Source organism: Hemiscyllium ocellatum, chromosome 36 (genome assembly GCF_020745735.1).
Source record: "Hemiscyllium ocellatum isolate sHemOce1 chromosome 36, sHemOce1.pat.X.cur, whole genome shotgun sequence".
NCBI lineage: Eukaryota > Metazoa > Chordata > Chondrichthyes > Orectolobiformes > Hemiscylliidae > Hemiscyllium > Hemiscyllium ocellatum.
Window position 1 is genome coordinate 15,858,553 of NC_083436.1, and position 121,742 is coordinate 15,980,294.

Sequence of the window (121,742 nt, forward strand, 5' to 3'; positions counted from 1 at the left end):
CCAGTTCAAAAAGGCAGCTCACCACCACACTCTTGAAGACAACTGGAATGGGTAATACATGCTGTCCAGCACACACAGCCAATGTTCACAGAATAAATTTTTTTAAAACTGAAACTCTGGTTGTACTTTGACAATCGCTTTGCACAACAATAGTTCGATGAAAGTCATGTACAACAGTATTAATTTACATTTACACAGCATTCTAAGTGTAACAAAATGGTCTGTGGTGCTTGTCCGATACGTAATGCTGTTCCTGATGATAGTGCACTGACAGTCCATACTGAAGTTCACTTGCAGCAGCCTACATAATAGTTCTTTTTGCCTGACAAGGAATTTGAACTGACAATAATCATCAAATTTGTAGGCCATGACTGAGATATTTCATCTTCCATTAATATCATAATCTTATTCTGGAAGCCATCCACAACTTCACATCTCTTTGATCACCAATTATCAGAAATCTGTTCCTTGATTTCAAAATCAGAAGTAGGATTGCTAAAGCTGCAATTTTCATGTCAAACTTGAAAATGAGAATGTGGGGCAAACTAACCAAAACTACAGAGATTTGCATATATGTGGCTTGTGTTCTTAACATCCCTCTTTACAGTAGCAAAGCATGGACACTTACACAGATTCTATCACTGTAACCTAATCTGAGAATTAAGCATCACCAAATACAGAGTACCAAATGTAAAGTACATTAATGTGAAGCATGTTTTTCCTCAGGAGTCAACAGCAACTCTTGGCTTGTTCCTAGATACTGCATGGGTGACAGCCACATTTCCAAAGACATGGTCTGTGGTGAGTATATTGTTGGCATGAGAACAACAGGTCACAAATGTCTACAATACAATGATGCCTGCAAGTGAGATCTCAAGGAATCAGCATGAAGCGTTGGAAGTTTTGCTGCTAACCAGGGTGCCAGGAAGAAAAGCAGTTAAGTAGTGCATGGAAAAAGCAGAGGGTAAAGAAAATGATATTTTCAAACCAACCTTTTCAGAGATGTTACACAACTCAGGTGGAACTTTAACCTAAACCTCCTGTTTCAATAGTAGAGGTATTACCTCTCCACCCAAGAATCCTGAAAATTGAATTTGTCTACCTCAGGTCAATGCTATACATCTGTCAGTGCTCTAAAAAGACTACCAATCACATTTAGCCTGGAGAGCAACAGCTCAGTTCAGAGCTGACATACACCCTGTCCCTGGCACATTGAAATGGATGTATACCTATTACTGTATTCAGATAAAACAATTTCCTTTGACTTTTTGTCATTTATATAAATGATTTGGATGTGAGTATAAGAGGTACAGTTAGTACGTTTAGAGATGACACCAAAATTGGAGGCGTAGTAGATTGCGAAGAAGGTTACCTCAGATTACAGCAGGATATTGATCAGATGGGCTAATGGTCTGAGAAGTGGCAGATGGAGTTTAATTTAGATAAATGTGAGGTGCTGCATTTTGGGAAAGCAAATCTTAGCAGGACTTATACGCTTAATGGTAACATACCGGGGAGTATTGCTGAACAAAGAGACCTTGGAGTACAGGTTCATAGCTCCTTGAAAGTGGAGTTGCGGGTAGGTAGGATAATGAAGAAAGCGTTTGGTATGCTTTCCTTTATTGGTCAGAGTATTGAGTTCAGGATTTGGGAGGTCATGTCGTGGCTGTACAGGACATTGGTTAGACTACTTTTGGAATATTGTGTGCAAATTGGATCTCCTTCCTATTGGAAGGATATTGTAAAACTTGAAAGGGTTCAAAAATAATTTACAAGGACGCTGCCAGGGTTGGAGGATTTGAGCTGTAGGGAGAGATTGAACAGGCTAGGGCTGTTTTCCCTAGAGCGACGGAGGCTGAGGTGTGACCTTATAGAGGTTTATAAAATCATGAGGGGCATGGATAGGATAAAAAGACAAAGTCTTTTCCCTGGTGTGCTGTCTCCAGAACCAGACGGCATAGGTTTAGGGTGAGGGGGGAAAGATATACAGGGGAACCTCGATTATCTGAAAGTGATGGGTGGGCACTATTTGATTCGGACAATTGATTATTCGGTTAATTGATTAAATATCTTTCTGCTGGGGCTCAGAACTTTTAAAGTCTGCTCCCCGTTCAGGAGACTGCAGCAGCGCACTGCACACGAGGCCCCGCCCCAATACTGTGCAACACCCCTACTCTGCAACCCCCCCACCCCCAGCCCAAGGATCACCACCTCTCCACCCCCAAAAATGCCCCCCGCCCCCAACCCCGCCCCTCCACTCCCAAAAACGCCCATTCGCCCCCAACACCACCCCTCCCATCCCCAATCCCGTGCAACACCGCGCCTCCACCTCAAATTCTGTCCAACACTGCCCCCCCCCCCACCGTCGGGGCAGCTGGAGTGAACACCAACAAGACTGTTTCAGTTGTCTTTGTGGGGTAAGTCTCCAAATAGCACGTGCACACACAGCCGCAGCCACAGCCACTTTTTACTGCAACTTTTTGACAGGTTCTACCTTTGCTCTGTATAGGACAATGTTGGAGAGATTATCTGCGGAATTGGGGGGGTTTAGGGTACACCCCTTTGTAGAACTCCAGGGAAAGTATGGGGAGATAGAGAGGGTGGGCAGTCAGTCATTTGGACACGGTGCCTGTTTATTCACTGTAAACAAAAGACATGATCACTGTTGGAAACACGTCTTTGATGTAATGTCTCCATCAGGACCTCGAGATCTCCTTTGGATAATCTGATTTTTGGATAATTGGTATTCGGATAATCGAGATTCCTCCGTAAAAGAGACCTGAGGGGCAATTTTTTCATGCAGATGGTGGTACATGTACGGAATGAGCTGCCAGAGGAAGTAGTAGAGGCTAGTACGATTGCAACATTTAAAAGTCATCTGGATGAGTATATGAATGGGAAGGGTTTGGAGAAATATGGGCCAGGTGCTCGCAGATGGGACTAGATTGATTTGGGATATCTGATTGGCATTATGAGATGGACAAAGGGTCTGTTTCCGTGCTGTACATCTCTATGACTCGATTAGTCTAATTGACAGTGAATGGAGGAATCAGATGTTAGGACTGGTGACTCCAAGATTGGTCAAAAGCATGTCATAAAATTGAGGCAATGGTTACAGAAGCCATTTTACCTGATGAGTCAGCATTTGCTCTCTCAGCATTTTGACTTAATGCTGAACGCCCTTTTTCCCCATAATCCTGCTTGATGTTTCTACTTAAACAATCATCTGGTGCTCTTTTGAATGTTTCAGTTGAACCTGATTTGAATGGATTTCCAGGCAAAGCATTCCAAACCCAGACCACTGGCTATGTGAAAATGTTTTCTTATCTCACATTTGGTTCTTTGATAAAACACTAAAACTGTGCCCTCTGGTTCTTCAGTTTAAAAAAAAGGTTTACAACTTGGGTTCAGGACCTTTTTTCCAGGCTAAGATATGTTTGGGAAAAAATTGAATACATTTCAGCATACATCATGCAATTCAAAGCTGCATTCTTTTAAGTCACATATTCTGTTTGCCCTCTGCACATTCATAGGACATTCCACATCTAGGTGTGTCCTGTGAATTTCAGATATATCAATGTTTCAGAATTTATTGTGAGATGTGCAATTTTTAAATCAAAGTAAGCATTTCTCAATGTTGTGATAATCTATGAAATCAAAAGATTTTTCATAGGCTTTCCAGCTGACCAATGGTAAAGCGGTGGTTGTGAATTAAGCATGGGTGGGTTGTCCAAGCACTGAATAGGAGAGAGGTTTTTATTTGCTGATGGAATGTAGGTTATAGAGAGCCATAGTCATAATTATAGAGGTATTACAGCAAGTAAAGAGGTCTGTCATCCTGTCATGTCTGCCAGTCATCAAATATCCATGTGTTCTAATCCCGTTAAAAAGATTCAAGTGCTCATCTTAATAGTTCTGAAATGCTTTGAGGTGTCCCCCATCACTTTTCAGTTGCAGATACCCACAAGCGAATCAGTGATTTTTTTCCCCCTTGAAATCCCCTTTAAACCTCTTGTTTCTTACCTTAACACTGTGCTCATTGGTGACTGACCATTCTACTAAGGTGAACTATTTCTCCCTATTGACCAGGTTCTCCTCAGAACTTTGTAACCCCAATCAGATACCCGCTCAGTCTTCTTTGTTCTGAAGGAAAGCAACCACAGCCTATCTGATCTTTCTTCATAATGAAATTTCTACAGCTCAGATAATATCCTGGTGAATCTCTGTTGCATCCTCTCTAGTGCAATTACATTCTTTGTATAGTGTGGTAAGCAGAACTGCATATAGCAGCCCAGCTGTGTCCTGACTGATAAAATCAGATCCATCATAACCTCATCATAAGGTGTCACTGGTTATGCTATTTATTGACATTCCTAATTACTGTTGAACTGAGTGACATGTTATTTCAGAGGATTGTTAAGAGTTATGTCAAAGGGAAGCAACATTTTATACTGTATGAGAAGTGAGTTCCAATTGACTGGTAACTGGACTTCCTGATTTGATCAATGGGGATATTGCTATGGAGAATGTATCCTTTAGATGATAACTAAAGTACCCCTATTCTTTGCAGACAGAAAGACCATGTCATGCACTGTGCTTATTTCCTGCTGAATCTCTGGTTTAATACCTCTCCCACTCACTGGTTTATTATCTCTAACAATCAGACTCCACTTTCCTCATTGAGTCATTGAGTCAGAGTCAGAGTCATAGAGATATGCAGCACGGAAACAGACCCAGTGATCCAACTTATCTATATACCCCAATGCCAGCATTTGGCCCATATCCTTCTAAACCCTTCCTATTCATATACCATTCAGTTGCCTTTTAAATGCTGTAATTGTACCAGCCATCACTTCCTCTGGCAGCTTATTCCAAACATGCACCACCCTGTACATGAAAGCATTGCCCCTTAAGTCCCTTCTAAATCTTTTCCTTGTTACCTTAAAATTTTGGACTCCCCCCATCACAGGGAAAAGACCTTGTCTATATACCCTATCCATGGACCCCACGATTTTTTAAACCTCTATGACGTCACACCCCAGCCTCCTCCACTCCAGGGAAAACAGTCCCAGCCTGTTCAGCCTCTCTCTCTCCACAGCTCAAATCTTCCAACATTGGTAACATCTTTGTAAATCTTTTCTGAACCCTTTCAAGTTTCACAACGTGCTTTTTATAGCAGGGAGTTTAAATTGAGTATAGAAATTGTTTTCTGTTACATGATTCTAATGGACGTACCAATGACTGTACAACGCAAAGTTTTGATAAAATGTGTATTTTTTCAATAAAGTTGTGTTTTTTTTAAAAAACAAAATCTATTATATTTGAAATACATTTTCGTAGTTTGAGTGTTTTGGCATGCTTAAAATGTTCTAGATCAAACTGTTCAGAGACGTAATTACACTCGAAACACGTGAGATTTGAACCCGTGACTAATAGTCTAGAGCACTGTTCCAAGATCTCTATGTTTAAAATCCTAGGTAATTTAATCAACTTGCTCATAGTTGTTATATTCTTATTGAAGGGAGTACGATTTGAACTCGAGCGCCCTGGCTTAGGGAAACTGCAACTTCACCAGTAGGTCTCCACGTTTAGGATTTTGTTCAACAAAGTTAAGAATCACACACCAGCTTGTTGTCCAACAGGTCTGTTTGGAAGCAGTAGCTTTCGGAACGTCGCTCCTTCATTAGGTAGCTGTGGATCATGGTCACAGCATTTACAGCCAAAGGAGTCCAGTGTCCAACAAAGACTAATTACCAAGCACATAAAAGAAAACCCATGGTGTAGCTGTTGGAACAAACTGTATTCCAGGTTTTAATTTCCTTTCATTAGCGGGCCCGGCTTCGCAAGAAGTAGCGAGCACAGCCAGACACGCAAAAAAAACTTGAGCTAGCATTTTTTTAAATGAGACGGGCCATCGTCACTTTTGCATTGATTTTGTTATGCCCCAACAAAAAATACACTTGCTGCTTGTTCAATAGACTACGATTTGAAATGAAGGAGATGCGCCGGCCACCGCCTATTGCATTCGCGGAGGGGGGGATGAGTGTGGAAAAGCGCATGCGCTAACCTATTCACGCCAGCCCCGCCCCCTTCTCCGGGACGGCGGAGAAAAAAAACACGAAGCGGGCAGTGCGCAGGCGCAGCACCAGGCGATCGGTTAACATGGTGGGAGCGAAGCATGTGTCAACTTGAGCAAATGGCAGCGGTCTAGCGAGACGGAGAAGAACCGGAGCCTTCCTGGAGGCGAAAGCGAGAAAGAACGAGGGGAGGAGTGCTCCGCCTCGGAAGGGGAAGGGAAGAGCGGAGAGAGGGGCTGGTTGAAGGTTGTGGAGCAGCAGAAGAGGCGGCGGCGGCGGCGTGGAACCACGTTTGTTGCAACGCTCGAGTTCCGAAGGGGAGCCGCTCGTCCATTTTTCCTGAAGTCCACCATATTGTGGCTGGTGTCGGCGCTGGCTCGTCCTCTTTCCCCGGTTCCTGCTTTCACTTCGCTCCTTGCTGCCTCTCGCAAGCCCGGAATTCCCCGCAGGACTTCATTTTCTAATTCCCTTCTCTCCGTGCCCCCGATTAAGAAATTCCGCTGGGACCCGCAACCTAAAAGAGAAAACACGTTTTCCCCCTGGAGTTTTTTTTTAAAAATAACACACAGGGTTTGCGTGTGAGAGAGAGAGTGTATTTTTAGGTCCTGACCGAAGGTAAGGGGGAGGAGGTGGACATGACTCTTCATTTTGATGTTTGGCATTGAATTGACCCGTGGCGGCCGCGTTCCCCAAAAACGACCGTTATGGAATCCCCAGGTTCAAATTTCTCCCACTTATTTTTCGGTGATGGTTTGAAAAATAAATTTCCACGGGATTTGGGGGAAATAAACAATAAATAGGGCCTGTTTCCACAGTAACAGCTGGGTGTCGTAACAATGGTGTTAAAGCGAGACAGTCCCAGGCCCCGGGGAGATGGTGGGAGGCCCGGGGCCGGTGGACTCTTGTCCAGGCCCCGGAGGGTGGCTGAGGCTGGCGGAGTATTCCTCAGGCCCCCTGGGGGAAATGATTGGGGGGGGGGGGGAAAGTGGGGGGCGGTGGAGTGTTCTTTATCTCCCCTCCCCCCCCCCCCCGGATGATGGGTGTGTTGGCCGGGCCGGTGAAGTGCTCCCCCCGAGACCTCGGGGAGAGGATTTGGGTGGGGGGCCCCTAGCCCGGCGTCATGTTCCTGAGACCCGGCCTACGTTGGTGTGAGGAGCAGCACTTGCTCACACGTGGTGGCCCAGCGCTGGTGAAAGCTTTAACCAGCTGATCAGACACTTCATTTCCTTCTCTCTCAACACCCCCACCCCAAGCTGCTTAAGGGGAGGTGACCAGCAGAACACATGGTCTAGCCTAAATAACGTGCCTGGAATAATGTCTAGATCTAAATAACGTGTATATTTATTTCCTTAGCATATATATTCTGCAATCTCCCTCCCATCTGCTTTCAAGGAACATTTAGAAGAGCCATTAGCTTTCCACGCTGGAGTGGCTGCGTTTTATTCAATATTTGTGCTATTTCTTTCGTTTGCACCCCTTCCATTTTTAAATCTCCTTAACTTGTTCGGGTGTTGGGCTGAGTCACTCATTGTCTCTATGCTCTTCTTTAAAAGTCTTATTATTAAGTGAGGGAGCATCTTTTTAATTGCCCATCCTATATTTTAATTCAACAGTAAATCGTGACTATTTTAAAGCAAATTATTAGAGAAAGGCCAAAGGAAGAGCAGTGATTTTTGGACACCGGCCTAGCCGTGCAGTGCATGATGACAACCGAGGTTGAATCGCCCATGCTTCAGATCACAGATCACGGCACTTCTGTTCAGCCATCAGGTAGCGGCGGCGGCTCTGAAGAGGAGATGATGACCCGTGCTTGTTCCACGTTGTCCTCGGCTTCAGGAGGAGACGAGGACGCGGGCAACGATCTATTGGCGAGGTTGGAGCCACACTCCGGAGGCCGGGACCAGTCCGAACAGCAGAGCGGCCCTCTGGAGCTGGCGACCGACCCCGAGAATAAGGAAAATGATCAAAGCCAGAGGGAGTCGGCGGAGAAATTGCAGAAAAAATTCACTGAGGCGCCTCCTCCTAAAATCAATCCATGGACCAAGAGGAAAAATATGGTCACGACTAACGGCGTGAATGTCAACAGCCAGGAAACAGGTTTGTGCTCGGGATCTTTTACTTTTAAAATCTGATTGAATTCTCTTGACGGAAATCTGAACGTGATAGTCAAGTGGTGAATTTTAAATCTGTGATCACTTGCAATTTGCTACTTATCGCAAAGTTGTGATTATTTTTTATTGGGGAAAATATATGTATCCATTTTAAAATTGTGGATTTAACAACATTTAACAATCGCTTGATCTGCTGTGCTATCTTAAAATTGCATGGCTTGTCGGTATCTTTTTAAGTCTGGTGCAACAAGTGACCCATCACTTCATTCAGTTTAGCAGGTATGCTTCTTAAAAAGTGTTTTTAAAAAATCTGTATACAGACCATGTTTTCGTGCTGTTGCCATCTTCGTAAGCGTCGTACATCCATTTTATTTACTTAAAAGGGCATCAGATTAAGCAAATGTGAAAGAGGTGTGGTCTGTTTACACTCGCACTCTGGAATAAAATATATGCAAAATTCTTTAAATGAAATAACCTCTTGTAATGTCGAAGCTTTGTATAGTTAGAGGAAGGACGTCATTGGGTAAATTGCATATTTATGCTTGACTTAATCAAATTTGAGTTTGACGTAACTATATGCATGATCGTTATTAGGAGCTATGTTTTGTTATCTTAAGTTTAAGTTTAGAAAGTCAACAGCTTTGATCTTTCTACTGTTAGTGATATCACCAAGTTGACGATAAAGGTCAAAGCTGCTGTACCCATAATCCTACTAGGATAAAAGCTTGTTTTTTTGTGAATGATGTCTGTTTACAACAGATTATTCATTTTTTTTAAATGAACAAAAATATGGATTTGTTAGATTTCTCTCCGATCCCCACCCAAAATCACTTGCAGCTATTCCCTATCAACCCTGTGAAACTCAAGTTGCCGAATCTGCTGATGAAAGCACATTCAGGACTACAGCGCAATTTGAATGATGCCCATCCCCCGATTCCGATCAAATTTCAGTCTAGCACGTGTTGTAGGACTACGAGCAGGCAATATTTCATGGGAGGAAGTTGGCTTTTTATAATATTTAGAAAGGTGGATATTCCCTTGGAATGGAATAATAAACCAGCTATGTAGAGTCAGAGATTGAATTTTACATGATTCTAATCACGTGCCAGACTTTGAAAATGGACTTGCCGCTGCCCCAACTGTTGATGACAAACAAGTAATACTACTACTCTTTAAAAGTAACATTCAACACGGTTGTTCAGCAAATTATTGTAACCTTATTAAGTAAATTATTGAAGTTAATTGACATGTTCAATGACATTTAGAGGAATTGAATTTTTTGTTTAAATGCTGGGTGAGATTTGCACTTTTAAAAAAAATCCTTGCAATGTACCAGCAGTGCAATACCATATGTTTGCATTTTATTTACAAAGCAAACTGTTTTTACTATTGGAGGCAGTCTAGCCAACTAAATGTATGCCTTTTTCCTAACTTACTGTTCTGTTCCTTGTGCTTTCCAGTGGTATTAACCCTTTGTTGACATGGTATGGTTGTTTATCTCAGAATCTTCAAGTAATATTTGGTAGAAGGAGGCAGTGCGCCAAGACTTAATCCTTTAAAATTGAATTTTTTTGTAAATGTTGATTTAGGCAAGTTCATCTGATTCTGAATCCTTGACTTTGAAGTCTGTGGGCTGCAAAGATGTGTGTCCTACTTTAGGGTTGTAGCTAATCACTAGGGATGGCAAGTGGCAGTATTGTCCCTTTTTGTTTCTATTTTGATATGAATTAACCATTTTCTGGTTTGAAACTTTAGTGTTAACTACATATCTGACCTATCAGCTTTGAAAATGCAACTTTACACCTTTGATACTAATTATTTATTGACAATATTAGATTTGACTCTAATAGGTCAGTGGGAAAGTTCAAATGCCTATTTATCTTGTATTCAGTAGTCATTTTTTAAATATAATTGCACAGGGTGTCTTTTGTTTAAAAATTTGTTCAGCTGCCCAATGCTGTAGTAATTCAAAATATTAAAGAGTCACAACAGGGATGTTCTATATTATTTTTCACTTCCAACATTGGAAATAATGTCAACCAGGGTGTCTATGGCTGTGAACAGATTTCCCAATTCAGGTCATAGTCATCCAGCACAGAAACCGTCCCTTCAGTCCAACCAGTGTCCATGTTGAACATAAACCCAAACTAAACTAGTCACATTTGTCTGCTCCTGGCCCATATTGCTTCAGACCTTTCCTATTCCTGTCCTATTCCAAACAGCCTCATCCACCACTTCCTCCAGAAGTTCATTGCACATGCAAACCACCCTCTGTGTAAAGAATTTGTCTCTCCTGTTTTTTTTTAAACTTATTCCTCTCACCTTAATGTGCCCCAAGTCTTGAAATCTCTATCCTAGGGAAATGATAACTACCATTATTATTTTATAAACTTATTAGATTGCCTCTGAACCTCCTATGCTCTGGTGGGGAAAGTCCCAGCCTGTCCAACCTTTCATTATACCACAAACCTTCCACACCTGATAACATTCTGGTAAATTTCTTCTGAGCCCTGTCCAGCTTAATGTAAATGGGCAATCAAAACTGAATGCAATATTCCAGAAGTAAATATTTAAGGGAAGAAATTGAACCCTGGCAAGAGTTCTCTAATTCACTTATGACTGCATTTTCAAACTCACAGGTATCTAACCTTTGGCGCTTTTCTTACCAGAATGTTTCTACTGATTTACTGATTTTATTCATCTGTCTCCTCTGTGAGAATGAAAACAATCCCAATCTGGGAAATTTATAATGATAGATCAAACTCTCCAGTCCATACTTTAGAAGGCATTGCAAATAAAGCTTTTTATTGAGCAAAGTGTTACTGATTTACTCTACCATATGGATCTTTGTCTTAGTCCCTTATGCTCTCCTTGCTCTGGCTGTTTCTTTGGCATGGCCCTCATCCATTCTCAATTAAGTAGCTAAGTTTCTGGTATTGAGACTGGCTCTAAAGTAATGAGGGGTATGTCGGCTTCCAAGAGATCAATTGTGTTAGGGTATTCTGTAGTCCGAGGTACAGACAGATGTTTCTTTGGCCAGCAGAGAAAAAGCTGAATGGTGTGTTTGTTTTCCTGGTGCCAGTATCAAGGATGTCTGAGAGGGTGCAGAATGTTCTTACAGGGGAGAGGGGCCAGCAAGAGGTCATTGTCCACATTGGAACCAATGACATAGGAAGGGAAAAGGTTGAGATTCTGAAGGGAGATTAGAGAGTTAGGCAGAAATTTAAAAAGGAGGCCCTCCAGGGTAGTAATATCTGGATTACTCCCAGTGCTACGAGCTAGTGAGGGCAGGAATAGGATAGAGCAGATGAATGCATGGCTGAGGAGCTGGTGTACAGGAGAAGGATTCACATTTTTAGATCATTGGAATCTCTTTTGGGTAGAAGTGACCTGTACAAGAAAGACAGATTGCACCGAAATTGGAAGGGGACTAATATACTGGCAGGGAAATTTGCTTGAACTGCTTGGGAGGATATAAACTAGTAAGGGGGTGGGATCCAGGGATTAGTGAGGAAAGAGATCAATCTGAGACTGGTACAGTTGAGAACTGAAGTAAGTCAAACAGTTAGGGCAGGCAGGTACAAGGTAGGACTAATAAATTAAACTACATTTATTTCAATGCAAGGAGCCTAACAGGGAAGGCAGATGAACCTTGGGGCATGGTTAGGAACGTGGGACTGGGATATCATAGCAAGTACAGAAACATGGCTCAGGGATGGGCAGGACTGGCAGCTGAATGGATGGAGAGGAATTTAAGCGCGTACAAAACAGTTTTCTGATTCAGTATGTGGATGTACCTACTAGAGAAGGTGCAAAACTTGACCTACTCTTGGGAAATAAGCCAGGACAGGTGACTGAGGTGTCAGTGGGGGAGCACTTTGGGGCCAGAGACCATAATTCTGTGAGATTTAAAACAGTGATGGAAAAGGATAGACCAGATCTAAAAGTTGAAGTTCTAAATTGGAGGAAGGCAATTTTGACGGTATTAGGCAAGAACTTTCGAAAGCTGATTGGGGCAGATGTTCGAGATGGCTGCAAAATGGGAAGCCTTCAGAAATGAGATAAGAATCTAGAGAAAGTATATTCCTGTCAGGGTGAAAGGGAAGGCTGGTAGGTATAGGGAAGCTGGATGACTAAAGAAATTGAGGGTTTGGTTAAGAAAAAGAAGGAAGCATATATCAGGTATAGACCGGATAGATCGAGTGAATCCTTAGAGTACAAAGGAAGTAGGAATATACTTAGGGAAATCAGGAGGGCAAAAAGGGGACATGAGATAGCTTTGGCAAATAGAATTAAGGAGAATCCAAAGGGTTTTTACAAATATAAGGACAATAGGATCTCTCGGGAGAGAATAGGGCCCCTCACAGATCAGCAAGGCGGTCTTTGTGTGGAGCTACAGAAAATGGGAGAGGTTTTAAATGAATATTTTGCATCAGTATTTCCTGAGGAGAAGGATATGGAAGATAGACTGTAAGGAAATAGATGGTGACATCTTGCAAAATGTCCAGATTACGGAGGCGGAAGTGCTGGATGTCTTGAAATGGTTAAGGGTAGATAAATATCCAGGACCTAATCAGGTGTACCCGAGAACTGTGGGAAGCTAGAGAAGTGATTGCTGGGCCTCTTGCTGTGATATTTGTATCATCGATAGTCACAGGTGAGATGCTGAAAGACTGGAGGTTGGCAAACATGCCACTGTATAAGAAGGGCGGTAAAGACAAGCCCGGGACCTATAGACCAGTGAGCCTGACCTCAGTGGTGGGCAAGTTTAGATTAGATTACTTACAGTGTGGAAACAGGCCCTTCGGCCCAACAAGTCCACACCGACCCGCCGAAGCGCAACCCACCTATACCCCTAAATATACCCCTTACCTAACACTATGGGCAATTTAGCATGGCCAATTCACCTGAATCACGCATCTTTGGAATGTGGGAGGAAACCGGAGCACCCGGAGGAAACCCACACAGACAAGGGGAGAACATGCAAACTCCACACAGTCAGTCACCTGAGTCGGGAATTGAACCCAGGTCGCTGGCGCTGTGAGGCAGCAGTGCTAACCACTGTGCCACCGTGCCGCCCACAGTTGTTGGAGGGAATCTTGAGGGACAGGATGTACATGTATTTGGAAAGGCAAGGACTGATTCGGGATAGTCAACATGGCTTTGTGCATGGGAAATCATGTCTCACAAACTTGATTGGAGTTTTTTGAAGAAGTAACAAAGAAGATTGAGGGCAGAGCAGTAGATGTGATCTATAGGACTTCAATAAGGCGTTTGACAAGGTTCCCCATGGGAGACTGATTCGCAAGGTTAGATCTCATGGAATACAGGAGAACTAGCCATTTGGATACAGTACTGACTCAAAAGTAGAAGACAGATGGTGGTAGAGTATTGTTTTTCAGACTGGAGGCCTGTGACCAGTGGAGTGCCACAAGGATCGGTGCTGGATCCTCTACTTTTTATTTACATAAATGATTTAGATGTGAGCAGAAGAGGTACAGTTAGTAAATTTGCAGATGACACCAAAATTGGAGGTGGAGTGGACAGCAAAGAAGGTTACCTCCGATTACAACAGGATCTTGATCAGATGGGCCAATGGGCCGAAAAGTGGCAGATGCAGTTTAACTCGGATAATTGCGAAGTGCTGCATTTTGGGAAAGCAAATCTTAGCAGGACTCATACACTTAATGGTAAGGTCCTAGGGAGTGTTGCTGAACAAAAAGACCTTAAAGTGCAGATTCATAGCTTCTTGAAAGTGTAGTCGCAGGTAAGTAGGATAGTGAAGATGATGTCTGGTATGCTTTCTATTATTTTTCAGAGTATTGAGTACAAGAGTTGAGAGGTGATGTTGCAGCTGGTTAGTCCACTGTTAGAATATTGCGTGCAATTCTGGTCTCTTTCCTATTTGGAAAGATGTTGTGAAACTTGAAAGGGTTCAGAAAAGATCTACAAGGATATTGCCAGGGTTGGAGGATTTGAGCTACAGGGAGAGGCTGAATAGGCTGGGGGGTTTTCCCTGAAGCGTCTGAGGCTGAGGGGTGACCTTATAGAGGTTTACAAAATTGAGGGGCATGGATAGGATAAATAGGCAAAGTGTTTTCCCTTGGTGAGAGGGGAAAGATATAAAAGAGACCTAAGGGGCAACGTTTTCACACAGAGGGTGGTATGTGTATGGAATGAGCTGCCAGAGGATATTGTGGAGGCTGGTACAATTGCAACATTTAAAAGGCATTTTGGATGGGTATATGAATAGGAAGGGTTTGGAGGGATATGGACCGGGTGCTGGCAGGTGGGACTAGATTGGTTTGGGATATCTGGTCGACATGGACAGGTTGGACCAAAGGGTTTGTTTCCATGCTGTACATCTCTATGACTCTACAAGCATATTTTCACTAGACATCATCTAAAATCCCTCTCCTGTCCCATCCATTCATACTTGCAACAAACAGACCACAAAGCCATGTCATGTATGCCTGGGCAATCTGATCAGCTGCCTCTGCCATGCACAAGCCTGCCTATCCAAACTTTTAATGGTCCTTTTCCCCCAAGCCATGTCCTTGCATGCTTTTCTCCGTCTCTTCTCATACCTCTTTGAACTCCCCTGGTCTGTTCAGCTATCAGTTCCACTGATCTTCGTCCCACTAAAGTACGTTTCACTGAGCTTCCCTTCTGGTTCTCATGTTTGCGATATCAGCTACCAATTGTTTTCCTTTGCCACCTTTAGTGCTGCTATTACCATCCTCATAAAAAGTAACATTTTGATGTCAAATAAACATTTGACCTAACTTCCATTGGTGCCCCATCTCCAAAAAAAAAACCCTTTCCTGTCTAAACACCTTGATCATGCTGTTGCCTCTTAAATTGTTTCATATTTATTCTGGAATTGAGTCAGAGGGACTTGGTGTGCATGTATGCTATTCTTAAGGTAGCAGGGCATGTGGATAAAGTGGTTAAGAAGGCTTATGGTCTAATTGCTTTTATTAGCTGGAGAATAGAGTTTAGTAGTAGGGAGGTTATGATGCAACTGCGATAACTTTGATTAGGACAGAAGATTGTGTGCCATCCTGGAATCCACCCATGGAAGTACGTGACTGTAGTGGAGATCGTGGTGAGGAAACTTACTAGGATGTAGCTTAGGATAGAAAGTCTGAGCTATCATTCGAGATTTCCCAGACTGGGGTGGTTTTCCTTCGAGCAGAGCAGAGGAGACGGAGATATATAAAATTGAGGGTCTATGTATAAAATAGATAGGGTCAACAGGAGAAATCTTCCCCTTTGGTTGGATCAGTGACTGAGGGTTTAAGCTAAGAGTCAGGTTAGAAAGTGAGGAAAAACGTTTCACCCAAAGATAGTGGGAATCTGGAACTAACTGCTTGTAAGGGTGCTAGAGTTAGGAAACCCTTAATATTAACTAGTATTTAGATGTGCAGTTGGGATGCTGAGACATACAAGGCTAAGGGCCAAGTTCTGGAAAATACAATTGGAATAGTGAAATGGTTGTTTGTGATAAATGTGGATGTGAAGGACATTTTTCTGTACTGTAGATCTGACTCTACACTCCATGTGTGAATCTCTCCAATTGGCGTCTGTCAGTCTCACAATATGTAAATAGCTCTTTGCTTAAAAAAAAGTCACAAATTACACCTTTGTAACTGTGGATAAAGTCAATCTCCCTCCCTGTCCTTCTCTACCTATATTTAGCCTCCAGCAGAGTTGACCATGCTATTATGTTCACCACCTCCTGATTTGAGTGGAATTGTTCGAATTTAATTATTTTCTATTTTAATCATTGGTAGCAAATTATGTGCAATTTCAAGGGATAAAGTTTCATTTGGAACACTGTCGCTCTTCATACTCCCAGAACACTACCTGTAGTATCCACCAAGAAGCAATTCATAGACCTTACCTATTTCTCACCTACATGTTGCATATGGATGAGAATGGGGACAAGGCCATGAATTGCTCCTTTTGACATCTGACAGCGTTGACACATGACAGCTCAAACTGTGCATCGACAGGTCTCTCAACTACTCCATTGTTGCTAACTTATCAAATTCCTTATCTAATGCACAGTAGTAGATGAGCTGAAACTGCTTACAGTTAAATCTTCAGAAGACTGAAGCCATTGTTTTATTTCACCTTTTCAAACTCCGTTCTTGAACTCGGCATTGCATTTGATTGTGGGATCAGCTTGTGACCTCGTATCCGTGCCATCTTTTAAGACTGTCAGTTTATGCCTTTGCAACATTGGTTGATAATACTCACCTCTGCTTGTTTGCTGCAGAAAATTTCACTAATGCTTTCATTACTTTCAAATTTAACTTTCTGTGGATGCTTAGTTAGTCTTATTCTGCCTTTGTAAACATGGTCATCAAAATTCTGCCCATGTCTTAAGTCTAGCTGATGTTGGCTTCAAGGCAAGTGATATCTTGATTTTAAAGTTGTCGTCATTGCTTTAGAACTCTCCATGGTCTTGCCCCTTTACACTTTGGGAATCTCCTCTCATCCTCAACCTTAATGGTCCATTGATGCCCCTCTAATCCTGCCCTTCTCTGTATTCCTACTTCAGTTTGTTCCACCATTGTTGGGGAGGGCGAGACTTCAATTGCCTTGGTTTTAAGCTCTAGCATTCTTGCCCTAAACCTTTTTGACAAAATCTTTAAAACAATTTAGTAAAACCTTTTTGACCAAGCTTTTGTTCATCTGACCCAATATTTCCTTATGTGACTTGTTGTCATAACTTATTGTATATTTCTGCTGTGAAACACCTTGAGACATTTCAGTATGTTTCATGTTTGAGCGTCCTGTCACTCCCTTAACCCCTGTGTGTAGAATAGTTCCCTGACTAGCTACCAGACCATGTTTGACACTGGTAGAGCTATGCACAGAAGCTAATTACTGCTGATATGAGAGTGCAAAAAGGTGGTGCTTGGAGTGACAGTATTCCAAATAAAACTTTTAACCCTTGAAGTTTAAAGATTCATGGAGGCTAAAGAGGGCTTGATTTGTTTTGCCATGGGATGAAATTTGATTGGACTGGAGATTTTAAATTTCTTCTCCACCTTTATTTTAAAAGTTTATTTTTCTTCCCCCCTCTTTAGGTCTCCCTCTACCACCACCCCCTGCCAAGAGGGCGGGCAGGTGACCTGCTCCCAGGCCTCTGCCAAAGCTGCTCTAACCAGTTGCTAGGAGGTGTGCAAGAGCATCTCAGGGTGAGTTGCCCTAAGATTTTATTTTCTTCCCTTGCTGGGAATTGGTTAACTTTTGATATTCCTTCACACTGTCTGTCTTTCTGTCTCCCTTCCCTTTCTCAGATATATCCACTCCCAAATTTGAGATTAGCAGTTTATATCTCCTTTAATGAAATGTCCAAAAACATTACTAAACAAAATACCATATTGGCGATACAGGGTTAAATAAGGTTTTAAAGAGTGCTGGAAAGCAGAAAATTGATGTAGGGAAGCAGCTTTGGAGTGTATGATCTAGGTAGTTTGTTTAAGGCACTGGCACCAGTGGTATAGCAATTAAAATCTCAGATGTTTTGAAATTGGAACAATACAACGATCTTGGTGGTGTTAGGAATGTGCTTTTGAGGCCATCGTAAGAGTTTGAGGATGAAATTTTTAAATCGAGCCATTTTTAAATTGGAAACCAAAGAGGGTCAATTGTATAGGCATGATGGATGAATGGGATTTGGCATGTGCCAGCAGTGCTTTGGTTGACTTAAAGTTTTTGATGGTGGAGAACTAAATTATGGGAGATAGCCGCAGTGCAATTAAATCTTTAAGTCGAGAGATCATAAAGACGTGCATGAGGGTTTCTGCAGCATAAAGCTGATAAATGAACGGCTGTTGAAATAGGCTATTTTAGTGCTGATTTATGATCATGGTTCACTTGGGGGATTGAAAATGACACTAACCTTGCAACCTTTTAGAAACTCAACTTGCCGCTGTCTGGAGGCATGAACATACGGTATGCCAATTGTGCATTTCGACATTAAAATTGCATTTGAATTAAAAAGCACATGAGCAGAGTTGTTCCCAATATCATCTTAATGGTACCTGCACTACAACATTTTGTATTTGGAATGAATGTACTAGAAGAAAATTCACAATTGAAACATGATTCATTAGTTCATTCTGTTACTTTCATTTTTTTAAAAAGATGTTAAGTATGCGTCCAGGTGCCTCACCCAAAAGTTTGTTTATCTGTCTCGTGTTCAGCATCGCAGTCTTCGACTTTGATCTCTAGCATCTGTAGTCTTTGCTTTCTCCTAGTCCTTGGCAAGAGATAATAAAAGTTGTTGAATCTTTCTCTTGCCCAGCAATTGCATGTACATGTTCCAGCAATGTGGAAGTATCCCACTTGTTTTTTGTCCCATCCAATCTCACCAATGCTGATTATGCTTTATTAGTTCTAATTGGGGTCAATGAAAAGAAATCAAACCTAGGATCTTTCTAGTCTGCACAATTCAATGCTATTATCAGACTGTCCTGCTTGTGGCTTCCCTCCCTTTGATCCTTGCCATGAAGGATTCAGTAGACAGGTGACACATGGAGAGGGGGTATATGTAGGAGACTTTAGGGGGGGTGTGAAATAACAGGTGGTATAGTCTACAAGCTAGTGATAGGTTATTGAGTGAATTTTAGGCCAGATTAAGTTCAAGATGGTCAAAGGTTTTTATTGGAAAAGTTACAGGCTAAAAGCATAACTTGCCTATCTTTTATGTTTTCTTACAGGAGAGTGATTTTAATTTAGTGTGCTTTTTTTTTTTAAGAAGAACTTCCAGTTCCAAACAGGGGATTGCTGTTTAAAGTGACGGGATTAGGTTTAATGTGTGTCAAAGCTTGGTTAGATCACACTTGACGTACTGTGTAGTTATAAAGGTTTTCCTTACTATTGTTTTTGTGTACCAAGATGACTATTTGAAGAAACAAATTGCAATGATATACATGTGTTTTAAAAAAAATTCAGTTTGTGGCCCAGTTAAAAATTTTCTATATTCCAATTGGTCCCCTTTTTTTATAGTTAATACCACACTATAGAGCTAATGATTCATCAGAACAAGTAAATAAAGTGGAGTGCCAAAGCACCATAGTGCAAATTTGACAGTTAAATTATCCATGCACCAAAACTGGCTGGAATGATAGTGACTATAGTGTAGAACATGGTGTAAGTTGATCAGTAATGGGACTGGGGGGGGGGGGGGGGCGAGAGTATTGTGATAATTGTGGGGGATTTTAATCCTCTTGTAGATCAGCTGAAACAAATTTGGCTGAGTTAGCCTGAAGGATAAGTTTTTGGTGTATTTGAGACAGTTTCTCAATGACATGTTCTGCAATCAACCAAAGATTTTGGATCTTAGTGATGAGACCAGATTAATAAATTACTGTTTTTGTAAAGCATCCTAGTTATGAATGATCATAAAATAATTGAATTTTGATACTTTTGAGAGTTGGAAATTTGACCTCAAATTAGTTTCAGAAACTTATGAAAGGGTATTATGAAAGTTGGCTAAAGTAGAATGAATACTTTTTGTTAAACCTAGGTAAGACAGGGTAGTGGTGGCATTTAGTGAAATATTTTTGCAGTGAAACCTATCTTTGAAAGAAATAAGACTGTGAAAAAGATGCACCATTTGTGAATAGCTAAGAATACTGTTGAATTGAAAGAAACCATGTACGATGCTGCAGAAATGAATTGGGGAGGGGGCCAGAAAATAGGGAATGTTGTACAGTGAAATTTGGCTATCCTTTTGCTTGAATCACAGAAAATTATCCTGACGGTACTAATGCATGGCTGCGCAATAACAAATTGGTACCTAAATATTGGATGAGTGGTACCTGACATTTAGGTGGGACATAGCTAGGGAAGAGGAGAGTGCAGTTCTGTTGATTAACAATGGTATTAGCACAATAAAGCAGAATGGCCTAGGTTCAGACAGCAAGGACATAGAAACATTGTGGCTAGAGAGGAGAAATGATAAAGGAAAACCGTCACTTGTGGAAGTAATGTGCAAGCCTTCTAACTGTCACCACATAGGCAGGAATACAAAGGAAGAAATAATGGGAGTTAGCCAGAAAGATGCAATGGTGATTATTGAGAATTTTTAATCTATGTATAGGCTAAAAAAACCCGATGGGCAAAAACGTAGCTGAGCTGAGTTCAGTGTTTTTGCAGATCAACTGGAGAGCAGTCCATACTGGACTTGGTATAGTGCAACGAGATAGGATTGTTAACTAATTTCCTCCAAAGAGAAGATCCCCCTGAGTTAGCAGTGACCAGCATATGATTGAATTTCATATTCTGATGGAGAGACAAACGAGTTTTTGTAAGCGATGGGCCACCTAAAAGAAAACTGTATAGTATCGTTCAGTCATTCTCTGAATTACAAGATGTACAAGTATCATGCCACCGATCCATGCTGGGGTCTCAACTTTTTATAATTTGAGTAAGTGACGTGGTTGCAGGACCAGAAGGTATGGTTGCTGAATGTGATGATAGATGGGCATGAAAGTCAATTTTGAAGATGCTGTGAGACGACAAAACATAGATGGACTGAGTGAGTGGGCAATGATCTGCCACATGGAGTATAATGTAGGAAAATGTGAAATTTTCCATTTTGGCAAAAAGAATAAAACATTATCTAAATAATTTGTGGAGAGATTGGGGACTTCTGTAGATAAATCATAAAAGGTAACAATGCAGGTCTAGAAGATTTAGGAAGGTTAACAGAATTTTCGTTTATACAGGGCACGAGAAAGATCTGGAGTACCGTGCAGCGTTTTAGTCATCTTAAGGAAGGATGTAAATGCGTTAGAAGCTCAAGATTCACGAGACTAATACCTAGAATGGGTTGGTGGTCTTATGAGGAATGGTCATATAGATGAGGCTCGTGCACACCGATGTTTAGAAGAGTAAGAGCTGATGTGATCAAAACACGTTAGATCCGGAGCGGATGACTGAGTGGATGTGGAAATGATGTTTCCTCTTGTGGGACAATCTGGAGCTATGGGTGATTTCAAAATAAGGGTTGGCCACTGAAAGCAGATGAGAATGTTTGAGAGGATTGTCTCTCTTTGGAACTCTTCCTTAACACGCAGTAGAAGCAGAACTTCTTGAATTTTTTTTATGTGAAAGGATGTAAAAGATTATTGAGGGTTGGTGGGAATTTGTAATTATCAGGTCAGCCATGATCCTATTGAATGGTGGAACAAGCTCATAATGCAAATGGCACTGATAGCAAATTATTTGTCATGAAACTTTGTCACAATCTTTCTCTGTGGTGCAAGTTGAATTCTTGAATATTTTAAAGGCAGAGGTGGGTGGATCCTTGATATGCGGAAGGGTGAAAAATTATTGGGGATATATGAATACGACATAAAAAGACCAGCTGTAATGATGCTGTAAGCTTGAGACGCAGTGTGGCCTATTCCTGTTTTTTTTAACTTTTACATACGTTAAAAAAATTTAAGCAAATAGAAGGTCGTCCTGAAATATCTTGGTACGCTACAACGCTTTGATAGCACTATGTCTGTCTTGAAGCATTAACTTTTATTTCTCCACATATGCTGTCATACCTGCAGAATTTCTTCAGCATTTTCTGTTTTTATTTCAAATTTCTAGCATCCACAGTGTTTTGCTTTTAATCAACAAGACCGCTTATGGAATACTATGAACAATTTTGGTCTGCTTGTGTAAGGAGCGTTCTTCTTTTATTAGAAGTTGAGAAGGTTCATCAGGCTGATTTTTCTTGGAGCAATCTAGGACTAAGGGAGCACAGTTTACAACTGGAGATATACTTCATTTAAAACTGAGATAAGCACAAGTTTCATCAGAGGGATGTCGGCTTTTTAAATTCTCTACCACAGAGAACATTGAAGGCTGTGTCACTGAATAATATGCAAGGCTGAATCAGAATGATTATTACTAGGCAAGAAAGCAGAGTTAAGGCCACAATCTGAACTATGATATTGAATGGTTGACAGGCTCAGTGGCCTTAACGGGTCTTTTTTGTTTTTGTGTTAGTGTGTTTTTGGTTTTTGTTGTTCTGTCTGGATTGTTTTTAGGGTCTTCCTGCAGCTTCTCACTACTGTTTGCTGCTTATGAAATTCTAATGGTATTCCTGCCCATTCCTTGGGAAAAATTCAGAACATGTTCCATCTTTGTGATCTCCAGTTAACGCGGGCAAAGGATTCTTGTGCAGTGGTAGTGTCCCTACCAGATTCAAGTCCTATTTCCTCTGGAATTACACTTCTGAGCAGGTTAAGCCTGATATCTGTGAATATGTCAGCATTTCTTTAACCCTTTTCCCCAATGAAACCTGACTTCCTCAATGGATTTCATCGCTCAGAAGGGCTAACCCATAAACAATCACTTTGCAGCGCAGACACAAACCTTACAACAACCCATTGATAGTTATTTGAATGTCGAGCTTACTTTAAGTTAATTTGAAATGATACAGTGGTCTTCCACATATTGTAAAATGGGGTTAGGTTTCATCAGTCAGTTTAACAGATATGTGTGGTGTAAAATTATGAACGTTTATACTATTTTATGAGAAAAATAAAATGGGAAACTAAGAAAATGTAAAAATCAAACCTATGTGAAAATTATCTAGGGCTAGTGTTTGCAAAGGTAAGAACAAAGTGTACCTCCTTGTGGTCTAGTTGCTTGGAACTGTGCCAAGTCCTGAGGGCTGCAGCTGAACCTTTTCCTGAAAGTATTGTGTGATGTAGACAGACTTAAGTTTTTGTTCAGTCATCCTAGATAATAAGAGACCTGAAACCCTCATATTTTCAGGAAGATTATACTTTAAAAAACTTTTCTGAAAATGGAATTTGAATGTATAGGCTACATCAGATTGAAAACAGGGTGAAATTAATACTATGATTTACTTGTCCTTTTAATTTAGATTTCAATTCATCTGTTTTAAATCCAAACCAGGTCAAATTAACCATTCTTGAAGGTTTGATATCCTACAGAGCTCATTATGAACTACTCCCATTTGACAGTGTGCTTTTGTTTGCTGATTTTCATGTTCTATGTTCAATCTGTAATTGCAACTTGGAGAAATTTTAGTGCTATTTAGTTGATTTCGAAGTCACAGCTCTGGTGCAAAAGGACAGTTGCAGTATGTCGTTGTTGTTGGTGAAGTTGAGACATACATTTTATGCCGAGCTTCAATGCATAAAATTCAAATTGATTCTGTGATGTAAGCAGCAATTATTTTTCTAGACGCACATTGAGGTCCCTTTTGCTTTTTTCCTTAAAGGTTCTAGCCATCGAGGGAGATCCTGTTCTTGCTCTTTCTCTTGCCTGTGTTTTTTTTCTGTCATGCCCTGTCTGGCTTCCTGGTTCCTTTATTTTGAAGGAACTGAGGTGGAAAATAGAAAATGAAGTTTACCTCTAGAAATGTTAATGCACCTGTAATAAGATCTGTCGTCTTAATGTTATCTTTTGCTTTAACCTGCTTTGTTACAAAGTGTTCTTCTAATTTCAATTTCAACAAGATGCTGTGCAAGGTTGAATATTGTAAAAGATAAGTAATATTTGACATAATTGCAAGTACACTTTCTGAATTAAGTAATTTAATTTAGCAACTTGGATGAAGCTTTCAAAAATATTCAAGTCCTAAATGCATATTGACAAATAGCATGAACAGATGTCAAAAGTTTGTACTGTTTTAACCTCAAAATACCTCCCATTAGTTTTGACAAACAAATTGTACAATTAACAAAAATGCTGACATTCACACCTTCATATGTGGTAATGTTTTGCTGAAAATTGTCATCTCTTGGAAGACTGCAATTTATTTTAGCTGAGAATAATACTTTGTAAGCCTTCAGACCAGTAAAATATAAATGGAGCAGATCAATTTATGAACTTTAGTGCAAGATAAAACTGACCGCTTTTGTGGGCCAGATTACTGGGCATTTCGAGCAGTATATTAGAACATAAGAACAAGGAGCAGGTATAGGCTGTCTGGCCTTTCGAGGCTGATTTTTTTATGGACTCTGCTTCACTTACCTGTGTTTTCACCATATCCCTTACTTTTTTGAAAAATAAAAGGGATTATCTATCTTAGCGTTAAAAGCGATACTGAAATAGCATCAACCACTTCCCTGGGCACGGAATTCTGTAGATTAACAACCCTCTGTGTGAAGAAGTTTCTTCAGTCCAGTGCTAAACTGGCTTCTTCTAATCGTGAGGCCATGCCCTCTTGTTCTCGTTTCACCTACCAGTGGAAATATCCTATCAGTTTCTATTTTATCAATTTCCTTCATAAATTTATATCTTTCTATAAGAATCCCCCCCCCCACATTCTTTTGAATTGCAATGACATAATCCCAATCTACTCAGTCTTTCCTCATAAGCCAAACCCCCTTAACTCTGGAGTCAACCTAGTGAACCTTCTCTGCACCCACTCCAGTGCCAGTATATCCTTTTTAAGTAAGGAGACCGAATCTGTGCACAGTATTTCAGACATGGTCTCACCACCTTGTACCGCTGTAACATTACTTCTCTGCTTTTAAACGCAACGCCTTTAGCAATGAAGGTCAAAATTCCGTTTGCCTTTCTAATTACTTCGTTGTACCTGCAGACCACACTTCTGCAATTCATGCAAAAGGACAGCCAGGTCCCTCTGCACAGCAGCATGCTGCAACTTTTTACCATTCAAGTAATAATCTATTTTGCTGTTACTCCTACCAAAATGTATGACTTCACATTTACCAACATTGTATTCCATCTGCCAGACCTTTGCCCACTTATTCAATGTATCTATGTTTCTCTGCAAAGTTTCACAGTCCTCTGCACAGTTTGCTCTGCCACTCGACTGAATGTCATCAACAAACTTTGACACTGTACACGTGGCCCCCAACTCCAAATTATCTCTATAAATTGTAAATAATTGTGGTCCCAACACCCATCCCTGAGGGACGCCACTTGTAACAGATTGCCAGCCAGAGTAGCACTCATTTATCCCCATTCTTTGCTTCCTGTCAGTCAATCAGTCCTATTCACACTAATCCTGTATCCTAACATCATGCATCCTTATCTTGCGCAGCAGCCTCATGCGGCACCTTGTCAAAGGCCTTTTGGAAATCTAGGTACACCACATCCACTGGGTCCCAGCTTGTCCATCTTGCTTAAAATATCTTCGTAGAATTCCAAAAAAATTTGTGAAGTAGGATCCATGCTGTGCCTGTACAATGGGACAGTTTCTTTCGAGATACCCTACTATTTCTTCCTTGGTAATGGACTCGAGCATCTTCCTCACTACAGAGGTTAAGCTCATTGGTCTATAATTCCCCATCTTTAGTCTATTTCCCTTTTTAAACAGTGGTGTCACATTTGCTATTTTCCAATCTGCTGGGACTGCCCTGGGTCCACCAGATTGGAAAATAGCAAATATGAAACAAAAACTCTTTTGTAATCACATGCCCAATTTCCAGCTTCATGTCTATGCATTCTCTGACTTGGACCCTGGGTAATGGCAATAAGATTTACTGATTAGACATGGTATTTGTGGATATATTACAATTGTCTTTTTTTTCTCCTGTTTTGATGATACTACAAATGCTGTATTTCGTGCTATCCTGTGCTACTTCTGAAAGTTGAGGAAATGTGTACGTTTTCTCTTTCTTTGACCAGACAGGTTGTCACTGTTTTTACCAGGAAACATGGGATCCTGGGCTTTACAAGCATACAGTATAACAGCAAGGAAGCAATGCTAAATCTTTAGAAATCACTGCATAGGAGTCAGCTGAAGCATTGTGTACATATCGAAGTACAGTACATAAGGATTGAGAATGGAGAAAATGCAATGTGGACAGAACAGACAAGACTAACTGGGCTGCTCTTTGAAAGAGCTGATAAGTGCGAACTTTTTTTTTTGTTAATCTGACGCCGGTATTTGCTAATGACAGATAATTGGATTTGGGTCACAGACCAGTCATTGCCATTGACCGAAAACCAGGCTTGGGCTAAATGACTTCGTCCTATTCTATGAAGCTTTAGCAGACAGTACATGTATTGCTTTGAAGGTGGTTCAGGTCTCTGTGCAATATGATTTAAAGAGCAAGCCTCATGTAAGTCCAATTACCCAACTCTTTTGATAGGAAGATGGTCATTGCAGCAGTATAGACTGGGAGTTGCACATCTCTGCCATGCAGAAATCCAAATACAGCTGTCTCTATGGGAATTGTTCGTTGCAACACTGGGCAATTACTTGGGAGTCCAGAATCCTTCCAAAAAATATCCCAAACTGTGTTAGTGTTGGAGGCTGCTGACTGAGTTAAGATTTTAGTTAGCCAGGAAATGTTAGAGGCTAAAAATTTGCTAAGTCTTGAGCAGATATTAACTGAAATATTGATACAAACTGATCTCCCAAGCCACAATGACTTTTTATCATGTGGGTCCTCTCACCCTGTGTAGCCCCCTTTTTCATCATGCAAAGTTTAATATGTATCTTCTCTTAGCTGTCAAAATGGCTGTCTTTTAAACCATAACATACGTTACTTAGTACTGCAAAGGAGGCATAGTTTTCTACCAATCCTATGTTCCTGTCATCCTGGACTCAACTGTTCTACTTTTAGCTGAAAGTTTCCTGGACCAGCAGTTTGTTCAAAAAACTGCTGCAAAGGTAAATGGGTAATTTTTAATCTGATCTGGATCAGAAATAGAGCTTATCTTGCTTGGAAGAATAGGGCCAATATATTTTTTAGATCTAGTATATATTAGACAATAATTCCGGTACTATGTTGATTCCAATGGTGAGATCTTAAAGCATGTTAGTTTTCAGTAGAACAATCTGTGAACATTGTACCCTAGTTCAGGATATCTTCAATTGCAGCATTTTGAGGCATTTTTTCTTATTATTCCCTTTGCAATAAAGTATCATATTGCAGTTAAATTCTGCTTTACTGGCAGCCAAATCAGTCATGGATTATGCAATTTTTAATTGTTTGAAAGATAGGATTTGTGATCTTTGATCCTGGCTGCAGAGCTTCCTAGATGACTGGTGCTGTCTGTAAAGGCCAGCAAAGAAGGTACCTTAATTTCACTGAGCTTTTTGCTGCTCAGACACAGGTAAATCTAGATATGCCTATTTCAAAAATAAACCAAGAACACAGTTTTTGAAGAGGCTTATCACTTCCCAGGGTTATTGTGCAGTTCCTGTTTCTATGTAACTGTCTTGATGGCATTGTCACTTTAACACAGTATGATTTTTTATTTTTATAATGTTTTGATGAGCTGTATTGTTTGGAATTAATGTTGCATTAATGTCTTTGCTGGCCAAAGATCTGTTAAGACTCATGACTACTCTTTGAGGTGATCTTGTTAATCACTTGATTAATCAAGCCATTACAAAGAATGTATAAGATTTTGACTCAAGGAAGTTGCTCAGGCTAACTAGAAGTGAGTGGTAAACAAAATATTTTTCAATGGTGCATACTTATTAATTTAAAGAAAATTCTGTTCCTGCTCAAGAAATTGAGATTGAACTTCATCTGTCATACAGATCAATGTGGAAAGATGTGAAGTTGTCCACGTTGCTAGGAAGAATAAAATATCAATTATTTTATTGGAGAGAGAATGCTGGGTACACAGGAGGATTTAGATGTCTTGTAAATGAACCACAAAAAAGTTAGCATGTAGTACAGCAAACTGTTGGCAAAACAAGTAGAATGTTGACCTTGACTGCAAGGGGGTGAAGCCTACTGGTGAGGGAAATCTTGGTATGATTGTTGTTGGATTGCTATAGTCTTACCAGACCATCATGCTGTGTTCTCATTAAAGAGAGATGAATGGTGATTTTAACCTGAGGGCCACCATAGCTCAGGCAATGGGAGAGGTTGGGGAGGAGAATCCTTTGTGATAACCTCAGCCAGCGATGGGAAATTGAACCCACATTGCTTTGCAAACCAATTGTCCAGCCACCTGAGTTAGTGAGATTACTTCCAAATTACTGCTTTGCTGTATTGTCATCTTGAGGATATATGTACATTTAAAAGCAGATCAGGGAAGGTTCAATGGACTGTTCCTTGGATGAGGCTCTTAAGTGGAAAGGCATTTAGGCCTATACACACTCTATTCAGAAGAATGGAAGTGAAGTTGTGCATCAGCTTTTGAGAGCATGGTGGATGCTGAGGTGTTTCTTTTTTTTTCCCCGTTTTAAAATGAGGGGGTGCACATTTTTCTGATCTTTGATGCTGTCTGGTAATTTATGGCCTGGTAATAAACAGCTGTCCTACTTGCTATATTTAATTTGCACAGTTCCGAAATCTACACACTGCTGCCCTCTGTGGACAAAAGGTATGTAGATTTGCCAAACAGTGACACTGTCGCTTAGGAATAATTACCTAAGATCTTAGTGGTCTAGTTTTCCTGTTTTGCCCACCACCATCCCCAAAAGGGGTGTGATGGTAAATTGATGATTTTCTATGGAGGCTATCGTTAAAGAATATGTTTGTAAATAAAATAAATAGTCAGGTATTAATTCTCAAAGATATTGTCTTTCACTGGCACAACTAAGTGAAGGTAACATTTTAGCAAATTAAGTTATGCAACTAAGAATGGCTCCTCTGTAGTGTGTTTCTGTCTCAATATCAAGTATTACCAGGCTGCTGTTATGCAAGCTCACCTCTATTTGTCTGCTTGTAGCTCATCCTAATATGATGTCACAACCCTATTGTAATATCAAACTATCTGAGGTGAACTTTCACTGTACAGGCTGCATTAATTTGAATGTGGCACTGAGTAATAGTTTATCTTTTGAACTGTGATAAAATTACTTGGAGTTTTTATTGGAACTAGGATGATTTTTGGTGTAGGAGGTTAATTTCTGTGTTTTCAATTGAGCAGAGTTGTTTCACAATGTCAAACTGCAATTTTGAAACCAACATTAAAAATGCCAATCATAATGTTCAATGTATTTTATCCAATTATGTTTGATATGTAATTGTATGAAGATAGTTCAATTGTTTTGCCAGATATAATAAAGGTCTTGTAATTTCTTCCTGGATGCTTTTTAATTAAAACCAAACTGAAGGTTGTCATAAAGATTGAAGGGGAAAGAGGTGACAATTTTTTTTTGCAAAGGTGAAGGATAGTAATAAAGCTGATAATTGGAGTTAATTGATTTTTCTCGGTAGATTATGCAGAGTGGCTGCAAGTGGGACTGTGTAGAAGGAGCTGCAAATAGTTGTTAAACATATTCACGAAGACATCTTGGTTTGTGTCTCAGTGGTTACCTCTGATCTAAACTGGATTTGGTAGAGGATTGTGGAATTAAGGTAAAGATCGAAAACTGTTATTTTCAAGCAGAACACTGTAGTTGGAGTCATTTATGAGACGAATGGCTGAAACTGATCAGTAGCAAAGTATCTGGATAGTTTGGAGTGACAGGGGAAAGGTTTAAAAGGGGATCTAAGGGGTAGAGGATGGTGCACATATGAAATGCTAAAGGAAGTAATGGAGGCTGGTACAATAGCAACATTTAAAAGGCATCTGGATAGGTGCATGAATAGGAATGGTTTAGAGGGATATGGGCCAAGTGCTGGCAAATTGGACTAGTTGGCATAGACTGGTTAGACCAAAGGGTCTGTTTACATGCTGTACATCTATGACTTGCTTGATCAGTGGCTGAAACATACAAAGCACAAGTCTTAACAATTCTATAGCCCCAATGCATCAGATCTAAAATTGCAGTCCTTGCACATTTGAGTCATCAATAGTGGTGGACAAATAAATAACTTGCTGGAAGTGGCTCCACAAATATCTCCATCCTGAATAATGGAGAAGCTCACTGCATTACTGTACAAAGCTGAAGCACTTGCAACCATCTTCAGTCAGAAGTGCCAAGTGGGCGATCTTTCTTTACCACTTTCAGGTTCCCAATGTCTTGGCTTTTGCCCAATTAGCTTCACTCTGATCTCAGGAAATGATTGAAGAAACTGGATACTGCAAGGGCTATTGGCTCTGTCAAGAATTTCAGCATAGTTCTGAAGACTTGCTCCAGATATAAAATGGAGTCTGGTAAAATATGATAAAAGAAGCATCCAACTGAAATGTATACAAAGCCAGTGTGAGGGACAGAATGCAAAGAAATTTGACCTGGGTTCTATATGTTGAGACTGAGGTTTCTATGCAAAGAGATCCAAATCAATGGATGTGGAGGATTCTGTCAAAAGATACAATACTGTATAAAGAATATTTTAAAAACAAAAGGTAATCTGACAAGTTATTCTGTTCAATATGATCCGCCACAATAGATTGCCAAATTCTATAGTAATACAAATCTGATGTAATTTTATTTAAAGAAGATCTGGCAAGTTGCAGTGTAGGCATGTGAAAGATTTTGAAAAATAGACACTTTTCCACACGTAACTCACCGTGTGTAAAAATAAATTTCCTGAGGAAGCGGTTGGTGTGGGTACATTTTTATAATCTTTAAAAAGACATTTGGATAGATAGATGAATAGGAAAGTAGAAAGTGAGGTCTGCAGATGCTGGAGATCAGAGCTGAAAATGTGTTGCTGGTTAAAGCGCAGCAGGTCAGGCAGCATCAAGGAACAGGACATTCGACGTTTCGGGCACAAGCCCTTCATCAGGAATTCCTGATGAAGGGCTTGTGCCCAAAACGTCGAATGTCCTGTTCCTTGGATGCTGCCTGACCTGCTGCGCTTTAACCAGCAACACATTTTCAGCAGATGAATAGGAAAGGTTTGGGGAGATATGGGCCAGGAGCAACCAGGTGGGACTAGTTTAGTTTGGAATTATGTTAGGCATGGACTAGTTAGAGTGAAGGGTCAGTTTCTGTGCTGACTCTATAAGCTGCATCCTGAACCAAGCTGTTTCAGTATAGCTTTGACATTGGCATCCACCAACAACGTGGTAAGTGCCCTGGTATGTGCTGTGTATTTACCTTTAATTGTTTGGATTGTGCTAAGTTGATAAATGTAGATGGACTGTCTTTTGACCGAAGGGAAGTTTTCAAAAAGGAACATTCATTTGGAACCTGTATCTGAATCTTCAAAATTTAAATTGGAAAGCATTAATTTCCAGCAGCCTTTATGGCATAAATTCGGCAGTAATTAATAAAGGAGGATTTAATAGTAGTGGATATATATATAGGCCAAAGTCATACTAGGAGGAGTGAGAATAGAGATGGAGATTTGGCAGTTCTAACAGACACTAATTCAAGAATTCGAACAATGAACCACAGCAATGTCTGGGTCATAACTAACAGGTACTTTGGATGTGATTTCAAACAATCATTCATTGTTTTAATGGGAATAACAAGGAATGGAATGACATTACACATCACAAAGTTTGGAAGGTGATGTTGATGATTCAGATCAGGTGAAGGGAATTGTACTAGTTGTAAGAAGCTTTAACCCAGTGATGATTTTTTTTTTGTCACGGATTCATTCTGTTTTGATGTGCTGAATAGTGGGTGTTCATCCACAGTGTGGGAGTGGATTGGTTAACACACTATGTAGGTTTTTAAAAAATTGTAAAATGATTTTGATATTCAGTTGTTTATCTGTTTGCAAATGCAGACTAATCCAATGTGTCCTATGATGAAACATGTTTCTGTTGAGAAAATTTTGAGAGCAAATAAAAGTCTAAATTAAATTCAGCAAAATTCAAAGTTGTCTTTTTGAGTGTTTATACCCATCTTCCAAGTGGCTACTTGAGTACAACTGGGTTTATCACATTCTTGATTGGAAATTATAGGAAATGTCTTTGGTTTGAGAAGCCAAGAAAATAAAACCGGAATTAACTGTAATTAGCTGCTGAAACATAATTTATCTGATACTCTAAAGGAAATCTTAGACAAGGGATAGTCTGAGAAAGGTTTTCCCATACGTGCATAACCATTTTCTTTTGGAGTTTTCTCAGCAGCACCTTTTGTTAAATCTGCAAAGTTTGATAAGTGACCTTGGTAGAATAAGGCAAATCTTTGGAAGACGAGTTAATGGAGGTTGACACAAGTCACCAGTTCTCCAAAATAAAAATAAATAACTGCAGATACTGGAAATCTGAAACACCGATGAAAAATGCTGGTGAAACTAGGTCTATACAGAGGCTGACAAATCTGAGTTTCTTCAGCACTCCAGCTGTTATGCGTGTCTTAAAGCGAATCACTTTTTTGTTTTGTTCGGAAACCTTGGTGATTAGACATAAAATCTTTCATATTCCTTCTTTTATTACAAGGGATATAAGGTAAAATAATTTTGATGATGGTACTATAAGGCAAGGTGAAATATGCAAAATAAAAATTGTTGGTATGATTTGCATTCACTTTAATGTAAAGAGGGAATTTATATTCAGCAAGTAATTAAGCAGCCTTTAGGGTTATTTTATTTAACTGGGTTCATATAAAGGAGGGAATAGGTGAAAGGTGCTGTAAGACTGAGTAGTTGCCCTGTCTCAGCTTTGCTCTACATTGCTCTTGATGGACTTTGTTTTCCAATTAATTCATTTACATATGCAGGTGATTTATTGTTTTTCTTAAAAAAACGAATAGTTGTGTCCATAAAGAAAGGTGCCTTTTGGGACTGTTTGAAGCCTTGTGATGTCTCTTCCTGTGTAGTAGGAAGTCCAGGTTCATGTGCCTTCTGCTGTGGAGGTGTACCACAACATGTTTAAACAGATGGACTGATCATTTTGTAAAAGGAAATTGTCTTGGTTTCTGTCCCCTGACAGAATTAGATCTGAATTGCATATATGAATTCGGTAGGCTTATGTTTTTAAAAGGCCAATGGATTCCGTTATATACTTTCGGGCATTCTAGTTAACGAGGTGTTGAGATCAGAATGATAGATCATAATATCAACATCCTGGACGTTTTGGGAAGGGAGGGGTTATGTTGATATATGGACCACACCAGACCCCCTCAAAACATTTCAAGAAAGTAACCTGCACCCTAACTTTGCTAGTTGTTTTAAACAGGTGCAAAGTGGATATTCCAGGATGCAGCTTGCCCAACCACTTAGTTTTAAACAAAACAGAATTTATTTGCAAGGTTACTGAGTGGAACACAAAACAGAACAGAGCATAAAATAACTTAACCAATCTGAAAACCCTATAGACTATTGCAACTTAATGATGCTGTTCCAAATTGCTGCAACAATCTCCATTAACATCCCTTGGCAAAAAGTGAAATGAAACCTATAGGGTCTCGCAGGAGCGCTGTCAGAGAGAGGGAGGATCATCATGGACCTGTTTCTTTGGGTCTAGCAGCTTCACAACTGATTCTTTGCTAAAACCAAACCAAGCCAGTGAAAAACTGAGCTGGGAGAACTGGCTGCAAGTGTTTTTAAAATGTAGCCTTTTGACTGAGGCAGTATCTGTAGCTATAATCAAATTGGCACTAAAGCCTATCCAAGCCAGACCTTTTGGCAACTGTGTTTATGACCCTTCTGGGGGAAAAAAAAACCCAAGGACACCATAACTACCTCAGAGGAGTAGCCTCATTGCATTATACATTTAGATTCACAATTTTATAAGAAAAAGGCTACGAAGCTCATGGTATTACTCACTACTGTGTATCTCAGTTGAAAGGTTACAACTGAAGTTCGTCGGATACTAAAATTGAAATAGGGAATAACCTGATAAGCTGTTATCTTTAGATAAGCATGCCATCTAGGAGTAAAAAAAAATTCGATTTTGTCCTCACTTAGCACTGAACCACAAATCCCAAGTACAGTACAACCTATCTCAACCAAGTGAGTGGCATTGGTACAGTATTGGGATTGGCCTTGTGTTCCTGGGGCATATAGGGAAAGCTGGACAGTTGTTCTGGGAATTGTCCTGTGGTGAAAGGTTTCCACTTGTTTTAGTGCATTGCCTATCAGGAATACATCAAAATGATTTAAACAGTGAAACTTAAATCGACTGTAGGTAAATATGCCATCCATTTTCTACACAATTTCAAAACTTACAAGTGATGAATGAGATGTGGTGATTTGAGGAGAGATTTTAGGCTTATTTTAAAAAGTGATACAGAAACTTGTACAATGCATCTGGAATCTAAAGTAGAAATCAAAATATTAATGCTTCCATGTGCATGATTAGCAAACGCCCCTGTAAGACATAGGAAACGAAGCTCCTATGTCTTGCAGGTTGCTTGTTTGAATTTCAAATATCTGGGAAAACCATTTTTTAATGATTATGCTTGACTAGTAGATTAGTCCTTAATCAAACAACTAGATTCAATGTTGCTTGATATTAGAAACTTAATGGAAATAATGAAGCATATAAATTGCTCTAATATGCATCTAAGCAGGAGGTAATCCAAATACATAGCTAAGCTATGTATCTTTTTTGATTTTTATGTGCAGGTCATTAATTTGATCAGTTGAAAATAGTGTTTTAAATGTTGCAATTTTGCAAAATGCATTTGTTGTCTTTGGAGCCATACATTATGGAAACAGACACTTTGGTCCAACTTATCCATTTGGCCAGACATTCCAAACTGACCTAGTCCCATTTGCCAGTATTTGGCCCATATCCATTTAAACCCTTCCTATTCATATATCCATCCAAATCTTTCTCCTCTTGCCTTAGCCTATGCCCTCTAGTTTGAGACTTATCCACTCTAGGAAACAGACTTTGGCTATTCATCCTATCCATGTCCCGCAGCTTTTATAAACCACCATGGCAACTGAAAATTTAATGTGGAGAAGTGTGAAATGATACCATTTTGGAGGAAAGATAAACAAAACAATCCAAATTCAGTGCCTGTGTCTGTGGAAGAGATATTCTAAATTATTGCTGACAGAGGAATTGATATTACCTGAATGAAAATATCTGGAGGGCTACAGGGAAAAGAGTACAGGAGTGGGACTGGCTGCATTCCTTTTGCAGAGAGTAGATAAAGGTAGAACAGGTCAGTAGGAAAGCACTGGTGATTTACAGTTGGTGGTTAATAGACAAAAGAAAATGCCATGGATGATTTGGGTTTGGTGAGGTCGAGGAAAATAAAGGTACAACAGATCTAATGGACTTTCTGTAGGCTGTAACAATTCGATAATTCTACAAAGTATCAAACAATTTTCAACTCCTGAATTAAATGGACAAATTCAATCCATAGATCAGAATCATTGATTTTTTGTTTTGGTGTTTAGTTAACAATATTAGAATGGTGAAACTGTAATCACAACAGCTTTATAACAAAGGAAGCACATTAATCTCAATGTCATTGCGCTGAAGCCTTATTAGTAACTTTTCTTATCAGAGAGGATTTCTTAATAGCATAGCTACCCCATCTGAAGTCGTGTGTATACCAGCAAGGCAAGGATGGTTATTGTTTTTTGCTTTTGCGACATTAGTGAACCAGATGTGCTTTTCCAAAAATCAACAACAGTTGCATGGCCAAAACTGCACTCTTAATTTTGAGTGATAGTTGTATCATGTTACTTTTAAAAGAAAGCCATTGAAGGAGCATATTACAAGGTCTGTTATTTGTTTTCAGTCATGCGTACCTGTGCATTCTACTAAAATGGTGGAATGTTTTATTATCTAAATAATAAACACAGATGTGGAGTGGGAGGGAGGAGGTTTCGTTGACTGGTATTGGAACATTGCCTAACCAGTTACATGTTGTATTTAATTTTAGAATTGTTTTCTTGAATTTAAATTCCAAACAACTGTGGCAGTTCTCAAACTCAGGTCCCTAGAACATTATTAGTTCCGAGATCCAGGTAATCAATAAATAATACCACTAGGCCATTACTTTCCTTTTTATAAATCTTTTTCCTACTTGTTCTGAATTTTGACAGTAAATTCTGACTAGAGGGGCTGACAAAACTTATCATATAATTGCAAACCAGGAGGCAAAAGTGATCGTGGTCACCCACATAATTCAGTGTAATATTTAAACAGCTGTTTACAACATCGCAAAACAAATAGAGAGAGAGAGTCCTTTTTTTTAATAGATATTTTTATTGGGAATTTAACATTTTGACAAATTTACAAAAATAAGCAGAATTTTCAAGCACAAACATTAATATAAAAATAAATCTTAAATATATAATCATCAAAATTCAACTAATCCACAATCATCCAGAGTGTATAGTTGAGTCGCTTACATCCTTCAAATAAGAGAAAATGTTCTCTAATACACTCATAACAGTATGATAAAAAGGAAGTTATTTCCAAACAATAAGAACAAAAAAAAAATTAAACATGTTTGAATGGAGATCTTCCCCCTTGTTCTCAGGGGGCCTTACTACCTTTCCAACGTTCCACCATATCCTCTCCCAAACAGTGTCCCACCCTCAACCCGGGCGCTCCTTAATAGGATTTAGATATAATACCGAGCTAGAGTTAACAGTGAGCGCCGCACCCCCACCCCTCCCCACCCATACCTGAGTATATCTGCTAGCATCAATGCCACGTACAAACACACACAACTATAAAATTACAACTCCAACAGATTACAGTTAAGTATAATAACATAGCAAGGAAGACAACCCCGCTCCCAGAGGCAAAAATAAAGTAGAATAAAGTATCCATTTCTCCCCACGGAGGGTGGGAGAGGCAAGCCAACATAAATTGTCTCTTACGATTTATTTAACCGAGTCTAAAAGTTTCTTGGCCTCTTCCGATGATCTAAAATTATACTCTGATCCTTCGTGGGTAAAGCATAACATCGCTGGGTAGCGTAAGGTGTATTGAATATCTAAGTCCCTTAGACATTTCTTCACCTCATCAAACGCCTTCCTTCTTCGTGCCAAAGCCGGGGAGAAGTCCTGAAATAACATAATCTTGGATCCTTCATGAATCATAGCTTTAGGATCCTTTCCAAGCTTTCTGGAGGCATCCAGGAGTATCTGCCTCTCCCTATAACTCTGCAGCCGGAACAGGACCGGGCGTGGGCGCTGGTTTGGGCCAGATCCGCGTACTGCGACCCGGTAGGCCCACTCCACCCTTACCCGGTCAGTTTCAGCCCCCAGGTTTAAAAGCTGGGGCAGCCATCGCTCCAGAAATGCTGCTAACTGTCCTTTCCCTTCTTGTTCTTGAAGGCCCAGCAACCGAATATTCTTTCTCCGATTTCTGTTGTCAATATCATCCATGTAGATTTCAAAGGCCCTGATTCTCTGCTCCAGGGTTCGCACCTGTTCTGCAGCTGTTTGAGCTGCAGCCTCGGAGGTCGTGGTCTTTAGTTCCGCCCCCCTCCACTCGGCCCTGTAATTCTCCGATAGAGTGATTCTGTTTCTGCAGCTTTTCTTCGAATGCATTCCATCTCTGTCGGGATTCTGCGATGAAATTGACGAGTGTCGATTCCAGCCTGGCAATCATCTCTATAAGGCCTGTTTTTACATCAGCTGCAGCCGGAGGAGAGGAGGGTGGGGGAGGGGTCTTTGTTTTCTGAGAGCTGCGGGGTCCCTTTGATTTACTCATCATCCACTCAGTATTAGACTGTTTAAATATAATATTCAGCAGCTAATTAAGATTAAAGAAATTTTTTGGGTGGTTTGGCAAGTGTGGTGGGGGCAGGAAACCCACTTTTCCCAGGTTTTGGGAAGGGCTCTGTAGACTCAGACTTGCTGAGTCGCCGCCATCTTGGATCTCCGAGAGTCCTTTTTAACAACCTTCTGTTTTGGCACACAGCATGTTTTTAATAAAGTTTCCATACTTTTTCCAAATTTTTTTTTCTAGGTTTAACGGTGCTTTAAGGAACATTCAAAATGTTTCAGCAAACTGCTGCAGGAAGTTCTGTTGACCAGTCAAATCTCTGGTTTCTGGTTAAACAATTCTTTCATTCTTTGAATGGCTTCTTCATTCTGTTAATCTTTGAAGCTTCTTAGTAGTTGACCAATGTTTATAACTAAATTATACTACAAAAAGTTACTTAAAAAAGCAAAGACGACAGAACAACAGGCTTTGTAGATTTCCATGCCAGGGCACTAACCTTCAATCCAAATAAAAAAGAAAATGTTTTGTTTGTGGATGAATATAGCTGGAACAAAGGATATCAAGGCAAAATTTCATTTTTACCCAGGCTACCAGGAAACTTATTGTGGGAATATTGATTAATCTGTATCAAAGTCTAGCATATGTCTATATATTTTAGGTTCTTTTCCTGAGGTTCACAATGAGATGCAATTGTCACACATCAACTTCTGCAAACAGTTAAAGTTCATTAAAGCTTGTACAATCTAGGTGACCTCTTAGCCAATCTTTGCAGGCGTGCAAAGTCGAGTCAAAAGAGGCCACAAACAAAGAAAACACATCCCCTTTTTACAGGTCAGTTGGTCATGCTTACAGGTATTCTGGCCACCCTACCATTGCTTTCCCAACTTGTTAATCCATTATCCTTGCCTGCAGCACCCCATTGTCAACTGTAAGTTCTTCACGCTCAGCTGAACCTTTTGTTTCACAAAACACAGAACTGAACTCTTTCCCTGCCTGCTTATACACTATACGCATTCTCACAGGCAGGTTGTTTCCACTGGTGGGTGAACCTAGAGCCAGAGGGCATAGCCTCCAAATAAGGGGAGCAGGTTTAGGACTGAATTGAAATTGCACTACACCCAAAGGTTGTGAATCTGTAATTGAATATTTGAACATCTTTGCCTTCTACTAATGTCACTTTTCTCCAGCAATTCGTCAGAAAAACATTGTTTTTACTTTGTGTGATAGTTGTTTCATCTTACTTTTAAAAGAAAGCCATTGAAGGTGCGTATTACATTATATTACAAGGTCTGTTATTTGTTTTCAGTCATTCATAACTGTGCATTCTACTAAAATGGTGGAATGTTTTATTATCTAAATAATAAACACAGATGTGGGGTGGGAGGGACGGGGTTTCTTTGACTGGCATTAGAACATTGCCTAACCAGTAACATGCTGTTGTTTTTTTAATAACTGATTATTTCCTTGTTTCCACATCCCTTTGCTTGGTACTGTTTAAAGGCACCATCTTTGTTGAAAAAGATCTGAAAATTTATAACCATGTGCTAACAGATTTTGAATGATCAGATTGATAGTGAAGATCTTTTAAACCTCTTCTGAATTTCACAGAACTGCTGTCATAGAGATGAACAGCATTGAAACAGACCCTTCAGTCCAACTCGTCCATGCTGACCAGATAGCCTAACCCAATCTAGTTCCACGTGCCAGCACCTGGGGCATAACCCTCCAAATCCTTCCTATTCATATACCCATCCAGATGCCTTTTAAATGTTGCAATTGTACCAGGCTCCACATTTCCTCTGACAGCCCATTCCATACACTTACCACCCTCTGCATGAAAAAGTTGTCCCTTAGGTCCCTTTTATAGCTTTCCAGAAGGGAAAGATATCTCCAACGCTAAAAAACATTTGGAATGTGCTTTGGATCTCTTGAAAACCATCATTTTCCATATATTTTAAAGCTTGCTTTTCCAAGTGCACAACTCTCAAATTATTTTAAATGGTTTTACCATACTGGGACAATTTCTCTAATGTGTAATGCAGTCTTTTTGATTAATTTGGAAGACAACCCTTCTGACAACCCTTATCTGTGTGTTTAAGTATGGAATGAGCTGCCAAAGGGAGTCGTGGAGGCTGGTACAATTGCAACATTTAAGAGGCATTTGGATGGGTATATGAATAGGAAGGGTTTGGAGGGATAAGGGCCGGGTGCTGGCATGTGCGACTAGATTGGGTTGGGCTATCTGGTCGGCATGGACGGGTTGGACCAAAGGGTCTGTTTCCATGCTGTACATCTGTAGGACTCTTAACTCCTTGAAGGCAGACACTAATATCACTACCCCCAAATCAGGTATATCACACTGACTGTTTGGGTATCTTTCAATAACGCCACTGAGATTACCATACCTTACACCATGGGTTCTTTTTATTGTATTGTTGAGGTGTGGGCAGTGCCGACTCTGTTAGCATTTATTTCCCATTGCTAATTAACCTTCAAGGTTACAGTGAGCTGTCTCTTAGAATTGCTGCTGTCCATCTGCAGGTGCACCCACAGTGCTGTCACAAAATTACTTAAGGATTTTTGCTGATTAGCCATCAATGAAGTACGATCTAGTCCTGAGTCAGTGTTTTATGTAGCTTTAATTGCCCTTTTCTTCCTCTGGATTAATTTGTCACTTCATACATCCAGGCGATCATTACTTTTGTGGAAGTTTCCATCTCCATCCCAGTTTGATACCAAGTGGCTACACAGTGATGCAAAATCGATTTGAACATATTGGATTTCATGGTCACTATTACTGAGACTAGCTTTTAATTCCAGATCCATTAATTGAGTTCAAATTCCATGAGCTGCTGTGTCTGTTACTAGGCCGCCACCTTTCCCTCATGGTATGGTTCAAGCTGACTGCTCACCATTACCCCTCATTGCAGTTAGAGGTGAGCAACAAATGCAAGTTTGCCACTATCTATATCCTGTGGAAGTATTTTTGTATTGCTGAAGAAAGACACTTTGACAAATACTCTTGTTTTGCTCTTGTAATACAATTTGCAAGAATACCAACGTAAGGGGGAAGAATCCAACATTTGTACTGTCTGATTAACAGTCCTGATCAGTTGGCAGATGACTTTGGTCATGGAAAATGAACCAGTTCAATGATTGGCAATTAAACCAGGTGGCTTTATCCTGAGAAATGAATCAGTGGTTGCAAACCAATTTAATGAGTTGAAATGTACAGTGTGTGTACATGTTAATTCTATCTGCAAAGGATAGAGCCCTTTATTACATTAGATTAGACTTAGTGTGGAAACAGGCCCTTCGGCCCAACAAGTCCACACCGACCCGCCGAAGCGCAACCCACCCATACCCCCACATTTACCCCTTACCTAACACTACGGGCAATTTAGCTTAGCCAATTCACCTGACCCGCACATCTTTGGACTGTGGGAGGAAACCGGAGCACCCGGAGGAAACCCACGCAGACACGGGGAGAACGTGCAAACTCCACACAGTCAGTCGCCTGAGTCGGGAATTGAACCCGGGTCTACAGGCGCTGTGAGGCAGCAGTGCTAACCACTGTGCCACCGTGCCGCCCACAAATGTTAATATGTAGCTTTTAGTACACCCACTCTAAGCCTGACTGAATTCTAAATTGATTCCAGATTGGTTGTTTGCACATTCAGGATTATCCCGGACATTCTCGAGTGAAATCACATCTAATGTTGGACACTTGTGTTTTGGAGGCATAGGTGTTTTGCTTATGGCCAGTACCTTGTTGCAAACAACGAAGAGATATGCTGTTTGATATCTTTTCCCAGAGAAAAGAACAACTGGTCATTTCAATGTTTCTTGATGAGTAAAGCCATTCCAATTTCATAATATTCTCAAATCCATTTTGCAGCTTCTTTGACCTCTAACTGTTAAAGTTTTAGTCTAAGTGACCTACTTATCGATTGTATCCTCTGCACATTGTAGTTTTTTTCACCCTAATTGCATTAGTTATTTTAGTGACCTATGTATTTGTACCCACGAATCAGTTTGTTCATTTGATCCCAGCACTTAAGTGACCTCCTTTTCTCCCTACTGCAATGCACCATATCAAGTTTATTTTGGTAACTGCATGCCGGTAGTAGAAATTAATTTATTATTTAAGTTTTTTTTTGACCATTGTTGGTGTTATACTCACATTTTGACATACTTCTGATGTTTAAATTGTTTCTGTAAATGGTGGATAATTGTCCTGGTATTCATCTTCCTGAAGCACCATTTTGTATATAATTTCATGAAAAAAAATCAATAGAATTTCTTTGCATTTATGGTTTATATATTTTTCTAAAAAAAGCCAAGGTATCTATGGATCACCTAGTATTTCTGCAGCTCTGAATGTGTAAAAAGTTAGAATTGAAAGATAAGAACATAAATCAGAGTTGACCACTCAGCCCCAAGCACTTGCCCTGTCATTCAGTACAATTAGAGTTAATGTTTCAACTCAATCTCACTTTGTATTATTCCTTTATCCCTTAACTACTACAATATGAAAAAGTCTTTTGACTTAGATGTGTTTAATGACTGAGCATCTGGAGTATAGAATTCCAGAATCTCTGTGCTTTGAAGAACTTTCTCCATGCTTCCATCCTAAATGGCTGACCCTTTATTCTGAGACTGTGACACCTAATCTCTGATTTCAGAGTCAAAGTCCTTCACAATGTCCTTTTACCTTTTCAAGGATACATTCTGCTTATTCAAGGAAATATTTTCCTGCTTGACTTCTGATCCTAGAATATTCCCCTTCTCCTTGGAATCAGGTTAATAGAATAAAACAAAGATTCGTAAAGCCAAAGTACAAAGGGATCTGGGAGTGCTAGTCGAGGATTCTCTAAAGGTAAACATGCAGGTTGAGTCCATGATTAAGAAAGCGAATGCAATGTTGTCATTTATCTCAAGAGGGTTGGAATATAAAAGCACCATTGTGCTACTAAGACTTTATAAACTCTGGTTAGGCCCCATTTGGAGTACTGTGTCCAGTTTTGGTCCCCACACCTCAGGAAGGACATACTGGCACTGGAGCGTGTCCAGCGGAGATTCACACGGATGATCCTTTGAATGGTTGGTCTAACATACGAGGAACGGCTGAGGATCCTGGGATTCATTGGAATTTAGAAGATTAAGGGGAGACTTAATAGAGACGTACAAGATAATACATGGCTTTGAACGGGTGAACGCTAGGAAATTGTTTCCGTTAGGCGAGGAGACTAGGACCCATGGACACAGCCTTAGAATTAGAGGGGGTCAATTCAGAACAGAAATGCGGAGACATTTCTTCAGCCAGTGAGTGGTGGGCCTGTGGAATTCATTGCCACAGAGCGCAGTGGAGGTTGGGTCGCTAAATGTCTTCAAGGCAGAGATTGATAGATTCTTGATGTCACGAGGAATTAAGGGCTACGGGGAGAATGCTGGTAAGTGGAGTTGAAATGCCCATCAGCCATGATTGAGTCCACTCCGCCATTCAATGGGCCAAATGGCCTGCCTTCCACTCCTATGTCTTATGGTCTAACTATGGATGTTGGAGAAGCAAAAAAGAAATTGCTGGATAAACTGTAGTCTGGCAGCCCATGTGGAAAGGAATCAGTCAATGTTTTGCGACCTGTTTTGATGAAGTCAGTAGACTCTTTTGGCTTTGCTTTCTTCCTACAATGTTGCTGAGTTTCTTCAGCAATTTGATTTTACATCAGTTTATAATGGACATTTGCCTTTCCTCCTAGGCTAGCCATCGTATTTAGGTTAAGAAAACTAAAAGTGTGCGCACAATTCCTAATGTGATCGTACCAAGGCAGTAAATTTTCTACTCTGTAATAATTACAATCAGACTAGAGTAAGGCTGATTTCTAGGCTGCTTTCACAATTGCTAGCTGTACAAAGACACCTCTCTGCATACCACTGTTTTCCAGTCTCCATTTTATTTTTTCAAAATTCCATTTTACATGCTGAATTGATTACTTCACATTTATTTGCAGGACCATGCATCTGCTTGTTTTTGTCCACTTAACTGGTCTTTGCAGCTACATTTGCATCATTCACCTTCCCGCCTAACTTTGTATCATCAGCAAATTTGGATATGTTTCACTTTGTTTACTCGTTCCAAGTCATTGATATAAATTGTAAACCACTGAATCCCAAGTGCTGATCTTTATGGTACCCCAACTTACAGGTTTCCCAATCTGAAAATGATAGGTTTCTTTCTGTTTTCATCTTTCAACCAATCTTCATTCAGTGTTCATGTAATGCCTCCAACTCACGAGTCTTAATGTCATGTAATAGCCCCTTGTCGAGTACCTTTATCACAGCTTTTTGAACATACAAATATCTTTCATTCTCTGTTCCGATTTCTAATTTTATCCTCAAAACAACTTAACGGATTTCTCAACATGATTTGTCATCATTCATTAACAATAAGAATATGATTCTCTAAATGCTGTGTTCCCATGCCCCTAATAAAGCATTCTTGCATTCTTCCAATTTTGTCTGACTCCCTTCTTCCTTGAATAATCGGATTCCATAAGCTGCCTTTAATCTTTGCAATAAGTTCTGGTAATCAGGGAATTGTAGAAGATCAGTGACTATACATCAAATGCTTCTGTACTATTCCTTTTTAAAATGCAAGGATGCAGGTTTCCTTTTTTTGGAGATTTCACAGCAGCTTTATCCTGTTAATTTCTTGACCATTCCTTTTCTTTGTTAATATTTATACCTAGGTTCAATTCAATTTCTCTCTGTTCGGAATTTATCATATCAGCCTTGATCTCATTGAATGGCAGAGCAGACTTGATGGGCTGAATGGCCTAGTTCTGCTCCTATGTCTTAGATCTTTTGCAATCCACAATATTCAGAATATTTAGTGTTAATCATTGAGACGAAATATTTGCCTTTTGAAATTGCTAAGAATAGAACCTAAGTGAAATTCAATGGGAATGTTAATGTATTCTCAATTAAATAGTAATCTCCTGTATTGTGAAGCAATAAGAATTTCTTCCAATAACTTGTAAAATATCCTGTTTCTAGTTTGCTTCTGAGGATAAGTAAATCAAAGGGGCATGTCAGTGGAAATGTGGTTCTGACCATTCTTGTGCAGAGATGGGGCAAAAACCAAAATCTCACTTGATTCATGCATAATGTCTGGAAATTACTGCAACACAAAGAAGACTTTTTTTGTTTCCAAGAGTCTAACAATTAAAGGATGCATTTTGAGAGGCTATACTCTTGGCTGTACTTTATCTTTGTTGAATGATTCCAAGGTATTTTAGTTTGATATTCTTGAATTAATCAATTGCATTAACAACTCCTAACTGAGCATTTTGAATTTTCAGAGCAACAGAGTTCAACCAAAGTGATCAAGGCAAGCAAGCCCAAAGCAAAGAAAACTGGAAAGGTATGCAAAATAAGTTATCAAATCCTTTTAAAGGTTTGTCCCTCTTTAAGTTTGTGAAACTTTAAATATTGAAGTTGTAACATTCCTTGAAACTATAATAAACTAGAAGACTATATTGAAAGTTTTGTTGTTTTATCATCTAATAGTCCAGTGACTATTATCGTTAATATTACCATAAATTACCTTGATATGCAGCCAAAACTGTCCCACATCTTTTGGGTACTCCTGTCTTCCCCCTTAAAAGAAGTATATATTAGGAGTTTATCTTTTCTATCTCCCTCCTTGCTGTACAAGGCTGTGATGCAACACTGTTCAGAAAAAGTATTGAATTATATTTGTTTTTACAATACATATAAAAATGTTTTTCTTGTCAATAGTTTCAAATGTTTTATTCCCTTAGTCTCCTTTTCCAAATTATTATTTTTAATTTTTTACTTTGCTAAATTGCTTTATTTCTAAAAGTAGTTGTGCCTTCTGTTCCAATAGTTACTTGACTTCATCTCCCCCCATGGCAAGTCTGTGATTGAGTCAGTCTGTTTGCAACCTTGGTGTGATATTTTTCTCCAGGATGAGTTCCAATCTCTTATGTTCATTAATAAGACTAGCTTTTCCCATCTTTTGCAGCACTGCTTCACCTGTGCTTGGTCTTGTCTGATCTGTTCAAATCCTTTTAATATGCTTTTCTTAGCTCTGGACTCAGTTATTCACATGCACTCCTGGTTGGTCTCCCTCAGTGCTACCCTCTAAACATAAGGTCATCTAATCTGTTTGTTTGTCTCAACCTATACCAAGTTCTGTTTGTTTAGTTTTCGGAGACAAATGTTTGCTCCCAATTTTTGAATGCTCTCCCCTTACCTATTCCAATCTCTTGAGAGACACCCCCAACCGACATCAGTCAAGCAGACTTCTGTAATTTGGGGTCCTCTAATTCTCGGCTCTTGAATATCCATGACCTTCCTCAGCTTTTGATTGTGATGCCTGCAGTTACCTAGTTTCTGAAGTTCCCTTCCTATACCTGTTTAAGATACTTGCAAGGCTTGGTTAAACCAACTATTCCTTACTTTGACAGTTCTGTGGCATACTACCCAACATTGGATTTGGGGCTTGTTCCTTCCATATCATTTCTGACTGTGTTTAAAATATTTGTTCTTGAGTTCTTTGTCTAGCTTATTGCTAGCATGCTGGATTTTGCTTGCAATTTATCTCCCTTTTAGCTCTTAATTCCAATGTTTGTCATATTTGTTGCATCTTGACTGACTTTTTCATACTTTGCATTACTGTATGTTTTCAACTGTTGCAGGATCTACAGTGGTGAATTAGTGTTAAATACATTTCTTCACAACAGCCTTTGTCTGCAATTTTTGTTTTTTTTATTGTTTCTTACATTGTTTCTTTGAAGCAGGTTCAAATGGCCAGGAAATAGTGATATCTCTGATCAGACAATGCATTAAAAGTGTTAGAGTTAGTATGTATCCCAACCTTGAGTCAGGCTGGTTCCATTTCCGAAGTAGGAATTTATAAAATGTCACATGATTGCTTACAGATTACATGCTTTTTGAACAAGATAGGAAGTGTCTGTAAATGCAAATTCACCCCATAGACTTGTGTTTGTGCATGTGTACTTGTGTGTGTAAATGCCTGTGAGGGGGTATCTGAGAGTGTATAGTGTGGTGGGGTTACCCTGGTGTGACATGAACCCAAGATCCCAATTGAGGCTGTCTTCTGGTACATCCCATATTTGGACTTGGCTATCAACCTCTGGTGACTCTGCGTTGTTACCTGAAGTCCGCCTTGGAGGACAGTCACGCAAAGGTCTGAGGCCGAATGTCCTTGACCGCTGAAGTGCTCCCCCACTGGGAGGGGACATGTCTGTCTGACGATTGTTGCGGAGTATCCGTTCATTCATGGTCATTGCATCTGCTTGGCTTTGCCAGTATACTATGCCTCGGGCAGCCATATCTGCAGCGTCTGAGAGCGACAGTGTTGGCCCAGTCACCCGAGTGCCTGTCATGCACGTGATGGGTGGTGTGTCCCCACATGTAACGGTGGTATCCATGTCGACACGGCATATCTTGCTGTCGTTGCCATGACTGGTTGTATGATGTGTTTGCTGTCCTGAAGGCTGGGCAGTTTGCTGTGAACAGTGGTCTGTTTAAGGTTGGTGGTTGTTTAAAGGCAAGGAGTGGGGGCATAGGGATGATCTTGGTGAGGTGCTCATCCTCATCGATAAAGGCTTGCAGGCTGCAAAGAACATGGTATAGTTTTTTGAACTCCCAGAAAGTACTGATGATGGAAGGGTACCTGAGGAGGTCATGACGTTTTCTCACTGTGGCACGTCTGAACTGGCAATTGAGTTAAGCATCGTATCCCATTCTTGAGGACATCCTTCATTGTCCATTGCGTTCTTCCTCATCTGAACAGATCCTGTGTATGTGTTGAGCTTTTTTCTTTGCGTAGGGGATGGCTGTTTTAATGTTTATGGTGGAAGCTAGTGTAGTGCAGCATGGCTTGCAGTAGAGCCGGGTACGGACGTGTCCATCTGTGACAGAGGTGCATGTGTCGAAGAATGAGACTGATTCTCAAGAGTAATTGTGATGGTAGATGAAACTTGTTAATATCACTAATTGTTTCAGTAACCCTTCACCATAGGTCCAGAGGAGGAAAATGTCTTCAATGTATCTGGTGTATAGTGTTGTTTGGAGGTGCTATACAGCAAAGAAATTGCTCAAACTTGTGCATGAAAATGCATGGAAATGTTGGGGTGCAAATTTGGTCCCATTTTGGTGACACTACACTTTAATGTTTTTTCTGAAGAGTTATGAACACTAGTCAGCAAAGAGGAAAATCAAAACTGCTTATTTGATTTGAAAATAGAATAAAATTGGGATGATTGATTTCCGTTCAGGTGGAAAGACTAGAGATGGGATTTTTTTTTCTCTCTGGATCTGAATGCTTACAGGAAAACTTAAAAGGTCTTCAAACAACATATGAAGAGTTCTGACAAATAAGAATGAGCTCTTTCCAGAAGAGTCAGTAATGACAAAGGACATAAGACGTTTTTTAAGCACCTGGTTGTGATCTGCAGTATGCTGCCAGAAAGTGGTGAAAAATGTATGTTCAGCAATCACTTGTAAGAGAGTATTTGATTTATATTTGGAATGGGAATGTTTGCGTGGCTGTAGGGAAAGTGCAGGGAAGTGGGATTTATCAGATTGCTTGAGCCAGCACAAGTAGGGTAGCATTTTTCTGTGCTGTAACATTCTTTTGACGTTTATTGAAATATTGAATGTTTGTTTTTCTCCTATTTTTAGGCAAGCGATTTCAGTGACATCACAAACTGGCCTACTCCTGGAGAAATTGCTAATAAGGAGGTATGTTAATGTGCAATGCACTTGTCCATATATTAAGCTGAAATAAAATTAAATAATTTATTAGCAAACAATGTTTTAATTCAGTCTGTATCTGCACGAGTGCAAATTAGTTTTTATCTTCAATTCATTTAAGTAAATAGCACATTTGTATCAAGGAGCAATTACATTGGGGATGCAACAAATATTTAGGGCTGCTTACTTAAAATATCCTGATTAAATACGTGATACTGAATCAGTCATGTGAGTTAAGTCTAATCATTTAAAAGCTTAATTGAAAAGAGAGGTTTTAATAAGTGACGTAAAGGAATGCAGATGAGTTGGGAAATCAAAAGTGCAGACTGGAAATTCCAGAATTTAAGATGTAGTGTGTTGAAATCTCAGCCACCAGTGATGGAATCATTATGCAAAATTCAGAACTAGAGGAGCAAAAATATCTATAGGTTTAAATTGGAGTGAAATTAGGAATGGAGAGGCAAGGACATTAAGGAATTTGAAAACAAAGATGAGAAGTTTAAGATAGAGAAGTTGCTGGCTGGGAGCCAATCTAGTCCAACTCTAATTTCTTATTTTAGGTGGAACTTTATTTCAAACTTTTTTTTGTAAAACTTCAATTCAATCTTTGTATCTGTGCCCTTTATCAAAGAGTCATAGAGATGTACAGCATGGAAACAGACCCTTCGATCCAACCCGTCCATGCTGACCAGATATCCCAACCCAATCTAGTCCCACCTGCCAGCACCCGGCCCACATTCCTCCAAACCCTTCCTATTCGTATACCCATCCAAATGCCTCTTAAATGTTGCAATTGTACCAGCCTCCACCACTTCCTCTGGCAGCTCCATTCCATACATGTACCACCCTCTGCGTGAAAAAGTTGCCCCATAGGTCTCTTTTTAAATCTTTCCCCTCTCACCTTAAACCTATGCCCTCTAGTTCTGGACTAGCTCTAGGAGGTCACCCCTCAGCCTCTGACACTCCAGGGAAAATAGCCCCAGCCTGTTCAGCCTTCCCTAAGAATTTGTCAGAATCGACTGAATCTTGAAATTTTCAATTGACTGTTAGTATCAACAGCTCTTTATGCATTTCATGTTTGCATTATCTCTTGTGTGAAGTCATCTCATTGAGTAGCTGCAATTTTAATGCTCTGCCTTCATTTTTGATATTGACAAGATGAGAGTTGTCAATTAGTTTCTGTCAACCTGATCAGATGCTTTTATCATATACCTTTATAAGAAGGATCACCCGAAACACACCTTTATTTAGAGGTCAAGTCTTTGTATTATGGACTAGGCCGGACCACTCAAAACTTTCTTAAGCCGGCAATCCAGACCGTAACCTTGCTATTTGTTTCGATCAGTGGACAGTGAAAATTACCTGGAGTAAGTTAGCTAGGTTGACTACCAGGTTTTAAAACAAAGAACAGCATATAGAATACCCATGGAACTCAGTCTATCCAAACTAGGCTTAATTATGCTGTTCTGAAAAATACACGCAACAGTCCCAAAAAAACAAACCCCGTAAACCCAGAACAAAAAATGAAACCAAGGCTTACTGGTCAAAATTAGAAGGGCAGAAGGAGAGAGTCTAGCAGCCTGTTTCCACACAGCTCATTGCTGAACTGACTCAAACAAGACTTCAGCTTTTTGGACTGACCACTCCCCTCTCGTTATACAGGTTACTTCTAAAACATGAAAGCTGTGGCCTAAAGTCTCATCTGTTTACGTATAAACAAAAGGCCTCTCAGTAAACACTTTCATCTCTGTACCAAACCAGTTATTTTGGAGCCTGGACTGTTTTACGACCCCTCTGAGAAAAACTAAGGACACAGTATCCTGGAGAAAACGAACCGCTTTTAGAAGAAAGGACCAGCTTTGTGACATATGTAACTGTTACTCATAGATCTATACAGCTCTGAAACAGACCCTTCAGTCCAACCAGTGCATTCCGAACATAATCCCAAGCTAAACTCGTCCCACCTGTCTGCGCTTGGTCCATATCCCACTAAACAGTTCTTATTTATCAACTTATCTAGATGTCTTTTAAACATTAACTGCACCCACATCCTCCACTTCCTCAGGAAGTTCATTCCACACACAAACCACATACTGTATATTCAAGAAAATATACCTCTTGTGTTTTTTAAAAAATCTTTCTCATCTCACCATAAAAGTGCCTCTAGTTTTAAAATCTCCCACGGTAGGGAAAATACACCTGCCATTCGCCTTATTCAGACCCCTTGTATATGGTTACCTCTCAACTTTCTATGTTCCGATGAAAAAACTCCCAGCCTCTCCACATAACTCAAACTCTGCATTACCAACAACATTCTGATAAATCAGAACTGACGCACTACTCCAGAAGAGGCCTCACCAACGTCCTGTACGATCTCGATATAATATCCCAACTCCTACACTCAAAGATCTAAGCAAAGAACGCAGCATGTTAAATGGTTTCTTAACCACCCCATCTGAAATGCAGACTTCAAAGAATTATGTACCTGAACACCTCTGTTCTACTATACTACCTAAGGCTCCAATTTTAATCGTATTAGTCTTGCCTTTGTTCATTTTATCAAAACGCAATACACCACATTTATCCCAATTAAACTCCACCTACCATTCTTCAGTCCACTGACTGAATTGAAGAAGATCTCCTTGTAACCTTAGATAACCACCTTCACTGTCCACTGCAGTATCAGTCTTGGTGTCATCTGTAAAATTACAAACCATAATTTAGTCTTGTTTTAGCTCATTACATTCTGGTTATCTTGTGCTTGGATTTTTGTCATATGATTCACAGTTCTACTTGTTTTGAATGTTCTTATTAGCTTAACATTTGCTGTTTTTAATAATCGCAAGGCTGCTGGTGCTTCATTACAATTTGGTAAAACTAACAGCTCTGTCATCTGTATGTGATTAAGTGAGAAAATCCTGAAATTGCAGGCAGTGATGCCCTGATGTTCCACAGACCTATAGATATTTTCTAAACAATTTGTTCAGAGATGCACAGCACACCTGGAGAATGTGGGGTTTGAGTTTTGATCTTCTGGCACCACAAGAACCCTGCAAAGAGCCTATGCTGTTGCTACTCTGAAATCAGTTAAGGTATCAACTTATAACTTTTAGCTATTATCATTGCATAAAGACCAGATGAAATAGTTAAATTTTGACACCAGGTTGTAGTCCAACAGGTTTATTTGGAAGTACAAGCCTTTAGAGCATTGCTCCTTCATGAGCTAGCAGCAGAGCAGTTTCATAAGACACAGAATTTTTATCAAAAAAATTAGTGTCGTGCAACTGAAACAATATATTGAATAAACTGGATTGCTGTTAAGTCTTTCATCTTTTGGAATGGATTGTAGGTTTAAGTTCATTAATATGTAAATCACAGAACTTAATTCAAGTCACATTTCAATTACTTAAGGTTTTATTTTTAAAAAATGACATCTCAACTGAGACAGTGCTTTAAAGGTGTGAGGTTAGAGTCTGTCTCTCTATCCCAATCTTGAGCTAGACTGGTTCTATTTCCAGAGTAGGAATTTATAAAATATCACATGGATTGACTGCTTGCAGATTGTATGCTTTTTGAACAAAACAGAATGTATTTGCGCATATAATTCTGCAAATGCAAATACACCCATAGACGTGTGTGTCAAAAGTGTGGAGCTGGAAGAGCACAGCACTCGGGCAACATTCAAGGAACAGGAGAGTCAATGTTTCAAGTGTAAGCTCTTCCACAGAAATGTGGGGTGGGCCCGACCACTTCAGTACCCCCTCCGACTCTACTAAGGACATGCAAGTCCTGGGCCGCCTCCACTGCCAAATCCTAGCCACCCAACAACTGGAGGAAGAACATCTTCCGCCTTGGGACCCTCCAACCATACTGAATCAATGTCCATTTCACCAGTTGCCTCATGTTCCCTCCCTTCATCTTATCCCAGATCCAGTCCTCTAACTCAGCACCGCCTTCTCGAACTGTCCTACTGTCCATCTTTCTTCCCACCAATCCACTCCAACCTATCACCATCTCTCTTTCTCCTCCCCCTTCCCCCAATTCATCTATCACCTTCCTAGCTACCTTCCCCCTCCCCCTGGGGATTTGTTGGAGGGGGTGGGGAAGGGGGTGCGGTGGAAGTGTGCGTGCGTGTGCTTGGTAGTGTGTGTGTGAGAGAGAGAGAGACGATATACACCCTCTCACAGGCCTATACTTTGTCACACTGACGCAGGCACTCCTGCACACGTATTCATTTTCTCCCCCACACACATGCACTCTCTCCTTCATGTTCCTAGGGTTCCTGTTCCCTCTGCCTCTTCTCTTCTCTCCCCCCTGACCATCTCGTACATGCACATGCACACAAGTCTATGGAGTGAATTTGCATTTGTAAAATTGTCATTGCAGATACATTCTATTTTGTTCAAAAAGCACACAACACTCAGTCAATTCGTGTATAATTTTAGAAATTCCTACTTTGGAAATAGAACCAGCCTGGTTCAAGATTGTGATACAGACAGACTCTAACCTCACACCCTTTTTGTTATAAAACCTGAATTTATCTCCAGAATGTGACTTGAAAGAAGCTCTGGGATTTACATATTAATGAACTGATGCCTGCTGTTAAGTCTTTCACCTTTGAGAACGGGTGTAACCTATACTTCAATATATCATTTCAGTTGCGTGATATTGATCTCTCGCTATGGACTCTGTCTTATGATCCTGCTCCACAGGTACCTCATGATGGAGCAGCACTCCAAAAGCTAATACTTTCAAACCAACCTGTTGGTGGTGTGTTTTTTAACTTTGTTCACCCCAGTCCAACATAGGCGCCACTACATCATAGTTAAAACTTGAATGTTCAGGAGTAATTCAATTTCTAATAATGTAATGAATTATGATTACTGCTGAATAACTTCTCTGATCTGATTTCTTTCACCAATGTTGGTTCTTATTTAGTCAAAAGTAAATTTATTGTTACAGATTTTTAAAATAGAATTAAACATTTTTGAAAGGTTTGAGTTTTATATTTACATCACTCATGCTTCCAAATTTTTATTTAACATTCTTGATTCATAAAATGATTTTGCCTGTTGATTATTTTTTCTCATCACTTTCCCTGTTGCTGCCTGATGATTTTTTAAATCTGATTGGACCCCCTGATTCTTGAGCTGTTTGTACATAACCTGTTGAAGATGTAAAGGCGAATTGTGGACTATGGCCTCGGATCTTTTCTAAAGTGAATAGCAAGTGTTGTTCCCTTTACAGAGTTCAAGCCATTGCTATTTTATTATTCAATTTCCATGGATAAATTACTTCTTGATTTGCAATGTCTTAGATATTATAAGTTATATTACACTTCAAAACTTTCACCTTTTTGAGGTTTAATATTGCTGTTCATTACAATTCCCATTTTATATCTTAGTTATGTTCTAAGTGGTTTTACAGGCATTGTACATAGCATGCATACTGTATACATTCAAATGACTGTAAATGAATTTGGTCCAAAATTGAATTTATCTGCATAACCAACCATACCACACAACTGTTTTAGATGATTTTAACTTACAATTCATGGGGAAAACTTTATTTTTTGATGGTTGATTGAAAAAAGTTGTACTGTATTGAAATGTGAAATTGAGTATTGATCTTACAAGTTAATACTAACTCCACATTTTCATAGCACCATAACATCATGAACCAGCCAAACAAAAAGCCACTGAATAAAAATAAGAAGAAAGATAAATCTGAAAAGAAAGACAGTGAAAGTAAAGAAAACAGAGAAATGCAGAAAAAGGATGAAGAAGAAAAGTCAACAATTGAAGATGAATCCCATGGATCTTCACAAAAGGGGAAGAAAGGTATGTTTTGCACAGAAACTTCATGGCCTATATTTTCAGTATTTTATTTTAGCTATTCATATTTCATCTGCAATTTTTAAAAGCTTTAATGCTCAAACTTCGAGTCAACTAATTCCAACAGGCAGTGTTATAATCAGCATTTATATAATGCATATATAGCTGTTCTTGCTAAGAATGCAAAAAGCATAATTTCAAATTAAAGGCTAGTTATATTTTTGACACATTGGTATGATTTAGCCTGGCTTAATTAGATTTTCTCTCTCATTCCTACAACATGCCCACACTGTAACACCTGTACAAGGTTTACCATTGAATGTGGATTGATTTAAAGCCAGTTTCTGCATCATTGATGATTTGCATTCGGATACCACTGTCAGCATTGTTTGATTTGTTTCCATAATGGGTTTGGAAAATGCTGTCCACAGATCGTGGAATTCCTGAAGTGGATCTTGTAGATAGCACGTGGTACTGACTGTCAGTGGTCAAGAAAGTAGATGCTTGCAGTTGTAGAGTTGTCCTGGGGTATGATGCTCCTTGAGTTTTGCTGGAGCTGCACCCACCCAGATGAGTGAAAAACATTATCCCATCACACGTCTGACTTGTGCTTTGCAGATAGTGGACAGGCTTCGGGGAGTCAGGTGAGTTACTTGCAGTATCCCTAGCCTCTGAACTTTTCTTGTAGCCACTCTGTTTATGATGAAAAAATTTGAGTTTCTGGTCAATGATAACCCCAAGAATGTTAATAGTAGAGGATTTTGTGATGGCCGTATCACTGAATGACAAGTGATGGTAGTGAGATCGTCTCTTATTGGAGATGGTCATTGCCTGGCTTTTGTGCAGCATGAATGTACTTGTCACTTGTTAGCCTAAGCCTGGATATTATCCAGAGGAGAGTGAGATCTACAGATGCTAGAGATCAGAGTTGAGTGTGTGTTGCTGGAAAAGCACAGCAGGTCAGGCAGCATCCAAGGTGCAGGAATATTGACGTTTTTTGCGGAGCCCGTCATCAGGAATGAGGCTGGGAGCCTTGGGATGGAGAGATAAATGGGAGCGGGGTGGGGCCGGGGCAAAAGTAGCTGAGAGCGCAATAGGTGGATGGAGGTGGGAGTAAAGGTGATAGGTCGGGGAGATCTGCTATAGGTCCTATAGCAGAGAACAGAATTGCCTGCAATACATGGTGGCTCAGTGGTTCGCACTGCTGCCTCACAGCACCAGGGTCCCAGGTTCGATTCTAGACTCAGGGGACTGTGTGGAGTTTGCACATTCTCCCAGTATCTGTGTAGGTTCTCTCCAGGTGCTCTGGTTTCCTCCCACAGTCCAAAAGTTGTGCCGGTCAGGTGAATTGGCCATGCTAAATTCCCCATTGTGTTGGGTGCATTAGTGAGAGGGAAGTGTGTCTGGGTAGGTTACTCTTCGGAGGTTCGGTGTCGACTGGTTGGGCCGAAGGGCTTGGTTCCACACTCTAGGGAGTCTAATTAATCTATTCCAAAAATGGCTTAACCAGTGTCTTTGGCTGCAACAAGACACCCCAACTCCTATATTCAGTGCAGTGATCAATTAAGATGAGCATTGCAAACGCTGCCTTTACTTTCCTGTCTACTTGCAACTCAACTGTTGAGGAGCAATGAACTTGCACCCCAAGGTCTCTTTGTTCAGTAACACTCCCCAGGACTTTTCCATTAAGTGTATAAGTCCTGCTCTAATTTGCCCTGCCAAAATGTAGCACCTCACATTTATGTAAATTGAACTCTATTGGCCACTCCTCAGTCCATTGGTTTATCTGATCAAGGCCCTGTTGTATTCGAAGGTAACATTCTCTGTTCGTTGCACCAATTTTGGTGTCATCTGCAAACTTATTAACCATACCTCCTATTTTCACATCAAAATAATTTTATATAAATGACAAAAAGCAGCAGACCCAGCACCGATCCTTGTGGCACACTGCTGGTCATTAGCCTCCAGTCCAGCCCCCCTCCAAGGTCCTCTGTTTCCACGTTTGAAGCAATCTTGTATCCAAATGGCCATTTTGAAGGCATGATTCCTTTACTAAGGGGTATATTGTTCTCTCTGCTTGCTATTCTCTATGATTGAGTTCACAACTTCAAGTCAAGAAAGAAGGCAATTATTTTTGCATTCTCTTAGTATTTTGAAAATGTAATCCAGTGTTACTTTACTTTCCTGTGCTTAGTCCTATTTATCACAATCTTGAGGAAACTCTTTACACTGCAGATAGTCAACTATCAGCTTTAGAGGTTGCTTGGCTGTTAGCATTCTCAAAACACTGGTCACCAAATGATAGCTTCATGGTGTTAGCCTTTAAAGTTTTGAATATACAGTAAATACCAGGGTCATGCATCACTAACTGTAGAGCACAACTTATGTCAGTTTGACACTTAAGTATTAAATTTTGTTTAACCACTCCTTTACTGAAGAATAAACAGCATGGGTATGATAGGGTGAGGAGAGTTGGATCTTAGACCCCCCGAGGGATTACTTCTGATTTTGTTTTCTCTTCTGAGTTGATATCAGAATCATCTAGAATTTTGCAGTACTGAAGACGTTTGTTTGTTTGTTTGTTTGGCCAGTTGTACCATTGAAAAGTTCATCAGACTTGACGTAGAATCTTAGAATAAGTAGGAAATGCCTGTGCCAACTTTTGGAAAATAATTTTTCAAGTAGTCCCATTTGCTTGTTCTTTCCCTGAACCCTTTTCAAAAGTTTTAAAAATATATATGAGCACATACATATTTGAAATCGAAGTAGATCAGTTAAATACATAAATATTCCTAATTGTTTTCATATTTTCTTGAAATATTCAATATTATCTGGAATGTGCCTTGTAAACAATTTAAGGATTCAAAACTCCTTGTGCTGTGGTCAGAACCTAGAAAAGATAGAACCTCTAAATCCAACAGTTGAGGTTTTCTAGTTACTACTGAAACTGCTTCTACCTTTTACAGGTACTGAAGGATTGTTGAGCTCTATTTTAAAAATGTATATTTTAAAAGAACATTTGGAAGACATTTGCACTTTCCAGAAAGTAGGGTCTTTTTTTCTCTCAGTTTAGCCCTGTGGTTAGTCTGTCTTATGTCTTGCACTGAGTTACTCCTGAAACAGAATTTTCGTGTTTGAGTGAATGCCATAAACTGCATTGAAATAATGCAACTTATTGTAATGAGACCGGAGTGATTTATTCAACTTCACTGAATAACATAAATACTACTTTACAATATGTTTACTTTCTAGGATACCATTAATATGGGCCAAGTGCATGTAAGTGGAGTTAGTGTAGTTTAGTATCAAAAACAGAAGTAGCTGGAAATGCTAAGCAGGTCTGGCAGCATCTGTGGAGAGTAAGCAGAGTTAACATTTTGGGTTGAGTGACCTTTGAGAATTTCTGATCACTCGACCTGAAACATTAACTCTGTTTTCTCTCCACAGTTGTTGCCTGACCTACTGAGCTCTTTCAGTAGTTTTTTAAGAATTATATTTTTATTGAGGAAAAAGTAGTTTTTTTAAATATTACAGCAAGTACAAAACAATGCAATTCAAAACAAACTACGCTAACCCCATTTACCTGCACTTGGTCCATATTAATTGTATGGTATCCCAAAAAGTAAACACAAAGTGGTATTTGTCATTCCGCTACTTCTGTTATTGTTTTTGATTACAGCATCCACAGTTCTATCGGTTTTTATTTAGTGAAGTTTGATTTAGTCGGCGCAGATAAGGGGATGGTCAACAGTTGATGCAAGATGCATTTTTTTTGTACAATCAGCAAATTATTATAAATCTGCAACATCAGGTATTTTCGGACAGCCTGGTTATCCAATTTTGAAGCCATTATTGGTATTATACAACATGTAAAATTTAAAGGAAGCGTAAGAAGCCTGCTTGAATAAAGCTAAAATTGTCAGTAGATTAACAGAAACTACTTTACTTTGTATGCCTATTCCTTTTTACTGGGTTGGGGAGGTTACAAAACGATGATTTTATTATTGCTCAGAGCAGTATAGAGCGATCTGTTAATTTGCGATTTTGTTTTAGTCATTTTTAAAAGTCTTTACGTTTTACTGGTATTTTGTTAGCATAAAAATTTTTTAAACTCCTTTTACAAGTTGAATTCTTTACCTGTTTAGTTTTATTATCACCATTCATTGTTTCATATTTTTGAGCCTAAATATTTTTGAGTGTGGTATTGCATTATGGGCAAATATTTTCAGTTTGAGTTCGAAAGGCAGATTCCTGAATTTTCTTCACGACTGTTGTTTGGTTCCGATAAAATTATTTTGAAGGATATTATGTAAGTGCACACAATCACCTGTTTTGTTTTTAAATATTTTAGCGAACAAGCATAAATGGGTTCCCCTTCACCTAGATGAAGTGAAACAAGATGGGCAAGAAAGGCCTAGCTCACGTAATAGTTCACGCTCTCAGGTAGATACAACACGTTCGATGCAAAACAACAAAAGAAATGATTATTCAAGAAGTAAGTTCCAAACGCACTCTTTTTTTTGAAAGTACATGGTAATTTCATTTCTGAAACATATCCAGGATTTTAGATAGAAACAGCTGATTATTTAGATAGAAACAGCACTATCTAAAGGACTTCAGTGTAAACTCTTGCTCTCTTTGTATCTTGGATATCATCAATTAACTACATACATTTTTCTAACTGTCGGCAAAGCACAGGTAAACTTTCTCAAATGCAAAACGTCTTCAGAACATGGACACAATCTGAAAGTGTTAAAATACATTTGCCAATCTTACTGGAGCACACACGTTTCTTCAAAAAATATTCTGAAGAACAGCTGACCAAAAATCATGAAGTCAATGGAAGTTATCCAGCATTCAATTGATTGGTACAGATTGGTCAAAGGTGTCATTTAGCTTAGTTGGCTGCATGGCTATTTTACAATGCTGAGTGATGCAAAGAGTGTGGGTTCAATTTCCACGCCAGCTGAGATTATCATGAAGGTCTGTCGTTCTCAACCTCTTGCCTGAGGTTTGGTGACCCTCCAGTTAAATCATCACCTGTTAGCTGTCTCTGAAAAGATCACCCTATAGCCGTCTTGTACTATGGTAACTTTACCTGGACCTTAATTTTCCTCAGACCATCAGTAAATTGCCTGAGCATCTATATAAGTTTTTTGCCCCCGGAAAGTGTACCAAATGACTTATGAGGAGTAAAATTGTAAAGCATGACATTGGGAACTGTTTGTACATGTTCATGGTTCAGGTTAACAAAATCTCTTCTACTTTAGTATTTCCATAGGAAAAAGCATTATAATGTTTGGTCACATGCTTTAATAAAAATTGTTTTACAATGTAAAGTGCCTAAGCCTGAAAGTGTTTGCCATCCAGAGTAAATGTGCCAATATTAGGTCACCTCCCCAAAACGTGCCAGTATTAGGTCACCTCCTATCTCTAAGTAATGTTCATGGAGCCAGCATCAAACCAACACCATCAACTTGCCTGGCAGCAATTAAGTGTCCACATGGAGACAGCTTGAAGCTGTTATGATTTTTCAGCTTTATATGGACCACCTTTCAGTTGGGAGGATGACAATTTTCCTGTTGTAGATGGAAGAGGCATTAAGGCCTCCTGTCAGGTGTCCATGAGAAAATCATAATATTTTTAAAAATACTGTTAGACCTGCAAGCTTTCCTCCAGCATTCTTTCCTTTGCTTATGATTTTACAAGGATTTTGAGACTGTTACCCTCCCACCCTACCTCCTTCATATCCTTGAACAGCATTCAAACCTGCAGTGGGTTTGTTGTCCCACCAGGCTTTGGCTTCCACTTATTGGTCCTCCTTTCTGTGAATCTTGCCTGCCTTTTTTTAAAAATCGGAATTTAAGCACTAGTATAAAACACACACACTATCAAGGTAGCAAGCAAGTTAAAATACCTGAGAATTTCTAATGTTGTGACTCCTTCAAATCAATTCAGTGTGATGGATGTTATTGACACTTCTTGAATTGTAATATATCATTTTGAGTTTCCCGTCAGTCAATAATGACCAGAAAGTTTAGAACTGTGTCCTTGAAAACTGCATTTGAATAATACAAACTTGCTTTTGTGAAGGTTGGCGCCGAGATGACAAGCGCGATAGAGACAGAAGGGATGATGCTGATGAAGTTGGCAGTGTTAGAAGTGAAGGTGGTGGTGTACGAGGCAGTTTCAGGGGTAGAGGCAGAGGTCGAGGTCGAGGAAGAGGACGTGGCAGGGGAAGCTCACGTGGTAAGTGTTTGTGAATAGTATTGCAAATCAATTCCATCAACAGTGCCTCCCTTTACAACTTAAAAGTGATTGTGGAAAGTGGGTTTTATGTATCAGTATCTCCATCCAACATACACAGTAGTGGATAGCCATTCTGTTTCTGAGATTAAATGTCGTAGACCAGTTTCTGTATCACTGGTAATGCAGTCGACATCAAACCTCCAGGAATGCCTCTGACAATATTTGGAAACCTTGCTGCCGTCTCTCAGGATAATAGTTTACTCATCTATCCATACACAGCACAGCATTTCAAACAAGCATCAACCAATGTAGTGTGGAGAGAGGATCTTTGTAAAACAGCCTGGAAATATAGAATCAAAGAATCGGTGCAAGAAGATGCCATTCAGCCCATCAAAATGACACCAATCTCCGAAGGATGTCTCACCTAGACCCAGCCCCCACCTTATACCTGTAACCTTGCATTTACTTTGGCTGACCCACCTAATCTGCACATCTTTGAACTGTGGGAGGAAACCAGAGCACCCAGTGAAAATCCATGGGGCAACTGTACAGCTCTACACGGTATCAAGAACCCAGATTCAGTTCTGGTATTGGGTAACTATTTGTGAGACAATAGTGGTAACCACTGAGCCACTGTGCCCTAAAAGTTTGTCCCCCTACCCTGTCAGCGCCCCTCAGAACATGGTACAATTTAATCAGATCCCTACCTCAGCACCTTTTCTGCTCTAAGGAAAAGATCTATAACCGATCTGGTCTCCACAGGTGAACTGCTTCAGCACAGGCAATATCTTGACCAATGACTAATGTTTAGGAAAACTGTGTTGTAATGCCCTGGCTTACTACTGTTTCATGTCAGAGTCTAGGGTTGCACATGGCACTTGACTGCTACATTTTAAGTATCCATAGTAGCAATTATTCACTCACATATACAACATGGCTGGCCCCATATAGAACATATCAAAGTTTATCTTATTTCGGACATTGCTTGTTGTCATGGATGTGCAGCCACCTTACTAAGACTAAACAGGTAGTGGGTTTTGAGAAGACTTGTAGCTCAGGTTAAAGTTCTGGATGTAAGTTTGCTCTCTGAGCTGGAAAGGTTGTTTTCCGACACTCCATCACCAGACTGGGTAACACTATCAACGAGCCTGAAAACGAACTTTCCAGCTCAGTGACTAAACAGGTAATTTGATTTCTGGGAGTCTGCTACTTGACCTATTTGAATTCCATAAACTGCATAATCTAGTTATAAGCTCTGTTCAGAATTTAAGTGGTTGGCCTTTTGGCTGAGGAGCAGATTACCAGCCTGTGTTCATGATGAATGATTCATGATTGAATATACTGGTTTTTGTGTGAAAAGGACGTTCTTATTACATACAATTATAAAGAATGTTCCACGATTCTTGCAATTTTTGTTCATTGTTTTCATGGGGTAAAACGGATGACTTAATCAAATTAAGGGTTAGAGTGAGTTAACTTCATTAAACAGATTTTTGATAGTTTCCGAAGAGATTCCAGATGTCATTAATTTTGATATTTCACCGTTTTTTATCGGTGATTGAGAAAATTCTATTTTAAATGAAGGAATTTAAGGTTTCCATCATAGAAGTTATAATACTTCTAGGCTGAGATACTGAAACAAAGCTGTAGGTATCATATTTAATAATATATGCTGTGCAAAAATACATATAATTCTGTGAAATGATTGCACAAAGCGTAAGATTTGAAGCTATGTATGATTAACTTGCAAATATAACTTTGGATAATGCAACTGATTTAGATTACTTTTTTTCCCTCAGTGAATTATGACTATCCATATGGGTACAAGCAATCGTATGATACCTCTGACCAGTATGTACCAGAATACAACACTAACATGATGTACTATTATGACGATGGAAGTGGAGCACAGATGTACACAGTGGATGAAACCTTACTGAAGGAGTACATTAAACGACAGATGTATGTGACATTATTGCGATGCTTTCCTAATGATAGCCCAGCTGGGTAAATGTTTTAACTCAGGTAATTTTTGTTTTTAGTGAGTACTACTTCAGTACAGAAAATCTGGAAAGAGATTTTTTCCTACGGAGAAAGATGGATGAACAAGGTTTCCTACCCATTTCTCTGATTGCTAGTTTCCACCGGGTGCAAGCTCTAACTACAGATGTAAATCTCATTTTGGAGGTAATGACTGACTGTTTTGTAATGTAAAATGCCAAAAATGGTTTGAACTTTGTAATTGTTTGTCTTCTGCCTACTAGCCATCACCCCATGCTCCTTGACCTATGTGTACTCCAACTTGCGATTGCCTTAATTCGAAAATTTTTAACCTTGCTTTCAAGACCTTCCATGACTTCATGCCTCCCTATTTTTGTAACTTCTCCAGCACTGTAACATCCCCAAGCTGTCTGAGCTCCTCTAATTCTGGCTCCTTGTATCTTCAAATTATATCAATGCAATATGAAGTACCTTGGAATGCATCATTATGTTCAAGGTTAATATTGCATATTTTTGTTATAAAAGAAAAAGCGCATGCCTTTGAAAGGAAGTTACTTTTAATCAGACTGAAAATGATTAATTAAATTAAAATTAAAGTTAATTTATTGAAATATCTTGTTTTCGATGAAGCATATCATTTTTGTTCTAAATGAAACATAATAAAAAACTTGGCAGCAATGTGCTTCAGCCATTAATGAGTTGGCTGCATGGTTGGTTGATCTTGGCATCTATTTGAATGGTTGGGGTGTGGAGGGAGCATAGACATGTTGGCTGGGACACGAGAGTGTTCTATTTAAATAATGTCATGGAATCTTATGATTACTTAAATGAGTAGGCATAATCTAAATTCATCCAATTGAGCTAGTGTAGCAACTTCCTGAATTACATTACATAAGTATCAACTTCAGTCATTGATCAAATCCTGTACGAAGGCTCAGAGGAGAGGATGTCAACTGATGGTCAAAAAGACAATGGGCTTTGAATGAAAGTATACAATGGTACAAATTTGTATTTTGTAGGGTTGAATTTCCTCAAATTTTGAGCACTGCTTTTAGCAAAATGTGCAGTGTTTTCAAAATGCAAGAAATATTGATGTGGCGCAACTAAAAAGGAATTGATTGTATTTTAAACTGCTGTCATCATGTATATTTTTGAAAACTTGAATTTGTGTCAAGAAATTGACTAACTGTATATGTATGTAGCATTCTTGTTTATGGAACAGTACAATAAGCATGGCAGTATACCTGACTGCCACACATAGATATGAAATGCCAATCTCTTCACTACTGAAGTCAGTCCTAAGGCAGGTATCCTTTGAATTTTATTCACAGCCAGTTTGTGTTTGTAGTTTGCCTTTACTTTACTGAATATAAGATTTTTTTCTGAATTTCGCATTCATCCATGTTTCCTCCTGAGTAGTGGCCGTAACTCATGCCAGTTTATACAAGAAAATTATTTGCGGTTTTATTTCTTAATTTTTCTTTAAAACTTAGTTTAGAGTGTTGTAATTTTGACAGTTATTTTGATGGATTTTGAAATGTTTTCTGAAGTTTGACAAAGTTTGATTTGCTTAATTATTGCCATTTTATTAGGACTGTTTTGCTCGGATTGTCAGTGAGATACTTAGCATGTTTTGCAGGCTTTAGCTCCTGTTCCAGTTAAATCATTTCTTGATGCTTGGCTGTCTATGTAATGGAAAGACTGTTAAGAGATTGAGATGCGAGAGAAGCAGAAATCAATAGACCCTGAGCATGTTACACAGAGAGAGCCTCCACTTTATCAGTGCTTTCTGCTTAAAGTATGCTGGCTTAATTTCAACCCATGTTGATTTAAACTTGGAAAATATAATTAATTCCTTCCATCACTGAAGATTTAACTCATGTTATTCAATACTTAGAGCTCTGAAACCTAATTCAGACTTAAAAGTCACATATGTCTAAAAGTAATGTAATGTATTGAAAGAGGAATAAGGTAGGCATTGAAGGATGGGAAGTCGTAATAATTCCGTCCTGCTAAGAAGTAAACTTGTAAGTTTCAACGTACATGCAAGTATTTAATAGTGAAAATATTTTCCCAAAACTTTAATGTTCCAGTGTATAATACAAAATTATTCTCACTCGGTGCAAATTTAAATGGAGTTCTTTATTTCTGATATGCCTTAAGATTTTCCTCATTTAAATTTTCATCCTGGTAAATTCGACATTTTCCATTCTGTGATGTGGCCCCCAGGACTGCATACACTACTCCCTGACAGTGATCTAGCCATTGTCATAGATTTAGCCTTGCCTCAATGTGATGTTCTGAAACTTGTTGAGTTTTCAGAATAAATTAATCTTTAATCTGTCTTAAATTTCAAACAGCATCAGAGCACAACATATGAGGTATACCAAAATTTGTTATGTCGATGGTCCCAGATTGGCTGAAGTGAGTGTATTTGGTTGATTCATTATAAGCCTGCAAAGGTGACCACTAAACATTGTTGAGAGAATTAGTTTTAAAGCAATAGGTGTCAATAGGAAAAGTGACATTATCCCTCATGTCCACCAAAAAGCAGAGCAGTTTGTGTTACAAAGCCAACTTAATGGATTGTACTGTCTGTCATTTGTAACATTGTCTTAGGAAGTGATATTAACTAAAGACACGAGCAAGCAAGTTTTGAAGTAGAAAAAGGGTGATCCTTGACTGATGAAGTAACCATAAAGTTTTTAAGTGTGTAAAGGCAAAAAATCTTTATTTTCTCTTATCTGCGTCAATGAGTTGCATAGAACAGAACACTCGTTTCTTCCCACCCTTTCGTTTGTAATGAACTTTGTCCTGTTCTTAAAATTACATTTGCGTGTATTTAAGAAAATATCTCGTGTCTCATAGCGAAGATGCTTTCTGGTAAGGGAAAATTAATTTTGAGGAAAATAAGCCAACCGTAGTTAACCAAGGAAGTTGAGGACAGTAGCCAATTGCGTGCTTTTCTTTCAATGTGCCAAGGATTAGTGGGAAGCGAGAGGTTTGGGAAAGTTTTAAAACCAACAGAACATGCCCAAGATAAACATTTCAGGGTTAACATGCAAGTAATATAGGGATGGACAGCATGAGCTGCTTTAAATTTGTAAGAAGAAAGGGAGAGGCCAAAGTATACAGGCCCTTTCGTGATCGAGAATGGGGAAATAATAATGGGGAGCCAAGAAATGGCAGAAGAGTTGAACAACTACTTTGCATCAGTGTGCATGGTTGAGGACACTAATATCACTCCCAAGTTGCCAAATCAAGTGCTAAGAGAGAAAATAAATACAATTACTGTCACTTGAGAAAGAGTCTGGTAAGCCTTTATTATGCACTCTCCATAGCCAGAAAATCCTTCCTCTGATAAGGAGGCCAAAACAGCACACAATACTCTGAGGTCTGGTCTCAGCATGGTCCTATATAATTGCAATAAGAGACATCCCTGTTATTTTCAAATCCTCCCACTGTGAAGGCCAACATACCACTTGCCTTGTTCATTACTTGTTACACCTACACATTTGCTTTCAGTGACTGTTGTACAAGGGCACCCAAGTCTTATTGCACCTCCCCCTTTCCCAATCTATCTTCATTCAGATCCTTTGGTTTTGCAACCAAAGTGGGTAACCTCCCATTTATTCGTTCTGCCCAACCCCCCCCAATTTACCCATCAGCTAAACTTGTCTAAATCACCCTGAAGTATCTCTGCATCCTCCTCATGCTACCTTCAGCTTTGTCATGTGCAAACTTAAGATAATACTTTGATTTAGTTTGCTCATCTAAATCATATCTACAGTATGAATAGCTAAAGTCCTAACACTGATCCCTTCTCTACCCCCATGAGTCACTGGCTCCCAGAGGAATAGGAAAAGGCCAATTTGATCTTGCTCTGTTTGCTGACTGCCATTCAGTTGTGTATTGACAGACACAGAACTCCCAATCCCATGTGTTTTATTTTTTGTGCTAAAAGCCTTCTGAAATTCCAAGTAAACTGTATCTACTGTGCAGCCATGTCCCCCACCCACTCACCCAAAATCATAATGTGGAAGTTGTATGGTGCAGTACATTGGTGACACATCTTTTTGAAAAGAGCATAGCATTTAAAAAGTGCTCATATCGGACAAATAACAAAAGCCATTGATTACTTCTGGGACTTTCCCATGTGTTAACTTAGACTATTCTGAACTTTTGTAATTGTGATATGTTAGCTAAACTGTCTTCCCTGGTTTTGATCATTTTGATTCTTTAATCAATTTGAGGGCAAACCTAATTAAAACTGAAATTAATTTAATGATCTGTCATTCAAATCTTTTAGTCTGCATTTACTAATGCTATTGCTGTGTTTTCAGGCATTAAAAGGAAGTACAGAGGTGCAAATTGTGGACCAGAAAATGAGGAAAAAAGAGAGTCCTGAGAAATGGCCTATTCCAGGCCCACCTGTTTCTGACATTCCAAGAACTGACTTTTCCCGTTTAATTAACTGCCCAGAATTTGTACCTGGGCAGATGTATGGCTCTCAAACTGGTAAGTGTACTGCACAGTGTTTCATTTAAAATATGAGCCTAGTGTCATTGATAATGCACACGCCTCGAGTGTTGCTGTTTTACACCTCTGCTAATGTTAGTATCCCAATTTTGAAATCCCAATTATCTCAATTAACAGCAAGACTATTGGAACTAAGTCAGCAAAATAATGTGCCTCAATTTAATGTAATCTGTCTTTACCCTATTTGCATGTATGCTTGTTTTAGGTTAAGGAAGGAGAGGCATTGACGTTGGAAGTTGCCTTCCCTTACTGCTGAAAAAGAATACATGGATGCAAGTGACCATGGTAACAGGGCAAATACCAAAGAAGAAAACTTGTAGTCCAGTATTGGACACTTCTTATTTAACACGAGTGCAGTTAACAAGCACCTCAACTTCTGTATTTTAATTTTTAGGAAAGTGGATTGGTTGGTTTGTCAACTAATTGTATTTTTGAACTTTTCCCTCCCTCCCTCCCCTCGATTGTGGACTAATCTTTTCTGCTTTCTTCCTCATTTTGAGAGTCGACTTTTGTTTCAGATCGAGTGTCACTCTTTTTAGATTAGTCTTGCTGCCATCTTGATTCTGTTTCGTGGTGTAATCAAAAAGTGCCAACAGAGTAGTTCAACTAGAGCACAGTAACTAAATAAACTTCTCCACAGCAACTCCAAAACTGGAGATGCTGCATTTAGTACGTGCTTTTTTAGACAAAATCTAAAATATTCTGATCAGATTCAGTTATTTCAAGTATTGTGGATATTTGGCCTCTTTGTAATAAGATGACCTGCAGTTGTTCTACCATTGTGTTGGATTTTTATAAAACTAATTAAGTATTTACATGCTCTGTGCTGTTATACACTAAGGATATTGAAGCTCAAGGAAATGTGTATCAATGTTATCAGGATTGAGAGCATGTGTCCTTCGGGACCTTTTAAACCCATGAATCTGTTCTGCCATTCAATCAGGTTATGGCTAATCTTTAACACCACATACCTTCTTTTCCATATCCCTTATATCTTTTGTAACAACTGTCATTCAACCCCACGTTGCCCTCACTTTGGAATGGAGTTCCAGATTTCAATCACCCTATGTTTAAACAATTTTTCTAGCTTCACTCCCAAGAGGCTTGGCTGTAATGTGAAGCCATATCCCACTGTAAGAGACTGACCATCTCCCCCAGCACCATCAAAGTTGTTTCTTATACCTTCTATATCCTTGCACTTTTTTTTACTTTCGCAAGTTCAATTACATCACCTTTTTAATCTTCGAAATTATAAGGAATGCAACCCCAGTCAGTCTGTGTAATACCACCCTTAGGTTCCAGGTGTCATTGTGCTGAGCTGGCTGTACTGTAATATTCTTCTGAGGGTATGGTGCGGAGACCTGTGTACAATATTCTGTAGTATCATCAGTACTTTGTATAGCTGCCTGACCCATGACCCTTTCTATTCTAGTCCTCCAAATTAAAGGTCAGCATTCCATTTTATCTTTTTGAGATTATTTTTGGATCTGTGCATGACATTTTAATGATCTTTGTGCAGGTCTATAGACTACTGTGCCACTAACTTTTCACCATTTAGAAGATTTTTTTTTAATCCAAAGTGGGTGTTCTCAATTTTGCCTGTTTGATCATTAATGTCACTTTTTAATTTGAAATTAATGCTTACATCTGCACAACTTTCATGTTACCTATCTTTGTAGCACTGGTAAACTTCAGTTGTCTTGCTTTCTAGGCCTAAGCATATTCTTGCAAGCCACCACTAGTCAAATATTGCCCATTTTCCTAATGCATTTGTCTCCTCCTGTTTAGCCAATTTCCGAACCAGATCAGTTAACTTACCTTTAATTCCTTGAACTTCAATTGTAATTAAAACAACCTCTTAATGGCAGCCTTTATCAAATTCCTCAAAATCCATATAAATAATATTAATAAACATTTCACCATCCATTACTTGAATAATCTCTTCATAAAAATCAGGTAGGGTCACATATATGAGCACCTCTTCACAAATCCATTACTTAGACTCACTCTGATCAGCTGAATTTTCAAGATGACTCCAGTAATTTCCTGACCATTTGTTAGGCTAACCTGGTTGGATTCCTTCTCACACCTTCACTTAAATAGTGGAGTAACATATAGTTTTCCATTCTAAAGAAATAGTTCCGAAACAGAGAATTTTAAAGTTCATCAAAATATGAATTAATTGCAGGTGTTGAGGAATGAAAATTAAAACCACAAATATTGGAAATACACAGGCAGCACCTCTGGCGAGAAAAACCATCAGTGCTTCAGGTGACAAAGCATCAGCTTGAAATACCAGCATTTTGAGTTCGGAAAATCATTCTGCATCTAAAGTGTTCTGACTCTTCCTTTAAATCACTGTTTTAAGGGAACTCTCCTAGATTTGTTATTTTTTCACCACTACTCATTTACTCATTTGCTATTCATTTACTTGCATTAACTTTAGTCATTCTTTGTTCTTGATTTAATATTTAGTTCTCTTACAATGTTAGATTAGATTCCCCTATCATGTGGAAACAGGCCCTTCGGCCCAACAGGTCCACGCCAACCCTCCGAAGAGTAACCCACCCAGAACCATTTCCCTCTGACTAATGCGCCTAACACTGGGCAATTTAGAATGGCCAATTCACCTGACATGCACGTCTTTGGACTGTCGAGGGGAAACTGGAGCACCCGGAGGAAACCCACACAGACACGGGGAGAATGTGCAAACTCCACACAGACGTGTCTGGAATGAGCAGATGGAGGATGTGATGGAGGCTAGTATAATTACACCATTTTAAAAGGCACCTGAATGGATATGTGAATAGGAAGGGTTGAGAGGGATATGGGCCAAGTGCTAGCAAATGGGACTAGATTAATTTAGGATATCTGGTTGGCATGGACAGGTTGGACCGAAGGGTCTGTTTCTGTAATGTACATCTCTATGATTGTCGCTTGGTTCAAAATCCTGAAACTCCCTCCCTAAAGTGCCCCTACAGCTCAAAGACAGCAGCAGTTCAAGAAGGCCACCACCAGGCACTTCAGGGTGAGCAATAAATTCTAGCTGAGCCAGCATGGCCTGCAGCACGTGACGAAGTAAAACAAAATACTGACCTCCAGGTAAATACATCAGACAGATTTCTTGATCAGAATGGGTCTTGCTGCTATGCACCAACTCTCTCATACTGTGGTCTAGAGAGAAAACCCGCTCTGCTATATGTTAGATTGTTTATAACCTGTAGATTGTCCAGATGTAATGTGGCATGGAACATGTATTATAAAATATTGTCATTTGTGACTTTCAGAATCTGCTCCTAGTTCCCCAAGGGTAGGAACTCCTGTTGATGCAAATACAAATGTTGAAGCCAACAACCTTCAGACAGTATCTAAGGGGCTTTCTACAAGTTTGCCTGATCTGGAGTCTGATTCTTGGATAGAAGTGAAAAAAAGACATCGTTCATCACAACTAAACTCAAAGGTATGTATTTTCATACTTATAAGTACAAAATATATTATGAATGAATTAATGTGAAGTCGCTTGGTTCCAAAACTATCATTAGTATGCCATATGTTATGTTTGACATGAGAGATAAAGTAACACACAACATAGAAAATGGGAGCAAGCGTAGGCCATTTGGCATATTCTGAGCCTGCCTCATCGTTGATGATCATGGCTGATTTTACAACTAATTAAAATTTATTGCATTTTCGATTGCTTTCTGTGGTTGTGAATTCCCCAGGCTCAGCATAATCTGGGTGAAGACATTTCTGCACATCATAGTCCAAAGTGGTTTACCCTATTTCCTTAGACAATGACTCTGGTTCTGGACTCCCCTATCATGAGGAGCATGCTTCCTTGCATCTACCCCGCCCAGGAATTTTGTAGGTTTCCATGAGACCCTTCCTCCTTCCCTCGCGCCCCCACACTCCCCCCGTCTTTCAGGGATAAATGTTATACTTGTATCAGTGTTCGTATGCTATTAAATCAGTGTGATATTTTGTCTACAGTGCACAATTAGTAACTGTTTGTGTTTATTGAAGCCAGCCAAGCTTATTTCTGAAGAGGAAATTACCATTCATGTTAGTACAGGCTCTTGAGAATGCATGAGAGCCTGTTGACCACTTAATTTTCTGCCATGACTTTTCAATAAAGATTTTAATTGCAAAAGATTGTTTTAGCCATTCTATAATCATTAAGCATAATTTATGCTGTTGCAAATATCAGTTTGATCAAATTTGTCAGTTAAATTGAAAATGCTGGTGTTTTAGAGTCAGATGTACAGCACAGGAATAGACCCTTTTGGTCCAACTCATCCATGCCAACCAGATATTCTAACCTAATCTAGTCCCATTTGCCAGCACTTGGCTCATTCCCTCTAAACCTTTCCTAATTCATGTACCCATTCAGTTGCCTTTATGAATGCTGTAATTGTACTAGCCTCCACCACTTCCTCTGGCAGCTCATTGCATACACGCACGACCCTCTGCGTGAAAATGTTGCCCCTTATGTCCTTTTTATATCTTTTCCCCTCTCACCCTAAACCTATCCCCTCTGTGTCTGGACTCCCCCACCCCAGTGAAAAGATTTTGTCTATTTATCCTATCCATGCCCCACATAATTTTATAAACCTCTTTCAGATCACCCTTCAGATTCTGACAGTCCCAGGGAAAACAGCCCCAGTCTATTCATGCTCTCCCTATAGCTCAAGCCCTCCAACCCTGGCGACATCCTTGTAAATCTTGTCTGAATCCTTCCAGGTTTCACAAACGGTGACACGGTGGCTCAGTGGTTAGCACTGCTGCCTTTCAGTGCCAGGGTCCCAGGTTCAATTCCAGCCTCGGGCGACCATCTGTGTGAAATTTGCACGTTTTCCTTGTGTCTGTGTGGGTTTCCTCCCACAGTCCAAAGATGTGCAGATCAGGTGAATTGGCTATGCTAAATTGCCCATAATGTTAGGTTCATTAGTCACAGGGAAATGTTTCTGGGTGGGTCACTCTTCGGAGGGTCTGTGTGGACTTGTTGGGCCGAAGGGCCTGTTTCCACACTTGTAGGGAATCTAATCTTAAAAAAAATCATCCTTCTAATAGGAAGGAGTACACAAGTGCACGCAATATTCCAAATGTGGCCTCACCAATGTACTGATCTCCACAACATGACCTCCCAACTCCTATACTCAATGTTCTGACTGATAAAGGAAAGCATACCAGTGTCGCCTTCACTATCCCATCTACTTGTGACTCTGCTTTTAAGAAACTATAAACCTGCTCTCAAAGGTCTCCTTTGTTCAGCAACACTCCAAGGACCTTAGGATTGTGTATAAGTCCTGCTAAGATTTGTTTTTCCAAAATGCAGCACCTCGCATTTATCTAAATTAAACTCCATCTGCCACTCCTCAGCCCATTGGCCCATCTGATCAAAATCCCATTGTATTCGGAGGCAACCTTCTTTGTTATCTAAAACACCTCAGTTTTGGTGTCATCTGCAAACTTCAATGCTAATCTTGGTTTGAATCAGTGGACCAGATGAGTGTGCTGCAATAGTGAAAATTTATGAAATTATTTATTGAATTCTATGGAGCTTAATGGTTATTCATGCCAAATCTACTTTGGTGCCATTGATGTATGCAATTTGCATTTCCTATGTCTTTTTCCCCCATCTCCCTCTTGCTCTCCTTGTCATTATCTCAGTGCTGTGTGCTTACTATTTCCTTCCTTTTGACTGGCAACATCTCCTTTCCCTCATGTAAAATCATTAATTTCTTTTTCACATTTATTTTTAAAGCCACCTGTCTTCCATCTCTCCTCTTGTCTCTTTCCCTGCATCTATTTAAGAAAACAATCTGAGAATCACTAGTTGCTGGCCTTCTGTTGACAAGGGTTGCTTGTACATTTAAGGATTGTAGCTATATGCAAGGCCTTTTAAAGCACTGTTTTGGTTTGTTCAATATTAGCAGGCTAAAGCTTCCCAATTTCGGTGCACGACATGTACAATGACTGATGTGAGCCTTATGAATGAAATAGTGATCAATTCAGTGAACTATTGGCCAATGCTGATTCTCTGAGAATAAAGTTATCATTTACTGTTTACATAATGTTTCTAAATGTATCCTTTGCACTCCCTGCATCACTGCCCAACATACTGAGTCTCTGCCAACAGTATCGTGGATTTCTGAGAAGTCATTTTGGTAGCTATTGGGAGTATATGGTACATGCTAACCTGGAGTTCTGAAAAAGCTGGCAGCTGGCATATTTCCTGGAGTTTTCAGTTGAGTGCTCAGCATTCTTTGACATTATGGGCAGCTTGGGCCTTAGTTTGACATCACCTTAATGCAAAAAGTAATTGAAGCAATTCCTATTTTCATCTTTCAGTCTTGGTCATTGGTGCTGTTGGAGATAATATTATTATATAATCAACTAACAAGCTTTCTTGAAGTCTGTCTGTGATCCACCCATTATAGCAAATTACACACAAATTTCCTTGAGCATTAAGTTTAGACTCTTGAGAATTTCAGTGTTCAGAATAAATGTGTTCCCTGAAAGTGAAAATTTGGAATTCACACATCTAGACCCTTGTACATGTTGAATGTGCAGAGTAAAGAAAGTATATATCAGATGTCAAGAATTTAGAAATCCTTAGTTTAAAAATGCAGGGGTGTAATCCTAAAGGAAAATAGGAAGGCAAAGGTGGACATGAAAATTATTGGCAAACAAGATTAAGGAAAACCCAAATATGTATTTATAAATACACAGAAAGCAAGAGGACAACTGATTAATAGGTCCAATTGGAGAGCAATGTCATGATTTGTGGGGAAATGGAAGAATTTGGTTTGGTTCTGTTTTCACAAAAAATACTTGGGAGGATGCTGATATTCATAGTTGAGAGGTATGAAAGATGTGAAAAAGTGAAGTATGAGTATTGAGGTGCTTAACACCTATGAAAGTGGGAAGTTGTCGTCTTGGATGAAATGTGCCCTAGACTGTTAACGGAAGCAAGGGGGAAAAACATGAGCAAGCCTGGCCACTGTTTTCAAATCTGGTTTAGCTACATGCATGGTGCTAGAATGTGACTAAATTTGTACTGTTATTTAGAAATGGAAGAAAAGAGAGCATGAGTGAACACAGGCAGGTCATTTTGATGTCTGCATTGGGTAAGTCGCAAACAATTGATATGGAGCTGCTGGTGTTAGACTGGGTTGGACCAGGGTAGAAGTCACATGGTACCAAGTTATAATCCAGCAGGTTTATTTGAAATCTCAAGCTTTCGGAGTGCTGTTCCTTCAGGTGAAGTGAAATCATCTGATGGAGTAGTGCTCCAAAACCTTGTGATTTCAAATAAACCAGCTGGGCTAAAACCTGGTGTGGTATGACTTCTGACCTCTAGACAATTCAGACATTATAATCATGGTTTAGAGAGGCACAGATTAATTGAGTGTGGATTTGTTGAGACGTCATGTTTGGCCGACTATATTGAGATGCTGTAATAGGGAGGGTCAGTGAGGGTTTTTTGTCTCCATAAATTTTAGCGAGACGGCAACCTCAAAGATACAGGGTGATAAGGATCCACAAAAAAGTGATAATTTGCACCAAAAACTGGCTCAGTAACAAAAGCAAAGGATTATGATCAGCTGTTTGTTTTATGACAGACAAACTATTTTCAATGGCATGCGGTACTGGACCCCTTGCTGTCATGTTCTCTATCAGTGGTTTAGATTTGTTTGTGGGGGAATGATTAAAGATGACTGCACGTATATAAGCTGTGTAGTTCATAGTGAAGAGGGAAAGTAGACTAGGATAAAATCAGTAGACTTGTCAGGTAACTAGAAAATTTGCAAGTAGAATTCTTGCAATGGGAGGAGGAGTTGTTGTACATTTGGCGATGACGAACAAGGCAAAGAATGGGTGTAAATGGTAGGCTATTGAAGTATAGAGAAATAGACATGAAGTTAGGGCAAGTTTTAAGGTTGTTAAGAAGGCATGCAGAATAAATACCTTTTACTAGCCATGGTCTACAGTATAATAGGGAGATAGTGTTAGATCTGTATTAACTGTTCAGTCACAGCTAGAGAACAGTATGCAGTTCTAGCTGATACTAGAAAGGTGTGATTACTGAAAAGGATGTTGTGGTTCTGCTCGCCGAGCTGGAAGTTTTTGCTGCAAACGTTTCGTTCCCTGGCTAGGGAACATCATCAGTGCTGTTGGAGCCTCGTGTGAAGCGCTGCTTTGATGTTTCTTCCGGTATTTATGTTGGTTTGTTCTTGCCGCTTCCGGGTGTCAGTTTCAGCTGCAGTGATTTGTATGTGGGGTCCAGGTCGATGTGTCTGTTGATGGATGTTCTTGCCGTTTCCGGGTGTCAGTTTCAGCTGTAGTGGTTTGTATATGGTGTCCAGGTCAATGTGTCTGTTGATGGAGTTTGGGGATGAATGCCATGCTTCTAGGAATTCTCTGGCTGTTCTCTGTCTGGCTTGTCCTATGATAGTGGTGTTTTCCCAGTCAAATTCATGTTGCTGGTTGTCTGAGTGTATGGCTACTAGAGATAGCTGGTCGTGTCGTTTTGTGTCACAAAACGACATGACCAGCTATCTCTAGTAGCCATACACTCAGACAACCAGCAACATGAATTTGACTGGGAAAACACCACTATCATAGGACAAGCCAGACAGAGAACAGCCAGAGAATTCCTAGAAGCATGGCATTCATCCCCAAACTCCATCAACAGACACATTGACCTGGACACCATATACAAACCACTACAGCTGAAACTGACACCCGGAAACGGCAAGAACATCTAACAACAGACACATCGACCTGGACACCATATACAAACCACTACAGCTGAAACTGACACCCGGAAGCGGCAAGAACAAACCACTATAAATACCGGAAGAAACATCAAAGCAGCGCTTCACACGAGGCTCCAACAGCACTGATGATGTTCCCTAGCCAGGAACGAAACGTTTGCAGCAAAAACTTCCAGCTCGGCGAGCAGAACCACAACAACGGATACCCGAGCTACAAATCTTCAATCAGATTTTAAACTGAAAAGGATAATTAAAAGATTAACAAGGATATTGGCAGGAATGGAGAATGTTAGGAAAGATTGGTTGGGCTGTGTTTTGTTTCCTTTTGAACAGAGACTAAGGGATTGAAGGCTGTAAATTACTGAGTAGAAATGTCTTCATTCCATTAACAAGGTCATTGGAAAGGGGATGTAGATGTCAAGTGATAGGATTGCAGGAGACTAGAGTATTTTCATCCAAGGAGGGTGACAGTCTGGAAAGCAACCCGCGGAAAGATGGGGAAGAAACCCTCATGTTGTTGTTTTAAAAGTATACTAGGATATTCCATCCATGTGCCAAACTTAAAGAACTTAAGGAAGTTGGATTAGACCAGATATATCATTCTCAGCTGGCATTGAGCTTATCTTCAGAGATCAAATTTCGCTGTTTCAATTCCCTCATTCATTCAAATACGCTTCCATGTCCAAATATTCACCAATGTATTTAATGACCCCTTTCTGCAGAAGTGTTCTTCGTTTTCCATCTAAAATTCTATTCGTCTGTCTTCAAGATGCCCAGTTGCGATCTGTCAGTTCTACTTATTGCTTTGAGCTTTTCCCCTCCTTTGAAAGAATTGATCTTGCACCCACGGTAAATGGAACCCTTGTCCAATGACTGCCAATGACCTCTTTCAAGTTCAAAACACTCATGCTGAGATTATAAAACCTGTTATAGTAAAATAATATAAAAGTAAAACAAATAAGACTATTTAAAGTATGAACAGAGGGAAACCAGGAGAATTAAGTGTTTAACAAGTGTGAAGTATTTGACAAAAGTTATACCTGTTCTTGAAAAATGAAACATGTATTAAACTTTTAAACAATTCAGACAAAGTGAACAACTAAAGACTTTAAAGTTTGTAGATTAATGGGTGTGTCATATCATGTCTTCTGCGGTGGAAAACTATCATTTTTAAAAAAATGTTTGCGGATTACATTCCTAAAGTTTCGTACTTCTGATTACATTCAGTACTTACTGAAAACTGAATTTTATTGTTTGAGTTCTCTTGGTCCACCAAGTATAGCACTTCTATTCAGAATAAAACCAGATTGCCCCACCACACACTCTAATTGGCTAAGTTAATTGAAAATTTTTGCTATTGTAACCTTACTTTTATTTTGCTCTTATCTGTCTTGTTCACATGAAAAGAGTTTGCTAACCTGTGCTGATCTTTCTTTACACCAGTTGTAAAACATGTCCACAAGTTTTACTTCCAGTAAACAGACCTATGTTCAGTACTGATATCTGATGGAAATAGACTTTGTTGCATTCAGTATAGTGGCAGCTGCATTGAGTGTATTATTTTTTTGGTATCAACTCTGTGCCCTGGTGTTAATTTAAAAACAAATCATGTCATGTGAGTGTTAAAGTTATCACTTCAAATTCAAATCTTGAATTCTAGTGTTTTGCATTTAAAATTCTTGTCCCATGACTTTTTAAACCTAATACAATTCCCAGGGTCTTGTCAATTATATTCAATCTTTGCACTTTTCAACTGCAGAATTATTGCAGCAAAGGAGACGGCCATTTGGCTCATGTTACTTGCACTGACTCTACAAATGCGCGTTATTACTTGTGCCAATCTCCTGCCTTTTCTCCTGCATGCTCATTCTATTGTATTGAATGTTCATGTTTGAGACACATGGCATTCCATACCCTAACTAGTTGCTAAGTGAAAAACATTTTTATCATATTGTTCTTGATTTGATGGTACATAACTTGAAATCTCTGCCCACCTTTTATGAACCGAAACAGCTTCTCGCAATCTCATCCCAACTCATGATTTTTCCAGTCTCTATCAAATCATCTCCTCTGAGCCACCTTATCTCCAAGGAGATAATCCCAGCTTCTTTATTCTGTCCCGATAAGTGAAGTTTCTCATTCCTGGATCCATTGTCATGACTCTTGTGACATGGAAGTTTACAGCTTTTGCTTGCTATGCTGGATGGAGCAATTGCAGTCACTGCAGCCTCCGAATTCAGATGTTTTTCTTTTCCATTTAATTCTTCCTCTCCTCGTTCCTTATCAAAAGAAATTATTTTACTGCCAAATTTCTCTGCTTTTTAAAGTTGTTTCAAAGCCAGCTCCTCTTCAAGGCCTTTGCACATCCACATAGGCTTTCTTTTTCTGTGAAATGTCTTGATTAACTTTGTAATGTTAGAGGTCTTTATGTACTGTATTTTCTGATCATATATTCTGGAAAACCTTGATGAGAGACCTGATGCAGTTACTAAATGGTGAATTTAACAGTGATTGTACATCTTAGAAGTGTCTGATCACAGATTTGCAGGGAATTTCATTTAATTGATTCCTGCACTGGCCCTTGAAAAAGCTGTTTGATTAGTCCAATTCAATGATTCCTTCCTCCTATCTCTGCAGTTTCTCCTTAAATTATTTGCCTTTTGAAAATTACTGTTTCTGCATTGTCAGGCAGTACAATCTAGATCATTTGCTGCAAAGATTTTCTCAGATTTCCTGCTCTTTGTGCTTCTATTTTAACTGTGTTCCTGGTTAACAATCCTTTTCTCAATGAAAACTAATCTTTACTGATCAATGAACTCTGTATTACACAGTAGCACCTCGACTTACAAACTTAATCCTTTCCGGGACCCGGTTTGCAAACCGGAAGGTTTGCGAACTGAATCAAATTTTCCCATTGTTCGGATAGCGTGAGAATGCTTGGACAGCTGTTCACAGCGCACGCGCCAAAGACGAACTGAATAAGATCACGCGGGGCCTGAGAGCTTTTGCGTTCAACAAGCACGTAGCAAAGCAGAACAATGAAACCACGTGGTCGCGCATGGGCTTTTTGCGTTCATACCTTCGCTCATACCTTGAATTTCGTACGTACATTGAAGCAAAATTTTACGTACAATCCTGTTCGTAAACTGATTTGTTCATGCACGGGGTCGTTCGTATGCCAGGGGCTACTGTATCTGTTTTTATCCTGTCTAGTGCAAGAGTAATCCCAAGTGTTCCCTCCATTAAGTTCCAGTCCCTCAACCTTAGTGTAACCTAGTAAATCACTGCACCCACTGCAAAAGACATCAGCTTCACATGGTTAAACTGCAATATAAATTGAACAATGAGTGGTCCAGATAAAGGCAGCTGAAATTTGTACTCGACACCATAAGCCAAAGGACTCTTGTGGTGCAGTGGTCATATCTCCTACCTCTGAACCAAGAGGGCTAAGTTGAAGTCCCATCTGCTCCAGAGGTGTGTAAAGAATTTGGGCAGATTGATTAGAAAATACCAAGATAAATAAATTTTGGCTTGATGTCCCAAGAAATTAATTTTTGTTATTTTATATACCATTTTAATTGTGATTTTGCAGGAACATAACTCACCCAAACCTCAAGTGCTAAAACAGGAACAAGAGGAACAGGAGGAATTGGATTTCATGTTTGATGAAGAAATGGAACAGATAGAAGGACGCAAGAATACTTTCACAGATTGGTCGGATGATGACTCAGATTATGAAATTGATGATCGTGATGTGAACAAGATCTTGATTGTGACTCAGACACCTCCTCACATGCGCAAACACCCAGGTGGTGACCGGACAGGGAATCATGTTTCCCGAGCAAAAATTTCAACAGAGCTTGCAAAAGCTATCAATGATGGTTTATATTACTATGAACAAGACCTTTGGATGGAAGAAAATGGGCCAGAGTATTCAACTATAAAGGTGAGTTACAAACTGAATTGGTGTAGATCATAATCTTTTAAGTTTGGTCAGTGACCTGAGTCAGTCTGAGGTGATATGATTGTCTCAGTTAAAGGGCATCAAATTAATGTGCCCTTTCTTTTTATATTCAAACCAATTGTTTTGCTGGATTCTATTTGGTAAATGGTAGACTGAGCAGAATATGAAATGGATTAAACTATTTTTCATTTGATACGGAATTTTCAGATGCTGGCCAATATATACAAATTATTTGGCAGGTTTTTTCCTTTTTAATAGACTTAAAGGGAACAATCTTTTGTTTATATTTGATCTCTTAAAATCTGGGTCAGGTGGTTGCTGAATTGGATTAATATGAATAGAAATACTTAAGTTACAAGATTGAGAGACCATAAGACAGCAGAAATTAGGCCATTTGGTCCATTGAGTCAGCTCTATTTTCCAGTTTTCACCCCGCAACCTTTGGTCCCCATGGTAGTCAAGAATTTATCTCTGTTATAAATATACTTAATGACGTGGCCTCCACAGCTTTCCATGGCAATGGATTTCATAGGTTCACTCCTCCCTGGCTAAAGAAGTTTCTCCTTGTATCCATTCTAAAAGGTCTTCCCTTTACTCCTAAGGAGGATGATGTTGTATTTGGCTTCTTAATTACCTATAAGTCTACCTTAAGAGAAAGCTAGACTAGGATTCTCAAGTCCCTTTGTAGTTCATATATCTCAATTTTCTCCCCATTTAGAAAATAGTCCATGCCTCTATTCTTCCCACTAAAGTGCTTGACCTCACTTTGTCATGCTGTATTTTATCTGCCACTTCTTTGCCCACTGTTAACCTGTCTAAATCATTCTGCAGCCTCCACACTGCCTCAATGCTACATGTTCCTCCACCTATCTTTGTATCATCTGCAAACTTAGCCAGAATGCCATCAGTTCTTTCATCCAGATCATTAATGTATAAGGTGCAAAGTTGTGGTCCCAACACTGACCCTTATGGATCATTGTTAGTCACTGGCTTCCATCCTGAGAAGAACCCTTTTATCGCCACTCTCTGCCTTCTGCCAGACAGCCAGTCTTCTATCTATGCTAGCTAGTACCTGGCCTTTAACACCATGGACCCTTACCTTACTCAGCAGCCTTCTGTGTAACACCTCATCAGAAAATCTTCTGGAAGTCCAGATAGATAATATCCATTGGCTGTCCTTGGTCTAACCTATTCTTTATCACCTCATAGATTCTAATAGATTTGTCAGGCATGACCTCCCCTTGATGAAACCAGGCTGACTTTGTTGTAATTTTCCGTGCACTTTCAAGTAGTCAAGAAATCTCATCCTTCACAATGGACTCAAATCTTGCCAATGGCTGAGGTCAGGCTAATTGCTCTATAATTCCCCATCTTTTCCCTTGCTCCCTTCTTAAACAAGGGGATTACATCATTGATTTTCCAGTCCTCTGGGATCCTTCCTGACTCCAGTGATACCTGAAAGATCACCACTCTACACCTCCACTATCTCTTTAGCTATCTCCTTCAGAACTCCCAGGGTGTAGCCCATCCGATCCAGACGATTTATCCACTTTTAGATCTTTGTTTTTCTAGTACCTTCTCCTTGTTGATGGCCACTGTACTCCTCTTTGCCCCCCCGCCCATTCTTTTGAAATTTTGGGATATTACTAATGTCGTCCATCATGAAGACTGATGCAAAGCACTTACTCAGTTCCTCAGCCATTTCTTTGTTCCCCATTGCGACTACTCCAGCGTCATTTTTCAGTGGCCCAATATCCACTTTTGCCCTTTATATATCTAAAGAAACTCTTGCACTTGTAATGTTACCATGATTTGGAGGTGCCAGTGTTGGACTGGGGTGTACGAAGTCTAAAAATCTCTCAACACCAGGTTATAGTCCAACAGGTTTATTTGGAAGCTTTGGGAGTGCTGTTCCTTCAAGTGGTTGTGAAGTATAAGATCGTATGACACCAAATTTATTGCAAAAATTTGCACTGTGATGCAACTGAAATTATACATTGAAAATGACCTGGGTTGTTTGTTACATCACTAATCTTTTAGAATTACCATGTTGGTTATAGTTCTTTCATATGTAAATCCTAGGACTTTTTAAAGTTACATTCTCAAGTGAACTTTAGCAAAAGATAATTGTTGGGGGTGTGAGGCTTGTCTGTGCCCCAATATTCAGACTGATTCTATTTCTAAAAAAGATTTATAGAATCTTACATGGATTCGTGCTGTTTTTGAGCAAAATAAAATGTAACTTGGCAACTACAAATTCACCCCAAAAATTTGCTTGTGTGGAATGAGTGTCTGTGAGAAATGAGTGTAAATGAATATGTCTGAGAGGATGCATGTGTGTGGGTGTGTATGTGTGAGTGTTTGAGAGAGGGTCTGCACAAGTGTGTGGGTGTGTAGTGCTGTGTGATCACCTGTATTGTAACATGAACTCAAGGCCCCAGCTGAGACCATCCCCATGAGTACCGAAGTTGGGTATCAGCCTCTGCGTGGCTGCTTTGTGGTGTTGGCTGTTCCGAAGTCAGCCTTGGACGGTCACCCCAAGGACTGTGGTCGAATGTCCCGGACTGCTGAAGTGTTCTCTGCTGGGAGGGAACACTCTGGTCTGTTCATTGTTATGTGGTGTCCATTCATCCGTTGCTGTAGCTTCTGCTCGATCTTGCTATGTACAGTGATCAATCCTCTTTGTTACCTCTTCAAAAAACTTAATCAAATTAGTGAAACATGATTTCGCGTGCACAAAGTCATGTTGACTATCCCTAATCAACCCTTGCCTATTCAAGTGCATGTAAATGCTGTCCCTCAGGATCACCTCCAACAACTTGCCCACCAACTATGTCAGACTCGCTGGTCTATAGTTCCCTGGCTTTTCCTTACTGTCTTTCTTAAATTGTGGCACCACGTTAGCAAACCTCTAATTTTCCGGCACCTCACCAGTGACTATCGATGATCCAAATATCTCAACAAGGGACCCAGCAATTGCTTCCCATAGTTATTGGGTACACCTCATCAGGTCCTTGAGATTTATCCATCTTTATGCATTTTAATCCATCCAGCAAAACCACTCTGTTATATGGACATTTTTCAAGATGTCACTATATATTTCCCACATTTGATGTCTTCCATGTCCTTCTCCACAGTAAACACTAATGCAAAATACTCATTTAATGTATCTCTCATCTCCTGAGGTTCCACATGTGGGCTGCCCTGCTGATCTTTGAGGGGTCCTCTTCTCTCCCTGGTTACCCTTTTGTCCTTAATGTATTTCTCAAATTATTTTGGTCTATTTGGTCCTTGAGCTTTGCACTTCTATACAAGCAAAGAGTTCTAATCTTATTTATTTACCCAGTTCCTGTTTTCCTTCAGCCCTGTATCTACCATTAGAATTAGTATTGACATACTTGAACTACTAACTCTGGAAGTAAATTTCACATCCCTGTTTTTAAACCTCTTGCATTTAACTTTGAATCTCTCACAACTTGAACGGTCACTTTCTGGATGCAGGTTGCTTCCAACCTCCCATTCCTATCTTTAATTTTTAGCACTTTCCTAGTTGAACATGTTCATGAACCCTAATGAGTTGATGGTTAGAGTTGATTGGAGAAATCAATTTAGTATCAAGGGAAAGTATTAATGTAGGGGGTTTAAGGGCATATTGAATACACTAATGTTCAGTTTACTTTGGAATTGAGGTATCAAGCTGAAATAAATTCCTAGCACGTTATGCTGTACTCTCATTTCTTCCTTTTGTACATGTGTAATCATGCCTCAGTCTATTTACTATGGGACTTTAAAGTCGACACTGGAGTTGTTAGTACATGGAGTTGTCCGCTTACAAACTGCTGAGCAGTGGTGTTACAAAAGGATATTATAACATGGGTCCCTGTAACAAGTGCAAGTTGCAACAATTAATTGTAGACTTTCACTTGCATCCAAATCACAAGTTAATATTTTGCAGATGATCTCAAAACTGCAGTTTCTGCAAGATGTTCCCTGACATGTTGGTGGGATAAACTGCATTTTGCATTTGATTGGGGTCAAAGTGAAAGGTTAACTTCCTGCATAATGAACTATAAACACAAAGGACGTAATTGTATCGATAACAGATATTAATTTCAAAGAAGGGTTGTTAAAAAAACCGGCCTGGTTAGAAGGATGCTTAATTTGAAAGGTTCTATTGAAGCTTGTCTGACAGGTTTGAGATTCTTGCTCCCTATGTGGATGAGTGGGGTCTATCGAGAGTATGAGCAAACTGACCATGGTTCAGGGAGCCATTCAAGGATGGGAGAGAAAAGAGAAATGTACATGTAATCAAGAATGGTGGTCATGGGAATAGACAGTGTTCTCTGCAGCCAGAGTCGAAATTCCTGAAGGATGCCTTTCCTGTCTGGTGTCTGAGTGGGCAGGGGAAGATGCAGCTACCATGGTCCATTTAGGTACCAACAATATAATAGGAAAGAGCCTATTGAAGGAAATGAGCAACTCGAGGCTAAATTAAGAAAGTAGAACCAAAAAAGTGGCAATCTCTGGATTACTACCTGAGTCATGAGCAAATTGGTACAGAGTCAGTAAGATTGAAGAGGTGCATGGGGATTCCAACCGGGGTTTACAGATGCCACTTTTAAACTCTGGAGATCCAGGGGTATCTCATGTTTAGGGGACCTATTTAAAGATGGGGTCCTGATGTCCTTTGAACAGCTGCGTCAGAAATTCGGATTACCCAATGGAGACCTCTATTGATACTTCCAAATTCGAGATTATATACAGAAGAAGACTACGTTAATAGATAGTCTTTATAAATTAGATAGAGAATGTAATGTCCTACGACCAGTAGGGGTATCCTCCGTTAGTACTATTTATCATTTACTACATGAAGTAGTGTCGGGAGATATGGACAATCTGCTTAAAACATGGGATCAGCATTTGGGACTAGAAATCTCTATAGAAACGTGGAATGATATTTGGGAAAATGCTAGAAGAATTACTATCTGTAACAGAACCCAGGCTATCCAGCCGAAGATACTTCATAGGACCCATATAGCATCGGCTCGATTGGCAAAATTTAAGGCAGGAGCATCTCCAATGTGTCCCATATGCAAAATAGAGGTGGGCACTCTTGTACATTGCCTATGGACTTGTCATAAGATCCGTAGATATTGGACTAAAGTAGCAAGTACCCTGACAGATATTTTAGGAACGGAAATTAGAGTGGACCCTGTATCTCTCCTTTTGGGCTTTTCGAACTTTTCCTCCCTGGATACGCACGGGAAGAGACTATTTTCTATTCTCTCTTTCTGTGCAAGGAAAAATATTTTGGTGAACTGGGTGGCTGACGGCCCCCCTGGACTTTCAAATTGGCACAGATTAATTATGGAATATATTCCCCTTGACTTCCTTACAAATATGGTGCACCGAAAGACTGAATTAACTTATAAAATATGGCAGCCCTTTTTGAATTACATAAATGCAGATATTTCAGCCATCCTAACAAGGGCCTTTATTTAGTGAAGATTACAAACCTGGCTGCTCCGGGGCCCTTTGGGAGAGGAATCCCGCACGAATACGGCTTTTATTACATTTGATGTTAATACATTCCGAGCATGTAAGAGACTTAAGTATACACTCTGGTTAGTTATAGGTTAGATTAGTAGAAAGTTGAGTTTTTTTTAAATTTTATTTTGGTTTTTGTTTTTTTTTCTTTCCTTTGTTAAATTTTGACTATTGTATATTTGATTTAATTGTACATCAATGTTTGTATTTGAGAGTTTTGTTTATTTTTATAAACTTGCAAAAATGTTAAATTTCTAATAAAAATATCTATTTTAAAAAAAAAGATTGAAGAGGTGAACATGTGGCTCAAACATTGTGGGAGAAAGCAATTTGAATTCATGGGACATTGGCACCAGTACTAGGGAAGGAGGGAGCTGTTTCAATGAGACAAGCCATATAGAGGTTTATAAAATGAGGGGCATGGATAGGATAAATAGACAAATCTTTCCCCTGGGGTGTGGGGGTGTGTCCAGAAGTAAGGACAGAGGTTTAGGGTGAGAGGGAAAAGATAGGAGACACCTAAAGGACAACATTTTCATACAGAGGGTTGTGTGTGTGTCGAATGAGCTGCCAGAGGAAGTAGTAGAGGTTGGTACGATTACAACATTTAAAGGCATCTGGATGGGGAAATGAATAGGAAAGGTTTAGAGGGATATAGGCCAAGTGCTGGCAGCTGGGACTGGATTAGGTTAGGGTATCTGGTTGACATGGACGAGTTGGACTGAAGGATCTGTTTCTGTGTTATACATCTCTATGCCTATATGAACTGAATCATGCAAGGATCAGAGTCCTGGCAAATTGTAAAAGAGGGTTGTGGATAGGGCTTTAAAGTAAATGGAGTGTGGGTTCAGTTGCATGAAAAATTATGCTAAAAGATAAGGGGGGGGGGTGTGCTTGACATGCTGTGGGAACTTTAATAACAAGTAATTGGGTAGAGTATAAAAAGGATCAGGAATCTAACTTTGGGCACACTTGAAGGGATGACTGAGAAGGGGGCAGTCAATGCAAGATAAAGTGTGTTGTACTTCAATGCATGCAGTATACAAAATAAGATGAATGAGCTGCAAGCACAGATTGAAATCGGCAGGTACAATGTTGCGGGTATCACACGTGGCTGCAAGAGGATTAGGACTGGGATCTAAATATCTAAGGCTACATGTCCTACTGAACAGATACGTAGATGAGCAGAGGTGAGAGTTGTCTTGTTAGTAAGAAATTAAATTAATTGACAGCAAGGAGTGATCTACAGTTGGAAGGTGGAACCGAAGTGGGAAGTGTTGAGGAACTGCAAAGGAAAAACCACCAGGAGTTGTGTACAGGCACCTAGCAGTAATTAGAATGTGATCCAGAAAATAAATTAGGAAATGGGAAAAGTATGGAAGAATTATTACAATCGAGGGATCTTCAATATGCAGGTAGACTCAGAAAATCAGATTGTTAGCAGATTTCAAAAGGAATTTGCAGAATGTCTGCAAGAATGTTTTTTTGGAGCAGCTTATGATAGAATCCACAAGGGAACAGGCAATTCTGAATTGGGTGATGTGTAATGAGGCAGATTTAATTAGGAGCTTAAGATGAAGGCGTCCCTCGGGCAATGATAATGTGAAAGAACTCAAGCTGCAGTTTGAGGGGGAGAAGCAGAATCAGATGGAGCGTTATTACAGCTGGGGAAAAGTAACTACAAAGACATGAGGGAAGAACTGGCCAGAGTTTATTGGAAGAGGAGCCTTGTAGGGAAGACGGTGGAGTAGTAATGGGTATAGTTCAAGAGGCACAACAGAAATTCATCACCACAAGGAATTAGAAACCTGCTCGGGAGGATGAAACAAACCATGGTGGGTGAAGAAAGTCAGGGACAGCACGAAAACAATAGAAATAGCCTACAGTGTGGTGAAGATTAGTGGGAAGCCAGGAGATTGGGAAGCCTTTTAAAAAATTAATCGAGGAGGGAGAAGATGAAATAGGAGGTAAAGCTAGCTAGTAATCTAAAAGAAGATTGCAAGAGTATTTTAGATTTGCAAAAGTGGACATTGGATCACTGGAAAATGAGGCTGGAGGAATACTGGGAACAAAGAAATAGCAGAGGAACTGAATAGATATTTTACATCAGTTTTCACAGTGGAAGACTCCAGCAGCACACCAGAACTTGGAGAGTCAGGTGTTTTGGTCATCTCTAAGGAGAAGGAGCTGGGGAAACTGAAAGGTCTGGAGGTGCATAAAACAATCAGACCAGGTGGATTACACCCAAGGGTTCAAAGCAGATAGCTGAGGAGATTGTGAAGGCAATGGTGGTGATCTTTCAAGAATCGGAGTCAGGGAGCATCACTGAGGACTAGAAAATGGCTAATGTAAAAGCCCCTGATTAAGGGATGGAGGAGACTGGAAACTACTGGCCGATTAGTCTGACCTCAGTTGTTGGTAAGATTTTAGTCTGTTATTTAAGAACAAAGTTGTAGTTTACTTCAAAGTCAGCGCAGCTCCTTCAAAGGTAATGCCTGACAAATCTGTTACAATTCTTTGAAGAGATAATGAGCAAGTTAAACAAGGGAGAGCCAGTGGACATGATGTATTTGGATTTCCAGGCTGTGTTTGACAAGTTGCTGCATATGTGGCTCTGAACTAAAATCCCATGGTGCAAGAGGCAAGGTGCTAGCATGGATTGAGGATTGGCTGACTGGCAGAAGACAGAGATGGCGATTTGCTCTCGCTCGCGCTCTCTCGCTCGGTCTCACTCTCCCCCAGGAAGGCAGCCAGTGACTAAGAAATTCCGCATGCGTCCGTCTTGGGACCACAAGGTTACACATTAACAGTATGAACTAAGGAACTGAGGGTATTGCTAAATTTGCAGATTACATAAAGATAGGTGGAGGGATAGAAAGTATTAAGGAAGTGGGGAGGCTGCAAAACGACTGTGGCAGGGTGGGAGAGTATGTAATGGTAGAATGCAGTGGGGAAGCGGTGAGAGGTTATACACTTTGGTAGGATAAATCGAGGTGTGGACTATTTTCTAAATGGGTCAAAGTTTCACATCTGAAGCATAAAAGAACTTGAGAATCCTGAACTAGGAGTTCCTTTTGAAGTTAGTATGTATGTTCAGTTGGCGGTTTGGAAGGCAAATGGAATGTTAGCATTAATTTCAAGAGGACTAGAAAACAAGATCATAGATGAGCTGCTGAAGTTGTATAAGACTCTGGTGAGACTGCAAATGGGTATATTGAGAGCAATTCTGGGTGATGTATTTAAGGAAGGATGTATTTGCTTTGGAGGTGGGCCAGAGACAACCTTCAAGAGTGATTCTGGGGATGAAGGGCTTGTGTGAGAAGCAGTTGACGACTCCAGGTCTCTGCTTGATGGAGTTGACAAGGATGAGGGGGGGTCTGATTGAAACTTAGAATACTGAGGGGCCTGGATAAAGGTGACTTGGAGAAGATCTTTCCACTAGTAGGAAAGACTAGGATCTGAGGGCACTGTCTCAGAATGAAGGGATGGCCATTTAGAATGAGACCAAGAGGAATTACTTCAGCTATAGAGTGGTGAATCTGTGGAACGTATTGCCGCAGAGGGCTGTGGAGGCCAAGTCACTGACTGCATTTCAGACAGAGTTATTGATAGTTAAGGGGATCAAGAGTAATGGGGAGAAAGCAGAAAAATGGAGTTGAGAAACCAGTCAGCCGTGATCAAATGGTGGGGCAGACTCAATGAGCCAATTGGCCTAGTTCTGCTCTGATATCTTAAGTCACAGCAAATTGTGTCATTATCACTTAGCCACTTTCGTACTGAAAATTATGTTTAAATCTTTACATTGTGATAAGGCAGAATGCATTTCAATCAAAGTGAAAATTGTCTGAATGTAACTGTTGCCTTTCCCTCTACAATATAGCAAGAAATTGAGAATTTTAAGAAGTTGACTGTCATTAGTAAAGAACATTTCGATACCCTAGCACCTGAACCACCAGTTGACACAAACCAGGAGGTGCCTCCTGCACCACCAAAGGCCCAAGGTAAGATCAGTATAGTCTGTACCAAACATCTAATTCTTGATCCGAGTACTTATTTTAAAAAAAAAAGTTTATTCCTGTTCCTATTCTTAATTAATTCAATCATGGGTGAATTGCATTTTTTTAAAGAAGTGCTGAGTGATGTATCTTACCTGCTTTCACTTCTGAAGTAAACTCAATTTATGATTTGAAGCAGATCACATTTACTGCATTATAGTTGCAATGTATTAAAATTGGCCTTTTATGGTCATTAATTGAGGTGAATCAAATAACTATTGACATGCTTGCAGAAATAAGTATCTTTTTATGCAAGAGAATCTATGAAGTAGTAAGACAGGGAGCAGTAGTGTTGCTGTTAAGCTACTGGGCTAGTGATTCAGTTTAAAATTTCACCAAGGTTGTTTGTAAATTTAAGTTTCGTTTAACTAAAACAGAGTTTGGAATAGAACGTTGTTATCAATGGAGACCCACTGATCCGACCATCACATGGTAGCAGCTTCAGCATAAAATTTTGACAGTAACACTGAGTTAACACTCTAGGTGCTGAAATTGGAATAGTTGCTCCTCAGGCTGGTCAAGCCATAGGCTGATCAAGCAACAGGCTGACATAAATGGTACTTCTAATTAGTGTTAACCAATGTCCCTGGTTTCACCATTACCATACACTGGTATGCGCTATCCAAAAACCGGATATCTGGTCTGAATAGTCATGAAGGAGGGACCCAAGGAGTTTTTAACACTCTGCCATTATTGCTATGACTATCTCCTGGTTGCCACTTGGCTGCTCGTACCTCTGCTGCTTAACCAGGAGGTCCTGAGGCGTAGTAGTAATATCAGTACATGTGGGCCAGTGGCCACAAGTTCCACATCAGGACATGGTGGTTACAGGAGGAGTGTTCATGAAGCAGTTCAGCAAGCTGATGATCAGCTGAGAAGCCATCTGCCACCTCCCCAGTTCCCCAAAAGGAAGAAAAATTGAGAGAAGATTCACGGGTTTTTTTTTTGTTTTAAAAATTACTCCTTTTAGGTCTGAGTAGTGAAAGCCGATGTATGTGTATAGTGAGTGGGAAACTTCAATGAAACACAATTGATTTTTTTGAAGTATGCTAAAGCAAGCATACTCAATATTTTTGTGTAACCACTTTTGTGAAGGACCCAAAAGGGTCCTGGTTATGGGTGGATTGTTTAGGAACCAGAAACTATCATGTAGTTTGAAGGGAATACATGACATTATACACATGGACCAATATTCAGCCACTAGAAATAACTCTGGTAATATTCAGCATTTGGCTCCAAACCTGATTTCAGCTTTGGTCCTAAGGTGGATAAAGTTGAATTCCCAGAGTTAAGGTGATAAGACTACTCTTAACATCAAGACACCAACAGTCCAAATGTTACTTCAGTCTGAGAAAATGAAGTATTACTGTCAAGCTGTAAAGTTGAGGGGCTTCTCAGTTATGTATTTACATTGGAGAAGTCTACATTGCCTTCGTTTTTAAAAAGTTCAAGAGATTTGATAGGGTTGCTCAATCGTGAGTTCTAGATAATAGATGGAGAGAAACCATTCCATTGGTAGCATTGACTCAGCAGCTAAATGTAAAACGTTTTGTGTAGTGAACAATTAGGAAATGGAATGCAACATTTTTTAAAACCAAAGTGGCCAAGACTACCATAGAGTAGCCAAAATCTGAGCTCCATAATTTGTTTGGTCCAGGGCAGATTTTAACAATGACCATCGTTTCCAATCTATACTCCAAGCTCCTTTCCATGATCATCAAAGTTAACCCTTTCCCTGGAAACATGAGATTAGTCTGGATTTTGTTATCTCAACTTTTAGTGTCACATTTGATCCCAAGATTAGCTTTTGATCTTGTTTGTCACCCCTAAGGCTACACATTTCCACCTTTAACATCCTCCAATTTTACTCCATCTCAGCTGAGCTACTGCTAAAGCTCTTTGTTCATTATTTCTTTACTTGCAGCTTCGACTATTCAAATCCTCTCTTTGCTTGTCTTCCTGCTAACCTCTCTGATTTTGAGGTCATCTGGAACTCCTCTTGACTTAATTTGTGCGGTCCAGCTGTCATGTTTGCTTGACTGCATTGGGTTCCAACTTGACTTGAAAATTCTCTTCCTGGTTACGAATTAAGTGTCATCCCCTCCTATCTCTATAGGTTTTTTAAGTCCTTTGCCTCCCTGAGATGCATCTAAATCTGAATTATGTGTGCACGTGCACCCCCCGCCGCCCCAACAAATGGATTTTAAATTCTCTATTTCTTTTGCACTTTGACCAGTCTCCAATCAATGGAATATCCTGCCAATTATCCACAGCCTGTATACTGCATTTTCTTCCTTTTATGGTGCTCCTTAAAACTTATCAATTTGAAAACACTTGGTCATCTGATTTGTATGAAGCACTTTGCGAAATTTCCCCATGTTAAAGATGGTGTATAAATATAAGCTGTTGTTGGATGCAGAATGAATCAACGTTTTTAAACAAGAAATGGCTGAATAGTTGTGGAGAATGAAATCACAGGGCTAAAAAGAAAATGAACTGTGTGCAACTAGATGAACTGGTGTTACAAAGAACCAGCATTGAAAAAATGATGAGATGTCCAACACTGCTGTAATGGTTTCACAATGGTGTCGTTTTCAAATATGCATGTAGTTCCATTTTTAAATGCTATTGTTAACCACATTTCTCATATACTTCAGATCGTTGTAACTCACTCATTTTATAATTTTTTCCCTTTTTAAAATTTTTTTTCCAGCTATCTTTGATTAGTCCCTCGGTTACCAACTTTAATTTCCATTGTGAAATATTTTTCCTTTCATAATGTACAACAATTTTAAAAGCATTTACATTGTGAGGAAATGCAGCAAAAATTTATTGAAAGCCAGTCATATTTAAAAGTAGCTTTTTTTTTGATAAGAGTTTCTGAGGGTAATACAGTTGATGTGGTGTTTGCAAACACTTGCAAAAGGTGTTTGATAAAGTACCATAGTACACTGTCAGTGACACTGCAGCCATGGGAATAAAGGTCACATTAGCACAATGTGATACATTTTGGGAGGAGGAAAAAGCAAAGGGAATGTGAACTAAAGGATAAAATTCTAAAGGAGCAGCAGGAACAGAGAAACCTGGAAGTATATATGCACATTGAACGGCTTCAGGGCACATTGAAAGGGTGGTTGAAGCAGGACACAGTGACGCAGTGGTAATGTTACTAAACTAGTAATTCAAAGGCCCAGGCCAAGGTTCTAGGTTTCATAGGTTCAGATCATACCATGGTGGGACTTAAAATAAATTACTGAAGTCTAGAATCTGTTTCATCGTGACCGTTGCTGCCATTGGTTTATCATTCAAAAATATGATTCACTATGTCCCATATGGAAATAATTCTGCTATTCTTATCTGGACTGGTCCTGATCTGACTCTAGGCCTATAGCAATATGATTTGATTCTTAATTGCCCCTTGAAAAGGCACAGCAAACTACTACTTTTTTGAAAATGGTCTAGATCATGGGCTGCTTCATTTGTTATTGAGTAGAAAAATATGCAAGTTGGAATTAAACTTTATTGAACACTAACTCAGCATCTGCTGATCGCAATAGTTTAGGATGGAAAAGCTTTAGCCGACGTAGAAAACTGTTAATAGAAATGGTTGTAGCAATGAGGGACTTTAGAGAAGCGTGAGCTGAGAAAATTGAGGTATTTGAGATAGTGACCTGGGATTCAAATTTGAATTTAATTCTGAAAAAATCTGGAATTGAGTCCAGTGATATCTGTGAATCCACTGTCAATCGTTGGAAAAACCCATTTGATTCACTAATTCCTTTTGGGAAGGAAACTGCCATCCTTCTCTGGTGTGGCCTAGATGTGACTCCAGACCCACAGCAATATGGTTGACTCTTAGCTGTCCTTTGGGCAGTTAGGGATGGGTATTAATGTTGCCTAACCAGTTGTCCTCATCCAATGAATAAAAAAAAATGCTGAGTTGATGAAGCATAAGTAAACTGTATTCTTAAGACTGAATATGGTTAAAATTTACAAACATTGCTTGAATGCTAACCAGCCTCCCTTTTGATCCTTGACTTTAAAATATTCATCAAGTACCATTTTTACATATTTTGAAGTGCATAACTGAGAATTTATGAACATTCACCCATGAATTTAAGGTGAGAAGGGAAAGATTTAAAAGGGACCTAAAGGGGCAAATCTTTCATGCGGAGAGTCGCACGTGTATGGAATGAGCTTCTAGAGGAAATAGTGGAGACTGGTACAATTACATTTTAAAAGGCATCTGGGTGGATACATGAATAGGAAGGGCTTAGTGGGATGCTGCCAAATGGGACTAATTAATTTAATTTAGTATTTCTGGTCAGCAAGGACAATTTGGACAAAGGGTCTGTTTCCATGCTGTACATCTCTATACCTCTACGACCAGAATGTAAAAGACAGTGAAGCCTGATTTTAAGCACTTCTGTATCTGAAGAAAAACATGGCTACTATTTAAAACATGTGTTGAAGAGATGAATTTTGAATTACTTGTGTCTGACAGATTATGCAGAAGAGTTAGCCAACAAGCTGTTTGGTGTTGCAGAGCCACCATCATCAAACCTAGCCCGTTCTTTACCTACAACTGTACCAGAATCTCCAGCATGTTCAGCCAGAACCCCAAAGACTCCACGTACACCTAGGCTACAAGATCCCAGTAAGACACCACGATTTTATCCTGTCGTCAAAGAAGGAAGGCCTTTAGACATTGAGGTACGATAAATATTTATTATCCTTTTCTGGCTAGAAACACAATAAAGTAAAAAGATACGACATTTTTGGTGCAAAGTTTCTCCATATTTTAAAACCGTGAAAGTCTTGCTTTTTAATGCTTATGCATCACTTGAGTGCTCATTTAAATTTTAAAATGCTCTTTATTAGTCAATTTTTTTTATTTAAGATCATTCATCAAATCCAAATTTTCCCTGAGTAGCATGTATTGTATCATTGCACCAGGGTCTAGAATAATATTAGGTTGATTATTGCTGGAAAAAAGACAACTTGCTAACCAATCTGCACTTCCCTTTCTGGTAAAGTAAATGTTGGTTTCCTCTTCAAGAAAAGGTAGAGGAGCTTAATATTATTTTAAATGCAGAAAGGTACAGAAAGAGATATATAGAAGTCTTTTTCCATGAATCACAAAGCTAGAACCCAAGTAATAGGGTAGACAAATTTCTATTCATTCTAAAAGAATGAAGTATAAAAGTAGGAGGTCTTGCTAAACTAGATTAAGCACCATTCAGATCACAAATGGAATACTGATAGGTGGGGCTCCGATATCCAAAAAAAATACACTGATATTGGTGACAGTCCACAGTAAGTTCACCAGGTTAATACCAGATATGGAGGGACTGTATTATGGCAAGAGATTGATTAGGCTGGGCCTGCCCTCTTTGGAAGTTAGAATGTGAGGCAACTTGATTGAAACATACAAGATTCTTAGGATAAATGCAGAAATGTTGTTTCCTCTTGTGGGAGAGTCTAGGACCAGAAGGTATAATCTGAGTAAGGTGTTGCCCATTTAAGACAGAAGTGAGGAGAAAGCTTCTGAGAATAATGAATCTGTGGAATTCTTTTATTTCAGAGGACTGTTGAGGCTAGCTCCTTAAGTATATTCAAGGTTGAAATGGACGTTTTTAAAAATATTTTAAGGGAGTCTGATTGAGATGACAAGGGAGGAAAGTGGGTTTGAGTATTATCAGCCATGATCTCATTGAACATTGGAGCACACGAGATGAATGGCCTACTTCTTCATCTTATGGAGTGCAAGATGAAACACTGACAAAACATCCCTTTGTTTTCAGCGATATTCCAGTTTTGTAGCATTTGAAAGACTGTTTGTTTGAGACATGAAAATGTAATATCTCAATTTGGATACTATCCTTTTATTTTTTCCCCCTCTTGTGTCTCTATTGTCTTAACATCTATGGGTATAATGAAGTAAAAACATTTTAAGTCGTCTTAAGTCCTTTTGTAATAATTACAAAGCAGTATTTTGTCTTCTAGAAAATGAGTTAACTTCCTAGGAAACAGTAGCCCTCATGAAATTCATAATTCAAAGACTTCCACAAAATAGAAAATCTTTTTAGAATCTGTACTATACATATGATGCCACTTAATATCATCAGGCAGTTCTAATAAATTCTGAAATTATGTTGCAAACTCAAGTAACATCATATCTATTACCATATCAATGGCAATACATCCCTATTTAACCTCATAATCTTTTTACCTCAAGCCCTTTCTGACCTCATAGTGACTTGGCCCAAATACATGATGTGAATGAGTACACTGAGGGTAATGTGTAACTTACTGAGGCAGAAGCTAAGCTATTGGTAGTTTTTAAAACTCCAAGGTGATTGCATTTGCAGGCACCAAGGAAAAGAAAAACGAGGCATAGTTCAAATCCACCACTTGAATGTCACATTGGCTGGGTTATGGATTCAAAAGAACACAGACCAAGAACACCATCTGTTAGGTAAATGCTTTTGTTTATATCATTTATTAATCGTCTGGTACATTAAACATTTTAAAAAGCCTAGGAATATAATACAATTGCAAACTAATACAGAGGAACCTCGATTATCTGGCGTTCAATTATCCGAATATCGGATTATCCAGCAAGATCGCAAGGTCCTAATGCTCCACTCAATTGTTAAACAGCATTCAGTTATCTGGAATGCGATTAAGCGAGCGAAATACTGCTTGCCTGTGTCCTGTGGATAATCAAGGTTCTTCTGTATAGTGATGTTGCTACTTGCATTGTAGCATTAACTTTACAAAAATGTTTAGATAGCTTATATCAATTGAATAAATAACAATTTTGTAACTTGTCCATGAAAGAAGAAAATACAACCATATGTTCAATAATTGTAACATATTTACATAACATTAACATTTGTTATAGCATTATCAGTAAGTTAAATTTAATTGACTCTTTTATTTAGTATTTATACTGAATTTTTAGACAATTCAGTTGTGTATGCTACTGAAAGTATTACTGATACACAATCTACTTATGTTTTTGAATATTGCTACTTTGTGACAACATGTATTTTGTAATATTACCTCTGTAAAATTTAGTCTAATAGTGAAGCAGTTCTTTAGGACGTTTATAAAAAAAAAATCAGCATTTAAGTTGCAGATGTCATGATGTCTGTTCTAATTACTTAATTAATTACTTAATTGGTAACTTTGTTTGTGCAACCATAACATTCCAAATTTATTTTGAACCCATAATGCTGAGCAGTTACTTGTACCTAATTTCGTAAGTTCGCAAACTCCCTTGTTTGGAACCAGTCAATTGCCAAAATGTCCTGGAAAAATAAATTCTATCATTCCGGAGCGTTTTTTTTTTCCCCCACTTTCATGTTTGCCTTTTAAGTCATTCACTGTTGGACTTTAATGTAATTCCAAGGTACTAAAAATAATTAAATATTAAACTTGTTTCAAATTATCACATCTGAAGAATTCATCAATTATAGCAAGTGTAATATTTCAAACTAAGTTTCTTTTTGTTCCTTTATAGTAACAATAACCTACTTGTTTCTTGAAATCGTCACAAATCCTTGATTCAGGAACTAGTCCTTTAGATTGGAAATATTTCTGTGTCCTCTTATTTAGGAATAGTGAGAGGAGCACCAAGGAAACTATAGATTGGTGAGCCTACCATTTCTTGTGAGGGAAATTGCAAATCTATAATAAAGATTCAATGTTTGGGCTCTTCCAGTAGTCTGATACCTTCTCTACCTCTGGATTGGCAGGTTTGCCATAAGGTTCTGCTTGTCAGAGAGCTGTCATAAGTGTTGAATTAGTTGATTAAAAATATTTACTTTATTTATTATTTAGTGAGGTAAACCACTTTTCAGGTTTGCTGATGACACACACAGACAACACTGTAAATAATGCAAATTTACAAAGAAAAACTGATGGTTTAAGAGAATGAGTAAAATTGTAGGAAATCAATTTCCTATGCAGGTAAATCAGATCATCATTTTGGACCCAGGATAGGATAGAGAACTTTATAAATGGTGCAAATCTAGAAACAGTGGAAGTCAAAGAGACTTGACCGATACTGCTTGCCATGATATATGAAAAGCCAAAAGTTCAGAAAGTTAGAAATTATACTCCAACTAATCAGGATTTTATTACAACTGAAGTACCGAGAGAAGTCCTGGGCATAGGAAAACCATTGGATTTAGTGTCTTTGAGGGGTTCAACATAGATATATCAATATGATGCCTGGTCTTCAAGCAGTACCTGCACAAATTCGATATGTATTCCTGGAATTTGGATAGTTATGGGGAAGTTTGATATTAACGTTCTCAAAACTGATGTGAGAAAATACTATTGCAGGTTGGAAACTTTTAAATTAGGAACATTTGTCAAGATAAAATGGAGCCAGGCCTTTCAGAAGTGAAATTCGGATGCTCATCCATACACAGGATGGTAAAAGTTTGAAACTCTTTTGCAGTCAACAGGTAGTACCGGAAACATGGCTGATTTCAAATCTGAGGTGGTTAGATTTCTGTTAATCCTAGTTATTTAGGTACATTGGCAGTTGAGACAGATCCGCCACGATATCATTGAAAGCCAGTGCCAGGGGCTAAAAGTCTATTTTAAGCCAACACGAAAGTTACAAATGGTTCTAATTATTGGAAACAGGAATCAAGATCTGGGGATTTGGCCAGTTTTGTGTGTAAGTTTAAAACAATATTCAACTGCTGCAAAAGATAGTCTTGAATGTCCTTAGAATTCTGTGTTTTTGCGTGCTCGATTGGCTGATGTATGACTAGTTATGCTGAGGAAACCAGCAGAGACTAACAAAAATGCCTGCCAGAAAAGTGGCGTGTCTACAACCCAGGTATTGTATTATATCCATAAGAAACATAATGGTGAGAAAATGTTAAGGAAAATAAAACTTCATTCCTAGCTTTGAAATTGTTTTTGTCCACTTAGTAGTTCAAATGCCAGTCCTTCAGAAGGCACACCATTTGTTGGAAGTTATGGCTGTACACCAAACTCTCTACCTAAGTTCCAGCATCCTTCCCATGAGCTTTTAAGAGAAAATGGCTTCACTCAAGAAGTTTACCACAAATATCGTCGAAGATGTTTGAACGGTAAGCCTTTTTCCTATATTTCATATATTAGGAGGTTGGATAATTTTGAATACAGGGCATTTAAAGGATGTATTCCTCAAAAGTAGTAGTTCTTTTCTTACCGGTTTGGACAATTTGTTTTTTATTTCAAGGTATCTTTGTAGCTTTAAATGAACCCTTAATGAAGGTTTTTACTTCTAATGTACAGCTGAGAAAGGAAAAATAAGTTGTGACAGAATGTTTTTGCGTGTTCTAGTAGTAGTCGAGAGTGTGGTGCTGGAAAAGCACAACAGGTCGGGCAACATCCAAGGAGCAGGAGAATTGACATTTCGGGCATAAACCCTTCAGCAGGAACGAAATGTCGATTCTCCTGCTCCTTGGATGCTGCCTGACCTGTGCTTTTCCAGCATTTCACTCTCGACTCTGATCTCCAACGTCTGCAGTACTTGCTTTCTACCTGTTGTAACAAGCAATTGTATATGTCACTGAACGTTTTGTAGCCTTGGTTTTAACTCAGAAGATTGCTTTATAATTTGGTAATAGCACATTAATGTTGCTTACAAGTGATACTGAATTCTAAGCTTTTTGTCTTGAAATAGCACTGAATTCATTCATTGGCACTGAAATGCAAGCGAACAAATGTTTGAAAGTTGTTAGGAACAATGTAGAACTGTAATCTTAATTATGTTTTTTTAATGAAGGGGAAACCTAATTTTCAGGCTGTTGTGAGCTTGGTGCCAAGAAGTTGATTAGGGATAGCTAAAATGGTTTTGTGAAGGGTAGGTCGTGCTTCACAAACCTTTATTGAGTTCTTTGAGATGGTGGATGAGGGTAAAGTAGTTGTTGTGTACATGGCATTTGATAAGGTTCTCCACGGTAGGCTATTGCACAAAATATGGAGGCATGGGATTGAGGGTGATTTTAGCAGTTTGGGTTAGAAGCTGAAAGAAGACGGGGTGGAGGTTGATGGGAAATGTTCATCCTGGAGTTCAGTTACTAGTGGTGTACCGCAAGGATCTGTTTCGGGGCCACTGCTGTTTGTAATTTTTATAACTGACCTAGATGAGGGCATAGAAGGATGGGTTAGTAAATTTGTGGATGACACTAAGGTCAGTGGAGTTGTGTATAATGCTGAAGGATGTTGCAGGTTATAGAGAAACATAAGCTGCAGAGCTGGGCTGAGAGGTAGTAGCTGGAATTTAATGCAGAAAAATGTGAGGTGATTCACTTTATAAGGAGCAACAGGAATAGAGTATACTGGGCTAATGGTAAGATTCTTGATAGTGTGGATGAGCAGAGAGATCTTGGTGTCCATGTGCATAGATCCCTGAAAGTTGCTACCCAGTTTGATAGGGTTGTTAAGCCATATGGTGAGTTAGCTTCTATTGGGAGAGGGACCGAGTTCAGGAGCTACAAGGTAACGCAGCTGGAGAAAGCTCTGGTGCAGCCACGCTTGGGGTATTGCATACAGTTCTGGTCACAGCATTATAGGAAGGATATGGAAGTTTTGGAAAGGGTTCAGGGGAGATTTACTAGGATGTTGCCTGGTATGGAGGGAAGGTCTTAGGAGGAAAGGCTGAGGGACACGAGGCTGTTTTCGTTAGAGAGAAGGTTGCGAGGTGTCTTAGAGGCATATAAGATAATCAGAGGGTTAGACATGGACAGTGAGAGCCTTTTTCCTCAGTTGGTGATGGCTACCACAAAGGCACAAAGCTTTAAATTGAGTGGTGATAGATATAAGACAGATGTCAGAGAGAGTTTCTTTACTCAGAGTAGTAGGGGCATGGAACACTGCCTGCAACAGTAGTAGACTCACCAACTTTACAGGCATTTAAATGGTCATTGGATAAGCATATGGATGAAAATGGAATAGTGTGGCGTAGATGGGCTTCAGATTGATTCCACAGGTCAGTGTAACGTCGAGGACCAAAGGGCTTTAATTGCGCTGTTATGTTCTGTATGGAGAAGCCAATCAGAGTCTCTGGGTGCATAGACTTCTAATGAGGTTTTACAGCTCGGAAGTGAAGAAATAGGGATTAGTTATCTTTTGGTGCATTTTTGCAAAAGGTTTGGGGATTTTAAAAAAATCTCCCAGCAACAGGGATTGAGAGACACAGAACTCCAGAAGCAAGTAGTCTTTGTATATTCTATGTCAGAGAGTGGAGGTAATAGTTTTAAACTCCTTGGTATGAAATCCTGCAGAACTGCTGGAAATGTTTTCAGGAAATTCATGTTTGTTCTGAGATCTATGTAATAATGAGCTTAGTTTGCGTCTCAGCGAAAGATACTAGCTGAAGATAAAGTATCTAGTGAATGTGCAGAAAGTTGTCAGAAGGAAACTAGTTACAGTTGTGTCAGCTTGAGCAAGAAATCTTGGTCTGGATGTGGTGGTAGCTTTTGCTTGGGTTGTGGAGTTTGTAAGGGTATTGCTGGGGTAGAGAGTGTGTGGTTTTGAATCCTTTTCTGGTGTTTGTAACAAAATCTTTCTATTTTCCACAATGGAGTGTTGAGTTCTTTATCAATTCAGTATTGTTTGTTAAAAAATTACACTGACAAACTCCTAGAGAATATGTTCAATAGCAAACTGATGTGGTTTAGAATAAATCACAAATACCAAATTAGGGTTGATCAATCCAGGCTTTGGTCTAGGACCTGATTTACCCAGTATTCATATCAATTGGGGTCTTAAATGACGGATCAGAAATCCTTGAATTTGATATATATATGAATCCTTAAGTACCAACAGGTTTTTGGGATAGCAATGTGAATTGCCATGTAACATGTTATGTAGTTTGGAATTTTAAAGATGTTTTAGATTATGTTATTAAAACATTTTGGGAGTAGATGATGTCATACTGGATCTTGTGAGCATGATATAAGTATCATGATTAACATTGCTCTGTTTTCAATTCTAAATGCTATCTAAAATTGATGTATCAAAGCTACAATTAGATAAGATTTAATTGAAAATGGATAGAGAATATTTTAAAATTTTTGAAATTACAAGAGGAGAGGAAAAACATGGAAAGGAAATGGAAAACATTGAACCCCAAAGAGAGAAAGAAATCAGACAGTGTGGCATAGTTAAAGAAAAGCTTGGGGTAAAGGAAGAAAGCAGAATTCAAAGTATGATTCTGATTGCACTGAAGAATTTGATTTAACTAAAATGTTTGGTTAGTACCTAAAATTTAGTATGGTGTTGAAAGATAATTAACCTTTTTTTTAAAAAAAAAAGCCAACATTGAAGTGCCAAAAGATGCTTGAATCTTAATGTTAGTGACCAGATAAACACAACTATGAATATGTATACCACTAGTGTTTAGGGAGAATATTCAAACACTATGTAGTCATTAAAAAGGTAGAACTTAATGCAGATGAGTTTGTCTCTGAAGGTAATCAATTAAATGCCTATTCGTGAACTTGTACAATTTTTAAGAGAAAGCAATGCTGCGATTTCTGTGGATTTGCTCATAGCAATTAGAAGAAACTTCTGAGAGTGAGAGGAAAATATGATGGAAGTATTCCAAATTAATATTGTAGTAATTCGATCTATTTAGGTGAGCACCAAGTATCAACGATCTGAGCAGCAGCAGTTCTGATAGGTGCCTATGACCCCTCACATTTGAAATAGCTATATGGGAATTGACAAGGGATTGGGAGGGATAGAAAATCTTTAAGGAAAAGAACTTCGGTAAAATGGAAGGAAGTATTGTGAATGAGTCTGACATAGAATCAAAGAGATGTACAGCACGGAAATAGATCCTTCGGTTCAACTTACCCATGCCGGCCAGATATCCTCTCTCAAATCCAGTCCCATTTGTCAGTGTTTAGTCCATGTTGTTATGGACCAAGCTAGACCCCCTCACAACGTATGAAGACCCTAACTTTTCTAGTTACTTTAGGCAGATGTATGGTGGATATCCCAGGAGTGATGCAGCTGGTCACACCACTTGGCTTCGAGTAAAACAATGTATTTACGCACCATCGAATGAAACACAAACAAAAGAAAACAGAATTTAGTCTAACAATGTTTGAAAACCTGACCAACACTACATCCCTTACAACTTAAGGAAGAGCTGTTCCGATTTCCTGCAACATCCCATAAACACACCCCTTGGCCGAAAAAAGGTAAATGCAAACACAGATTCTGACTGGAGAGATATTCGGGAGGGTGGGGGGGTGGGTGCGGAATTGGAGTGAGAGGATGAATCAGGGATCATTTGCTGAAACATGGAACCTCTTTCCACTGCAGTTGTTTCTCAGAGCAGCAGCTTCGGGACTGCTTACTAAAACCAAACCAAACCAGGAAAAAAAACTGACCTGGGAGAACTGGTCACTCCCGTTCATTGTACACGTGTTTTTTTAAAAATTGTAAAAGCCTTTCCCTGATTGTTGTCATAGGCAGTATTTGTTTGCCGTAAGCAAAGACCCCAAATCCCAGAAAAATCTGAACCTCTACCTTTTACAACCCCCCTTTGGGGAAAGAAAACCCCACTGATAACATAACTTTGTTAAAGGAGCAGCATCGTCATAATATCCCTTTTAAACTCTTCCTATTCCTATTCATCCAGATGCTTTTAAATGTTGTTATTGTACCAGCCTCCTTCATTTCCTTTTGCAGTTCATTCCATACATGCACCACTGTCTATGTGGAAAAAGTTGCCCCTTAGGCCTGTGTTAAATCTTACGCCTCTCACTGTGTTTAGCCCGTCTTCTCTAACACAGAAGTAATAAACCCATCCTGAGTTGACAGAACTTCATCAAACAGTTTACTCTGAAACTGGATCAGAATCAGTATTAGGTTGAAAGTTGCTGTTCAAGAGTGTTAATGAAGTAACTGTGATAGCCTTAACTATCTGCTCATGCCAAATTGGTGTTAGTATATCAGCAAGTAGTTCACACTAGATGTTGTAACAAAATTTATAAGTGACTCTCCAAATTCCAAAGATAGGTCACTTGGGTATTAGGAAAATGCAAGGTAAACTAGAATAACATTTGTACTAGTCAGGGTTACATATAGATATGAAACTTTCCAGACATGCCATATATGTCAAGTAGTGGAAAATTCAAGCCATCAATTGAACCTGTATCCTTTATTCTGATGTCACCTTTTGAAGAACCTTTAGCAGGGTCCTAATAGATTATGAAGGATCCCTAACTAAAACCAAGAGTGGGAATTGATGTCTTTTAAGAGTCATGAGTGTTTCAAAAACATTTCCTGAGTGAAAAAGAATAGCAAAATGGTGGTGAAATAGTTCCTCATTTACATTCATAACCTATATCTTGGAGTGCAGGCATCAATTTCCAAGTATTGTGAACTTGATAAGTTTGGTATAGAATATCAAACGGACATTGATAAGTTGATGGGTGGGTGGCCAATTAAGTTAAATGCAGAGAAACAAGAGGTGATTTGTGAGAGTATGTTATCGGAGTCTGGCCTGGTTCATAAAATATGTTAAGGACGTAGCCGAGACCCTAACTTTTTCTTCTTTTAGAGATAGATGTGAAATGGATATTCCAGGTATGATGCAGCTGGTCAAACCACTTTACTTTAAGCAAAACAGAAATTATTTAAACGCTATATTCCAAATTCTGATTTCCTGTTTTAACTAATGTAATTATTGGAAAATTTAATTGACCTGATGCAGCAACTTAACTAAGGAACAATCCATTAACATCCTAGAAACACATCCCTTGGCAAAAAGGTAAATTGAAAAAGATTCTTAAAGGTAGGAGGAACAGCATCCAAAGAGATAGCAGAGAGAAAGTCAATCAGGAATCATCTGAAGTTTGCAACCATCCTGAACTCCAGCATCATTTGAATGCCACAGCTAAATCAAACTAGAAAAAAAAACTGAACTGGGAGAACTGGCCATTCCCCTGCCACTGTTAAACCAGGCTGTTCCTAGACCCCTTGGTACCCCTGCCTTTGTGACTTTTTTTTTAAAAAACAAAACCCAAGGACCAAATAACCTTTGAAGTGACAGCATTGTCGCAAATGAAAATAGTTACACTGTAAAGGGGGATGACCCTGATATGCAGGAGCAGAGAGAGTAAGGTGTATATGTAGACAAATCATTAAAGGTGGTAGGACAGGTGCAGTTAATGCGTACTGTATTCTGGGATTTATTATACTGGCATGAGTATAAGAGTGACCATTATGCTGGATCTGTATAAAACACTAAAACTCAGTTGGGGTACTGTTAAAGCACTTTATTGGAGAAAGTGTAAAAGAGATTTGGAAGAATAGTTTCAAGGGTGATAAACATTTTAGTTGAGGTAGATTGAAGAAGTGGGGTGATTTTCCTAGAGGGAAAAGCAAAGCGTAATGGTTGAAGTTTATTTTAAAAGTCATGAGAGATCTGAACAGGGATGGATAAACTTTTCCTGCTCATGAAGCAATTTGTGAAAGAAGTAAATGTGATAGGAGAAGAAACTTTCCAAGCAGGAAATGATGGAATATGCTGCCTGGAAGTATGATAGATGCAGGTTCATTTGAGACATTCACAAAGGTATTTGACTATTTAAATAGAAATAATGTGCAAGATGACTAGGAAAAGGCAAGGAAGATAGGACTAACTTGATGCCTTCTGCACCGAAATGATTCTCATACTTGTGGTACGTCAGGCAATACAATCGATCAAAGTTCGAATTTTCAATCACATATTCAAATAAATAATAGTTTAGGAATAAACAATTTATTTTCATTCATAGTTGCAAGGTGCACTCGAAGAAAGATGGTATCAAACTTTAAAGACCACGGCTTCAGCTTGTTTTCAGAATATCGTAATGATTGGAAACAATGCATTTTCTTGTAGTTGGCAATTAAAGATATCCCTAATGAGTTTTCAGGATTAAGCCCTTTCAAACTAATATGGGGATATGAGGTTAGAGGATCCCCTTAAAGAATTGAACCAAAGCTTCAAACCCAACTTCCAAAATGTTTTGAGTTGCTGTAAATAATTAGCCAAAGCATGTGAGTTGACGAAAGAGCACTAGATAATCGTGCAACAAACCAGTAAAGCAAAGTGGATTTGTCATTGAAAACAAGGTAATGGTATTGTTACTGGTCTGTAGTGAACCACTAAAACTGAAGTACACCGGACTTTATCAAATCAAAAAGAAACTCAATGAATTTCCATGTATATATGTTAATAACTTACACCAGCACTATGAAGAGTCAGAAGGAATGTATTTACAGTGGTGAAAGTAGCAGTGAGTGAAATAAGAATTTCAGAGCTGTTGAGAATGAATCAGAAATTTAAAATTCTAAATTTAGATGGAATATTATGCTATCTCCCAGAAATCTATTGAGCGGATATGTGAACACTAACAAATCAAATTTATTTATAAAAATTCAGAAAGAGTACTGAAGTAGGTTAATTCCATAGTACTTCATTTCTGACATGCGTAAAGCTTGTGGCTGTTGAGTCTGAGTGAAATGCTATGTGGGAACCTAACTGTTCTTTTGTCAGACCAAATGATGTTGATTACAAAATAAAGTACAACTCTTTTTCTGGGATTCAAAAGACATCTGAATATCAAATGGGTTATTTTCAAGTTCCAAACAACGAGGGTTAAATGTTATTGTCTAGCTTTAAAAATGTTCCCTAATGGGTCAGAATAATGATTATCTATTTCATCTGTTCTCAATCTAAACAACCTTCAGATGTCATCAACGTATGCAACCAACTAACTACTGATTAGCAATTAATTATCTACTGAACAAGGTAAGACAGCTAGGAAACACGCAAATGTAGATGTATGTAATCGTTGTTTTGTACTGAATATAAATCATAAGTTGCAAAGCTGCATCATAGCCAGTTTAAAGCTAAAGTGTTAGGCTTGGTTCATTGTGTATGCTCAAGACTGAGACCAGTAGATTTCCACATTAAAAATATCCAAGGATTTGGGGTTAGTGAAGAAAAGTTGTGTTGAGTTAGAAGATCAACCATGATTTTGGTGAATGACTGAGGCGGCTCAATGAGCAGAATGGTCTCCTACTTCTATTTCTTAAGTGACGTTTGAATGCACTTCACACTCTCTTTAAATGATTCAGAAAAATCGCAAGGTATTTGGAATGGTACAGATCTAATTGCATAATGTTTCCTTTTCAGAGAGGAAGAGAGTAGGAATTGGACAGTCCCAGGAAATGAACACCCTGTTCCGTTTCTGGTCCTTTTTTCTCAGAGATCACTTCAACAGGAAAATGTATGAAGAATTTAAACAGCTGTCCCTTGAGGATGCAAAAGACAATTACAGGTATAATCAGCAGTGAATAGTTGAATATGAAGAACAAGACTGGATTAAAAGATGGAAATTCTTCCTAATTCAGATAAAATGAAAGATTTTTGTCCTCTCAACAAATTTACATTTTTAATATTCATTTAGATAATACAACACCCCAAGGTACAAGACAGTTGTTTAGCAAACCAAAATTGTGACTAATGCAGTATTGGAGCGGGTTAGCAGAAGCTCAATCAAAATGATTAGGTTGGAAGAGATTTAGAGAGGAAGCTAGGCTGAAGACACTATGAAGAAGCAGTGCAAATTAGTAACTAGTTAAATAATACAAATAGACTGTGCGGGTTGTGGAGTTTGTGAAAATAATTGGAATCTGTACACTTGGTAAATGTCAGCAACTCAACTTAGACATTGTTGCTGAACTTGAGTTCCAGCTGTAATCTGTTATGGGACAAAGGAGGAAGCATTACCTGGGCGAAAGTCAAGTAGTCACTTTGGTTAAGATTAGATTAGATTCCTGACAGTGTGGAAAAAGGCTCTTCGGCCCAACCAGTCCACACCGACTCACCGAAGGGTAACCCACCCAGACCCATTTCCCTCTGACTAATGCACTTAACACTCTGGGCAATTTAGCATGGCCAGTTCACCTGACCTACACATTTTTGGACTGGGGGGAAACCGGAGCACCCGGAGGAAACTCGCGCAGACACTGCGAGAACGTGCAAACTCCACACAGACAGTCACCCGAGGCTGGACTCGAACCTCGGACCGTGGTACTGTGAGGCAGCAGTGCTAACCACTGAGCCACTGTTGAACATTGTTAGTAATTTTATAAAGGAAGGTATACAAATGTGAGTCAGGCATAAATTGGAGATCACCGATTCAGTTCCCTTTGGCAAGCATTTAAAGAACAAGGTATTTATTATCTGTGTGGATGAATGGGCAAATTGACACATCACAGAAGACTGTTTAATTGAGAGGAAGTAAATGTGACAGCTAAAGGAACATTTTTAGTTAGAGGGTTGCATACTGTTCTATGCAGCTCAGAAGTATTGCCTGCCTGGTATTGAGGTTAGAGATGTCTCCTTCTGGCTTGTGAAGAACTTGCTGTGAATGTTGTGGTGATTCATATGAGAAACAACTACATTTGTGGAACTGGGAGTTATGCCCGAGCAGGGCACTAGCACAGCACTGGGGAATGTTGGGAGTCTTTCTAGAGGATGGGCTTTTCTTAAACCAGCCAGTACAGAAACTGACCGTGGCTGTTCAAGTGAAAGGATATTTGGAAATTTTAAGGTGGAAATATTCCAGGATTTACACCACTTCGGAGACAACAGAAGAAGTGTATCTGCCTTTAAAGTGTAGGATTGTAACGGCAAGAACATAACAAAGACATGTAGGCCATTTGACCCTTGAGCCTAATCCATTTGTAATGTAAATTGTAGGATTAATTTTTGTATGTTTGGGTTGCTATTGGGTGGTATTTTGAGTTGATAATTCGTGGGTCTTCTGTGTCTAAGTTAATAATTAACTGAACTTTTTATAGACATGGTGATTTTTAAAAAGATATTTTGACACCTGACTTGAGTTTTGTGAACCACTAATCAGCTATTTTAAATTTTAGATTATTTTGCAACCCAACAAGGTAAGTAGTGAGCCTTGTGGTTTGTGAGTGACTTCTGGCCCTTTTATTTTAAAGCTTAAGGGAAACATCTGTAGCTTAGAAGGAGACCTTTGGAGAACAGTCTTATGAAGTCCATGGAACAGGATGGTTGTGTCGACATGGGTTCCCAAGAAGGGAAGGATATAGTGTGACTTTTGAGTGATAAGTTGGTGTTAGTCCTAGACTATGAGCTGGGATAAAAAGAGGTTACTTCAAACTGAAGACATTTAAGCAGGTGTGTGACAGCTTCTTTCTGGAGCTATCTGTAGGAGGAGTCACAAGTGACTTAAAACTCCAGGGTGTTGGATATTGGGACTCTGATGTGAGTACAAAGGAGTATATTGGGTTTATACTTTTACAGTGTATTTAAAGATATTTGAATTTATATTATATTATAAGATGGTTTGGTTTGTTGTATCTTTTATTAATAAACTTGTTTTATTGTTGAAGAAAAAGCTGCAGCAATGCCTCCTTATACTTGTAAGAGACAACTTTTGACATTCAAGCCAGGTTCCTGTCTGGGATCTGACTTATCTGATAAATGTATCAACTGGACTCGTATCACAGTATTAGAAGATTATGGTTGGTCTGATTGTGGTTTTAACTCTGTTGTTTTTCTGCTCCTAAATCCTTTACTCCCTTGTCTGTCAAAAATCTGTCCATTGAACCTTGAGTGCATTCTATGACCCAGCCTCCGTTGCCTGCTGGGAAAGAGAAATCCAAAGCACGAAAGATATTTCACTTAGTCTCTATAAATGGACCTCTTACTTCTAAACCGTGCTTCCTGACTCCGAGTGTTTTTTCTCTCTTTCTCTCTATCCTGCTCTCTCTTTCTCTCTGTCTCTTTCTTTTTTCTCTCTCAGCACCTATAGTGCTGTGGCCCTCAATCTTTCGTTTCAATGACATCACTTATTGCTTCTGCTAAAGTTTAGTGAGTATAAGTCCTGTAAAGTTTTCACAAAATGCGTTTCACTGGCAGATGGGTAGAATTAGCAAGCTGGCTTTCTAGGGAAGTTGACAGTTGTTTTGGTTTTTGCAATAAATAAATTGGGAATGTTTTTAAAGCCACCTAAGGGAAACTAAAAACTACTTGATAAATGGGTGGAGAAGAATGGAAGTAAATTAGCCAAGCGTATTAGGGAATAGTGTATCTAAAATAAATCATCCTTTAGCGGCAGGGGACAGGAGACATTTTCATGGAGAATGAAGAAATGAAATCTAAAAGTAATGTGTCCAAGTTTGTTTATTATCCAAATTTAGATGAAAATATATGCTGAGAAGGACACAGCTGCAAAGAAATAGCTAGATTACGTGAGTTGGCAACAAGATGGCTGATGATTGGGGATGGGATGTGGGAGAGGAGAGTAGAATGTGAGATGCTGTTCACTTTGGTTCTATAAACAGCAAATCAGAATTTTTAAAAAGGCATGCCTTGTAAAAGGAGCACAAAGTTAGCAAGCAAGCTTTGTGCATGGGAAATCAAGTCTCTATAACTTGATTTTTTTTTGAAGAATCAAGAGGAGCATGGATAGGGTAAGTAAACAAGGTCTTTTCCCTGGGGTGGCTGAATCCAGAACTAGAGGGCGCAGGTTTAGTCTGAGGGGGAAAAAATTTAAAAGGAACCTTAATGCCAAGAGAGTGGTGCGTGTATGGAATGAACTGCCAGAGAAAGTGATGGAGGGTACTACAATTGCAATATTTAAAAGGCATCTGGATGGGTATATGATTAGGAATGGTTTAGAGGATACGGGCCAAGTGCTGGCAAATGGGATTAGATTAGGTTAGGATATTTGGTCAACATGGACGAGTTGGACTGAAGGGCCTGTTTCCATGCTGTACATCTCTGTGACTCAAGTAATAAAGAGGATTGATGAGAGCAGAGCGATGAACCTGATTTTATATGGACCTCAGTAAGGCATTTGATAAGGTTCCTCCATGGTAGACTGGTTAGCAAGATTAGACCACATGGAATACATGAAGAACTAGCTATTTGGAGGCAGAACTGGCTTGACGGTAGAAGACAGAGGTTGGTGGTGGAGGGTTGCCTTTTGGCCTGGAGGCCTGTGACTAATGGTGCACCATAAGGATCAGTGCTGGATCCACCTCTTTTCATCATTTATATAAACAATTTGAATGGAACGCACGAGGTATAGTATGGAAGTTTGCAGGTGATACCAAAGTTGTAGGTGTCATGGATAGCGAAGGAGGTTACCATGGAACATTAGAATATAAAACATTACAACGCAGTACAGGCCCTTTGGCCCTCGATGTTGCGCTGAACTGTGGAACCAATCTGAAGCCCATCTAACCAATACTATTTCATTCTCATCTATATGCCTATCTGATGACTATTTAAACGCCCTTAAAGTTGGCAAGTCTACTACTGTTGCAGGCTGTGTTCCACACTCCTCCTACTGAGTAAAGAAACTACCTCTCAATTTAAAACTGTCGCTTTGTGCTAGCCATTGCTATCCAAGGAAAAAGGCTCTCACTATCCAATGTATCTTACCCTCCGATTATCTTGCGTCTCGCTTAAGTCGCCTCTCGTCTTCCTCCTTGTTACTGAAAACAGCCTCAAGTCCCCTCAGCCTTTCCTCCTAAGACCTTCCCTCCATACCAGGTGACATCCTAGTAAATCTCCTCTGAACCTTTTCCAAAGTTTCCACATCCTTCCTATAATGGTGTGACCAGAACTGTGTGCAAAACTCCAGACGTGGCCGCGCCAATCTTTTGTACAGCTGCAGCATGATCTCCTAGTTCTGAAACTCAATCCCTCTACAAATAAAAGCCAACTCAGCGTATGCCGCCTTAACAATCCTATCAAACAAACAAACTTTCAAGGATCTACGTACCTGGGCACAGCAATCTCTCTGCTCATTTACACTACGAAGGATCTTAACATTACCCCTGTGCTCTGCATTCTTGTTGCTCATTCCAAATTGAATCACCTCACACTTATCCACATTAAACTCCATTTGCCACCTCTCAGCCCAGCTCTGCACTTTATCTATGTCTCTCTGTAACCTACAACATCCTTAATCATTATCCACAACTCCACCGACCTTAGTGTCATCCGCAAACTTACTCACCCATACTTCTACACCCTTATCCAGGTCATTTATATAAATGACAAACAGCAATGGATCCAAAACAGATCCTTGCGGTACCCCACGAGTAACCGAACTCCAGGATTAATATTTCCCATCAACCACCACTCTGTCTTCTATCAGCCAGCCAATGTTTGATCCAAACTACTAAATCACCCTCTGTCTCATGTCTCCGTATTTTATGCAATAGCCTACCGTGATGATCCTTATCAAACGCCTTGCTGAAGTCCGTATACACCACATGAACCATCTTACCCTCATCCACCTGTTTGGTCACCTTTTCAAAGAATTCAAGGTTCGTGAGGCTCAACCTACCCTAAACAAAACCGTGTTGACTATCCCTAATCAACTTATTCCTCTCTAGATGATAAATCACATTTCTTATAACCTATTCCAATAATTTATCCACACCTGAAGTAAGGCTCATAAGTCAATAGTTACCAGGGTTATCTCTACTCCCCTTAGTCATAGAGTCATAGAGATGTACAGCATGGAAACAGACCCTTCGGTCCAACCTGTCCATGCCGACCAGATATTCCAACCCAATGTAGTCCCACCTCCAATTTCCCTCCAAACCCTTCCCACTAGATAAAATGTAAGCTAACTTGTATTATTCACTTATTTGGTTCATACAAGTTTAAGATTTTTAATAATTACTGTCGGAATGAATGCAACAACATTTGAAGCAGTGGTGCTGTACCGTGAGTCGAGTTTTTTTATTGTGTTAAGTTTAGAATATTTGACTTGTTTCCTTTTATCATTCCACTTTGTTTAATTTTTACAGGTATGGATTGGAGTGTCTGTTTAGATTTTACAGTTATGGACTAGAAAGAAGATTTCGACATGACATATTCAAAGATTTCCAAGAAGAAACTGTAAAAGACTATGAAGCAGGTAACTGTCAGTCCAAAATAATAAATACCCGCTAACACCTAGCTTTCTGCACATAGTCTTGTGGTTACATTACAGCAGAAATTCATTACTTTTCGAAAGCATTTCACAAATACGTATGGTAAGAATAAAAGATTTATTGATAACATGAAAATTATTCAGCATTCAGTTCCTGTGAAGAAATTTCAATAGTCTTGTACTACAACCGAATCACTTTCGATCTACATACTGACTTTTGAGTGCTTCGCTTTCAGGCCAACTCTATGGATTGGAAAAATTCTGGGCTTTTCTCAAATATACTCAAACAAAGAATTTACCAATTGATCCCAAACTGCAACAATACCTTAGTAAGTTCAAGCGACTTGAAGACTTCAGAGTTGATGTGAGTATATTTAGCATTTGTTTTTCATTAGTTATAGAAGGTGATTGCTTTGTTACTTGAAACATTTTGAACAATTTCTTAGTGATTATAATTAGCTCATTTGTTTATCACTAAGCATGATTATATAAATGATAATTGTCACCATAGAATTGAGTCACCTAGGAAGATTGGTTTTGTGGAAATGTATGCTTGCTTTGGTCACAATCATCTTCCATTCCTCCTATTGTCAAGGCTAAATTTAGAAATACTTTGCATCTTGGCCCATGGCGCCTATGTATTTAATATGTGCACATTATGAATCAGGATTTGTACCTAGCACCATTTTGTTTTGGTGTCAGAGGTTGTCCATGGTTCATATTTGGAAAGGGCATTGTCTCTTGTGCATGTGCAAATACAGGGTGTAACACCTGTTGCCTTGACAAAATTGCTTTGGCCTGAATGTAGCCAACCTGCATGCAGTGTAATCTACAAGGACCTGCCATATATAGGTAATTTTATTGTGAAAGTATTTCACTTAATGTGGAGTGTTTGAGGTTCAGGATTGTTTGCTTGGGTTCCACAAAAGCAATTAACTGCTTCTACCCCCCTGTCCCAGTCCACTGACTATTGGCTCAATCACCCCCAAGGCCTACATGAAGACCAATATTAGCATTATAATGCCTGAAGTTGAAACCTTTTTTTTAAAAAAAATCTGTTGAATTAAACTGAAAAATCGTGCAAACTGTGTTTCTGCTTACCTGATCTCTTAAGCCTGATCTTCAGCCAGAAAATTATCCTATATTTTAATCTGGTTTGCTACGATCTTGAAGCTATTAATGTGTTTGCAAATATTCTGCTTGCATGCTTCAGCATCTAAAGATGATTAGTATTTTACTCAAGTGTTCTGAACTTTCCTTTCTAGTGCATGATGTAATTATACTTCTGACTTCTATTTTATTGAAACGTTCTTAAACATTACTTTTTATTAGCCCCCATTTGGTGATGAGGTTGGTCGAAAGAGACGTTCTTCTGGAGCTGACGACAGTGGTCGTAGAAGACATCAACCAAATGCCTCTTCTAGTAAACCAGTAAATGCTGCTAAACCCTTACTCACCAATAAGTCTCAGGTTTCAACAAACCCTTCAAAATGGGATGCATCATCTGGGAAATCGGAGGACAATAGGAGCCAGAATACTGCTGCCATGACTACCACTGAACCTGAAACACCTGAGAAATAGACTTTCTGCATTACATCTCCCTGCTTATACAAATCGCATCAGTATTTTCAGCTCAAGGACCTTGTCCAGTTTTTTAGACTCAGCCTCAATGAAAGAAAAAAAACTTGAAAATATTCATATTACTTTCAGTTTTGGGGTGGGAAAAACTAAGTCCAAGTTTTGAGCTTTCAGCCAGCTGTTTTGGAGAAGAGGAATTTAGAATCTAATCAATTTGTCACACCCCTCATTTTGATTTTCAAGATTACCTTGAACTACTGTTTACAGAAACGCATTCCTGCACAATATGCAAAAATTACACATTTGAATTTGGAATGCCTTACATTTCAATGAGGATTCTCATACTTCTTAAAGAAGAAAAATTATTTTTTAGTCCATTACCATAGTGCTTTTGCAGCCAGTTCCTCCTATTGTTATTATTGATTTTATATATATATATATATATAAATATATCTATATCAGAGTACATAAATTTATTTCTGGGAAGTGTACAATTGAAATTGCTTGGGTAGGGAGAATAAAATCTGGAAAGAAAATCTTCTACATCCAAGATGGTATAACCAGGGTTGCGACATAATTCAATGAATTATTCAGTAATTAACAGTGTGATGAAAATGGTTGTGAGGCCTGTTTCCATACTATAGCGAATCTAATCTAATCATCCTGGATGCAGTGTGTTTTAGGTTTAAAGCAGTTGGTTACACAGTTATTGACAAATTTAGTGGAGATTGTTACAGAGTGACTTGGATGGTTTGGGCTTGAATGAAAGTATAACTAAAGGAGATTGTGCAGCTTTTTAAAAATGGTCTTCTGAATCACTAATATCTTGCACTGCTTAAATTATCTACTGCATCTTTTTATGCAGATGAAGATAAAATAACAGATTTTTCTCACTTCAGGAGGTACTGGGGTTTGGTTTTGTTTCATTTATTTTATGCTTATAGTGTGCTTTCAGTAAAGCACTACAATTGATTTGTAATTTTTTTAAATGCCATTATACTGTTGTAAAATGTTAATTTTTTTGTGGAAAATTTACAAAAAACAAGTGCTCATTTGCTGAAGTGGTTTTGCTCTTAGTAATTATTAAGACAGTGTCATTTATTTTAAATTATACTTAGCAGGAGGGGTGGGTTGCTGGTTTATCTTGAAGGGTTTTATTCACATTTGTGAAAATTACTGGAAAATTCTTCAAAATCAGACGCATTTATTGTATTTAAAGATCTAGCATCCTAATACAACCAGTGAAAACAATCTATTGGTCTTCCTATCTGTTCAGACTTGAATGTAAGAAAGTTTGGGCAGTATACATTTATTTACTGCTGCTAATCAGAGGGCTAGAATGGACAGTAGCAGTGTGGAATCCACATAACTATCATTATAAATAAGCTGCAGCTGTACATCATTTACTTTGCTGAAATAGCATGCATATCTTACCTTAATGTGTAATCCAGGCTTAAACCCAGCTGAACGATGCAACTGTAAAATACTTGGATGAAAGATTGTATATACCATTTAAAGTAATCAGTTTAGAATATTTACCCTAATTTTTTTCATCTAATGAAATAAGTGTGCACATCTAGCATTAGCGTGTGTAATTTGTGGCAATCTTCTCAACTTTTATAAAAATGCATATAAAAACATTCAAAATCAATCAAAATTTAACTGGTTGCACTGTGATTCTTTGGAAATTCATTTTGCAGAGGGGGTATAACTTAACTGTTACTGTTCATTATTGTTGGCCAAGTTTTAAAATTTTGAAATGCAGGTACCACTTTGCATTATGTTTCTGAATTTAGTTTAAGATTGTTACTCTCTTTTGGTTGCACTGTTTATATTGATTCCCAGGCATTTGTCAAAGCTACTCAAGCCAGACACTGGGAGGTGTGGAAAATGATTTTTATTGCACTTCGGTTTCTGATTTTTTTTTTTCCCTTTTTAAATGGAGAAGTGCCTCACCTTTATTGCTGCCTAACCAGATCTGAATAGTCAGTTGAATTTGTCATAGATTTCCTTTTCTGGTCAGTATGTGCAATCCAAAATATTTACAGCAACACTTTGGGATGCTTCTGTGTCTACATGTTAATCATCCTTTGTTACCACACAGGACTTGGTAATGGATTATTTTGTGAATTTCAGTTCCATGAATCATATGAATTGTGTATGCCTATGATTTCTGGTACTTTGATGTAAAGGTCAGTGGTGGAAGAGTAATGGTGGAAAAAGCGTACAGTTTGAAAAATAATTTGCTGAGGCTTTTGACAGTTTTGAATTAATGGTGCCTTGATAAGTTTATGAAAATGTACTTCTAAGAGCTGAATGTATAAAAATTGTACATCTGTAAATACATTATCACTTGTACACATGCCAAATCATGTGAGTTTTATACACAGGAATTCGATGTATTTTTCCATCGCTTGTTAGTGTACTTCAGTGTTTTGAGAATCATGGATCAGGTGAGCATTGTAAAGATTTGAATCTGGTGCACAAAAGTTATTTCTATTTTGACTTGATTGCAGTGGATTTTTTTTTTGGACTACAAGTACTCCCTCGCTTGCCACTGGAGAAAGTGGGTCAGGTAACCTTTAAATCCATATTGCTATTAATTGGCATATATCTGAATTATTGTTAAGTGCAACCATATACATGTATTTATTTACCATTAAAGTTAGATAAAATTAGCCCCATAAATTCAAACCTGATAAACGAACAAATTAATCCAAATAAGACTACTCAGTTAATTGCTTAAAAGTGAATTGACAGAGTATATTTTGGACACTTCAGTAGGTTCAGTTTCCTGAAATCTGTTTTGTAACAGTTTGGAGGTTTCTGATTTAAGAACAAGGTGTCTGTAATCTCAACTGCAATCTTTTCCTGGTTATAATTAGAGATCACTGTCAATTTTTGAAATGAGCAGATCTAGCATAATTTCAAAACTGTTCATTACAAAAGACCTATAATAAATCAAAACACAGGTTAGATTCATTTTTAGTACCATTTGTACAAGTCACTTTGCATTGGTAACATCTATTGTCTTAGAAGCCCCTGGTATTTCCTGAATTGTACTCTGCAGTACTGTGAAACAAATATTAGGTAACTTATAGATTCGTGGCAGCAGGGACTTCTTTCTCGCGTAAATTTTTGTTTCTATCCAGGCTGATTCTATATCTTGATCTCTAGTGCCAAAATCATTTCTCACTACAGCATTAATGTCTTCCTTTACTAACGAAGTTACATTACCTCCTATTGCTTTCTGTCTATTATTCTGAAATAGATTCTGGATTAGTCTCCATAGTCACCACCACATCATGCCCACTTTGCTTTATTATTGGTGTTAACTCCTTTTATTTTTAATGCTGTGCATATTCAGATACAAAGACTTGAAGTTGTCCTGTTACCAATACTCTGTACTATTGTATGATTCCTTGGTACAATGTGATGTTGGCATGCTCTGTCCCTTCCATTTTCTGGTAACAGCCTCACCCTGAACTTGCACTCCTACCTTCTCCATGTACTTGGAAATTTTTTAAATTTTAATTTCCAATGCAACTTCACTCTTCTCCCCGTCTTTACTGCCGCCACCGCCATTTCTCTCCCCCCCCACTCCACTTTCATTTATGCCCTATCAGCTGTCCACTTTTCAGCAGCTTCATATTCAAATATTTTTCTGTTTTCACTTTTTAAAAAAAAATACTAATCACTTCAGTGGAACGGAGATTCCTGATTATAGTAGTGAAATCCAGAAATTCTAATGAAAATTATATTTTTTAATTAGCTGGTTTTTCTCACCAACCTACTCAGTGTTGGCAACTCTGAACCCAGGCCTCCTGGTCCAGAGCTAGAGAAATTACCACTGGACCCATAAAATGTTGCAGTAGTTATCTGAAAATAACAGACTTTTCAATAGCTTCCTGAAAAATTCTGCATGTATCTTGCGAAAGTCCCGTGCTTCAGCCCTCACTTTTGTAGCCAAAAATTTGTAAAGATTAATGCGTAAGTCAGTACATAATCTGAGCAGGCTAGATCGTAGCTGCTTGTTCTCATGACTGTACAGACTTAAACATTTACCAGTTCCAGGCTAAAGCGTTTGTGTGCATCAGTTAAATTTCACAGTTTGATTAATTTTTAAACTTTTCATGTCTTCAGGCTGGACAAGATGAGCTTTATATAGATTACATAAACTAAGTGGGGAGCATCCTCCAGATCATGAATGGCGAACAGGAGATATTTAGACTTCCAGAGAACATTTATTTGAAAGAAATTATGCCCCATTCACTGCATACCTAAACTGGTTCTGGGTCCCATCAGAAATACGTGAATGGATTTCAATTATTGCTTGGTGGGAAAGCACTCAAACCTATACATGAGAAACTACTGGACAGTTATAGCCATTGTCATATCATCTTTGACCCTGTTCCACTAGCACAAGTGCCAAAATTCACTTCAGAGATGTACCTCTACTGACCAGTCGAGGACAACTACATCATGGTTAATCAAAAGTTCAAAATGCTTGTTTTCCAAAGAATTTGAAATTGTCCCCATGCTCGTTGTCTCCAAGAAGGACAGCAAAATTCTTTTTTAATGTTATTCTTCTATAGATTAACTTCCATGGTTGATTTTCTTTTGTTTGTATTTGGATCAATTTATGCTTTTTGATGTTACTCATTTCTTTCAAAATTCCCTCTGACCATTTCCAGATACATCTGTTTCTTTGTACTTGAGCAGCAAAGTGCTACTAGGGAAGAGCCTGCTCTGGCTGGGATTCAGCAGTCAGTTAAAGTCTATTAGAACAGAATGACTGACATCAGAATTGTTAAAGTGGGGCACAATCCTTTGAGGGTACTAGTCCAAGCAAACCTGGAAAAAGTTTTGTACAGAATTGTTTTACAACCATCCATCATAGCAAGGTGCTAGCCTTTGTACTCTTTGCTGCTGAAATTCATCACTTTTTGATCCTGAATGACATTTCATAACTAGACTTGAGCGCTCCATTTATGGCAACATTTCTGCATTCACCAATCTGTCCCACCATAACCTCACCTCCACTTTGATTTCTTATGCCCTACTGAAACAGCTGCTTTCTCACTGTGGCTGTGTTCCCCTAGTGTAGTCCCCATCTCTGCTCCCTTAAATTCAAAGGGTGCAAATTTTACTATTACATTGTCCCAGTTATTAAATGACTAGTGGTTTTGCTCTCCCCTCTCATCCTACAGCACAGCATCAGGCCCTCCAAGCCTATGGCAACACATTGTGCCCTTCTGTAGTAAAATTATCTTCAGGATCTGATTCCCTCTATTCCTGTCCTGTTCACGTATTTGTCCAGGTGCTTCTTGAATGCTGCTATTGTGTCTGCTTTCAGTACCACCTCTGGCAGCATGTTCCATGCACTCTCCACCATTTTGTGTGAAAAATGTCTTGCACATCACTTTTAAACTCTTTTTACCCTGCCTAACCCCACACCTTTCAATCTGTCCCCTCATCCTTCAAGGTGGAGGGGTCAATTACCACACATGTAGTAATTGACCCCTCCACCTTGAAGGATGAGGGGAAGCTTCATATCTTCCACTCTATCCATGCCATTTTTAATCTTTTAAACTTCTCTCAGGGGACCCATCAATCTCCTGTGTTCCAGTGAAAGCAAGCTCAATCATTGCAATCTTTCTGCATAGCTAAAATCCCCCCATACCAGGCAATGTCCTGGGAAACCTTTTCTGTAACAAAGCATTCACATGTTTCTGGTTGTGTGTTGACCAGAAATGTATGCAATACTCCAAGTGTGGCCTCACTTAAGTCCTTTCAAGCTGTTTACCTAACTTGTCTATCCTACTCAGTGCCCCTTCCAATGAAGGCAAGCATGCCATAGGTTTTTATTTTACTACCTGCTACCTTAAGTGATCTGTAGACCTGCACACCCAGGTTTCTCTGCATTATTAATACTCCTAAGGATTCTGCCATTCACTGTAAACTTCCACCTGTACTTGACTTTCTAAAACATCCTTGAACATTTGTCCGGATTAAACTCAATCTGTCACTTTTCTGCCATGCCTGCAACTCATCTATATCCTGCTGACAATTCTCCTTGCTATTTACAGCTCCACCAATCTTTGTATCATCTTACTAATCAGACAAGCTCCAAATCATTTATGTAGATCACAAACAGCAGTGGTCCCAGCAATGATCCCTGTGGAACACCAGTAGTCACAGCTTTCCATTCCAAAAAGCATCCTTCTGTCGCTACCCTCTAAATCCTATGACTAAACCAGTACTGTATCCATGTTGCCAGCTCACCCCTAATACCGTGTGACTTTACCTTTTGTATCAGTCTGCCATGAGGCAGCTAATGGAACATGAACTGCAATCGCTCCATCCCTGAATGATCTCAAACCTCCAACCTTTTGGTTAACATCTGAATGCATTGACCAGTTGTGCCACAGAGTGAAACAAACATTGGTTTGAGTCCTGCTGAAAAAGACACATTTTGCCAAAGCTTTTGGTGTTGTACTCATGAAGACAATATACACCTATATCAACATAATAGGGATGCAACATACTATGATTGGAGAGTGCTGGTGTTGAAGTAGAAACTATCATAGTTAACTGATATCAGTTTGCCAAGGCACCAACCCATGTTGGCAGAACAAAACAATGTTCATTAGATGTCATCCTGCAATTAGACAACATTTGCTCAGTAATGCTGTGAAGAATTGCAATTTAGGAATGGCATTTGGGCTCTCTGTGGCACACCTGCATGTACAGGAAACTGCATATGTTAATACACATGGCCTTGTTCTTTGCAGACAAGAAAAATGTGTATGTACCACACCAGTTTCAACTCCACAATAAGTGGCAACTATTCTCTGGTTAATTCTCAGTGCAATGTGTTGACCTATCAGAATCAACCAGCCTGGTTTAAAACTGAATTTCATCTTGGCAGTTAAACTCAGTCAAACCCTTTACTGATCAGAGTCCACTTGCCAAATATCATCACTATCCTTAAAGTGCCATGTTAACTGCTTCTGCCATTTCTTCCCTTTGAACCATCTGGTCAAACTTCCCCTCAGGTCCACCATAGTCTCAACTCTCTTCACTTCCACTAATCTCAGATCACCCATTCTTGCCTGCTATGTACTTATAAATTAGCACTTCCTTTCCTCTCCCCATTTCAGAAAATCTCCAACCATCTCCCCCTTCCCCACCCCTGAATTCAGAAGTTATTGAAGTGTAGTTTATAAATTCATGTCTATCTTTTCTGTAAATTTAAATTTGCATCTTTACGTTTGGCTTGCAACTCTGCCAGTGTTAAGGTGGTTGTACCAAAATCTCAAATTTCAACATTATTCTGGCTATGCTAAATTACTCCATCTCGATTTGTCTCACTCTCTCACACTCACTCTCTCACTCACTCACTCACTCACACAAGGAGGGGCATGGATAGGATAAATGCACAAAGCCTTTACCTTGTGGTCAGGGCGTCCAGAACTAGAGGGGATAGGTTTAGGGTGAGGGGGGAAAGATATATAAGAGACCGAAGAGGCAATTCTTTTCACTGGTGTGTGTGTGTAGAATGAGCTGCCCGAGGAAGTTGTGGAGGCTGGTACAATTGCAACATTTGAAAGGCATTTGGATTGGTATATGAATGGGAAGGGTTTGGAGGGATATGGGCCGGGTGCTAGCAGGTGGGACTAGATTGGTTGGGGTATCTGGTCGGCTTGGACAAGTTGGACCGTAGTGTCTTTTTCTGTGCTGTACA

General features: G+C 39.2%; 1 protein-coding gene across 3 annotated transcripts; it reads left to right on the top strand.

The window, feature by feature from the left end:
* The first annotated feature begins 6,152 nt into the window (after positions 1 to 6,152).
* LOC132833249 (la-related protein 1B-like) lies at positions 6,153 to 115,717 on the top strand. 3 transcript variants are annotated; one of them, XM_060851369.1, is made up of 20 exons: positions 6,153 to 6,692; positions 7,691 to 8,174; positions 44,983 to 45,044; positions 48,356 to 48,415; positions 54,090 to 54,267; positions 58,613 to 58,756; positions 60,355 to 60,510; positions 62,310 to 62,472; positions 62,553 to 62,697; positions 66,855 to 67,029; positions 70,338 to 70,510; positions 79,423 to 79,776; positions 89,222 to 89,342; positions 93,901 to 94,109; positions 95,768 to 95,874; positions 98,355 to 98,515; positions 106,612 to 106,756; positions 112,293 to 112,402; positions 112,654 to 112,781; positions 113,750 to 115,717. In XM_060851369.1, exons 2-20 carry the CDS (start codon positions 7,778 to 7,780, stop codon positions 113,996 to 113,998), a joined length of 3,237 nt encoding a protein of 1,078 aa, XP_060707352.1. In that variant the 5' UTR covers positions 6,153 to 6,692; positions 7,691 to 7,777; the 3' UTR covers positions 113,999 to 115,717. The 3 variants fall into 3 exon arrangements, with proteins under 3 accessions (XP_060707352.1, XP_060707353.1, XP_060707355.1); XM_060851370.1 differs by having other exon boundaries at positions 93,943 to 94,109; XM_060851372.1 differs by lacking the exon at positions 6,153 to 6,692 and adding an exon at positions 17,290 to 17,400 and having other exon boundaries at positions 8,096 to 8,174; positions 113,750 to 115,716.
* The last annotated feature ends 6,025 nt before the right edge of the window (positions 115,718 to 121,742 follow it).

Excerpts from the sequence above, each read along its gene's own strand:
- LOC132833249 (XM_060851369.1), top strand. The coding sequence starts at position 7,778 with ATGATGACAACCGAGGTTGAATCGCCCATGCTTCAGATCACAGATCAC. Across the intron at positions 62,473-62,552 it reads GAGTACATTAAACGACAGAT|TGAGTACTACTTCAGTACAG; the intron begins GTATGTGACATT and ends TTTTGTTTTTAG. Across the intron at positions 112,403-112,653 it reads TGTAAAAGACTATGAAGCAG|GCCAACTCTATGGATTGGAA; the intron begins GTAACTGTCAGT and ends CTTCGCTTTCAG.